Genomic DNA, 140,814 nt, shown 5'->3' with positions numbered 1-140,814 from the left:
CTTTCTAGTTATATAGTTAAAAAGAACAGAATGGGATATGGTAACACCAATAAAATAGTTGTTTTAATCAAACCACTAGCCAGTAGTATACAGATTTCAGAAGACAAAGTTTTCTTGCCACTGAAAGTCCTATTTTCACCAAAAAAATCAAATCTAAAGGTAACAATGAAGTCATTTACTACTTTGAATCATTTGGGTGTGTGCTATGTAGGTTTCTAATTTTAATCCTCTTCATGTCGAATATAAGACTGATACCATTACTAATGATACAATATTAAAACAAAAACATGCACAACATTTAATACATTTGAGTCTTGTTTATATCACAGATTAGCAATAAATTAAAATGAACCATTCAAAGATAAAAAATTAATTACGAATTTACTCAGTGTTCTCCCCAGGGCCTTTTAGCATCATGGTAATGTGATGCTATATTTCTTGAATGTGATGCTATCTGAAGTGGTTTTCTTATAGATTATGATATGAATGTGATGCTATAATTTTTTGAAACAAGATGGTATTTAAAATTTCTATTTACCAGAATTCTAAATGAAATATTTGGGGAAAACACTGCCACTGATTACCAGAACAATTGTTCTAACCATATTGTGTACATGTAAATATAATCTAGATCCAAACACTTTTCATTATTTACTCTCTTCAGGAATGCTCAAACCCAACAAAATTGAAATTGAGTATGACTAAAGAGGTCATAATATAATTCACTATCTATTAAGGGTGTCAATTGATAAGTTTTATATAACCTATCCTTCACTTTGTGTGACCACTACTTTACTACGGTTAACAGACCTTTTTACCTCAAGGTTTATGTTGATATATATTAAGACATTGTCAGCTTTATCAGATTAAGATCTGCTGACTCTTACCTTCCATGTCCATAAAAAAACCTCTGAAGCCATATTGAGCATGTTTTAGTAAGCTAAAATAAAATTGAGAAAGGAAATGGTGAATATGTCAAAGCGACAACCACCCGACCATAGAGCAAACAACAGCCGAAGGCAACCAATGGGTCTTCAATGTAGCGAGAATTCCCGCACCCGTAGGTGTCCTTCAGCTGGCCCCTAAAATATGCATAATAGTACAGTGATAATGGACGTCATACTAAACTCCGAATTATACACAAGAAACTAAAATTTAAAATCATACAAGACTAACAAAGGCCAGAGGCTCCTGACTTGGGACAGGCGCAAAATTGCGGCGGGGTTAAACATGTTTATGAGATCTCAACCCTCCCCCTATACCTCTAGCCAATGCAGAAAAGTAAAAGAATAACAATACGCACATTAAAATTCAGTTCAAGAGAAGTCTGAGTCTGATGTCAAAAGATGTAACAAAAGAAAATAAATAAAATGACAATAATACATAAATAACAACAGACTACTAGCAGTTAACTGACATGCCAGCTCCAGACCTCAATTAAACTGATTGAAAGATTATGTCTTCATCATATGAATAGTATATTATTAAATGATCAGCAATCAAAAACAGTTCTCTTCAATGTAAAAAAAAATTTCTCTCTACTATGACAATGTATGACTAATGCAATTATAAAAAAGTATGATCGTTGAACTTGAAGCTGAAAACAGTTTCTTTATAAACCATTGATTAAATACAATAAAGTCTTAGTAGGGGAAATCTGGAGAATAACTTTTGGGAATGCTAGCACAGACAAATAAATCCCCAGCAATAGTATTTTGTCTAGTGGTAAAAAAATGCATAACTGGCAAACAACAACATGATTCCTGCATTGCTTATGTCATAGATATGAGACTAGATAGTATTTAGGTGTCAATAAGGCACTTACAATTTTGTAAGCGATTTTTTGCATCAAAACAAATTGCTTTGTTTTTCAAATCATGTACTTTATTATCTTGCTTTAAAATACTTTCTAAAATAATATTTAAATGTTCGAGAATTGGCTAGTCCAACTAGTCCTAATATTAATATATACAGGAACATCATAACAGCAAACTTATGTTGATGTAACCATGACACCCAGCAACTTGTCAGTGACCTGGAAAACAAAAAAAAACTTATGATTATTAGTCGGCAAAAAGAAATAAACATATTTTTTTTAAAGCTTTCTATCTCAGAAATGATAGTACAAGGCCAAAGCATTTCTTTTTATCATAAACATATCATTGGTATTTCCAATTAGTAATATTATGACTTAACCTTTACAATTGAATGAGAATATGGTTTTTGCTCTTCATGATTTCATTATATCATGATGTGCTGTAGTCGCTCAAATAACTGTACAACATGGTCTTTGCTGTCTTTACAAATAAAGCCAACTTTGTAGTCACTCAATTAAATATGTAATTCTAAAATGATTCGATTTTTTCCACATGCATAATATATTTACCAAATTAGAAATTAATTTGTGTATGAATGTCAAGCATATCTTATTTGCTTTGCTTGAAATACCTCTCTAGACTAACTTTTATCATGAACAACTAATTTACTAGTTTGATATTAATTCAAAGTTAAAAAATGTTAATAATTGTAACATATCTGGAACTCTTATCATGTTTGATACACAAAAATATGGTGACATTTAACCTGCAGTGGTGCAAAGGTTATACCATTGGTTTCACTTTTTATAGATTTTAAAACTAGAGGCTCTAAAGAGCCTGTGTTGCTCACCTTGGTCTAATGTGAACATTAAACAAAGGAAGCAGATGGATTCATGACAAAATTGTGTTTTGGTGATGGTGATGTGTTTGTACATCTTACTTTACTGAACATTCTTGCTGCTTACAATTATCTCTATCTATAATGAACTTGGCCCAGTAGTTTCAGTGGAAAATGTTAGAAAAATTTACAAATTTTATGAAAATTGTTAAATATTGACTATAAAGGACAATAACTCCTTAAGGGGTCAATTGACCATTTCCGTCATGTGACGTATTTGTAAACCTTACTTTGCTGAACATTATTGCTGTTTACAGTTTTTCTCTATATATAATAATATTCAAGATAATAACCAAAAACAGTAAAATTTCCTTAAAATTACCAATGCAGGGGCAGCAACCCAACAACAGGTTATCCGATTCATCTGAAAATTTCAGGGCAGATAAATCTTGACCTGATAAACAATTTTACCACATAACAGATTTGCTCTAAATGCTTTGGTTTTTGAGTTATAAGCCAAAAACTGCATTTTACCCCTATGTTCTATTTTTAGCCATGGCGGCCATCATGGTTGGTTTGCCGGGTCACTGGACAAATCTTTTAAACTAGATACCCCAATGATGATTGTGGCCAAGTTTGGTTTAATTTGGCGCAGTAGTTTCAGAGAAGAAGATTTTTGTAAAAGTTAACGACGACGGACGACAGACGACGGACGCAAAGTGATGGGAAAAGCTCATTTGGCCCTTTGGGCCAGGTGAGCTAGAAATGATATCCTTTCTTGGATACTTTAGACTAATTCTGTATTTGTAGATAATTTTAACTTACCTGGAAGGAGCAGATTTCTGTGCATAAACCAGTAAATATTTGATCCTAATAACTTCATTGTTTTGTACAACATAATATTTATCTGGAACTTCTCCAGCCATGCTTCCTGTAGCTCGTGATCTGTTCTGATTATCATCTACAATCAAGACAATCATGATCTTTAAATGAAAGTCGTAAGTATCGGGAAATGATCAGAGAAGTCTTCTTGTTAAGAAAAAAGCACTAAAAGCTTGGTTTGAAAAAAAAACTAATTTTAAACAATAAACCAGATGCTCTGCAGGGCGCAGCTTTATACAACCGCAGAGTTCGAACCCTGAACAGTTGGGCCAAGTATGGACACAACATTCAAGCTTGATACGGGTCTGAATTTGGATTGTGATTAAATAGTTGACACAACATAGGTTTCTGACACAGAATGAATGTGGTCTAAGAACTTAAAAATTTTAAATTGGACATTTACCTATTATGGTCCAATATCCAAAATCTATTAAATGGTTAGATTCAGCATATCAAAGAACCCAAAGAATTCAATTTTTGATGAAACCAAATTAAGTTCAATTTTGGACCCTTTAGACCTCAATATGGACCAATTTGATAACAGGGCCCAAATATCAAAAATCTAAATACATGGTTAGATTCAGCATATATCAAAGAACCCCATATATTCAATTTTTGTTGAAATCAAACAAAGTTTAATTTTCAACACCGATTTGGACCAACTGAAAACTGGGCCTATAATCAAAAATCTAAATACATGTGTATAGATTTCTATTAACTTCAACTAAAGTTATAGTGCGAAAACCAAGAAAATGCTTATTTGGGCCCTTTTTGGTCCCTAATTCCTAAACTGTTGGGACCAAAACTCCCAAAATCAATCCCAACTTTTCTTTTGTGGTCATAAACTGTGTTTAAATTCCATAGATTTCTATTGACTTATACTAAAGTTATAGTGCGAAAACCAAAAGTATTCGGACGACGACGACGACACCAACGTGATACCAATATACGACCAAAAATTTTTAATTTTTGCGGTTGTATAAAAACCAATGTGTCTTCGGACGACGATGACGCCAACGTCATACCAATAACTAATCTAAAAGATTCTGCAAAAAATACCCTTGCTTAAATTTGATATGGGTGAAGATCAGTGTTATGAAAGTATGTTCTAGTATAAAAAGTACCTGTTTTTGTTTGACATTTAACAGCTGAATCATCAATCATCTCACACAAGGCCACACAGCTGATTTTCTTGCCTAGAGTACTATGTTCCCAGCCTAAACCCATAGGACTGTAGTGTAAAGACACTGACAATTCACTGGAGAGATATGTTCCTTCACCAAATACAGAAATCTAGAAAAACAGAAAAATACAATAGACCACTTGCGAGTTCATCCGTCACCGGAAAAAACTCGTCAATTATACGCGCCTTTATGACGTCATTTACCAGATAGAGGGTGTCGCCTGTATCCCTGCACTGTTTACGTTCATCAAGCGTCTTAGTGATCGTCACTGTGCAGGATAAACTAGAAATAATGGTTGTTTTGTAGGTACTTAATGACAATTCCCTAATGACAGCAATGCTGATTGTCAATTTTGAGAATTCCAATTTTCCGAATAATTCGTACAATACAGAATTCTAGTTTTCCAACCACTCGCTCAACATTGGAATGGAAGTGACGACGCCCCTAAACGCACAAATGATGTTCACTTAAACGAGAGTTTTTGACGGAAATGCATCAAACTCGAAAGTTGTCTATTGATTTATTAAGTTTTAAATGTATATCATGTATATGAAATATTTAAAACAAAAGTATACATAATGTAAGGAAAACTGAATATCAAACTTTCAATTTTTTGGAGTAAAATTTGCATAACCTGAGTCAAATCTGGAGTAATATTGCTCTTTAGTGTGTTTGATCATATCAGATGTGCATTCCAAATCATCTACCATGATAAAACAGTTTTATGTCTCTAAAACATGCCTAAATGTTATCACTTTTATGACTCTGATAAAACATGCCTAAATGTTATCACTTTTATGTCTCTGATAAAAACATGCCTAAATGTTATCACTTTTATGTCTCTAAAACAAATTATCTATCATGATAAAACATGCCTAAATGTTATCACTTTTATGTCTCTAAAACATGCCTACATGTTATCACTTTTATGTCTCTGATAAAACATGCCTAAATGTCATCACTTTTATGTCTCTAAAACAAATTACAACAACCAAATACAAGTGAACTGTAAGTCTACTGTTCACGATTTAAAAGGGAGAGTAGATCTTAGATAGTTCATTAATTGTAACAGAAATGAATTATGCTTATTAATGTTGAAGTAAAATCCTGGTGTATCGTAAGTGTATCATCTTTTTTTAAAGTTGTTAGGGAGCTACCATTTGCTATTTATGGGGGGGCTAGGATGAAAAATTTTGTCCTGCATTTTTTTTTAGTTGTAATCTCTGTCCTGCCTTTTTATTTTTCACTCTATTCGGTCCTGCCACTTTTTATTAGTTTATCCTGACTTTTTTTACCTAAATTGTCATCCTGTCTTTTTTTTTGCAAAGTGTCTCATCCTGCCTTTTTTTTTTACTCAAAACTCCTGTCCTGCCTATTTTTTTCAAATTTCATCCTAGCCTCCCCATAAAAATCAAATGGTAGCTCCCTTACCTTATTCATATGTGAAATCAACCCATTGTGAAGTATAGAATGGAAATTTTCAAATCTACTTCCATGATATGCATACATCAGTGCTCGCCCATCTCTTTTTGCTTCAAAGGCAGCTCTTGCTGATTCACTGGGTAAAACTTCAAATATGTAGTCTGGCTTAGTACAAGTACCTGTGTCTTTGGTCAATTTCTTCAGCTCCTCAAACTACAAAATAAAAATAAGATTATGTAAAATCTAATCTTCAGTGGGCAATCACTTCTATAATTCAAGCCAATGACCAAGATAATTTGCCCTTTAAAAGGCAACTGAACAGAACATAATTATGTAATTGCAGTATCTTTTTAAAATAAAACTGGAAATATGTTTAACTTGGTTCAAACAAGCATTCTGTGAGTATTGCATGGCAATACATGCATAGTCCCCTACCAGTTAAAAAATTATTGTAATGGAGCTAACATAACACTAAATTCTTAAAACATTATTTACTAAAGAATAGGAAAAAAAGCCAAAATGGCATAAATTTTAATACAATGCATCTTTAAAAAAATATAGTTATTTCCCATTGAACAGAAATCTAGTACAATGTTATTAATAAGTATTTCATCAAAAAATTAATTCTAGGGAAAGTTAAAATAATTAGTTATTTCCCTTTGAACAGAAATCTAGTAATTTTAAAATAAGTATTTCATCCAAAAATTTAATTCTAGGGAAAGGGCTTTAACTGAACAAGGAGAAAAGCTAAAATCATGAAAATCAAACTTCATGACTGATAAACTTAGTGATATAATTTTTTTTGGTAGTAAAAAGTTGCACAGTATTTGAGCTGTTGATAGATGTCGAGCTACTGTGTAGGTAAAATTACTTCCATACCATTTGTTTTTAATTATAAATGGACATAAAGAAGGCTTTTGAAGGCTTTGAAGTTCAAAACATATCATTTTAAATAAGCAGCATTGTATTTGAAAATACAATTTAATGCATTATGCTATGTATGCTAAGCACTGCCTGATTTATTATTGGATGTGGTCAATGCATTTGGCCAGCCTAAATGGGTGAAACATCTGAGTGTGATTTCAAAGCAAACAATTAGGTATTAAAAGCAGAAAATACATACAGTTCATTATTATTGTACCTTACATCCCAGTTAACTTATTGCAGTCAGTAAAACTGACAATACCAGAAGGCTAAGCCAGGCTAGTAACACTTTATACTACATTCCCAATATATATAGTGATTCTTTGTTTCCTTAATTTATCCATGTATTAAATGCATATTAGTCTGATTTGATTTGTTATTTTTATTTTACAACTTACTCCAATATCCTGTGAAGAACGTATCTGAAACTGCTTATCTAATACCCATGAGACAAGGTCTAGGATTTCTTCACAAATATCAGATTTTTTCAATACATCTTGTAAACTGGTAACTTTATCTGCACATTGCTCCTAAAAAAGTATAATTGGAACACAATACATGTAAAAAAAATGTACAATATATATAAAATTAATTACCAATTTCCAGAGTTGGTGATACAGTTTTAGTTTCTACAATATCATGAAAGTACAAAATGTATTTCTCTCTCATATCTCATGAATATAAGAATATGATCACTGATTTTAATTTAAGGTTAATTACTTTTCATCATTAGAAAATATTGACAGTTTATGATAAACTTTATCACTAGTCATGATAGTACTCATTATTATATAAATTACTTTGAATTTGGAAAAAATATCTATTGAGAAAATAAAATATTTCAAATAATTTCAGATAAAAAATATCTTATTGTTAATAACTTATTCAAACCTATAAATTAGACAAAAAATAAACATTCATCATGTTCATCAAAGCAGAATGTAGAAATAGGTTTGGTCTTAAGCAATATTGAAATACGCAGAAAAAAGTTAAGATTTAAAAACATCACAACCCTTGAACATGCATGGTGAACCAATACACAATCAGATTATTTGTGATGAGAAAATCAAAACCAATAGATTCAAGCAAATTATTCATGTGTGATTCTAAAAAAGTCAGAAAATGCAGTTGGACAATATTAATGTTTCCTGATATTCTTTACACAATGTTAAATTGAATACAATATAAATAAGAAGAACTGGTATAATTATGTTGTTTTTTGTTTTATTTTGAACGTGTTTAAAACAGGAAATGTGGATTGCATAAGTCAATTTCAAAGCATGTGTTTGACATTTTAAACTTTTATCTTTGTAACTGGATAAAAAATTATTTTCTAATCTATATTTTCATTATATATATCAAACATGTCAAACATAATTAAATATGCAATCAATCATCTATCTTCATCAATTGTTCTCCTGTCAGATATCATGTACATCTACCTGTACAAGTGATAAGCGATCTTTAGCCAGATATTCCTCAAGGCTTTTAAACTGCTTCTACCAATAAGTGGCCACCATCAATAAGTTGATTATTTTGCCACTTTTGGATGTGCATTTAAAATTTTGACAAGAAATAAGTAATAATTGATAAAAATTTGTGCTATACATCATATATACAGTGAATTTAAAACATCTTGGAGTTGATCTAGTTCATCTCATGTAGGTACATGTAAGTCTTGAAGCATTCAAGACTACCTGCATTGGTGGCAGTGGATGTGGTAGGGCATTCCAGTCTCGTATCGTCCTTGGGTAAAAAGATTCCTTCCACACTTCGGTCCTACAAGATGGTACTTCGTATCTATTAGTGTTGATGTTTCTTGATAGCCTGTCTGGTGGAATGAGAGTATAAGTGGTGTCAACTTTCACCATTCATCATGTTCATTGTATTTTCATCAACTGTATCAAGGAGGTCCCTTTGGATTTATAGTGATAATAATACAATACAAAAAGCCTAAGAAATCAAATGCAATTGGTAAGCAAAATGGCACCAGCTAGAGAAACGAAAATAAATTTTGACAATGGTGCGGATCATTTGACGAAGTTTTAAGGCAAAAAATATTTTGACGATTTAATTTCCTGGGTCATTTGTAGTCCAAATAATTATGACGTCTTAAAAGGCTATTATAATTTTTTTCTTTGACATCTTACTGTTGAAGTAAGGCGTCAAAGAAAAAAATTATAATAGCCTTTCAAGACGTCATAATTCGCTGGTTTGAACGTGTTTAAAACAGGAAATGTGGATTGCATAAGTCAATTTCAAAGACGTCATAATTATGTGACGGGGATTGCTTCCCTTAGAAAAACTTAGTAGATACTTAGTCAGCCGTAAGCGGTTGAGCTAAGGAAGTACTTCTTTAGCTCAGTCGGTTAGCGCGCTGCCTTGTAACACAGAGGTCCCGGGTAAAAGTCCCGGTGGAGACAAGCAATTTTGTAATGAAATTCATGCTCTCCGGTTACATTGGCGCCCAACAATAATAACCCACAGTTAGAAGAATTACCTAGCCAGGTTAAAATATAAATATAAAAAAGATTAAAATATCATCATTATAGAGTATAATGACTCTTGAGGTGGGGGAAGTGTGACGGGATTGCTTCCCTTAGAAAAACTTAGTAGATACTTAGTCAGCCGTAAGCGGTTGAGCTAAGGAAGTACTTCTTTAGCTCAGTCGGTTAGCGCGTTGCGTTGTAACACAGAAGCCCCGGGTTCGAGTCTCGGTGGAGACAAGCAATTTTGTAATGAATTCGTGCTCTCCGGTTACAATTATTTGGACTAGTAGGTCATTTGACGGTGGCGGAAGATATTTTAACCATCATATGACAGGTCATGGAGATCCTGACCATCATAACTTTGTCTCATTATAAAACCCAGTCATGTACTTAGGTATTTTGAAAAAGTATTAAAACTCAATATTATGAATTACCAATCGTTTGATATCCTTTTCACCATTATCTAAACAAAATGATGGTGGGAAGGGCCGAAGCACTGTGTCGAATCTGTAGCTTTGAAGAGCACCAACAAATAAGCTCCATTGCAAGTCTGCTGAAAGTGGGTCACACTTTATTTTATCTTTCAACAACGAGTGTTTGTCAACTGATTCACTTGACATTTTCAATTAACAGTGCAAAAACATTTTTTACTGTTTACGTTTACTTTGGTCTACTTCCGGTATTCGGGTAACTTCTTGAGTTTTCCATCAAAAAGTGAAAATAATGACCAGTAAAAGTTTAAAACACGCTGGAAGACAATTCGCTCATTTTGTATTCATTAAATTATTCTTTGTATTTTTTATTTATTATTTTACACATTTTTAATTTCTTAAAATGAATTTCATAATTCAAAATATAAGAAATGATCGGGACTGGTTCCAACTTTTGTTTTTCATCCCGATGCACATCGAAAAAACCAAAACAATGGCCACAGATCGGCCATGTGGTCCGAACATATTGATAACAGGTACCTTTTATATTTAATATTTCTATTTTCAATGACTTTTACTTGCACCTGTCTTTCAAATTTCCTTTCTTAAAAGGAAATGGTCTCTCCTCCAATTTTTCAAGTTTAATACATTTTTTTTGATGAAATTTGCTTGCAAATAACACTGTACAACACCAACAGCCAACACACATAAAATTTATCAGGCTAGTAAACTCCTATGTCAAGTTCAGGTCTTCATAAAAGTAAACTTCTAATGACTAGAATAGAAAACTCCTACTAAGTATGTTAATATAGGATAACAGGCATAGCATCGAAAGTGTATTTCCCCAAAACTGAATAATATAAATCTGTTAACTGAATAATCATTGTGTGATGTGTTTTCGTACTAATAACAATTTTCACTGTTGAGGTTTTTTCACGTGTCTACCAAAATTTTAAAAGCATGTTCTGTCCAATGTGTTTAGGTATCTAGATTTATTTGTTAAGACTTACTACGATTTTTTACTGTTTCCGATTATTTTGCTATTTTCGTATGTAAAAAAAACGTGTCTTATGTTTTCGTATGAAGTAATAACTGAATCAGTACACAGACAGGAAATGACTATAAAATCTGGAAATAAGTATTTTTAAAGTCGTGGTTCTGGTAATTGCTTGAATCATAAAAAAAAGTTATTTAATTCTTTTCAGTTCTAAAAATAACTAGTAAAACATTTTTGGTTGATGTTTCATGTGCTGAAATTCTAACATTTTGATTATTTTTCAGATTGGCACTGGGTTTCTACTGACATGACTGAAGACCTTATTTTTTTAAATTTAAAATGCAGTTTTCAAGTATTGTGATTACATGTAAATGTAAAAAAACTAAAACTGATTTCATCTATTTGTATTAAGGTTGTATAAAAAAAATTGTAAATAGAATGTTGAATGAATAGACTTTGAACAACCATTTTATATAATTACCCAGTTAATTTTAACTCGCTAGTTTGTAATAAAAATTACCAAAAAAACACATGAGAGTCACATGCCTTGAAGATCCAGTGTCTGACAGACAAACGAAATACATTGTAGCTGTACTTCATGTAACCATTCAGACTTTTTCTCAACAGCTATTCTAGTGATGCATATTTTTTACATTAAATAAAAATGGCTGAAACAGGTCAGTTTCATTAAATTTTTTCTAACGTCTTTTAAAGCCATTTTGAATATGTTTTAAAATTGACAAGTTGTAGTGTGGTTGTTGTTCCGAATATAGAAACAGAAAAACACGTCCCAATATACGTGTGTGCAAACGAAACCGATGAAATATGGATGATACGAAAACATATGACATACGAAAACATATGACACGACGAAATATAGATCCCTTATAAGTTATAGCTGTTTTAGTCCTACATGTAACTTATCTTCGAAAAAGTTTGTTAGGTTACCTCTTCTGAGTAATCTGTTATGAACACCATGATTGGCCATTCATCTTCAATCTTCAATCTTATGTAGCTGATAATGAATTTATCTGAAGTAAGAAGTTTTAGGTTTGGATTAGAGGTAATGTGAGTCTATACATTTTCTAATATGATTTTATAACGCTTTGATGCGATGTCATGTTCTGAAAATCGCTGCAGATATGATCTATAATGTTCTGTTCTGATACTAAGTATTGTTTGGAATGAATCCATGATAGGGACTAGGGACTCAAACTGACATGAAAAACATGCTTGTTAAATTGGAACTTTTACAGAGATTGTAGGAGATTGCAACACACCTCAACACCATGTGGTGTTTTTGTAAAAAATCAATCCCAATCACCATGACAATTTGGAAAATTGGAATCAGTATTATATAAAATTGAGAATGGAAATGGGGAATGTGTCAAAGAGACAACAACTCAACCAAAGAGCAGAAAACAGCCAAAGCCCACCATTGGGTCGTCAACGCAGTTAGAAAAATCCCTCACCAGGAGGTGTCCTTCAGGTGGCTCCTAAACAAAAATGTGTACTAGTTCAGTGATAACGGACTTCATACTAAACTCTGAAATATATAAAACAACTCAAATTAAAAATCATACAAGACTAACAATATGCTTTTATTCGACTTAATATGATACATACATGACATATAAGATCTGATAAAATGATTCTCATCAAATATTGATAATTTTTAAAAAATAAAAGTTTATAGGATGAACATGATTGCAACGACTGACCTCATGATGTTATAAGCAAAGCATTTGAGCTTATGCCATCAATGTGGGTCTGTGGTTGTCTGCTGTATGTCGTTGTTGTAATGTATTTCAAGGATCTTCTTGAGAAACTACTGGGTCAATTACCTTCTAAATTTAAACTGAATGCTCCTTAAGGTATTTAGTTTATTAATTGTATCTAAAGTTTTAATCCATCAACAAACATCGCAGCCATGGCTAAAAATAAAACATAGTGATCAAATGCAGTTTTTGGCCTATATCTCAAAAAGTCAAGCATTTAGAGCAAATTTGACAAGGAAATGAAGTTTTATTGGTCTGAAATTTTACATGTAGGTATGTTTTTTGGCTTATATATGTAGGACTCTAAAGTGCGATGGGGATGCTAAAGTACAATGGTCATGCTAAAGTGCGATGGTCTACGCTTAAGTACGTGGTTCCATACGCTAAAGTGCGATGGTCCGGGAAATATAGACGTAAAAACGTAGTTCGATAATGACGTTAACAGTTGTTTATACAAACTAAAAATGAACATACCAGAAAATATATTAGGAATATTTGATTAACAATTTTTACATCATATTTGTCCATGACTTACGAGTAATTGATTGAATTTAACCGTTCTTTGTCGGCTGAATCACAATGTTTATTTTTTTCGAGTGCTGGAAAAGGGACTTGTATCCTACTCCTACAGTCGACCATTTTACTTTATAAATACAAAACAGTATACGCATACTTATCCTGCATCTATTTTAAGCAAACAGATACATTCTAATCATTGTTTATGTGGCAGTTTACTTTGTGATCCACGTTAAAATGCCAATTTTAATGAAAAGTAACGTCAGTAGAATAGAGATACATGTTTTTGTGCGTTAACTATAAATTGTCTGTGTATTGTAGGAAAATACGAAAAAGGAGAAAGCTCGGCCAACATTACATTTCTCTTGCATTTAGATTTAAGCTTATATGCAAATAAATGGTGCAAATTCCGACAATGAACGAATTAGGGATTTTTAATTTTCAGTGACAAATGTAAGGGAGGTTGTAACACTAGTGTGAACGGCAATCTACACCAATTATCCAAATATTCAATACGCTCCAAAATTGTTAAAAATTCATTTTACATGAAATATAATATTAGCAAAACATAAATTACCTTTATAGCAATTATTACTTGGTCGGACTTGTTAATTTAGAAACAATTACTTCCGCCTACCGGTAAATTGTAAAGCCTATCACATATGTTATACCTTAGCACAGTAGCTTTTGCAAAAAGACTTTTTAAACCTCGATGTTTTAATACTTCAAATCTTATCCTTTGGACCATCACACTTTAGCGTGATACACCATCGTACTTTAGGGAAAAACAACCAACGCACTTTAGCGTGAGACACCATCATACTTTAGCGTAGACCATCGCACTTTAGCGTGACTATCGCACTTTAGAGTACCATCGCACTTTAGAGTCCTATATAGGCCACTTTATGAAAGCAGCACTAGTACTTCATTGTAAATTTTCTTTTAGGAACTCCTGGTACAGGAAAATCAACTTTGGCAGAAGAACTAGCACAAAGGGCAAGTCTGAACTACATTAACATTGGTGATTTGGCAAAAGAAGGCAACCTGTATGAAGGATTTGACCCGCAGTACAACTGTCCAATTATTGATGAAGATAGGGTAATTTGACTTGTTGACAGTATTTAAATAAGTAAAACTTACAACAGTATATTCTATGGGACTTGTGTTCCAATGATGTTCTTTTGAACATATGTCTTTTTGAACAAATTTCAGATACAAATGAAGGTTTTTCCACTAGTAAGGATCTATTTTGATATGAAAATATTAAAATTTGGATATAAATGTCAAATTCATTGTCAAATGACATCTAATTGTATGCTGATTCCAAAAATATATGGTTTCTATACAAAAAGATACATATAACGGAGACAATTTTTTACTTCCGTTTAAAAAGATGTTACCTCCGGTATTGTTTGATAGTTTACTTGACACTGATTCCAAAAATATATGGTTCTATATACATTTACATTAATTTAATACAAAAAATAGCTACTTCCAGGGTTTCCGCTGGCGGTCGCCATTTTCGCAATTTGCGAAAAAATAATAATTGTGGCGATAAAAATTCGTCATTTGCGAAAGAATTTGGCGAAAGAAATATATATATAACGATTTATTTTCCTCCATCTTGTTTATTAACTTTTTTCCGAGTTTCTCGGACTTTACCCGATAAGACAATACTCGGAATTCACCTTGACCTCATTAAGATTTGGACAGAAAATCAATAATCAGCTGATTGCATTTTATAGCTATCGACAACAAAGGACTAATTAATAAAGGTGTTGATTGAATTGTTTGACAAAATGATATGGTTAATTGGCTTCCGCTAAATGTCACATAGTTTTTTACAGAATTTATTTACCACTTTGCGACGCACGTGTTTGAAGCAAATTTTGACGTCTCCTCTCCTTTTTAAGATAGTTTAGAAAAGAAAGCTGTTTATGACGAAAAATGTTCGAAAGCAATAAAAATCTCTGATTTATAACTTTAATTACCCTTTGACTTTAATATAGGTAATTGATTAGGGAGACTACTTTAAAGTATTTTGAGTGACACACGACCGTGTTTCAAGCAAAGTTTTACGTCTTAACTTTTTCATTTACGATGGTCAAGAAAAGAAAACTGTAGTTATGAAGAAATCTATCCAAAAGGTTGGGAACAACCCCTCGAATGAGAGTAACCCTTCAATGTAATGACTACACATGAAATGAGGGATCAATTTCATGTGATAAAAGCTTTTGTTTTGTTGTAAAAAACACATCTTAGTACAAAAGGGCACATCAGTATTTTTCTTTTAAAGAAACTTTCCCTACGAACTATAATGGTATTATATGATCAAAACATGTCCATTAATTTTGTTATATTCCAGGACTTATATCTTTATTAATAAAAATTTTAGTGGCCCCCTCATTTAGAAAAGTTGTTTAAAATACAATGAATAAAACCCCTTTTAAGTTAAAAAAAATCTGTTTTAAAGTAAATATTTAGTGTTTATCATTATAAAATGCCCCTAGACTCTAAAATAAGTTTGAGAGAATAATCATAGATACAATGGGGCAAAATCATCTTATTTAAGGGAGGGGGGGGGGGGGGGGGGTAGAAAAAAAGGTAAATTTTAATCGAAAAATATATTAATGTTACTTGGCGAAAAAAATAATAAAGTGGCGAAAAATATATTGTTTTGGCGAAAGAGGTGGCGAAAAAAATAATGGACCCAGGGGAAACCCTGGCTACTTCCGTTTTACTAAAGGTCACTTTCAGTTGGCTTTTTCAAAGTCACATTGCTTGCAACCTAATGCAAAAAGTCCCCTGGCTTTATCATGTATACATATATACATGTATGAGGTAAAAGCAAAGGTCAAAATCTAGAACATTAAATTTACCTCTGACCTTGAGCTCAATTTCAAGGTCATAAACCAAAGACCTCAAATCAAAAGACTCTAGGCCTCTACTTTATATTGTTAATAAGTTATATTACCATACGACTAATATTAAATATAAAAGGAGGGGAAACTTTCATCAATTGTCTACGTACCCTTTCAACTAAAATTTATGTGTTATGACATGCCACAACTAACAATTGTGTGAAAACATTTTGTCGATATCATATGTTTTCTGATAACAAGCCAAAATGAAAACTTTGAACTTTTTTATTTTTTTGGACTAAGGACCTCAAATCAAAAGACCCCAGGCCTCTATCACTTATGGTTTTCCAGTTAATAACAGATTTCACTTATATCAAATACAAAATAGGAAATAACTCTAATATAGAATTTTTATACGGCTTCAGTCAAAATTTTACAGAACATCCTGAGGATATAACGAGCAATTTGGAAAAATAAATTTGTCGGTTTCTTATACAGTTGTGAAGCCTAAGAGATAACAAGAAAAACAGTTTTCAGGGAGATAACTCTTATATGGGAAAGTATTCGGTTACGCAGAAGTAGAAACAAAAGCGTATAAACTGCTCGATATCATATTCCAAATATCTAAGCGACATCTTGCGAAACATCAATAAAGCGAAGGAAAAAAATTAGGAGGAAGAAGAAAAAAAAAAATCCAAAGAAAACCAAAACTTTTCGTGGAAAGACCTAATTCAGAAAAAAATACTTGTGAGTTTCTTGTTCAGTTATCGATCATGCAGTATGGGTTGATATGGGTTGCTACAATGTATCCCGTCTTGTTTTTGAATTCCTACACTTGAGTGTATACAATATGCACTTTGTATCAAGCTATGTTATATATATTCAAATTCCACTTTTTTGGAAACCTAAATTTTTATTATTTTTAAAATTCTGAATACATTACACTGTACATGTATCTCATTTGCATGATTAGTTATATTGTGAGGCCAAGGTGATTTGAAGTTACTACATTTTGATGACATTTTTTAATGTAAAAAATGATCAGACAAGCATTAGAAATACCAAAAAAATGAAGTTTATGTATTATACATGTAGCTTTAATATTAATGTATAAGCTTTGATACTTGAAAAAGAAACCATGAGCCCAGAGGGCTTTTTTGCTTGTTGATTTGATATTAGATTTGTTTATTTACAGGTTCTAGATGAATTAGAAGATCAAATGGGACAAGGTGGTAATGTCATAGATTATCATGGTTGTGAATTCTTCCCTGAGCGCTGGTTTGATATTGTGTTTGTTCTCAGGACAGACAATCCTATTCTGTATACCAGATTAGAAAGCAGGTGAGACAAAATTACACAGCTACTACTACAATTTATCTCAAGTAAAGTTAAACTGATTTTTATTGTTTCAGTTGCTAAGAAGGTTAGGGAGTATGAGACATGGGGTAACAATTTATAAACTATTTGACAGCTTTATCTTTCAGAGGGATGGGGATTTTGGATGCTTTGTACCTTGTCTAATAAGGTAACTATATTTGGTATATTAGATCCTTGTAAGGTCAACATGTCTGTCAGACAGGGTTAACTTGACCTGGACCTTATATTCTTGATCAGTGATTAAGAATAAGTTTTGTGGTCAAGTCTGAATTTCACATATTATAAGTAGAAGGTTAAAAGTACACTGTTTTATACTTACAAAAAAAACTGTTTAATTTGCAAATATTGCTTTTTTGTCTTGTCTATGACCAAATTCTTGAAAGACAGACACATGTGTTGCTTTTCAGGTGCTGGCGACATGGTCAACAATTGTTCAATTTTCTACTATAAGTAAAGTTAGTTTGATAAGAACTACGGGTACTATTTTTTTTAAGTGGAATTATATAAATTACTATCTTCTCCCTACTCCCTAGGCCATGGTCTTGTGTCTTTGAATTTATTAGTAATGTTGCTGTCCATTAAATTGTCTTTTTCTGAATTTTCTGTCAATATTAAAGCAAGACATATCTCTGTGTCAACAGTTTATTTTTAGACAATATACACCATATAAACCAATCGTTAACTGTAATTTTTGTTGAAGAACTTTATGCAGTTATAACAAGTGAAACTGCGAGCTACTGCTCACTGATGATACCCCCGCCGCAAGTGGATAATATTGATAGTGTAAAAATATGCAAGTGTTCGGTAAACAGGAAGTTGTCGAGTGATGAATCTGAAAACGCATCACACGGTATAGCTGACTTATAAAAATTCTGAAACCAAATTTCAGAAATCCTTGTATTGTAGTTCCTGAGAAAAATGTGACGAAAATTTTTAACTTGGTTATCATGTGTAAAATCATACAAGTGTTCGGTAAACAGGAAGTAGTCGAGTGATGAATCTGAAAACGCATCACACGGTATAGCTGACTTATATAAATCCTGAAACCAAATTTCAGAAATCCTTGTATTGTAGTTCCTGAGAAAAATGTGACGAAAATTTTCAACTTGGCTATCATGTGTAAAATCATACAAGTGTTCGGTTAACAGGAAGTTGTCGAGTGATGAATCTTAAAACGCATCACACGGTATAGCTGACTAATATAAATCCTGAAACCAAATTTCAGAAATCCTTGTATTGTAGTTCCTGAGAAAAATGTGACGAAAATTTTCAACTTGGCTATCATGTGTAAAATCAGACAAGTGTTCGGTTAACAGGAAGTTGTCAAGTGATGAATCTGAAAACGCATCACACGGTGTGGCTGACATATATAAATGTTGATACCAAATTACAGAAAGGGTGGATGTGTAGTTCCTGAGAAAAATGTGACGAAAGTTTCATGGGACGGACTGACTGACTGACAGACGGACTGATGGACGGACGGACTGACAGACAGAGGTAAAACAGTATACCCTTCTTTTTTAAAGCGGGGGTATTTTAAAGCGGGGGTATTTTAAAGCGGGGGTATAATTACTAATTTAAAACAATATGTGTAATAGAAGAATATAAAAATCAGTTTAAAAGTTATTTTCTGTCAAATGGATGAAAGACGGAGACATAGAACTTATTCTTGATATGTTTATTTTAGGGGTTATAATGGGAAGAAGTAGAATATAAAACTATTACATGATCAATATATTTTTATTTCAGGGGTTATAACGGAAAGAAGTTAGAAGATAATATACAGTGTGAAATATTTCAGACAATTTTAGAGGAAGCTAGAGACTCGTATAAAACAGAAATAGTGCATGAACTGGCCAGTAATACTCCAGACGATATGGAAGATAACTTAGATAAAATTCTATCATGGATAGAGCAATGGAAAAATACACACTAGCACCAAATTATTGACTCCCTTCTGTTAGTTAATACCCATATTAAGTCAAGTATGGGATATATTGATCAATGTAAATGTGGGGCTTTCCATCCACAAATTGCATGTTCTGATCTGACTGGATTTTCTTGAAATTATCGGGGAATAATTAATATCTATTGGCATTTATCCTCTTTCTCTTATTTTGTTTTTAATATAAATTTTGGATCCTTTGCATTACAAAACTTTGCCATATTGATACAAAAAGGGGGATATAAATTTGCAACAGTGATATAAATTTAAGAGGGTATACATTTTAAGCTCTGTTCATGTTTTTCTAGTTTATTATAATTTACATGACAATATTATTGGTTTCCCACATATAGACTAATGAAGATCCCTTTTGTGTTTAAATTATGCTGGTTTGAGCTTTACTGTAAATGTTACAATTACTTATAAGATTAATTGTCAGATTTTAAGACAATGATATTTTAGTGCAAACAGGTTATCTTCATAACTGTTCTTATGTATTTTAAAGTGTTTTCTTGAACTTGAACAGTTATTGCTCGTACATATAATGTATTTTTTGAAATTTATTATTCCCTCTGCAAGGAAAACAATTTGAATATATTGAGGAATGAGACTTAATCATTCAATTTGTTTATAAAATGAGCAACATCAGATAGAAATCAACATTATGCAAGTGCCCCATGTAAACATATACATATATAATACTTTGATTGGTTTTGGAACATTAAAATACGAAATAAAAGGTGAATGTTGTTATATTGTGTAGGATTTTTATGTCAACTCAATTTTCAAACAATTACAAAATTTCCAGACAGATTTTTTTCAATCTGCAAAATAATTAAACAGATGTATGAATATTCATTTGGATAATGTTGACTTCTATCCTATGCTGCTCAATTGTTGTTATAGGGACTAATTTAAGCACTTGTATTAAATTTATCCTGTGTATGAGATATGATACGAAGTATAATCGTTTTTAACACCTAGCCCTAGGTAAGTTGTGAGGTTTTGCCATCAATTGGTAATCATTTGTCAATCTTTTTATCAAAATGATTTCCAATGAATGCAATGAGCCAAGTTGGGAAAACTTTGCCCATAATTTTCACTAAAGGAGGCTGCCTTCTTTAAAAATTGTTGTTTATATCTTAACTAATAAGTTGACACGGCTTCCATGACAAAAGTAATACAAAGAGATAAAGCTAAAACAAGGCCATTAAGGTAGTACCTAACACCTTGACTAAAATTAATTTGGCTCTTTAATTTTCATAAAATTTGACGAAATATTTACTTTGACTATATTACAAAAAATATGAAAATTTCAAAAAATGAACCACACACTTTGTCTGAAAAATTTCATTGGATATATAGCAATTTGGAAAAAACTAATTTTAATCATTGAGGGGCTTTTAAATAGATTGTGTTTAAAACATTCAGCTGATTTTACAGAGTTATCTCCCTGTAGTGTTATGTACCACTTTAAAAACTAGTTTTCAGGAGATCAACAGTTTTCTCTTTTTCAATAAAGTTTGACGATTTTAATAGCAAAAGTGCTTTAAAGATGTATAACATATTAAATCTGTTTCCTGGTGAGCAGTATGATCTTTCCAACTGTTAATCAAACAAACATACAGATTTATCTTTGATCTTCTCACTGAGAATACCTTTGGATTCTGTTTACAAATCTATATTTTTTGTTGAATGAAAAACCATAAGTACAAAAAAGAACAGATTGAAATTTTAAGGGTTCATTATGTCTGCTATTCAAAATGATAGATTGGAGGTTGGGATACTATTTGTATTAAGTCAAGAATCTAGTCAAGGTTCCTCCCTGCCTCTTATTTGGATTTTTTTCAAGGGGAGGAAGGAATTTACATTTTATGAAGGTGTCTGATGTTTGATCATCGTATCAACAAACCACAAAGGTTGAATTTGTAGCTATGACTGGCTGACTGCTAGTAATCTTTTGCATCTGGTATTGTGACCGTAAAAATATATGTACATTTTAGTAAATTCTCAGCACTGAGCTGTTGTCAAATTTACCATTATCCTACGTCCTCCATCTTCTTTTTTATTAAATTGTCAAGTTGTGTATAAGGCTTTAAAAGCATTTGCATGTTAAGTGGTTCAAAAATGAATTTCAGTGCTTGACAAATATATTTTTCTGTTTGACGAGTTAAGGCAGCATGCATGTTGTATTTGATGAATATTTGTTATTGATACTGTTGATAAAATAATAAATTTCTCTACAAAATATATTGTGATGTTTTTATTGTCTACCTACTAATGACAAAATGCTTTACCTGTTACATTAATGTTTGCCAGTAACCAAGTGAAACATGATATCAAATGTTTGTCTATCTACTCAAATTGCATAGAATAGCATCATCATGTATTTGAAAATTCAGCGAAGGAGCCTTTCTTCATATCTAATCGGTAATTCATTATTCCATGTCAGAACATTTCATTTAATTACCCTTTATACTCGAAAAGATCCTCGTCTCATGGTTTTTTTTCTATTAAAGATGCTTTGTGACGTCACAATCTCTATTGGAAAAGCATGCATAGTACGAAATCATATGATCTGACCATAATGGGAACCATCTTTCATTAATGATTTTCACAACACTGTTTGCATATTTTACCAGTTTTAAGTTTTCATTTAGATAAATTAAAGCGAAGCACTTATGATAAGTAATGTCCATGGCGGTTATTTGGCCCTGTGTATTCAGTCATGGATTGTTAACGTTGGATGTTTTAAACGAGACATATCTTAAGTTTATTGTGAATAAATTACCAAGATGTTGCTCTTTGGCTTTCTTTTTCTTTCAAAAACTTGACATTCGTTAATCACGAAACCCTTTTCCAGCTAAAAAAGTTGATTGGACCAACTCAAACTATAAAGAGGCAGAACAAATTTCAGATGGATTTATTATTACACCAGGGCCAATCTAAAAATGTCTTTCAATCTTTGTTTAATTGCCTCATCACGAGTACGAGCTTCAAAGAGTACTTTGAGTCTTACAACATTATTGTGTATATCTGAACATGTGTCCAAAATATGAGGACAAATAACCTATAACACATTCCCCATTTCCATTCTCAATTTTATAACATATGAATCAAGTGCAAAATAAATATCAACATTTTAGTATGCCTAAACATACTAGTAGATGATACTACAAATGATTTTGTTTTTGCCTGTGTCCACATCTGTGTGTATATGGACATCTGCTCCAGCAAATTCTCAGAAATACATACACTATTGAATATGCATCTTGGTTGTCATGAAGACCAAAAGTTCCACGACTTTGTAGCCATATTTTGTTTGTAAGCTTCATTTATAATATATAGTTTTACGTCCGAGTTCATATCTTATATACTAGTTCTAAGGTTCCTTCATTCATACATTGGTGTAATAATGCATCAAAGGATGTAAAGCATATTAAAAGTGGGTAACTGTGATCTATATTTGACACTTTACTTGATTTAGCTCACCTGGTTCAAAGCTAGGTCCAAGACAGCTGTATTCATCACTTGGTGTCTGTCGTCCGTTAACTTAATTACTTTAGAAGATAGAGAGAAAGTGGGAACAGAAAAGAGAAATCAACGTTTCAAGGTCAATAGAAAGAGTTATGAATTATAGTCTAGTCGACAGTGAAAAAGAATGTCCATTGTTGAAGATGCAAATAGACCTAAGTGAGCGACACATGCTTTTTAAGCCTCTGGTTATGTTTTACTTCAAGATTTCTGATACAAAACAAATGAAAACCACACTTGATATATTTCATGCATCCGAAGCGCTTTTATGGATTAACTTCATCAGAAATGTTAAATTCGAATATTTAAAAGCCAAGGATGTTAGATAAAACCATAACACTAGAAAAGCTCGATGACCAAAATAGACATAAACAGACATGGTTGTCGTTTGTTTATGTGGTTCAGAAGTGATTTTGTTTCCCTTTTTTAAAATTTTTTTTGGTCGTATATTGGTATCACGGGGTCGTAGGTGTCGTCAGCGTCGTCAGAAGACAGATTGTTTCAGGATATTAACTTTTGAATAAGTAAAAAAGAAATTAATAAAATTTTAACACAATGTTAATAACCACAAAAGGAAGCTTGGGATTGATTAGGGGTCCAAAGGGGCCAAAAACAGCATTTATCTAGTTTCAGGATAAAAAGTTCTGTATTAGTATTTTAATTGTTCTGAAATTGTACCACCATGTTAAATACCATAAGTAGAAGGTTGGGATTTATTTTAAGGGGTTATTGGGCAAGTCTAGGAATTAAGGGCCAAAAAGAGGCCAAAAACAAGCATTTTTCTAGTTTCAGGACAATAACTTGTGTGTAACTGTATGAATTTCTCTGACATTGTACCACAGGGTACCATATAATACAGGGAAGGCTGGGATTCAGATTGGGGTTAATTTTCCTGCGAATGTAGAAATAAGGGGCAAAAAAAAAGGGCCAAAAAGAAGCATTTTTCTAGTTTACAGACAATAACTTGTGTTTAAGTGTATGGATCTCTTTTTTTTACAAGAAGGTTCAATACCACAAAAGAAAAGTTTGGTTTGATTTTGGGGGTTATGGTCCCAATAGTTTAGGAATTAGGGGCCAAAAAGGGGGCCCAAAATATTAATTTTTGTAGTTTTCAAACAATAACTTATGTTCAAGTGAATGAACCTCTCTGAAATTAAACCACAAGTCTCCATACCTTGAAGGGATGGTTAGTATTGACTTTTGGGGGTTATGGGTCAAAAATGTTTCGGAATTGGGGGTAAAAAAGGTTTTTCTGGTCAATGGATAATTAAGACAATTTAAAATCAGTGTAGGGAGGTAAATCTGAAAAATTTAACATACAATGTTGTGTATGTTCGGATTTACCTCCCTTACACTACTTGTATATTATGTATAAAAAAATGTCAGGTTTTGGACTACTTGCAAAAAAAAGGGGGGGGGGTAGTTGTTTTCAAATTTTTTTCTCCAAATTTTTGAAAAGTTAAAAGAAGAAATCTTTAATTGCACAGTATTGTGCAATAGATTTGTAAGATCTTGACATTTGTTTTGTGTCAGAAACTCATATTATGTCAAAAATATTATCGCAAACCAAATTCAGAGCTGGAGCAAGCTTGAATGTTGTGCCCATACTTGCCCCAACTGTTCAGGGTTCAACTTCTGCGGTCGTATAAAGGTGCACCCTGCAGAGCACCTGCTTTTTTTTAAATTTATATAGATAAGACCTTTGGTTTTCCAGTTTGACTGGTTTACACTAGTAATTTGTGAGGCCCTTTATGGCTTGCTGTTCGGTGTGGGCTTAGGCTCCGTGTTGAAGACCGTACATTTACCTATAATGATTTACTTTTATGACTTGGATGGGGAGTTGTCTCATTGGCACTCATATATACCGACATCTTCCTATATCTTCCTGTGTCTTTATTTTCTCTTCATTGTAATCATTAATTTAATTGTATTCAAATCATTGTAATCATTTTGTAATCATTTGTACCAAATTTAACTTGTGATTATTCTGCCTGTAATGGGCGTCTTTAATTGACAATAAAATATATTTGATTTGAATACAGATTTGATTTGATTTATATCTATGAGAATAAAAACAAATCTGACAAATAATCTGATAATCTGATATTTATGTATACGATGGTTCAACACAACAGTCTCTCATATAAAAAGTATCACTCTTAACTTACTTTGGTGATACATTGACATGTATGTTTTATGTTAAAGTTCAGATCTCAAACACTAAGTGTCCTTAATGTAATATTTTGTGTTCAGGTATCATCTGAACATAAATCAATTAAAAAAGAAAAGTAGGGATCGAAATAAAATAGAATGGAGCTAGTGCCCATATTCGCTACAAAATTCTAACATTTCAGTATGCGAGAAGTACCAGGATGCCCGGGTCATCCACCATATATTGTATATTTTATCTTATTGTAATAAAAAAAAATAGGATGTTGATATCGGTATTACATGGTCCATCTTTGTGCTTCTCTCTGACTCTCAACAAAAGAGCGACTTCTTTGAGAGTAGAAACTAAACCTTTCCACTTTAGGGAGATAGCTGGTTGCATTATACATATGAGGCATGCCTACATATGATGGCATAAGGCATCGCTGTTGATGTTGAGACAGGCCGGCATCGACTGACACCTATTATGAAGACATTCCTATTTTGGCGAGCCATCTTGTTCAAGCTTATATAGCAGTACCACAGGCACTTGTCTCAGAAAAAAATTTCCTAATACAAAGGTATATAGGAAAAAAAATTTCTGAGACAAGTGCCTGTGAGCAGTACGCGCAGATGCTATGTCAACGTAACTTTCTTAGTTATAATAGCCAAATATCGAATTGTCCGAAGGTACCGGTATGTCCAATTCTTATGTTGTTTAAGAACAAATGTTTCTATTATTTCTAAAGTTATATAATAAATGTTGACCTGCTTGTGATGTTTATTTCATTCATATCTCATAAGAGATTTTTTTTTCTATAAACAAATAGTTAATTATTCATTTGCAGTTATCTTGTAATGATAAAGATAATGTCTTAGAAGATTATTTGTCACATATGGATTGCCATTAAACATCTACAACAATGTATCTACATGTATTGCTATTGATCCCTCTGAAAGACTAAGTGAAGTAATAGTTTCCGATCTAGTTTGTTATAAAGTTTTGTCAAATAGTTTTCACAATGTATGTGCAAACTGCATTTGAACAGTTGGATTCCTTTTATACATATCTGTAAAACTGAGTACTATTAACTATTTTTTTTTAAAATGTGATATTTACGTCATTCTATACATTTTTACTTGAATGTATAGCTAGCTATTATTAGGACTATTGATTTGCTATATCTCAGAAAGTTGAAAAGTTACATGCAAGTTTAAGTTTTTCGATAACCATATTCATTTCGATATGTTATCGTTGCATACAAAATTTCATCAAAGTTTCAGATATATCTACATAAAGTAAAGGTGAAAATTTCATTTATTATTTTGGCATTGCGCTCATGATCAACGTTCAAAGAATTGGTTTGGGAAATTACAAATCTGTTTATACCCTTTTTACTTAGAAAGTTGCCCTGTGGAACTTCTGTTAGGCGGAACAAATATACCTTGACAACATCGATAACATATGAAAAAAGAGAAAAGAGGCACAAGTCAATCTTTGGTTTTGATTAAGACTGCCATTGCCTAGAGAACTCAATTGAGTTATCTTTGCACAAATTATATGGATGTAAGATGTCTGGCAATGGCAATCTGAGCCATTGACAACCAGGACAATACAGTGTTAATGTGTTAACCTTTATTACATTTAAACACATCATTTAAGTGGTAAACATACACGGGTTAAAGGGTTGCGTAAACTGGGTACAATGCCTCACATTTAATAACAATTAAAGATACCATCTGAAACCCAACAATGGAATAAGTATCAAATTATTAACCGTAACTTTGTTTAACTGATAGTCACTAATTGATAAGTTCAATGTTTGGCGTTTGAAAATTTTGACAAATGTTCAGTTGTTTCAGTTCCAAGGTAAGAAATTTACTTAACAGTCCAAAAAAAAATTAACACTGGCTTAATTTGGACATCTTTCTTGATCAAAACTACTTTTTTGTGAGATATTCCGGTATAAACAAGTCAAACTTTTAGATTATCCGATTTGGCTACTTATGCACGCACTATATTGTTTACATTGAAGGATACAGTGCAATTCAGCAATATATCAGAATAGATAATTATACTACATGTATGTAGAAATATTGTCATGTGCCAGCTCCCAGGACCTCTCACAAAGATTTCGGTGACTGACTATAGCGTCTTCATACAGATCTATATATAGTTGTGCGCTTAGTGATCATTTAGATTGCAGTTATAAACAGTATATTCCGAATACGTTGTTACTAAATTGCCTTTAAATTGTATCATTGAATACAGCAAAAATGAGAGAGCTTAGAACTTCCCAGTATTTGAGAGAGAATAAAATCCAGGTCTCAAGGAGTAGATGTATTAGTGTTTAAGTAACTACAAGCCGAAGTTCGCTATAACAGTATTGGCGCGAAGACATGGGTATATCCGATTGTCTCTTTTCACTGTTTTCCTTTTTCTCTCGTTGTACATGGTTGTGTCTTGTATAGCTTTACGTTGATCCATCAGTCACCTGCTAATCTTTTCGCTCTTGCTGTCTATAGATATATAGCTAACGACACAGACACTATTTCTACTGTTAAAACGACACACGAGAAACAGAAAATTTCTGCAAATCTTTGACACCATTAAACATTTATAAGAAATTGAAAATATGCATACCCGAATCACGATTTTCTGAAATATCTATGTTTATGATATTTACAGGCAATAGAAGTTACAGATTCACTATCAAGTCGTGTTACATTAGGGAACAATCCTATCTACATAGAAAGTGTAACAGATGAAAGCGTAGATGATGTAACATCACTGTTGTCCGAATGTCTGTTTAAGAGGAAATATAAAAGGTAAGCATTTTCGAATAGAATGATTATTTTTTATACACAAAACGTTGATATATATATATATATACTTTTTAAAGCTTGTTTTTATCCGACACAGACGCTTGGAGCACGGACTCCTTTATGCCATGGGTGTTACATACATTATCAATATGATTTAATTATTTCAGCTCATATTATTTTATTTAATGTGTTTTTCGGTTGTTCCTATTACTAATACAATGTAAAATCTTACATTTTTAGCAAACCTATTCTGATTAGGGATGACATAAACATGATTATAATAAATATCAACAATAAATCCTCTAACTTGCATTTTTTTCTTTCATATCCTTTTTTTATTCAAGCGTCTCTGAAAAGTCTTTTGTGTCAGTCTGTAGACGTTTTATTTTGTTAAGTAAATTGAAGATATTGGAAAAGCAGTTATAGTCGTCATGTTTTAGCGTAAACGCAATTATTGTTGGTTCCACCGGATTCGGATACAAAACAAAACGCCCTAATCGATCTATTCAATATAAAGCTTTTACAGCTCGTCTGACTTACAAAATGTTAGTCCTAGTATATCTATGGTGAGTTGATTTGACACCAAAACAGTTTCATCCTTTTAAACTTCAACTGAAGAGAATGGATACAAGTGTTGTTACATTGTTCACGGATTCAGAAGCCTTTCAAGTTTATCAACGTTCATCTTTTACAATATCGAAATAATAAAACAATTGTTGAACATGTTCAATAGTATTGTTAAATGACAGTATATACACAGAAATGCTATTATGCTACTGCATATTTGTTCTTATACAATTTTTGATATTTCCCTATTTTAATTGATTTTTAGTCACTGATTCTGTAGCAATTTTGGAACCTCTAAATTTAGATATTTATATAGTATTGAATTTTAGATTGATCTGGTTCCATACAATATCTTGTTATTTTCCTGAAAGAAAGTTTTTTTTTCAATTTTATTACTCAACATCTGTTTACATTTTCATCGTACTGTTGTAGAAAATCGATTTATACGGCGGAATATATACAAATACTAAGTATCTATCTTCATCAATACCCTCAGTCAATATACTTCTTTATACAAAGGCTATATTTGTATAATATAATATTGGGGGCAGTTAAAATATGCTGATTCTCCATTCTCATTTTCATACAAATAGAGGGTCCTAATTTGTTAAATAAATTGGACATATTGAAAAAGCAATTGTTTTTGGTGCCACTGGATTCGGATACAAATCAAAACGCCCATATCGACTGTTATTGTCAATTTCTGCTAGGCTGGTTTTTTTCACTTTTTTCACTTTCGGACAGGGAAGACTTTTGAAGACTTTGATTATATAAAGAACACAGTACTTAGAATTTGCACATTCTTGTCGTATTATCTGTGGAAAAAAACATTATCAATTAAGAACATATTTGCGGAAGAATCATTCCATCAAATGGTTATTTGGATTAAAGATATGTATAAAAAAAGTAAAAACACAAAAATACTGAACTCCGAGGAAAATTCAAAAAGGAAAATCAAAAATCAAAAGGCAAAATCAAAAGTCCAAACACATCAAACGAATGGATAACAACTGTCATATTCCACAATAAAATAATACAACTTAACAGAAAGTGAAAAGCCAAATAAAATCATTACCACACAAGATATATATAGTACCTTAAGGTTATACTAGGTAAACTGAAATTATCAACTATTATGATTACTTTTTTTTTTATCAATTTTGTTCAGTTTTGCCATATGTAAGAAATTCTACTGTATAGTACATTGTACGTACAGCATATGACAGACTGACAGCAAAATTTATGTTACATAAGAATGAGAACGAATCAGAACAAGACCCATGCGTAGAGCTCGCTTATCTAACCATTTAGACACATTACAAACTCATATTGTTCGGAAGTTTAAATTTTATTTATGTTTGGTCTACATTCTATAGAAAACCGACTTAATTTATAATTCTAAGGTGTCGTTTAAATGTTCTATATCGTAAAATTGTCATTCGTTTAAAAAGAAAGCTCGATAGCATATGAAATGAATTGCATTTACAACTTTTGTATATGAATTAAGTCATTTGTGAAATACATGCGCAAACAAACAACAAAATCGATCAACATTTTAAATCAAACATTTTTTGGCCAGCAACGGTTGAGTGACAGGTGGATTATTTCTATGCTGGAAACTTCATATAAAATACCAATGAATTAAATTATAGGATTTATATGTTGTACCCCAAGGTAAATCTTATAAGTATACTTATATACAATAGTTAAAATTGAAAATAAATATACTATAACTTAACGGATCGTAGTTTAGTCGAACCACTTTGGTAAGTTCAGAATGTTTGCAAGAATATTGAATTGAAGGAAATTTGGGTCATGTAAGAGTTTTTCTTATTTAATAATGCACACGTATGCAGATATTTGGAAAATAAATTTTACATGGATGTTATTCTGTACATCGTGTTCACAAACACGTTAACGTGGAAACATTATAACTTGAGGGATACTATATGTATGTTTTTTAAGTTTTTAATCTAAATAAAATCTTGCATATTTACTTCAGTAATCGGAACAATAATACTATATACTAATTGAATTTCAAAAGCTAGAATGAACAATTAACATTGCTAATGGTGGAAATAATGCCAACTTTTCTGGTTCTCGAAATTCGCATTTAAAAATAGTTGGAAAGGCAATAAAAGCCTTATATACATTGTTTTATATTGAAAGATTTTTTATATGTACATGTATTGAATTTAATCCGTGCTTATATGGATTAAAGTAAGCTAGTTGTTTCGTAGGAGTCCTCCAAATATTTATGTTGCCAGGAAATTGAAACATTACTAATGAAAAGTGACAGTAAAACACAAGTAAATTACAATATTATTTACTAACAAATCAATGCAGTTCTGACGGATATTTAATATCTTTGAAAGTTTTTATCAGCTCATCTGACTGAAAATTATATTGAAAATTGTTGAACCTTCATAATCATGCCAAAGAATTAGGGGGAAATCAATATAAGCAATCGATAAGAAACAAACATGTAAAGCGCATTTACAAAATTATAAGTTCAATACTCTTCGTAGTTCTTTATCCGATTAATTGATTATGATAAAACAAGTTGAAGGATCTACAGCTTTTCTATACAAATCTGTAATCTCGACATGTAACTTTGGAAAATCTGTCGTCTCGTCAGCATAATTGAAACATATTCTCTCTGTGATTAAACGAAGGTAGTTATAATTTTATTGTTCCCTAAAAACAAGAACAAACAAAGTACGTGTACTTTACAAAGTTATTCTTTACTTTCAATAAGTAATTAGAATGACTGTAATAAGTCGAGGGTTTTTTATTCATCATTTTTTGTGGAGATTTAAAGCAAGATTCTAACTTAAAACTTGAGCAAAGATTTGCTAACATCTTCTTAAAACGAAAGAAGAGAAGAGACATATTTTCCATATCATATGGCCAAAGATAATTAATTCAACAGTATAACCATTCCAACTGTATTCGAAAGGTGAATTTCTCTTTCATAAAGGGACTGCGGAAAGTATTTCAGGCGTTATCTCTATTAGATCTTTATTTCAGAACATCTACAATGTCATCTCAGCGATCGTCAGTGCGTCCCCCGAAGCCTAAAATGCCATGGGGAACAATTCTGAAGCCAGAATTTGGAATGGGACATCAGAAAATGACAGATTATGAAATAGAACAAACTGTTGATAGACTTTATAAAATAAAAGAATACAAAGAAAGATACTATGAACGAACAGGAAAAAAGATGTCTGATGATGAAATATCAGAAATGGTTCGTATAAACAGAGACATATAATACATTATGTATTATATGTCTCTGGTATAAAGCACTTTTTAAAATCTTTTTGGTTCATTTAGATTGCTAAAGAAAATATTTCCATACGAGGTGCAGATTTTGTATAAAAGATATTGTATTTAAGGGTATCCAAATATTGTATTTAAGGATATCCAAATATTTTATTTCAGGATATATCCTAAAACATTTCAGGACCTCCATCCTACGATTCAGAATATCCATAATTCTTTGAGGACCACCTGCCATATTTCAGGACCTCCACCGTTTGATATTATGATATCTTTAAATCAACTTCAGATATTAATATCTAAAATCAATTTCAGGATATCCTTACTGAATCGAATTATGGAGGTCCTGAAATGTTTCAAAATCTCCATAAATACCATATTGTTTACTAAATGCGGGCCTCATAGTTTCAAGCAACTGGTTTTGTTTTTACCGTGAACACTATGAAACTTTCTCTACTTCAACTATGGTTCGTATAGTTTTAAGATCTTTTAACCTATATAGCATATGTATCTTGTATGCTTTTTAAAATGTGTATAATTAATATTCATATGCACGAAATACATTAGCACTAGTTTATGCATTGTTAATTGTTTTTTTTTCTGTAATATTTGTAACTTGAACACCTTACGTCTAAGTGTGTTTAAAATATGAGAATTTAGGTCCAATCGGGAAATATGAATTTTACAGCTTATGATTATGTCTGTTGAAGGTGTTTAAAATACTTAATTTATATAATTATTTAATTGATAATAGTGTTTGTTTTCAAGACTTCTATACACGGAACAAATATTTGATTCAGATATAAGCCTCCCCTGAACATTGGTTGATTTATAAAATTGTTTTTTGCCTGAACACAGTAGCAAATATTTCAAGCATATTCAGGACGAGAGCAATAATTCCATGAGTAAATATCTACAAAGCAGAGGCATATTTTATAGCACGTCTCTGAGAAATTTAGCTGGGGGGAAGTAAATTTAATAACCAACAGAAAAGAGAATACGTTGAATTATGGCAGAAAATTTTTCTTCTGAAAAGGCTACGGACCATTCCCATGGTTGTTTCTACGGGTTTTAAAAAAAGCAGAGAGCATTGCACTCTCCCTACTAGACTAGAGATATCATGTATACTGTATGGACCAATTTATAATAGCCAATAAGGACTGGACGTGGCTGCGAATTTATTCATCTTGCAAAACTCAAAATTGGATTTACTAAAGGACATGAGAATTATGGTAGCCGTACATATTTCTTTGTCCTAGTCAACTTTTGGGTTCTTACAAAAATTCCTAAGTAGTTATAAATGCGGTTCATATTTGAATGAACATCAGGTAACCATATTATTTATTGCAACATCCTCTTCTTTAATAAATAACTGAGTCCACATTTTTCATGTGAGTGTAATTTTAGAACAAGGCTCTGTGTGGAAGACCGTACTTTGACCTATAATTGGTTTACTTTTACCAGAGACATATAATACAATTGTAATCCATTCTTGTCTTTTTCAGTTAGGAAGAATGACGAAAGTAAACAAAGAGAAAATAGTTGACAGTGACCGACGTGTTCATTCATCGATATATAAAGATATGGGAATTGTTTCCTCATATGCTTGGAAAGGATATAATTGATAACAGAGAGATTTAGGATTCAACGATCATGTTCTTCCCATATAAATTGAAATTCATCAACTGAAAGGACAGAAAAAAGATTCAATGCAAATGACATTATATAAGTGGAACATTTTTATTTGATTTGATCAATTTATGATTGATTAAATAAATACTTCAAAAATGTACACATTAAAATTTAAAGTAATCACAGAATCTAATAAAAATGTTACATCAGCTTTTATCAATATTTGCTGATCTGCTTTTCTATCCAATAAGTACAGAATAATATTTATTTTCTCCATAGGTGTGAAAATTGGAAATAAAGTGCTGTATTGCAAAAGTATCACATTTTACTGATTAATATTCAGTAATGGTAATTAATACTTTTATAATAAATAATACACAATGTTTGTTACACCAACAAATAACAGGCCCGTAGCCAGGAATTTCCAAGGGGGGGTTCGTTGGACTCGTGAACAGTCACAATTTGAACAAAACGTTGACTTTAACAGTGCTTATCAAATTTCAAGGGGGGGGGGGGGGGGGGGGGGGGGGGTTCGTCCGAACCCCCTGAACCCCCCTGGCTATGGGTATGAATAATAGTAATATACTTATTACTTGTGTTGCTATTAGTCATGGTGTTTGTAATTTGGAGATTTTTTCTTTTTTCAATTTCAACAATATTCTCTACAGTATTTTAAAATAGCACTAATGTGGAAAACAACCTATATATCTTAAATAATTCATTTACAATGAATTCAGTTATAAGACTACATGTATAGGGAAGGGTTGGGATTTCCTAAAATATGTTTAACCATGCCACATTTTTTAACCTGTCCAAGGCCAAGAAGCTCTTGCTATGCTAGTCTTGTGTGCTTATACAATTGTTAGTTCATTTGTATCTTCGGGAGTTTAATGTGTTGTCTATTTCACTGAACTAAGATACATTATGTAATGGGGCTAGCTGATGCCTGCCTCTGGTTGTGGGATTTTATCATAAATAAGAAAAGACCCATTGGTGGCCTTGGGTTGTTTTCTGTTCTCTTTGAGGCATTCACCACTCCATGTTATAAGACCTATTTAGACAGCAACATGATATAACAAATATAATACCATTGTATCATGGTGTTATTATACACATGATCAGGTCCTGGAGGAGAACACTATATACATATGACAAAAGAAGAAAATAAATGGGGAATGTGTCCATTTGACTCAGATGCTGCCCTCGCTTCCATACAACATTATAAAGGGACATAACTGAAGAACAGTAAAATTGATACTTTCTTAATTCAAACTTAATTTCTGTGTCATTTGGTCGCTTGTGGAGAGGGTTGTCTCGTTGGCAATCATACCACATCTTTTTTATATTGATGTGTATTGTGGAAATAAACATTGTGTATAAGATTCATAAAGTTTAGTTTAGGCAAACTAAAGTTAAAGGAAACAAACAATTCCGTAATTTTTCCATTTGTAAAGGGGCATAACTCTAGATTTGTAAAAGTGAAACCACCAAAATTCATATATGATCTGTGTTTTGTATTAATAAGCATTGTGTTTAAGTTTCATAAAATTTGGTTGAGGAAAACTAAAGAAATAGAAAGGGAAACCAATTTGGGTATGTACAGGTGTCTCCTGGTCTATTGGTGCTAAATACATGTACAAGTTTTAATACATAGAACTTTTCCAAGTCCCGTCCATAATGTTGCCTTGTTGGTGGGTCACCCCTGGATCCACATCCAAAATTGTCTGTAATAAAGTGAGTTATATTTAATAAGTTTCTTGCAGCATTGTTGATACATATGGCCAAGTTAAGATAATTTACATTGACATTGTAATGATGCATAGAAAAGACCCATGGATAAAATTATAGTATTAAAAGACTATTACAAATCCATTAGTAAATTTTAACTAGGCTTTTAGAGCCAAGCCAGCTGAAAAAGTGTACTTTGCAACTTATTTTGTAACGAAAAAATTAGTTTACCAATCCCTATTACTATAAAATTATCAAAGAAAAAATATAAGGTGTATATCCTTGAAAGAAGGTTTATTGCTGTTCTTCATTTAAAAAGCTTTTGATGATTCTTCAATAATGAACAGAAGTAGTAAATACCTTTACTAGTCATCTAGTTGTCTTCTATTAACCAGGGTACACATGCTAAAATGTCTTGCCTGCTTAACTGATTATGACTGAATCTTGCCTTGAGGGCTTAAGATGCAGAGATTTCACTTTGATTCTCTGATATATTTGGCCATATTGAACAAAGTTGCCAAAGAAAAATATCATTAAAGCTCACAAGTGGATAAAATGATGAAATATCAATTGTATTATACACTATATAGTATAAGGGTTTCTGTAAATTGGACCTAATAGAAAAGTATATACATACAAGTCGACATTTTTTAATCTATGAAAATTCATATTTGTGGCGGGGATTCAGAAAACATTTTTAACCTGTCTCATTCTGTATGTTCCTGTCCCAAGTGAAGCGAGCCTGCAATTCAGTGGTTTCAGTTTTTCGCTGTAGATCTATATCATGTTTTTGTTTATAATTTTGTTCATAAATCAGGTTATTAATTTTCTCATTTGAAACGTTGAAGATCTATTATTTCTAGGTCTTTCATGGCTTACTACAAGTATGGGTTTTGCTCATTTTTGAAGGTTGTTCATGCAGTGACCCAGAGTGTTAACCTATATCTATTTGGTCTCTTGTGGAGAGTTGTCTAATTTTTGTCACACTACATCTTACTTTTACATTCAACCATGTACCTGTCAGAGTTGAAACGTATCAGAAAGATCAGACCGACCCACAAATCAGAAAAAAATAAAAATGCATCTTGGCAAATACAAATTAGAATAAAGGGAAACAACTCTACTGATGTGGTCACTACTTATGTCAGCAATACGCTTCAATGTTGGTAAATAATTACAGCTATTTTAAGATCAAACGGCTCATAAGTTTGGAGGCAATAAAACAGAATATTCTTGAAAAGTTTGTGAAGGAGATGAGATGAATAACATCATGTGATAATAATGTTTAATACAGTCATGGAAAAGTGCATGAATAATTGAATAAACATAAATCAACGCAAGTTGTAAATGTATATAAAAAAACATAAACTATCACATTGCTTCTCCTTGATGTACAACATCTTTCCAATTAGCAGATGAGTTTTAGAATCATGATTGACTTTGTGGACAACTACAGTACTATAGTTTAATTATTGCAGCATCATAACGATTTCAGATAAATGTCAATATCATTTTTCACTTGGGTATATATTTCTTCTTTGCTCATGCCTTCTTTAATAAAATCTGAAATAGATACATGTATGACAATATTTTTAGTAATAATGATATAGTGCTTTAATTTACATTTTTAGTGCAATGTTTCAGATTTGGGTTTCAAAAATTTACCTTTTGATCTTAATCAAATATATGAAAATTAGCCTATATTTTGAAATCAAAGTTACAAGCACATATAGGACAGTACAGAATAAATAGATTTATTATATTTAAGGGGAGAGTACTATAATGTGCTCTAGCATTTTAAATCTGCCTTACCTCACCTTTTGACACTTTGGATGCAAAAACAGACCTCAAGAGCCTGAATCACTCACCTCTTAATATTGGGTTAAATCTTTCATCAATGATTATTTTTGCTTTTCAATATATATTAATGAGTGGCTTAAAAATGCCATTTAAATGTTCATTGTAGCTGTCATATTTTCTTCAAAAACAAATAAATGCATTTTAACCATATGTTCCATTTTAGCCATAGTGTCTATGTTTCTTGACGTACAAGGAATTAAATACAAAATTTATACTAGATTCATTTGAAAAGATTTTTAAAGTTAAAAAACAAATAACTTGTGTAAAATTTCTTTAAAGGTCAATAACTCCTTAAGGGGTCAATTGACAATTTTGGACATATTAACTTTTTTGTAGATCTTACTTTGCGGAACATAATTGCTGTTTACAGTTTATATCTATCTATAATAATATTCAAGATAATAACAAACAAGAATGTGTCCCCAGTATACAGATGCCCCATACACACTATCATTTTCTATGTTCAGTGGACCGTAAAAATGGGGGGGAATATCTAATTTGGCATTAAAATTTGAAAGATCATATCATAGGGAACATGTGTACAATGTTTCAAGTTGATTGGACTTCAACTTCATCAAAAACTACCTCGACCAAAAACTTTAACCTGAAGCGGGACAGACGGATGGAAGAACAGACGGAGGGACGGACGAACGAACAGACGGATGCACAGACCAGAAAACATAATGCCCATAAATGGGACATAAAAACTGCAAAATTTCCTTAAAACTACCAATTTTGTGGCAGTAACCCAACAATTTTTTGTTTGATTCGTCTGAAAATTTCAAGGCTGATACATCATAACCATTGAAACAATTTAACCCCATGTCAGATTTGCTCTAAATGCTTTAGTTTCAGAGATATAAGCCAAAAACTGCATTTGACCCCTATGTTATACTTTTAACCTTGGCAGCCATGTTTGTCTATGGATCAAAACTTCGGATACAATTTACAAACTAGATACCCTAAGGAACATTGATTTAAAGTTTGAAGGTATTTGGCCCAGTAGTTTTAGAGGAGAAGATTTGCTCTAAAAGCTTTAGCTTTTAAGATATAAGCCAAAAACTGTATTTGACCACTATGTTCTATTTTTAGCCATGGCAGCCATGTTTGTTGAGGGATCAAAACTTCGGATACAATTTATAAACAAGATACGCCTAAGGAACATTTAGTTAAAGTTTGAAGGTATTTGCCCCAGTAGTTTCAGAGGAGAACATTTTTTAAATAGTTTAAAACAATGACAAAAAGATGACAATGATGGACGACAGATGCCAAGTGATTGCATAAGCTCACATGGGGCCCTTTGGGCCCAGGTGAGCTAAAAAAGGTAAAAATATTTCTATGGTAAAAGGAGCATAATTTAGAATTCAAGATTAACTAAACAAATCCTTCACATTATGATCAAGTATTCTAAATAGGTTATAGTGAATAAAAAAAAAATTATTCTGAACAGATGGACAGACAGGCTGATTCCTATTTACTTTGTAAATATTTGTATTAAACTCACTTATATCAACTCTTTCAGTTATTTCACTGTAAGTCTGTTTATAATGAGGCCAAACAACTTTGTCAAAATATCCTGGAACATCGGGAGGATCATAATCTCTTGTTCTGCAATAAAGAACTAAAAAGTGATTATGCTCAATTGATGCTTAATTTGACATGATTAAATTTACACAAAGACAAAAACATAAAAGTAAATGGTGTAGGTCCACAGGAAAGGAAAACTAACAGGTAGTATAGAAGAGCTTTAAGTTTTGATCCCATGAAGTGTGGCAATAACTAATTTTTATTCTAATGCAACAACGTTTGTAACGTTCATTTTGATTGGATAACGTCACTTTCTTACATGGCATCAATTGACAATTGATGCTAAAGGACATACGTGTAAGCGCAGACGGCATATGACAGATTTTAAATACATGTTTTAACGTTGTTTTCTGTCAGTTTCATTAGAATGGAGATAACAATATTGTATTTTAAGCTCCGACGGCATCAATTTGGGATTTGATGGTCGCAAATACCCGTTTACTGTCTCCGCTAACGCGTCGCCAGTAAACTAAATTTGCGACCATCAAATCCCCAATTGATGCCGTCGGAGCTTAAAATATAATACAGATATCTCCTAAATGGAAAGTTTATTTCTTTCTTTAAATGGCCCTCTGATGAGAACAAAGTAATATATCAAAATTTAGGTTCCAAAAGGCTCTGTAATATCAGTCAAAATATGACATAATTTGTCCAATATTATTGACCTAACATCCATAGCTCTGATGAACAAATCAAATCCTAAAATTAAACCTTGACCAATAGAAAAAAATAAACTCATCACAGTAAATAAGTCAAGCCATATGACAGACAAACATAGATCATTTAAAAATTTGCATTAACTTGAACACTTGAATTTTAAAATGTGATCAGGATAATAAGAAATAAAATGTAATATGGGAGACAACTCTCCACAAGCTTAAGAGACCATATGACATACAAGTTAACAACTATATGACTTTCAAACAATAAGCAAAACCTAAACTGCATAGTCGGTTATAAAAGGCCCAAATGACAAATGAAAAACAATTCAAATGAGAAAACTAAGTGTCTGATTTAAGAACAAAACTATCAACAATGATCAAATATGATATATACAGCCACCAACAGCAAGTACTAAATTTCAGGCTCCTGACTGGTTATAAGCATTCATTGTGTATAAGTTTCATAATAATTCATTGAGGCAAACGAAGTTAAAGAACCAGCAATTTTTCCATTTGTAAAGGGACATAACTCTAGATTGGTAACAAGTGAAGCTATTCAAATTTAAACTTGATCTGTGTTTTGAGGAAAAAAGCAATGTGTATAGGTTTCATAACATTTGGTTGAAGCACATTTAAGTTAGAAATGGAAACCAATTTTGAGACATACAGACGGACACAGGCAAAACTTATGCCCCCTCCAATACGACGGGGGCATAAAAAACATATTTTTATTCAAGCTAGTACTATATCTGCCAGCAATGTAAAATCTCCTTTTATGCATTGAAAACAGTACAATATTGTGTACAAAGCTATCATTTTACTTTTACATTACAATCCTGCTTTAAATACAAAAATACTACTTACAATCTTCTTTGTTGACATGTTTCTTTTGATGTAACAAGAAAATATCTTTTATCAAACAATTCATTTAATGGACTAAAATAAAAGAAATATAAAAATAATTAACCTTATTACATTTGTGGTAGACCAAATTCATAACACAATATGATAGTCCATATATAATCCCTTTGATTTACTAACATTTTTTTAAAATCAGTCCGGACATGATACTCAATAATATTAGGAAATGAAATGTAACAATGCAGCAATGTCATCATTTATCTGTGTCAATTTATCAATGAAAAATGTTATGTCATTCATACAAATGTAAGACAATCTAAAATTCAATCTAATTAAAATTAAATCTTTAATTGCTAATTTGCTACCGTTCTGATATGTCACTCAAGGCCTTGATGCGTGACATATCAGAACGGGAGCAATTAAAGGATATAATTTTAATTAGATGATCTAAAATTACAATTATTTGGGAAAAAACTGTGCTTTACCATCAATGTTGTCAGTTTATCAATCTTAACTTCATCAAATATATTATATATTTACCCATAATTAAATATAGTGAAACCTTCTACCAGTAAAATAGAAGGTTTATCTTGAACTTCTTCCATAAAGATTTCTTTTATTTTTTTTACATCTCTGACCATAGAATCCATGTCTAATGAAGAAAACACTACAATCAAAGAAACATGCATTCAATTTATCTTACAATTAGTTACATGTATGTCAGTGATTACTATTACCTGATGATCAAAGTAATTATTAGGGATTTATTTTATGTAAAAGATTCTGATGATGGAAGTGTTTAACAACCCTTGACTGGCTTTACAGCCCTTGCACAGTCGGTCATTCTGAGATGACTATTCTCAAAAGCAATAGTTTTTCAGAATTTTTTACAAGACTTACAAAAATGAATATTTTGAGGTAGAATTACCGGGTATACTGAGGTTGAATGAACTATAGAAAAAATAAAATGCGATTTTGTAAGTTACTAACATTATTTACAAGGATGCCATTTAAAGTTTTTCTTTGCTTTCATTGTGTTTAAATCTCTTACAAGATAAAGAAGTATTTATCTATACTCTATCATCTCTGGTTAGTTAGTACACTGTGATCATAGGAAACTTTAGATGGATATTTTGTGTTATTTGGCAGCTCTTTCATTGTTACATACTTCCAGTCTCCTCTTATTCACAAGTGCAAGCTTTTAACTGTGGTATCAATTATGAATACATATTAAATTACTTACCTTCCCAATTATGGTGCTGGACTTCTGGTATCCAAGTTAAACGGTCATCACCTGGAGGCTGAAAAACATACAAACTGACCATAAGGCAGTACAGATTTAAAGGTTTGTTTTATTAGTCATTTTGGTCCTCTAAATATTTTAACACCTTTCCAGTATATATCATATCATCTTTCTGTTAAATAGTCTTTCTGGCAGTATATACTTTGTTTGGTAGCTTTTCCTGCAATTTGCATGTATTTGCTAATAATTGCCATCATCTCTAGACCATAATGCAAATTATATTTTGAAGAATTGTTTTCTTATATTTAGAAAGTCATGTCTAAGAAAATATCACCAGGTTGAAATACCAACCCCACAGTCAATATGTCTTTCTTTGAAAGTCCCTCATACTCCATCTACAGAAAATACTAACATATATTTATGTATAACTAGGAACAGTGCTATTACAATCAAATGATACCCTTGCTAAATATCAGTGGATAATTAGTGAAGGATGTGATACACATCACAAGGTACATAGCATGTACACAAGAAGCTTGTTTCAAAATTTTAAAACATTGTACCTCTAATTTGTAGTTTCTGGGAAAACTATGACAACTATTTCAAAGGAGATGAATGGACAGCAGCTGCCAAAAGAAAGGAAGGATGGTTGGATATGTAAACCAGTATACCTACTCTCCTTTGGATTAGGGGTACAATAAATATATGTTTTATTCTCATGTTAGTACTATGATTCTTACATGGAAATAGTCGTCTTGACATATATGAGCTGAACCTGGCAGTGATTTCTTTAAACATGATGTTAATGAAGTCTTTCCACTGTTAGATGGTCTGAAACATATAATTTCCACTGTTAGATGGTCTGAAACATACATCTACATGAATAGAAGATTTCAAAGGAAAAAGAAATTTACATTCAAGGAAAACTCATAATAAAAATATTTAAAAAGCTATACAGATTTATTGAGTATTTACATAAATCTAATGAAATCTGCATGTACATACAATAAGCATATATCTTGTATATTGTTACTCTATTATTCCACAATTTGCTTGATTTTCTGAATGCAGCTAGCCTATAAAATATTAACAGAGAATGGACACTGATCATGCTCGCGCTTACAGTCATAAAACCAAACAATAACAAACATAATATTGTAATCTTAAACCATTTTGAATATTGTTTTAGTAACAGTCTCATAATGAACCCCAAGCCTGAAAGTCCAGGCCAGTGAAAATGTTGTTCTATCAGTAAAATTTGCCTGAAATAGACATAACAACCCACATAAATTCAAATAAATTCTGAGGAAGACATATTTTTAGGCTTGTAAGCCAACACGTTTTATGAAAAAAGTATACAATCTTAATTTGTGTTTTTGACTTACTTCCCTTATTTTTTTACCCCATTTAATACATGTATGTCAATTTTTTTCATACACATCATAAAACTTTTATCAAATCTTGTTCAACTTACCCTGAGATGCCAATAATAAAAACATTGTTCAGCTTAATTCCATTTTTAAGACCTGCAAAAAAAAGTCTAATCTATAAAGTCTTAGGTTAATTAATAATGAGAGATTAAAAGAGAAATACAAAATGTACATTTTACATACTAACATATCATCTGTTCTCAGCATTAAAAACACCAAATGTAATAATTATTTACCCCAAAAGACACTTCTTGCAGTTTACAGATTCTGAAAGGCAAATATAGATATCTTCTTTTAATTGTTATCTACTTCAGGTGCATAGGATTGTCATACATCCACTTTATTAGAACTTTGGTGTAAAGTTGTCTTTAGCTCATTGGTATTCATATTACATCCATTTATCCTTATATCAATGTAACGGCCAGTCCAATTCATGGTGAGATAGCTGGTAGTAACTTTTCTTCCAATAGATTAGATTTTCTGTTCAATGTTATGTTCATTGAAGTCATGAAGGACTTATGATTCGTCAAAATCTCATCCTTGATAGATTTTGTACATGTATGTGGTATTAGTATGGGTGGGTCTTTTCACCACCGAACACCCCAAAAACTACCAACCACTAACAAAAACTGTGATATTATACAATCATGACAATAAAAGGATAAAATAAATTAAATTACAGATATTTAATCAATTTTTAGATTTTTTATGGGCATCATTTTTATGTTAAAGCTGACAATCAATATAATCAATATAATGAAAAAACATCTCCGGATTCATCACTTTCCAGATAACATTGTGTGTGTTATAAAGCTTTATTGCGAACGTTATCCCTATCTTAGTTTTCCATAGATTCACCTGCAAGTTACCTGTCCATTTAAACTTTTGTAAATCCTATTGTCCCATCTAACAAATACAACAGGTATTGTTCTCTGTGTAGTTTATTCACTGGGACCTTTAAATTTCTTCTAGGAGAAATATATCACTCATTGATTAATTTACCTGACCAAAAAATTATCTTCTTTTTTATTGAAATACTTCTAATAACTCACATAAACTGTATGCAATATTGTATTTATTCAATATTATCATTAATATATTTTCAATCTGTTCAATATAAAATCTGGTTTAATACTAAAAAGTTTATTTCAGACACATTTTTTAGTATTTTCCAATGAATTTACATGTTTTTGTTGTTGTTCATTTATAGACTTATGTTTATGAAGACCTTAATTTAAAAATAATAATATTCAATTTTTTATTTATCAAACACACAAAAATATTGAATATTTGATCAGAAATCAACTTTTAATTTTCGAATCAGTATTACAAATGTAATATTGAACACATTAAAAACGAGTTACTCCAGGTATCGAATAAATACAACACCACATGCAGTTTTGTGAGTCCTTACTTAGTATTGGTATAAGTATTTTTTCTTCATTGACAGTTCAATTTTTTACTCAGGTAGATTAATTAATGAGTGATATATTTCTCCTAGAAGAAATTTAAAGGTCTGAGTGAATAAACTACACAGAGAACAATACCTGTTGTATTTGTTAGATGGGACAATAGAACTGCCAAAAGTTTAAATGGACAGGTAACTTGCAGGTGAATCTATGGAAAACTAGGATAGGGTTCGCAATAAATTCAAATATATTCATAATTAGTAATCAGTTCAAGTATCCTCGATCTCTGTTCATCGGTTATATTTTCAAGTTTTTTCTTTTTCTTATTATTGGTACATTGTACAACTATTTTATAGAAGAGAAAGAAGAGGAAAAAATGGAAAAAAATATATTTGAGGTGTCCATGGTGGTCTGTGGAGCTCAAAAAGTGTGGTGTTATAGACTCTCCTTTTCTCTTTTCTGTAGATATGTGGACTCTTACTCTTCGGATTTGTTGAATTAATAACTTAAATGCTATATTCAGTTCACATTTATAACGAAACAAGAATGTGTCCAAAGTACACGGATGCCCCACTCGCACTATCATTTTCTATGTTCAATGGACCGTGAAAATGGGTAAAAAATATAATTAGGCATTAAAATTAAAAAGATCATATCATAGGGAACATTTGTACTGAGTTTCAAGTTGATTGGACTTCAACTTCATCAAAAACTACCTTGACCAAAAACTTTAACCTGAAACTCGCACTTTCATTTTCTATGTTCAATGGACCGTGAAATAGGGGTCAAAAGTTTAATTTGTCTTTAAAATTAGAAAGATCATATCATAAGGAACATATGTACTAAGTTTCAAGTTGATTGGACTTCAGTTTCATCAAAAACTACCTTGACCAAAAACTTTAACCTGAGGCGGGACAGACGGACGAACAAACGGACAGACGGACGGACAGACGCACAGACCAGAAAACATAATGCCCCTCTACTATCGTAGGTGGGGCATAAAAAGACAAAATAATAATGTTTTGGGGAGTTCGGCGGTGTTCGGTAGTTACCATCACTATTACCTGAGTGCTCATATATTTCTAGTTCTTTTAAAAAATACTTCACTTGTAATATTATGATTTACATACAAAGGCAATATATATCATTTGAAGCATTGTCCATACATTGTAGAAACAACAACATTTTAATTGTGAAAAGATGATAGACATTTCATTTTCAAAGCTTTTTTCAATTTTGTCTCTGAAAACATGTACATTAATTATGATGTACATGTTTACAGACTTCCCCAATTTGTCAATTATTTACATAGTTTTTCAACTTGTAAATGGATGAAATTAAACAGACTTTATACACATATCTTGAAATGTTTGTTATGAATGATTTATTATGAATGTTACAAAGTTTTATTCATGAAAATATAAACATTTTGATATATATATATATAAATCATTCGTGTACATCTAAACATGCTAAAAAAACCACCAACTAACAATTTAACAAGTATTCAGAGCTCCAGATAAGAATTCACAAATTGGGGTTTTTACCCACCATTCTTTTACGTAATTGGGTGATAAAGATTTTTAATTGCATTATCAATTTCTGTTCACCCCTCAAGCAAATATCAAATTGGGCTTTTAACCACTAAGCTCCTTTATGTATTGGGTTTTTTCATCAACACAATATTGAATAATCAGGCATGTTATAAGGTGTCATACCACCAATTACTCCCTCAAATTTAGAACGGTGAAAGTAGGCCTACTCGGACAAAAAATAGTGCATTTGATGTCATTGTTCACCTAAACTTACCAACAAATTTGCAGAAATGAAAGTTTTGTTGAAAGAGAAATGTATTAAGACCATTTTGAGCCAAAATTTACCTGTCTATGAGTTTGCATTAAAAATTGAGGATTAATGCGCTCCATAGTATACTAATTTAAGATTTCCAGAAAACCAGGGGTTATTTTTAGTGGTACCTCCTTTCGGAAGCTCTCTTCTTTCTTATATGATTTTGAATGTATGTTGAAAATTGGCATGCAGAAAGGTGACACCTGTACAATTCAGGATACACCTAGTTTCTTTAAGTTTAACTTAAGGTAAAATATTTAGAAAGCTGTGAAAATTGCAAAATTTGGTTGAACAGATAGGGACTTTTAATTGTTGGTATGACACCTATAATCACATTATATCAACCTCAGATGTTTTTCCATTTTAAATATGTGCTAGCTGTTTTATTTAGTTTTTTCACTGACGAGCAATTGTACATTTTATTTATGTCCTGTTTTAAATGTTCTTCCAGTTTTTTTATTTTCTCACAACTTATATAAACTGCAGCTGGTGTCACTATATATATATATATATAGTTGGACAGTAACTAATTACCTTTCTGGATCTCATATGATCACCCTACAGTTTAGTTGGGGTAGGCGTGGGCCGGCTAAGTGTTTAGATTTTCATGTGAAATTTAGGTGCTGTAAGAAAGTTTTGCCAGTACTTTCACCTATTTGCCAGGACCTACTTTTAAAAAAAAAATAATAAGTAGTTCCCAGATTTGAGATATACCTTTCACTTTTTCCAACTGGTTTCGTTTTTGACGTAACCCCGTGTTTATCTTTCTAGCAATGTTCTCGTGAAGGTATGCAAACACGCATGTGCGTTTGATGGATGCTTCATAAAAACACTAGCTGAGTTTTGTTATTATCATAACTTTCCCTAAGTTATCAAAAAGAAGATAAAAACATGCGGACATTTACTTTCGTTTTAAATCAATGTACAGTACGGGTAGAGACTTATTTTTATGGATGTCTTAATCCGTCTAGTCGGATATGAATAATCCGACATTTTTATGGTAGGTAAAAAAAAATGTATGTTAAGATAAGTCCGGAGCAATTCGAAAAACATGACACACGCTAATTGGATAAACGCTGAGAAGAATCGAAAAGTTTTCATATTCACGTGTACCTGTTGAGCAACGGAAAATTCCAACAGGGACCCATTTCAGCTACTTGATGCAGGGCTCTATTTTTAGAACGATAGGACATTTCCAATTATAATTATTATAAAATAGATTTACGCTACGACTGTAATCAGATAAGGGTAATAACGCAAACGATAGCGAGTAAAAGCGTTAAGAACTCATAGTTTTGGCATATAATCGGGTTTTCCTTTGAATTAATTGGGTAATGGGCAATTGCATTGGGTTTTTAATTATTTTTATTGCGTGATCACACAAATATGCAGCTTATCTGGAGTTCTGAGTATTTGAATACAAACTGAACCAGGAGGCAAATGTGTGGCGTGCAAACATGTAGGATTATGTGTTTTTGGAGCGAACAAGACCTGATACCGTCTATAGATCGTCCACTGACAGGTCTGCCTCATGATGATACTATTGCTCTGAATCAATGAAGGGATTAGGATAACTGCTAAACACCCTACTCATACTAAGAATGGGTATGATGTGAAAAAAAATACCCTGACATTTGCTTCTTACTACTGGTAATTTCATCTGTTTCACCAGCTGTATTTTCCACCCATTCAACATCAGTTGTCTCCCCTTCCTTGTCTTGTACGTTTTCTGTCTTCGTGTTCAATCTTTCAAGGAATGCATTCAACAATTGTTTATTTAGATGGTCAGTTTGGGTTATTTTGCGTTCAACTGCACAGTTTTGTGAACTATCATTGTCATTTGAGGCCAAATTCTCATTTAATTCATTCCCATTTTCTATTTTCTTGTTTTCGTCGTCCATGTTGAATTTTCTAGAATAAAATTATATTGAATAAAACGAAACTTACATCAAGATATATATTGTTTATTTATCTAAGATAACACAGATTATACCAGATGAAATTTTAAAATAAGTAGATAATAAATGTTCTCATTTCATACTGACCTTAGAAATAAGCAAAACAAAAATTAAATGTTAAATTCTTTTTCTTTAATGAAATTGCACAACAACTGTCAATAACCAAGTTTTGAGGCCTGCTTTGGTTGTGCCAGATCTTTGCACTTACAACTGATTTAAACGTTTAAGACAAGGTACAACATCTTAATTACATCACAAAAATTTATATTATTTACAGTATACATCTTATATAAATCTAACACAAGTAAACATGATATATTTTAGTCATTATGATTAGTAGATTACTGAATACTGTAAAATCTGTACATGTGTTGACTGATGATTGAGACAACCAAAGATAACTTTCACCATTACATTCATGCATTTTCCAGTTCAATATCACTATGCATACGTTACTTCTTGATAGTATGAGTCATTTGTTTAACAAATATAGAATCTGCATGGTCATTCTAGTTTCACTAACACTTTAATCTTTATACAATATTGATCTCATGCTTTTGAGATGTTTCGGCCAATAACCAGTTCTGCTATATGATGTATCAGCCATACAGAAAACAGTTAACCTGCCCCCTGGCCTACAATATAAATCTAAATATATGAATACACAATTAAAACTAGAGGCTCTAAAGAGCCTGTGTCGCTCACCTTGGTCTTTGTGAATATTAAACAAAGGAAGCAGATGGATTCATGAAAAAATTGTGTTTTGGTGATGGTGATGTGTTTGTACATCTTACTTTACTTAACATTCTTGCTGCTTACACTTATCTCAATCTATAATGAACTTGCCCCAGTAGTTTCATTGAAAAATGTTAGTAAAAATTTACAAATTTTATGAAAATTGTAAAAAATTGACTATAAAGGACAATAACTCCTTAGGGGGTCAATTGACTATTTCGGTCATGTTGACTTATTTGTAAATCTTACTTTGCTGAACATTATTGCTGTTAACAGTTTATCTCTATTTATAATAATATTCAAGATAATAACCAAAAACAGCAAATTTTCCTTAAAATTACCAATTCTGGGGCAGCAACCCAACAACTGATTCATCTGAAAATTTCAGGGCAGATAAATTTTCACCAGATAAACAATTTTAACCCATGTCAGATTTGCTCTAAATGCTTTGGTTTTTGAGTTATAAGCCAAAAACTGCATTTTCCCCCTATGTTCTATTTTTAGCCATGGCGGCCATCTTAGTTGGTTGGCCAGGTCACCGGACACATTTTTTAAACTAGATACCCCAATGAAGATTGTGGCCAAGTTTGTATTAATTTGACCCAGTAGTTGCAGAGGAGAAGATTTTTGTCAAAGTTAACGACGCCGGACGCAAAGTGATGGGAAAAGCTCACTTGGCCCTTCTGGCCAGGTGAGCTAAAAAATGATAATACTTAAGCAAAAGGGTAAAAGAACAAAAACATACTACAGTGCATACATTTGTACAAGAGCACATACATGTATATAGCACTGGTAGACAATTACCATTTAAAAAGTATAGTTCATGTAGTTATAGTAAATTTGTTACATCAAAACTGTTATCGGGGCCTTTTATAGCTGACTATGCGGTATGGGCTTTGCTCAATGTTGAAGGCCGTACGTAGACCTATAGTTGTTAATGTCTGTGTCATTTTGGTCTCTTGTGGACAGTTGTCTCAAAGGCAATCATACCACATCTTCTTTTTTATATTGTTACATCAAAACTGTGTAAAGTTCTCATTTTGTATTTTCAAGAAATAATTTAGCTTGACTTTTTGTTTAAAGAACATGAAGAACATTTATACTTTTACTCTCTTTCAAACTCAGAAGCAAGGAATTCCACAGCAAGGTTCCAAATAAATAAATGTTCTTTTACCACTATTTGTTTCATATATATCATTTAACAAATGTATGATTCTGGGAAGATGATTTTTAGACATATTAATTATTAACTGAGCAACTTGGAAATAGTTTAGATGAACATTTAGGTGCTAGATTATTCATACACCACATGCACTAGCTTACATTCCATCACCTGACATATGATAAAAAAAACAAGGGGCTAAGTACTTTTATTGCAGGTAACTGTTTGACTTGATGTCAAGTGCATATATATTAAATTACAAATAATATTAGGCAGAATATAGATATTTGCAAGTTTTAATTTTCAGATATCTGTAAATATAAATAAATTTCCAGTTAAAAGAATGCCAAAGAAATTTAAAGGTGAAAACTCAAAGGCTGCTGTGGCCAAAGCAAGAAAGCAAGAAGTGAGGGACACTGAAAATGCTAAAAAAGAAAAGGAAAAAGAAGATGAATATTGGAGAGATGATGATAAACATTGTGCCAATAAGCAAAAAAGAAAGGTTGGACTTTCACCTCATCTGTTGATATGCTATAAAAATATGAATAAAAAAAGGGGAGGTAAAAATCAATAAGGCTTCAGCAACAAACTCAAAGAGAGGTGAGACTTTCACCTCAACTGTTTAAATTAATACAAATATGAATAAAAAAACTTTAAAAAGGGAGATAAAAATCAATAAGGCAACAACAAAAAGAGGTGGTACTTTCACCTCATCTGTTAAAATGAAATAAAAATATGAATAAAAAAGTGAGGTAAAAATCAATTAGTCTTCAGCAACGAAGATAGATGGGTCTTAGACCTCATCTGTTGAAATGATATTCAAAATATGAATAAGAAGAGGGAAGGCAAAAATTACCAAAGCAGCAAGAAAGAGAGGTGGGACTAACCTAAAATGTTGAAATAAAATGAAAGTATTGAGCATGTTTGGGAAAAAATGAAGGGAAAAAGCAAAGAATTGGCAACTCAGAATGATGGGAATCTCCCTATCAGTTGAAAGGATATACAAATATAAAATAAAAAGATAGGATTGAATAAAGGGAGGTAAAAAGCAATGAGGAAGTGACAAAGATGGGTGAGAATAACTTTATCTGTTGAAATGTTTTAAAAATATTTAACCAATAAAAATGGAAATAAAAGACCAATGAGGCAGCAAATCATTTATCAATGTCTTAAAAAATAAACAGTAAGCATAAAAGATCACAGATATTGGAAAGGTAGATTTCTTCTGACATTATTACGCTGGCAAGTAAAAGTAGCACCGCAATTTTCATTATGTCTGCATTATCATGATTACATAAATAAATCTGATGGTTAAATCTATTTTTTAATAGGAAGACAAAGAGAGGAAAAGAGTAGAACAATTGGAAAAGAAGAAAGAATTACAGAAACTTCATGATGAAGAAATGGAAGCAATAAAAGTAAAAAAGCCAGCTACAGTAGACAAAATGACTAGAACACAAATTGCTGAACAGTTAGAAAAAGACAGAACAGCAGCTGCAGGTAATGTTCATTTTATAGGATTGTAGATAATACTGTATCAAAGGTACATATTTAAGGGGGTACTAAAAACTGAAGAACGTTAACTCTTTTAAATATCAACTGACAGGTTTAATCAATTACTATTAGCGTGATTAGTAAAGTAAAATCGAACTTCTAAATGATTGAAATTTTATATCAGTTCTCATGTAATCTTGACAAATATATCCTTGTTTTAGCTGCAGCAGAAAAGGAGAAAGAAGAAACACATTTGGATAAACCATTAGAGGAAAATCTAAACAAATTACAGTTAGAGGGGGAAGCAAGGAGTGTTGAAGCTGCTTTATCTGTTTTAAGGTTTGTAGTATTAAATAGAAATTCCTTTTATTTTGTGTTGATCAAATCATGAGAATAATTGTTTTAGAGATCATATATAATTTCCAGTAAATTACCATACAAGATGTTAATTGTGCACTTTTTCACTGGAAATGATTACCAGGCAGTGTGCATACAATACAATATTTTGATGAGGCAAACATGTTCTAAAAAAACAAATTGTACATAATTAAAAAAATATAGAAAAACATATAGACTCACTTTTAAAGAAAATTCAAGTACACATAGACTTCTTTTAGTGAGAACCCTGCTTAAAAGTCTAATTTGATCTCTGGCATTGTTCGAAAGATAATTATTGATCTTGGAAAGTAAATAAAGGTAATTTATTTAACCTTTACTACTCTTTATTTAAAAAAGAAACTAGTTATGTTTTTAAATCAAAACAGTCAACCTCATAGGATGATTACATTTTTGCAATTTCATTAATTGATGGAAAATTCCCCCTAAATTTTTATGGCCAAAAAGTGGATGCATATAATTAATAAGAGAGAACTATATACAAACTTTGTACAGCAATCAATAAAACAACTGTATTTGACTTTGAATACTTTTTGGACTGAGTTGCAACATAATAAAATTGAGAATGGAAAAGGAGAATGTGTTAAAGAGATAATTTATGTTACTAGCCCATTTATTGGCAGTTGTTTGGTAATTATATGATAATTGTTAATTCTTTCAGTGAAAAAGAAGCTGCAGTTGATCACCATCCTGAGAAGAGAATGAAAGCTGCCTATAAAAAATATGAAGACACTAACATACCTATCTTAAAACAGGAGAACCCAAATATGAAATTATCACAATTAAAACATATGTTGTGGAAAGATTGGATGAAGTCACCTGATAACCCACTCAACCAATCAGCAGAATCTTAGCATTACATAAAGGAAGAAAAGACTTTGTTACAAGGAACCACCATAATGTTATACATGAAACTATCCACCTGGATGTGAAATTTCAGACAGACTAGAACATGCAATTAAAAGATTTATGTGTTGCAACTGTCTGGAATACTATTGTCATTGCTTTACTGTTGATAAATTATCATATCTCCTGTCATTGTATGTGTAAAAAGTCTTGTACTGTTATGTTTATTAATTGTTATTTATGATGAGAGTATACAATGATCTGAAACATCACTCGTTATATTGATTGTCAACATTTGATTTTGTTAGTTTTAATGAGCTTCCTCTTTTTTCATTTACCTTTGAGTTCAGTATTTTTTGTTATACTTTTTATTAAGTCATATTTGGTAGTGGTAAAGGTTACATTTGGCAAATTTTATAAATTTTAGTCTGGATCATAAATATTGTCATTACTGATGATATGTATATTTGGATCTTGCATCTACATAGTTAATATTCAAATCCTAAAGTATGATATCATGTACCCAGGGTATGTTGCTTAAAGACTTTTTTTCTTTGTATGATGAAGGTAACATAATTTCCTTCTGCTCCTAGAATAAAAATTGAAAACAACACATTTAATAATTTCATGCGTCCGAAGCGCTTTTCTGGATCGACCTTCATCAGGAACGCTCAAAGCCTAACATGTTTAACCCCGCCACAGTATTTATGTATGTGCCTGTCCCAAGTCAGGAGCCTGTAATTCAGTGGTTGTCGTTTGTTTATGTGTTACATATTTGTTTTTCATTCATTTTTTATACGACCGCAAAAATTTTAATTTTTTGGTCGTATATTCCTATCACGTTTGCGTCGTCGTTGTCGTCCGAATACTTTTAGTTTTCGCACTCTAACTTTAGTAAAAGTGAATAGAAATCAATGAAATTTTAACACAAGGTTTATGACCACAAAAGGAAGGTTGGGATTGATTTTGGGAGTTTTGGTCCCAACATTTTAGGAATTAGGGGCCAAAAAGGGCCCAAATAAGCATTTTCTTGGTTTTCGCACTATTACTTTAGTTTAAGTGAATAGAAATCAATGAAATTTTAACACAAGGTTTATGACCACAAAAGGAAGGTTGGGATTGATTTTTGGAGTTGAGGTCACAACAGTTTATGAATTAGGGGCCAAAAAGGGGCCCAAATAAGCATTATTTTTGGTTATTGCACCATAACTTTAGTATAAGTAAATAGAAATCTATGAAATTTAAACACAAGGTTTATGACCATAAAAGGAAGGTTGGGTTTGATTTTGGGAGTTTTGGTCCTAACAGTTTAGGAATAAGGGGCCCAAAGGGTCCAAATTGAACTTTGTGTGATTTCATCAAAAATTGAATAATTGGGGTTCTTTGATATGCCGAATCTAACTATGTATGTAGATTCTTAATTTTTGGTCCCATTTTCAAATTGGTCTACATTAAGGTCCAAAGGGTCCAAAATTAAACTTAGTTTGATTTTAACAAAAATTGAATCCTTGGGGTTCTTTGATATGCTGAATTTAAAAATGTACTTAGATTTTTAATTATTGGCCTAGTTTTCAAGTTGGTCCAAATGGGGGTCCAAAATTAAACTTTGTTTGATTTCATCAAAAATTGAATAAATGGGTTCTTTGATATGCTAAATCTAACTGTGTATGTAGATTCTTAATTTTTGGTCCAGTTTTCAAATTGGTCTACATTAAGGTCCAAAGGGTCCAAAATTAAACTAAGTTTGATTTTAACAAAAATTAAATTCTTGGGCTTATTTGATATGCTTTATCTAAATATGTACTTTGATTTTTGATTATGGGCCCAGTTTTCAAGTTGGTCCAAATCAGGATTCCATATCAAGTATTGTGCAATAGCAAGAAATTTTCAATTGCACAGTATTGCACAATAGCAAGAAATATCTAATTGCACAATATTGTGCAATAGCAATTAATTTTCAATTGGAGTTATCTTTCTTTGTATAGAATAGTAGTTGATAATATATGTTGGAAATTTGCCAGACATGACTATGATGTCATTTTCTATTTTTAATTGCCAATAACTTTATGTAAATAACTTCATTGAAATTTGCCAATATAAAATGTTGCTGATGAAGCTTTTTTTCCTGATCTTATCTAAAATGTTTTTAGATAATGTATGTTGGACATTTGCCAGACATGACTATTTACATTTTGGATATTGAACCATAATAGTTTAATATTAAATTTAAAAACTTTAAATTCTAATTTTCATTTCTTAAACCAAATTCATAATGTGACATAAACCTATGTTGTGTCAACTATTTAATCACAATCCACATTTATAGCTGTATCAAACTTAAAAATTGTGTCCATACTTGTTCTCATTTCAGATTTCATAAATAAAAAGAAAATTTCTTCAAACATTTTTTTGACAGGATTAATATTCAACAGCATAATGAATTGCTCAAAGGCAAAAAAAAATTTAAGTTCATTAGACCACATTCATTCTGTGTCAGAAACCTATGCCGTGTCAACTATTTAATTTTAGATTTAAATAAGTTTGAAGAAGAAATCTTTAATTGATTTGTAAAATCTTGACATTTGTTTTGTGTAAAAAACCCATATAATGTCAAAAATTTGATCACAATCCAAATTCAGAGCTGTATCACGCTTAAATGTTTTGTCCATACCTGCCCCAACTGTTCAGGGATCGACCTCTGCGGTCGTATAAAGCTGCGCCCTGCGGAGCACCTGGTTGTTATAGATGAGGCCGTTGGTTTTCTGGTTTGAATTGTTTTACTTTGTCATATTGGGACCTTTTATAGCTGACTATGCGGTATGGGCTTTGCTCATTGTTGAAGGCTGTACGGTGACCTATAGTTGTTAATGTCCGTGTCATTTTGGTCTCCTGTGGACAGTTGTTTCATTGGCAATCATACCACATTTCTTTTTTATATTTGAAATCCAAGGATGTTCAAGTACCGAAACTGTTCAAGAGCTACATGTCAAAAATATGTAAAATAAATAGCCAAATTCATCTAAAGTCAACTTTGCCTGAGGGAGTTGAAACCTTAGTTTCTTAATAATTTCAAAATTTATAAATAAGATGCATAGGATCATTGTTGAAGGTTGCACAGTGACCCAAAGTTGCTTACATGTGAGTAAATTGGTCTCTGGTGGATAGTTGTCTTATTGGCAATCATAATATATACATGTATCCCTATTATATATGTTACCGTGTTTTTCTAAATTAAATTAGTATCTGATTTTAGTAGTCTTGACTTATGCATTTTGAATCTCTGACTATTCAATAGTTTACATTAATAACTTTACATGAAAATAAAGCTACACATCTTTTGCTTTTGGTGAAGAAAGAACTACTGCCTTCTTTGTTTGTAAACTGATCTTTTTAACTTATCATAACTTGTCGTCCATTCGTTAGGTGTGTTTTATCATTTGATTTTGCCATTTAATTAGGAACTTTTCGTTTAAATTTTCATCGGAGTTTAGTATTTTTGTGATTTTACTTTTTGCTGAACACTTTACAAGGGACATGCAACTTTATACATTGATGAACAAAATATAAATCTTATTGTCATAAAAGTTATGACTGCCTTGTTTTCATAAATTATACATGCCAATATACTGCTTTTAAATACATGTCATATTTATCACATATTGATACATAGTAGCTCATTTTGGTGAGGATATATTCAAGTTGTAACAAACTTGATCACTGTGAAGAAAGGTTTTATGTGTACTATTATTAGTGCTATTGTTGTGTATACATGTTAAGATAATGTATGACTGAATAAATTACACTTATTAAAGCCTGATTTATTATTTAAAATGGTACATTACAATATATGAAATGCCATTTCTTTAAGCTCACTTGGTTTAGGTCCAGTATGAGCTCTTGCTACCAATTTGCATCTGTTGCACATCAATCAGTATGCAGTTCTGCATGAGTCTTTTAAATTTTCACATATTAATCATGTTTATTATTGCCTCTGAAACTCATTTGTGAATTGAGTTGAACTCAGAAGAACATTTTATATCTGCAGCAGAAAATGATCATCTTTTTGCCTAAATGACCTGAATAGTTTGAATCAAACTTGACTGGAATAATGTGTTGAAAGTCCTTATTTCAAACTCGCAATTTTACACCAGTAATGAAAACCTTCTTTCATTTATGGGTAGACTTTAAATAGATAAATTCAGCCGTATAGGAAAAGCAAAATGAGAATGTTGAATTTGATGTATGCCTTTTTGTGCTACTTTGTTACATTTGTTGTTTATGTAGTGATATTAAGATGATAACACAATATTGACTGTTGTACCCCTATTTTTGACATTTTTACTCTTTAAGTATGTTTGTTTTGTTCATGCATCGTTGACAATGTAATGGAATTTGATGTGACTGTCATACAAGTGAGAGGTTTAGCTAGCTATAAAACCAGGTTCAATCCACCATTTTCTACATTAGAAAATGCCTGTACCAAGTCAGGAATATGACAGTTGTTATCCATTCGTTTGATGTGCTTGGACTTTTGATTTTGCCTTTTGATTTTTGATTTTCCTTTTTGAATTTTCCTACGAGTTCAGTATTTTTGTGTTTTTACTTTTTAAAAGTATTTCTTATTCATTCTAGCTTGTAAAGGATACATGGCATTTCAGAAGCAAATCTGGATTTGTATATTTTCCTTTAAAAAAAAAATAGTTATTGAATAATTTCTGTTTTGCCTTTTGGGCTATATTCTACCAAATTAATGTGATAAAACATCTTTACGGTAGGGTAAATTTAAGACTTGTATCTTTAAATCAATTATATATCTTAAACACATTTATTTCTTGCAGAATATGATGTTACAACAATTGGGGAGTAATACTAAACTGAGTAAAAAGTATAAAAAAGAAGATTTGGTATGATTGCCTATGAGACAACTGTCCACAAGAGACCAAAATGACACAGAAATTAACAACTATAGGTCACCATACGGACTCCGACAATGAGCAAAGCCCATACCGCATAGTCATCTATAAAAGACCCTGAAATGACAATGTAAAACAATTCAAACCAGAAAACTAACGGCCTAATTTATATAAAAAAAAGGAACGAAAAACAAGTATGTAACACACGAACAAACCACAACCACTGAAATACAGGCTCCTGACTTGGGACAGGCACATACATACATTTTAGCTTATAGTTTACCATGGTTGCTCTGAAATTATACCACAATGTTTAATACCACAAGTAGTAGGTTTGGATTCATTTTTATAAGACCGCAAAATTTGAAAATTTTTTCGTCGTATATTGCTATCACGTTGGCGTCGTCGTCTGCGTCGTCGTCGTCGTCCGAATACTTTTAGTTTTCGCACTCTAACTTTAGTAAAAGTGAATGGAAATCTATGAAATTTTAACACAAGGTTTATGACCACAAAAGGAAGGTTGGTATTGATTTTGGGAGTTTTGGTCCCAACATTTTAGGAATTAGGGGCCAAAAAGGGCCCAAATAAGCATTTTCTTGGTTTTCGCACTATAACTCTAGTTTAAGTTAATAGAAATCTATGAAATTTTGACACAAGGTTTATGACCACAAAAGAACGGTTGGGATTGATTTTGGGAGTTTTGGTTTCAACAGTTTAGGAATTAGGGGCCAAAAAAGGGCCCAAATAAGCATTATTCTTGGTTTTCGCACAATAACTTTAGTTTAAGTAAATAGAAATCAATGAAATTTAAACACAATGTTAATGAATACAAAAGGACGGTTGGTATTGATTTTGGGAGTTGAGGTCCCAACAGTTTAGGAATTAGGGGCCAAAAAGGGACCCAAATAAGCATTTTTCTTGGTTTTCGCACCATAACGTTAGTATAAGTAAATAGAAATCTATGAAATTTAAACACAAGGTTTATGACCATAAAAGGAAGGTTGGTATTGATTTTGGGAGTTTTGGTCCCAACAGAATAAGGGGCCCAAAGGGTCCAAAATTAAACTTTGTTTGATTTCATCAAATTGAATAATTGGGGTTCTTTGATATGCCGAATCTAACTTTCATGACTGTGTATGTAGATTCTTAACTTTTGGTCCCGTTTTCAAATTGGTCTACATTAAGGTCCAAAGGGTCCAAAATTAAACTTAGTTTGATTTTGACAAAAAATGAATCAGTTAGGTTCTTTGATATGCTGAATCTAAAAATGTACTTAGATTCTTGATTATTGGCCCAGTTTTCAAGTTGGTCCAAATCGGGTCCAAAATTAAACTTTGTTTGATTTCATCAACAATTGAATAAATGGGGTTCTTTGATATACCAAATCTAACTGTGTATGTAGATTCTTCATTTTTGGTCCTGTTTTCAAATTGGTCTACACTAAAGTCCAAAGGGTCCAAAATTAAACTAAGTCTGATTTTAACAAAAATTGAAATCTTGGGGTTCTTTGATATGCTGAATCCAAAAATGTACTTAGATTTTTTATTATGGGCCCAGTTTTCAAGTTGGTCCAAATCAGGATCTAAAATTATTATATTAAGTATTGTGCAATAGCAAGTCTTTTCAATTGCACAGTATTGCGCAATGTCAAGAAATATCTAATTGCACAATATTGTGAAATAGCAAATTTTTTTTTAATTAGAGTTATCTTTCTTTGTCCAGAATAGTAAGCAAGAAATATCTAATTGCAAAATATTGTGCAATAGCAAGATTTTTTTTTAATTGGAGTTATCTTTCTTTGTCCAGAATCAACTTAAATCTTTGTTATATACAATATACAATGTATATTCACTTTTTACTACCAACTGATAAATTAAAATAATCTTTACCATTCAGTGATAACAAGCAGTTTTTTTACATCTTAATATTTTATGATGTATTAAATGAGTAGTTATTGTTGCAAACTCCATTATAAATTTTAGTTGAGATTAGTTTTGGAATAAGGAAAAGGGGGATGTGATTAAAAAAATTGGGTTCAATTTTTCTCATTTGAAATTTCATAAATAAAAAAGAAAATTTCTTCAAACATTTTTTTGAGAGGATTAATATTCAACAGCATAGTGAATTGCTCTAAGAGAAAACAAAAATTTCAAGTTCATTAGAACACATTCATTCTGTGTCAGAAACCTATGCTGTGTCAACTATTTAATCACAATCCAAATTTAGAGCTGAATCCAGCTTGAATGTTGTGTCCATACTTGCCCCAACCGTTCAGGGTTCAACCTCTGCGGTCGTATAAAGCTACGCCCTGCGGAGCATCTGGTTGTAGTTTCTGGACAATAACTTGTGTATAAGTTAATTGATCTCTCTTACATTGTACCACAAGGCTCCACATCACAAAAGGAAGGCTGTGATGGAGTTTCGGGGTAATTGCGTATGTCATGCGGGAATTAGGAGCCAAAAAGGGACAAAAACGAGCATTTTTATAGTTTCCAGACAATAACTCGTTTATAAGAATATGGATCTCTCTAAAATCGTTCTACAAGGTTCCATCCTACAAAGGAAAGGCTGGTTTGAGTGTGGGGTAATTGCTCAAAGGGGGATTTAAAAGGTTTGAAGGGTTCCATTTTTTTTAAGGGGTTCAATTTTTTTTTCAATTTTTTTCAAATTTCAATTCTTTTTTAAACTTTCAAGAAGAATCTTTTAATTGCACAGTATTGTGAATAGATTTGTAAGATCTTGACATTTATTTTGTGTCAGAAACCTATATACTATGTCAAAAATGTGATCACAATCTAAATTCAGACAGAATCAAGCTTGAATATTGTGTCCAAATTTGCCACAACTGTTCAAGGTTAACCCTCTGCGGGCGTATGAGGCTGCGCTCAGCGGAGCATTTTATTGTCTCCTATGCAGGTAGCAGACAAAAATACTAATCCGACCAGTGCGTTAATTTTATTGTATGAAGCTTTATATTTCAGAGACAATCGATCTGATTACTTCATATTTTGTATATAGATGGCTTTCAATACGAATTATCAATCTGTAACATGTTCTGTATCCTAGTATAGTGAATGCTTATAAGCATATTGTTTTTCTCGCAATCAAATCCTCCTTTTAATATCAGAACAATTTAAGTTGGGGATATCTTATAAAGAGAGTGACTTGGGTCTACATAAATGCCTGTAACAAGACAGAAATATGATAATTATTCTGCATTCTTTCGATGTGTTTAAACGTTTCATTTTACCATTTGTTAAGGGAATTATTTCCGTTAATAATTTGCCTTGGAGATGGGTTTTTTGTTATTTTACTTTTTAGCTCACCTGGCCCGAAGGGCCAAGTGAGCTTTTCCCATCACTTGGCGTCCGTCGTCCGTCGTCCGTCGTCCGTCGTCGTTAACTTTTACAAAAATCTTCTCCTCTGAAACTACTGGGCCAAATTAAACCAAACTTGGCCACAATCATCATTAGGGTATCTAGTTTAAAAAATGTGTGGCGTGACCCGGCCAACCAACCAAGATGGCCGCCATTGCTAAAAATAGAACATAGGGGTAAAATGCAGTTTTTGGCTTATAACTCAAAAACCAAAGCATTTAGAGCAAATCTGACAGGGGTAAAATTGTTTATCAGGTCAAGATCTATCTGCCCTCAAATTTTCAGATGAATCCAAAAACCCGTTATTGAGTTGCTGCCCCTGAACTGGTAATTTTAGGTAATTTTTGCTGTTTTTGGCTATTATCTTGAATATTATTATAGATAGAGATAAACTGTACACAGCAATAATGTTCAGCAAAGTAAGATTTACAAATAAGTCAACATGACCAGAATGGTCAGTTGACCCCTTTAGGAGTTATTGCCCTTTATAGTCAATTTTTAACCATTTTTCCTAAATCTTAGTAATCTTTTACAAAAATCTTCTCCTCTGAAACTACTTGGCCAAATTAATCCAAACTTGGCCACAATCATCTTTGGGATATCTAGTTTAAAAAATGTGTGGCGTGACCCGGCCAACCAACCAAGATGGCCGCCATGGCTAAAAATAGAACATAGGGGTAAAATGTGGTTTTTGGCTTATAACTCAAAAACCAAAGCATTTAGAGCAAATCTGACAGTAGTAAAAGTGTTTATCAGGTCAAGATCTATCTGTCCTGAAATTTTCAGATGAATCGGACAACCTGTTGTTAGGTTGCTGCCCCTGAATTGGTAATTTTAAGGAAATTTTGCTGTTTTTGGTTATTATCTTGAATATTATTATAGATAGAAATAAACTGTAAACAGCAATAATGTTCAGCAAAGTAAGATTTACAAATAAGTCAGCATGACCAAAATGGTCAGTTGACCCCTGAAGGAGTTATTGCCCTGTATAGTCAATTTTTAACCATTTTTTCGTAAATCTTAGTAATCTTTTACAAAAATCTTCTTCTCTGAAACTACTGGGCCAAATTAAACTAAACTTGGCCACAGTCATCATTGGAGTAACTTGTTTAAAAAATGTGTGGCGTGACCTGGCCAATCAACCAAAATGGCTGCCACGGCTAATAATAGAACATAGGGGTAAAATGCAGTTTTTTGGCTTATAACTCAAAAACCGAAGCATTAAGAGAAAATCTGACAGGGTTTAATTGTTTATCAGGTCAAGATCTATCTGCCCTGATGTTTTCACATGGATCGGATAACCCGTTGTTAGGTTACTGTCCTGAATTGGTAATTTTAAGGAAATTTTGTCGTTTTTTGTTATTATCTTGAATATTATTATAGATAGAGATAAACTGTATACAGCAATAACATTCAGCAAAATAAGATCTACAAATAAGTTTACATGACCAAAATAGTCAATTGACCCCTTAAGGAGTTATTGCCCTTTATAGTTATTTTTTAACATTTTTCATAAATTTTTGTTAATTTTTAGAAAATATTTTCCACTGTAATTACTGGGCCAAGTTCATTATAGATAGAGATAATTGTAGCAACAAGAATGTTCAGTAAAGTAAGATCTACAAACACATCACTATCACCAAAACACAATTATGTCATGAATTTATCCATGTCCATTGTTTAATATGCACAAGACCAAGGTGAGCGACACAGGCTCTTTAGAGCCTCTAGTTGTCAAAACATATCACCATTCAATCATACTGTTAAATAGCGCCAACATTTACCCAATATGACATTGCTTTCTAATTGATTTAAGATTTCCACTCATCTTAATCTGAACCTAAAAAAAGATCCAAAAATAGGAAGCGATATTTGAGGGGGGGATGGGGGAGGGGATACATGATAAGTCTCATACAAATTGTTGCATTTGTTGTCCACTTGATGCTGCTATCATATCTTATAAAGAACCTGATTTAAACTATGGATATTTATTTGCATTAAAACATTAGTGAAATTTCAGTACCAGGATAATCTGTAATGTGATTATTAGCTCACCTGGCCCGAAGGGCCAAGTGAGCTTTTCTCATCACTTGGCGTCCGTCGTCCGTCGTCCGTCGTCCGTCGTCCGTCGTCGTCGTCGTCGTCGTCGTCGTCGTCCGTCGTCGTTAACTTTTACAAAAATCTTCTCCTCTGAAACTACTGGGCCAAATTAAACCAAACTTGGCCACAATCATCATTGGGGTATCTTGTTTAAAAAATGTGTGGCATGACCCGGCCAACCAACCAAGATGGCCGCCATGGCTAAAAATAGAGCATAGGGGTAAAATGCAGTTTTCGGTTTATAACTCAAAAACCAAAGAATTTAGAGTAAATCTGACTGGGGTAAAATTGTTTATCAGGTCAAGATCTATCTGCCCTGAAATTTTCAGATAAATCCGACAACCCGTTGTTGGGTTGCTGCCCCTGAATTGGTAATTTTAGGGAATTTTTGCTGTTTTTTGGTTATTATCTTGAATATTATTATAGATAGAGATAAACTGTAAACAACAATAATGTTCAGCAAAGTAAGATTTACAAATAAGTCAACATGACCAAAATGGTCAGTTGACCCCTTTAGGAGTTATTGCCCTTTATAGTCAATTTTCAACCATTTTTCGTAAATCTTAGTAATCTTTTACAAAAATCTTCTTCTCTGAAACTACTGAGCCAAATTAATCCAAACTTGGCCACAATCATCATTAGGGTATCTAGTTTAAAAAATGTGTCCGGTGACCCGATCAACCAACCAAGATGGCCGCCATGGTAAAAAATAGAACATAGGGGTAAAATGCAGTATTTGGCTTATAACTCAAAAACCAAAGCATTTAGAGCAAATCTGACGGGGTAAAATTGTTTATCAGGTCAAGATCTATTTGAATTTTCAGATATATCGGACAACCCGTTGTTGGGTTGCTGCCCCTGAATTGGTAATTTTATGGAAATTTTACTGTTTCGGGTTATTATCTTGAATATTATTATCGATAGAGATAAACTGTAAACAGCAATAATGTTCAGCAAAGTAAGATTTACAAATAAGTCAGCATGACTGAAATGGTCAGTTGACCCCTTTAGGAGTTATTGCCCATTATAGTCAATTTTAAACCATTTTTCGTAAATCTAAAGCCCCAGTCCCACTAGACCACGATCGCACCACGCTCACCGCGATCTAAAATAAATTTAAATCGTGGTGAGGTCGCGGTATGAGCGGCATGAAAATGTTAATTTTCGTTGCTTTCACGATGCTACTATGTCCTAATTACGCTTCTACAACGATCCCGCTACGATTAAACCACGTTCTCACCGCGCTTATTCTCCGACCTCAGTACGCTTATAAAGATCTTTCTACGCTCTTCACGTTCTCACTACGACCATACCACGAGTTATCCGATTGCAACACGATCTTACTGCGATTATAGCACGTTCTTACCACGATTATACTATGTTCATACTGCGATCGTACTACGTTCTCAGCAATACCGTTAATATCATGTTTCATATCAATATAGTTCCATTCCTTCTATTTCTGATTAAAACGGAGATTTCTCGGAAACAATACAGTCATGCCACCAAAGTCTACTACATGTAGAACACGTGGGCGTGGTGGTAGGGGTTGATGTAGAGGGAGCAAAGTATGAACGCCATACTAAACTTCAAATAGTACACAAGAAACTAAAATTAAAAATAGTACAAGACTAACAAAGGCCAGAGGCTCCTGACTTTGGACAGGCGCAAAAATAGTGGGGTTAAACATGTTTGTCAGATCTCAACCCTCCACCTATACCTCTAGCCAATGAAGAAAAGTAAACGTATAACAATACGTACATTAAAATTCAGTTCAAGAGAAGTCCGAGTCTGATGTCAGAAGATGTGACTAAAGAAAATAAACAAAATGACAATAATACATAAAAAAACAACAGACTACCAGCAGTTTACTGACATGCCAGCTCCAGACGTCAATTAAACTGATACTTTACACATAAGTAGCATAATACTTGTGATCAAGAGATGTCGGAACGACCAATCAAACCTAAATTACAACCTATTGCTGGTCCATAAAGCTCAAATGACGATATTTTAGTGAACGATAGCAGAGATGACACATATGTGTCAATATATAGAAGATGTGGTATGAGTGCCAATGAAACAACTCTCCATCAACGTAAAAATCTATAAAAGTAAACCATTATAGGCCAAAGTACGGCCCTCAATACGGAGCCTTGGCTCACACCGAACAGCACGCTATAAAGGGCCCCAACAAATACTAATGTTAAACCATTTAAACGGGAAAAACCAACGGTCTAATCTATGTAAAAACGAGAAGCATGGCTGAGCCGTTAGAGCAAATGGTTAAATACATTCAGACAAACAAAATCTAGGGAGGTTTTTTTTTATATATTTTATGTGAAAATGACAATAAAAATGATGGTCGTAGCGTGAACGTAGTAAGGTCGTGAGAAGAGCGTGATGAGGACGGCAAGGGCGTGCTAGAATCGTACTATGGTCGTGAACAGCGTGGTAAAGTCGTAGTGGAAGCGTAGTTCGGTCGCGGTGAGAACGTGATGGTCGTAGTAAGGTCGTGATAACGTCGCTGTGAGATCGTAGCGCAATCTCTCCGAATAGAATCACGCTTTCGCTACGCTCTCGCTACGATTGTACAGCGACCTTTGCGATCATACTACGATCTTAGTGCGCTTTCACTACGCTTCTACTACGACCTAATTTCGCCACGACCGCACCACGATTGTTTTGAACATGTTCAAAGATGGTCACGCTCTTCACGATCTTGAAGACCTCACCACGACCTTGGTACGACCTTACTGCGACCTACACGATCGTACCACGATCATCAAAATTTGCATTTTTTTCACAGATCGTAGTGCGATCGTGGCCTAGTGGGACTGGGGTATTAGTAATCTTTTACAAAAATCTTCTCCTCTGAAACTATCAGGCCAAATTTTACCAAACTTGGCCACAATCATCATTGGGGTATCTAGTTTAAAAAATTTGTCCGGTGACCCGGTCAACCAACCAAGATGGCCGCCATGGCTAAAAATAGAACATAGGGGTAAAATGTGGTTTTTGGCTTATAACTCAAAAACCAAAGCATTTAGAGCAAATCTAACATGGGTTAAATTGTTCATCAGGTGAAGATCTATCTGCCCTGAAATTTTCAGATGAATCAGACAACCCGTTGTTGGGTTGATGCCCCTGAATTTGTAATTTTAAGGAAATTTTACTGTTTTGGTTTATTATCTTGAATATTATTATAGATAGAGATAAACTGTATACAGCAATAATGTTCAGCAAAGTAAGATTTACAAGTAAGTCAACATGACCAAAATGGTCAGTTGACCCCTTTAGGAGTTATTGCCCTTTATAGTCAATTTTAACCATTTTTCGTAAATCTTAGTAATCTTTTACAATAATCTTCTCCTCTGAAACTACTGGGCCAAGTTCATTATAGATAGAGATAATTGTAAGCAGCAAGAATGTTCAGTAAAGTAAGATGTACACACACATCACCATCACCAAAACAAAATTTTGTCATAAATCCATCTGCGTCCTTTGTTTAATATTCACATAGACCAAGGTGAGCGACACAGGCTCTTTAGAGCCTCTAGTTTAATAAAGGCAACAGTAGTATACCGCTGTTTGAAATTCATATATCGATTGAAAAAAATCAAATCCGGGTTACAAACTTAAACTGAGGGAAACACATTAAGTATAAGAGGAGAACTACGACACAACATTAACACAACACTAAAATGTTACACACACAGAAACAAACCATAATATAACAATGGCCATTTTCCTGAACTTGGTAGAGGACATTTTAAGAAAAAAAAATGGTGGGTTGAACCTGGTTTTGTGGCTAGCCAAACCTCGCTCTTTTATGGCAATGTTAAATATAACAGTAAAATTACATCACTACATAACAGGAGTACAGTACAACATTCAGTACAGAGAATTATAACAGCTTTCTCTTTATGTGGAAACTGCTTTTCATCAATCTGGGATAGTTAACAAATATTACAGAAATACCAAACTCAAAGGTAAATTTTAAAAAAGGAGCCTATAAAACTGACAAAAACAAACGATAGACTGTTAACCAACAAAAAAATTTATTTGTCATAATCCAGACTTAGTAAAGGCATTTCTCGATGAAAATGGTGTATAATATGGTTCTATAGCTAGCTAAACCTCACACTTGAATGCCAGTTGTTTTTAAGTGTTACGTTTTGTTGACAAAAGTCGGCGAGCAACCGAAACAGATACAAAAGGTAAATGTGACAACAATTTGAATCCACCAGCGAAAACTTAAAAATAAATCTACAAACGATACCAACAAAACAGTTTTATTTTACTTCACAGTAAATAAATGCAACAGAAGTATACCGCTGTTCAATAGTCATAATTCGATAAAGCAAACACAAATCTGTGAAACAAAATAAATAAAGGCAACGGTAGTATACCGCTGTTCAAAACTCATAAATCCATGGACAAAAACCAAAATCGGGGTAACAAACTAAAACCGAGGGAAACGCATTAAATATAAGAGGAGAACAACGACACAACACTAAAATGTAACACACACAGAAACGGACCAAGCATCAGACAAAATCCCACGAGAATAACAAATATAACATCAAAACCAAATACATGAATTTGGGATAGACAAGTACCGTGACACGTCTTATCGCAATGTGAAATTACACTCAAAAACTTAAAACCGAGGGAAAGCACATCAACAATAAAATGAAAACAACGAAACAATAGAAACACTGAACTACAACAAAAGCAAACAATAACATACATAGATGCAGACTGTAAATTTAACACAGACGAAAAAATAAGTTGTTTCAATTCTGCATTATCCAAAACGAGAATCTGAAATACGTTTGCTTTGTCAATTACAAAACAATAAAACTCTGGGCGGTAAGCTATAGGCTGAGCGAAGGTGTTTATGAGACTTGTAGACTGATTCTCGTGAATTTCTTCAATAGCCAAACCTTTTACGGTACTGAGTTACCTGCATGGTATAACCATTAAACAATTAGCTATGAAGTTCAACTGTAACATGTTATAGAAGTATCAAGTTATAAATATTTTTTTTCACGTATTTTCCCGGTGGTATAAGTTCTTTTTTGTGTGAATACCTCGAAATGCACACGCTATAATGTTTTGTTACTAAGATCGTTTCCAAGCACATGCAACATGATTTTCAAAAATGCTCTGCGCCTTAAACAATGAAAATGGTTCAACTTTGTAACAGTTTCTTCGTCAACACGATCAAGTTCAACGAATCCAAATTTGAAAATGTCTTCTCTATTTGGTATGAAGTAGACGGGTAGTGATTGTGACACAATGCGGTCATCAAAGTGACGCAAGATTTTGACAGCTATATCGATTGTATACTGTTTTTCTGTCGACAGATCTACGTCTTTTCGAAGAAGACCCTCTTTCTTACAGTCAGTTAGAATGTGAAAGAAACAGTTTTTAAGCATATAGCTTGTTATTGAATCTTCTGCGTCGAACAAAGGAAAATCATCTGAGGTCGAATCAGGATCCATCTGAGGGCACACGGATTTGTGACGTAATAATTTGCATAATCGGTAACTTTCCCGGATGTATACTGGCAAAGACTGCATTAAACAGATTTCTGCAGGAGAACACGAAATTCTCATTAGTGTATCGTCCTGAAAATAAGGACTCTGCAGTAAAAGTAAACAACCCTCTCTCCGGATTTGCTCTGTCACCATATCTAGCTTTGTGAAATCGGTATCGGATGGCCACCAACCAAATGGTCGAACAGCTGGTACAATATCGAGACTTATTTCTTCATCTTTGTACATCTGTCCAAAACATTTCAGTTTCAGTGTGAACACAGGTCTGTCATACTCTTGTAAATGCATTACGTCTCCATCGAAGAATATATTTGGAATATTCCACGTATTTTTATTTAACACAATTCTTTTCAGAAGTTTCGAGAATACTAATCGTACTTCTGTCGCATTTAATTTTTTGTTACTGTCAAAGAACGTATGGTAGTTTTCCGAAAAGGTGTTGACCGCTTTCAATTCAGCAAACCCCTTTTTATTTGGAACTTCCAACATTTCGCATAATTCTGAAAAATTTTGAAGACAAAATACGAAGTCAAATTCTGTTGGATCGCCAATTTTCGTTCCCTCAGCAGAACTACCAGTTCGAAAAAGTGTGCAGCGAAATCGTCGGTCGAGTGTACCCATTGAATCACATAATTTTTCAGCTAATTTGACAATAGTCTGTTTTATTTGTTCACTTTCTTTCTCATCCCAAGATCCACCAAGGCCAGGTAAGTTTAAAATTTCGTATATATCTTCTATCGTTCCCGGTTGGTTAACAACATTGGATAGATCTCCGCTTTTGTAAATATCTGTAAAATGAACAATATCGACTTTTTTCAAAACTTTCTTCCGCATGCGTTTTTCGTGTAACATAGTTACAGTTTTAGATGGTAAACGTAACTGTAAAATACTTTCAGGTGTATTCCCCTCATTATCCTTGATGCCAAGTTTCGCACCATTCTTAATGATTTCATCAAAGATATCTTTTTGACGGAGAATTGCGGCATAATGCAAAGGTGTGGATCCAAATATGTCTGGTTTTTGTAACATAGTCGGTTTCATTTTTGAGATGTAAAATTTGAAAAGATAGTTATGATTTGGCATGGATAAACTTGAGTGCAATAATGACCGACCACATCTGTCACTTATATTGAGGCTGGCGCCATTTTCTATAAGCATTCTGATTACTTCGATATCATTTGCAAGAAATAATGGTGGTCTACCAAATATGTCTGGCTTGTTCACATCACTGCCGGCACTTATCAAGGTTTTCATAATTTGCCTTTCGTTGTCATTTTGTTGTTCAACAATACCTTTCTCGAAATCGCCTAAATACATGCCTTCTAGAAGTCTACTTGGAACAAATTGTTTTGCTGTAATTTTGTATAGTGGTGTTATTTGCAAATTGTCGGCAATATTAACACCACAACCAAATTGTGTGATCTGCTTAACAGTTTCCATGCTTGGATCCATGGTAGATAGATACTCCAATAATGGAGTATTTCCGTATATATTTTGCTCATTAAGTAATGGCGCTATTTCATTGGTTGATATTTCTGATAAATATTGTTGCAAAACAGCTTCTATTTCTTCTTCACAGTCAGCATTCATCAATATTTCATGAAGGATATTGTTATTTTCATTATCAAATCGAGCTTCCGCCATGATTCGGTTTTAAAATCTACAAGTCAAATATATAATGTAGATTAGTAAAACATTTTTGAAAGTGTTGTATAAATATATAGTTTGTTCCTCAATCGATTAAAATAATGACAACATGTTTCAAGTGCATAGTTATGGGTGTCACATTAGAATTTCCTGGGTCATCATTAGGAACAATAATAACATTTTTATATTTCTTTCCCCTTTCTAACTGCTTAGATACACAGTTAACTGAAGCACTTACATTGTAATATTCAGATATAAAGTTTGATATGTATAATGACCGTTTACTTTTCTGCTATCTTCACAAACCTGTGGTCCTTAGTGATGGTATATCATGCAGTGAATCCAAAATATAAAAAAAAAATCTCAATAATTCTCTTTACCTGTATGTAAAGTTATTTCATATTTTTTTACACTTGATTCATCCGTCAATTTCGGAAAGCATGTTTAGTAGATACTGTATGTTTTTGTCCAACAGTGTTGAATTGCTCATTAAAATCAGTACCACATAACAGAGCCTCCTAAATTATTGAATATGAAAGACACCGTGCCACCTTGATAAGAAGCAATTAAGTTTATCAATGTTCAAAACTCGTAAATACATTTTGAATATACAAACGAAACGAAGGGAACACGTAGTGTGATCGAGTAACCTGATATATTTGCATCTATCATCCGAACTCAGTCACAATTTTGAATAAGAGTAGTTTAGTCCTGTTTTTATTTTGATAAGCATTAAAATGTCAGTGTTGTTTCTTGTCTATTTGCAAATTTGTTGTTTATATTATTCAATGTGTCTTCTTCGTACTACGCGAACAAGAGTACTTCGAATTGGGTATATGTTTTGTGAAATGTCTTTTATCTAAGGTTGTTAAATATATTTATATTTTCTTTGACTCAGTTACTACTAATTTTCTAACTTTCTAGCAGAAAATAAATATTCACCGAGATTACACAATTACGTAACTTGAAGTTCGTATTTTTTTTATTTCTATTTTGAAGACATCATATTCTCATTTTGGTTCACTCCACAACTCCTGTTTAAAGCACTATTAACTAAATTCAAGCCACACACATATTTGAATCCGTTTCTAAAATCTACTGTAGTACAAATGGTATGTAAAAGAACACTTATTTTTTTATAGATTTATGAAGGAAGTTAACCTCATTGGTAAACATTCCCGTTCCTGTTTATTATACCAATTTCAATGCATGAATGCCCTTAAAGATCATCAAATGTTCAAGAAAAATATTCAAACACATTCTTGAGCACATACCTTAAAACTTTCTACTACAGAATTATCTCCAAATATATTTTCGTTCAGTTAGTTGGGGTCGCAAGTTACTATCCAACTTTCAAGCAGGAAATAAATATTCACCGAGAATGCACAATCACGTCATTTGAAGTTATTTATAACATAGAAATAACGGTTCTATTTAAATATCCCCGTTATAGGTACGGGTTTTGAATGGTAATGCATGGGCAGACACAATAAGGTTTTACAGTGCTTAGTTAAATGAAACAAGTTTCGTGCTATTTAGTCTTAAATGGGTTTTTTTCTTGTTTAAGATAACGACAAGAGAAGATATCAATCAAAATCCATGTTAGACCATGGCCAAAAAGAAAAACGACGAAAGACAAACAAATCAACAGAAAATAAGTAAAAGATATGAAGTACATAAGTATCGAACCCCAAGGTAAATTCAGCTAGAAGTCCATAAAAACTGACACAATCAAACGTAAGATTTTTTTAACCAACGGAACTAATGAAAAACAACTCGTCATTCCTGACAGGTTATATTCAAGTTCATTACATCCCAGCTCCTTTGTTCTAACAGGGGTGATCTAAGCCGGATCACCCCTACCAGATCACCCTAGTTTAAGTTTCTTTGTTATGCATGCTTTCCTTTGTTCTGTAACATTTTGGCGGGAATGTCAAATCCAGTATAAAACTTATAATTAACTATACGGAGAAGACTATCTATCAAAATTCACGTAGAAAAAATCCAGTGTATATGCTGGGATTCGAACTCAAGACCTTTAGCATATCAAGCCACGACACATACCACTTCACCAGGACGACTGGATACGAACTATCAGAAATTTAACATACTTAAAGGAAGCAAGATATTTTTATAACTGGGCGAGTTGGCAGACATTTACTCAGTGGGGTTTAAACCCTTTTGGTTAAATAAATGAGTTGTCAGACTGATTGTTCAATTTGATTTTATACTTTTTTTAAAGTTTGGCGATTCGGTTACAAGAGTGGGGCGATTTTTTCATAAAGTGGCGATATAGTGTGGGCCGATTGGCCAGTGGGGCGAGTTGAGATTGTTTGATATCTACTGATCGTGTTAGGGGGTCATAAAGGGTATACATCATATAGTAATATATAAAGTATATTATAATGGTTGTGTGGCGTTCTAAACTAGATTTTATGAATTGTAAATGGTTTTCCGTCTAATCTAAAACAGCTGGGATGTAAAATAGTTATCCAATTCGGACTTGGTGTGTCAGTGTAAGATCACCCTCTGGCCTCCGGCCATCGGGACGATCTTACACTGACACACCGCGTCCTTATGGGATAACTATTAAGTACAGACATTGATACAATGGTAGACAAAATGAAAACAACAATGTAAAACATATTGCGTCCGATTTGCACCTCTAAACCCACCTACACCGGGAACGCCTAACGTCATAATCCCGATAGTAGGATGTATAAATACCGATCGAGTCACCCAGGAACCAAACGATAAATTTCTTTTAAAATGACAATTGTGTTAGTATCGTATTTTAACCAATTAACTACGAAAGAAAGTTCCAGGTTTTACTTCAACATTTTCCTCTTGACAATAGAAAGACGTATAGAAAAAGTTCCGTGTGTGACATTTAATTTTCTCTTTCAGTGATTACATTAAAAAACATTTGCTCAATAGATGAAGCTTGTAAAAACCAATAATTTGCTCACTTCGGTAAACAAACTGAGTAAAATTAATTTCTATTCATAGTCACGAAAATGTCGATTTAATACCCCTGCTTCTTTGTGTGTTTATAATGTTTCCTTTACCCGCATCAGCACAAAAATGGCTATATATAGCACTCGGCTAAATTTTTAATAAAACAACTACACCAAATGACGAAAAATTGGCAAATATATTATAGGTTACCATACGGTCTTTGACAATAAAACAAAAATACGATACTACATAGCATCTAATGAAATGACAAATATAAAAAAATTCAACGAGAAACCTAACAACATAATTTTTGTACAAACAGTAATCTGAAAGCTAGTTCAAATTCAATAACAACAATAAAAAAATAATTATACATAGATATTTTAGATGTATATCTAAAACACAAATATCAATCAATACATTATTATTCACGTTGAAGATGAAAAAGACGTAAAAAGTACCTTTTAATTAATTATTTTTTAAAAACATTATTGAGATAAGACCTTGATCTAAGTGCATTAAATGTTAGGTCATCTGGACCTTTTTACATTAAATGTTATCTCCAACTGTGCCCATTGAAAATGCATAGTCACTTATCGTTTTTAATGTATGTTGCATTGTCGTTTGTTTTTGTTGCACTTCAGTGATCTGTTCTTTCGTTGTTTTCCTCTTATATATATATATATATGTTTCCATCAGTTTCAATTTGTTACACGGATTTATTTTCTTTCAATCGATTTACAACATTTGAACAGTGGTATAAAACTCTTGCCTTTATTTATAGGAGGAGGTATGATAAGAGCAAATGTTTGGCATTGCAAAAAACAAGTTATATCCTTTTAAAGTCCTATTAGTTCATTGATAAATGAACCTGTTACTTTTATCTGTAAATGTAGCACAGACAGGTCATTTATGAAGTCTATAGGACGTCATAAACATATCGAAATGTACCAGTGTTGAACTAAATTGGCAAATTCAAGCCTACATTTTGGTCAAAATATACATGATCTTTTTGAGCCAACTTAACATTTTCGTTACATACAATATCAATTTTGCAAAATAGATAATTGCATATTTGTCATTTTAGAATTTTGTGTTTCCAATGCTCTACAACTTCGAACTGTATCTAGCCTGTAAACAATGTGTTTGAACAGTTATCTAAGGTACCAGGATTATAATTTGAAGTGTAACCAATGAGTCTTAAGCAGACTAAATGCACTTCTTTTGTTAAAACTTCAAGACTTTTAGATTTAGTCATACTTAGTATACTTAATTGGCGTGTTCATGTGACGTATATGTGTTCGCATAGCAACGAATGTTATGTACAACGCCTGCTGTTTTCGTTGTTTTCTTTTTTATATGGAAATGAAAATCTTTATGCTGCCTTGTATTGTGTCACTCAATTTGTAGTTTCTATGTACTGTTATGCAGATATAGAAATGAGTAGATGTAGCCAGCTAAATATACGGACTCATGAACGGCGAGGTACACAAAGAAGCGGGATTAAGTATCTTTTTAATGCTCAACTCCCTCCACTACACTTGAATGTGTTGTTAAAGAAGAATTAAGGCCAAGAGTATTCAATGGAGCCAGGACTTTGTTAGTCGTCAGAACGATTAATAGCATAACAATATCAAACTGTCTTGCCAAATTTAAAGCTTTCGAAGTTTCGAAGCAGACGACATCTTTGTTTTTTTTTTATTTGTTGGTTTTTGTGCAACATAATTGCTGAAGTTTGAATAGTCAGTTATTTTTCTTCATCATTCTTTGATATAAATATTATATAATAAACATATTGGTACCTCTTTAATCCTTTTTGGCACCCCTATAAAAAGATTAATATAACATAGGTTTTTAATGAAAATTGCCTACTCCCGGATATGACCTTTTGCTAAAAACATAACTATGCATTTCAGAATGACAGCATGTCACATGAAGATCACGCTAAGAATTGGATAATATTTCCGCTTTTCCAAGGCATAATGACACTTTAATAGCGTTTTAATGTTTTTGAAACAGATGGGATGTTTTTTTTTTACAAATGTTTAATTTATATGAACGATTATCATTTATTATAAAGTTAAGAAAAGTTGTTCAAATAAGTCTCCTAAATATACCAATCAGTTGAAAAAATATTTTTTCCTGCGTACATACAAACTTCTAGTTGGACAATGAAATATAACATTTTCTTCTTTGTGATTGTGATTATTTCATTTAGAGAATGCCATTCATGGTGCAGAGCAGAACAAGTTTCAGGTAGTTTTTTTTTTTTTTTTTATATATATGTAGGACTCGGAACCGCGATGGTACTCCTAACCGCGATGGTCATGCTTTGCGATGGTCCAAGCTGAAGTGCGTTGGTGAACACTGACGCTAACTTGTTGATAACTTTACGCTGAAGTGCGATGGTGGGAACGCTGAAGTGCGATGGTCTGTCTGCCTGTGACATTGAGTAAATAAGGAAAATGTACATTAGCTGTGTAAATAAAATAACATCAGGAAGATTGGACAAAAGAAGCTGCTAGCCTATCCTCGCATTTGAAATATCTTAAATTGTGGTTCAGTTACAACCAAAGACTATAAAATCTTATTTTGATTAATGAATTTGCCAATTCTCTGATTAGTACGCAGCAGTATGTAGTCAGAAAATACGGTGTTGAAGTTTTTTTTAACAACATAATAATTTTATTCATCAGATATTGCTTGTTACAAAAACTATCAAAATTCCAAGCTTCTCTTGGTGAACCCTGTTACACTCCACTGATTGCCCAGGGAATAATCAGCTGATTAGATATACATTTTATTAAGTCAACAGTTATTGTAGAATAACATTACTATAAAATTATTTATTTGTTATGTTACTTTTAATTTTAATAATACTGGACTTATTATCGTATCTCTATTTGTGTCTACTCTCTTATTAAATTCATTCACAAAAATTCTGTAGACATCTATATTTTTTGTTTTCTGTTCAGATACATAGTATATCTTATATATAGAAAAACTAAAAAAACAGTTGTTGGCATGACACGGGTTATGTTCTTTTCATATATGTTATGATGGTATGATACTAAACCCCTAACGGGAAGGATTGTGCCTGATGTTCATACGATGAAAACATAATCTTTCAGTCAGTTTAATTGAAGTCTGGAGCTGGCATGTCAGTTAACTGCTAGTAGTCTGTTGTTATTTTTGTATTATTGTCATTTTGTTTATTTTCTTTGGTTACATCTTCTGACATCAGACTCGGACTAATTTTAATGTGCGTATTGTTATGCATTTACTTTTCTACATTGGTTAGAGGTATAGGGGGAGGGTTGAGATCTCACAAACATGTTTAACCCCGCCGCATTTTTGCGCCTGTCCCAAGTCAGGGGTCTCTGGCCTTTGTTAGTCTTGTATTATTTTAATTTTAGTTTCTTGTGTACAATTGAAGACCTGTTGGTGACCCTCTGCTGTTGTTTTTTATTTTGTCGGGTTGTTGTCTCTTTGACACATTCCCCATTTCCATTCTCAATTTTAAGTATTGTAATTAAAAAAAAAAGAAATACTTGTCTGTGATTTTGTACCCACATATTAGGTGTTGAAGTTTTATCACAAAATCTATATTACATCTTATAAGGAGGTCATCTATTTGTTGCCAAAATCTTGTCAAATAAGAACACTTAAAAAGATAATGATTATAGTCTTCTTCTAGGTTACAAAAATTACACATATTATTGTTAGTTATTTTCCATCGTGATAGAAGCCGTGATAGAAGCTTTTTTGTTGGTACAATAAATTGTAGCAGTTTCCATCTGAAAATTTTTAATTTTTTCAGTTAAAAGTTCATATTTGGAGCTTCTTGCATTGATAAAACTTCAAGATTCCACTAAAGTTAAAATATAGGACACTTCATAAATATCTAAACTTTGCCTGTATTTTTCAACCTATAATGAATAAAGTCCTAAACTATGAGAACATATGTTCACTTGAAAATACATATGTACCTTCAAATATTAACTTATAAACAAGTGTAACTAAATCAATCGTATCTTATTTATCTAAAATGTTAGAAAGAACTGAATTCGGCCATGTGAAAACATATCACCGTTAGTTAGTGAAAATGTAAATGAGCTTCTTTATTAAAACTTTGATACCATAACTTAATATTTTTGGGATTGGTGTGTGTGTTTTAAATGAAACATAATTTTTTAAAGATTAATTTTATAACATTGACAATAATCACTTTTCTAGTACAGTAAATTTGCAAAAGCAAACTACCTCTGTCATGGAGTGTTCGTCTGAATATAAAACTGTTTTAAAGTCTATCATATGCTAGATCAATATTATATATAAGAACTTGAACTCAGAAAAATTATAAAAAATCAAACCAATGTTTGGTCACATACACAGGAAAAAGAAAAATACTTATCTATTACAAAAGCTATTCTAAATTTAAAAACACAAGGGTTACAGGGTAAAAGAAGAAAGGTGTTGTTTTCTTACCACCGGCAGTAAACACCTTGAAAAATTGGGGTGTCCTTTTGGCTATGATGGATGTATATTAAATACGTAGCCGATATGCAGGACCTACCTGTTACAATTTTTGTTGTACATTCAACATTCATGTATTCAGTTGAGAAGTTTACTTTTAAATTCTGATTTGATATTGTTTTACGTCTTATCGTTTGTGGTTTTAATTCTACTTTTCTCTATGTATCTAAAGGTAAATATAATTAATCACCTATTTCATTTAGAAAGTTTAAGCAACTATAAGCGTATGATTTTGTGTTTCAACAGTTTGATGCAGAAGAAAAAACGATGTTGTTAGAAAAAACAATTAAATACACTATGAATCTTTACTGCTTATTAGTCGATTTCATTCGATTCTGATCTAGCTGCATGTATGTTTGATAATAATGGATAATTGGTGTTTGTCGGAGAGGTATACAACAATTAGAAAATATGCTGAAAAAAAATGTAAAATCATAAAAATACTGAACTCCGAGGAAAATTCAAAACGGAAAGTCCCTAATCAGAAAGCTAAAATACATCCAACGAATGGATAACAACTGTCATATTCCTGACTTGGTACAGTTACTACTCAAACAATTTATTCACAAAGCAACATTTTAAACCAATTTCTCACAAACCTCGTTTAGACTGGCAAACTATTCGATCATATATCAATATAAAAATTAAATTAAATAAACTGATCATAGATACCTGGATTAAAATTTTGTTTTAGGCCAGACGCGTAAACGACTCACCAGGGACGCTCGTATCATAAACAATTCATAGGCGAAATAAAGTACGAAGATGAATAGGATCGTGGAACAAACACGATTCTAGGTACTTTTGTTTTCTATTAATGTAAATGTGACGGTCAATGTTAAACCAAATGTATGTCTTCAGGTTTTCCTGCTACTTAAACGAGAGATAAAGATGATTCTATGTGAGTTTTGATTTTTGTTTTGTTTAAAGGACAGCTACACGTAATCTCTATTCAGGCAATAAATGCATTGATTTAATGTAATGGATTTTGAATATAACACTGGAAATCCCATTCATATCCATACACTACATAATACATTTTAATCAATTCGTTTCGTGTTATATAGAATATAATTTGATTTAACAGAAGTTTGTTTTTATTTCTAGAAAATGCGTTTGGATGTTACTATGAAGGTAACTTCATACGAAAAGACCAGACCATCAGCCTTTTCCCACAGTGTGTGAAGTGCACCTGTTCTAAAACAACGCTTTTTTGCTGTTCGTAAGTCTTTACACTCATCGAATCTACTAACAAACATCTTGCAATTAAAACTGATTACAAGTCATAACTTACAAGTAAAAAAAGTAAAATCACTAAAATATTGAACTTTGAAGAAAATTCAAAACAGAAAATACATCCTTAATTAAAGGCAAAATCAAACGCTCCAACACATCAAACGAATGGATAACAACTGTCATATTCCTGATTTTGTACAGGCATTTTCTTATGTAGAAAATGGTTGATTAAACCTGGTTTACAGTTAGCTAAATTTATTTTTTAAAATGGTCTCATAATAAAATAAAAAACATAAAATTATGAAGATATGATATGATTACAACATGCAAATGTAAACTCTCCACTAAAGGCCACATGACTTAGTAGTTCGCACCTAAATATGTCCCCGTCCGGACAACTTTCAACAATGAGCAAAACCAATACCACATAGCAAGCTAAACCCCAACATGACAAATGCAAAACAATTCATTCGAGAAAACAAACGGCCTGATTTATATATAGAACAATAAACGAAAACAAATATGACATACTGCAACAAAAGTCAAACAATGGAATACAGGTTCCTGCATAGGAGAGGCATATACAGAATGTCGTCGGTAAATATCTTTCAGGGCCCTAATTGTTCATTTTCAAAGACATTTGTCTAACGATATAACATAAGAAAAATCAATTGATACAAAGCCCAAAAACGACTTAAAAGCACTGAAACACATTAAGTATAGAAAAGTATCTAAAATAAAAATATTCATCATTACATATCCAATGGATTTAGTTTAAAGACTGTAAAACAGTCAAAGAAAAATATGATTTTGTGACATGCGGACATATATGTACCAACATAATATAGGATACCATTATTTTCATAAATTGTTGTGGACTGTTTTTTTCAATTCAATTTTTCTTAATAGAAGAGTTATTTTTGATTTTTTTTTTAACTCTTTCATACTGTTGCCTTTATTATAATAATGAGACAAAGCAAATTTCATGAGTGTCTTGAACTGTGATAATTTGCAATATATACATTAAATTTTTTGAAGAAAAAGCCAAAGGGAGAATCGAAACACTTTACCCACAATTTTTTTCTTAAAATGCCCTGTACCAAGTCAGGAAAATGGTCATTGTTATATTATAGTTCGTTTATGTGTGTGTTACATTTTAATGTTGTGTTTCTGTTGGGTCGTAGTTCTCTTATATTTGATACGTTTCCCTCAGTTTTAGTTTGTAACCCGGATTTGTTTTTTTCTCTATCGATTTATGAATTTCGAACAGCGGTATACTACTGTTGCCTTTATTTAAGTGTAGATTCAGCTACAAAATCCTAGCAAAAAGATGGAAAGAAGAAAAACGGAAAAAAAACCAAGCAACGGTCTACAAAACACTACACAAACATATTAAGACAAAACAATACAACTCCTTCCGAAGGTTAGGCTGATCCTACTCAATGTGTAAGATATCCATCGTTACAAATTTGCATTTGTTTTAATACAACTTGTACTTATATATAGACCATGATCAACGTCTATCCAAACAATATATGAAAAATAAAAATTGTAATAAGAAATTTGTATGTATATATAATTGTAGAATAGGCATTGAAATTACAAGCGTGGGGCCAGAATGTAAAATCATTCAGGAAGAATGTGGCCAACGAGCAGTTTTGAGATCGGATAGCAGTAAAGAATGTACTTCAATAGGTGGAGCAATTGGCAAGTAAACCAGTGTGACCCTGATTCATTATTGGTGGAAGCGTTGTGGTATTTTGGAATTAAACCATGTTCCAGACCGTATGACACTTATTACATTATAAATATATATATATATATATTAAAGAAGAACTTGTATAGTTTTGTTGGAATATATATTTTAAGCATGACAACTAATTCTTTTGATGTGTTTTTTCATCTGATTTTGCCATTTGATTAGGGCCTTTCCGTTTTGAAAATTACTCGGAGTTCAGTATTTTTGTTATTTTACTTTTTATAACAGTAACCTCAAATATTTGTTCTTTCCTCAGACGTGTGTCCCATGTTATATTGTTCCATATACGTCAAACATCTTTATCTTTCATTTTTCAAAGCTTTTTCCTTTTCAGCAAGTTATGCCCTGCGTGTTGGTATCAGAATAAACAAAATGTCTCTAAGGAATCATTATGTTGGATGTTAGATAAATCTATTTGACAAGTTTTATATTCGAATTAAATTGATATCAGTTTAGGCTTTGAAAAGTTTATGTGTGTTTACATGTGATCTAACAGTCATTGATATGCCTAATATATCCATTTTTTTGGGCATTGTTTATTAGTGAAATCGGTCCGAATGCTTATCTCCTCTCTCAATATACACATATAAATCAAAACGCTTTTTGGTGGTTCGTCCAATAAGTAACGAAGCTTTGATGACCAAACGTTTAAATTGATTCGAGAACTCTTAGATCCTGGACCGCATGATTTTGATGTATTTTTTCGCCTCACTAGTGTCTTGAAACCTCTGTGTCGATTCCACTACTGGTAAATACCAGTCCAGTAGTCAGCTGTGTTGACATGACTTATCATATATATGGTCACAATTACAAACATTAAAAAAACTTTGCGAAATACTAAGGATTGTCTACCATATGATTAGATTATCTTAGTTGATTTTTTTTTATTTGTGCCTTCAATGCTCTTCAACGTCGTACCTTGTTTTGTAATTTTCTAACTTTTTAGCTTCAATAGGGGCGAAAGATACCAGAGGAACAAAAGATACCAAAGGAACAAAAGATACCAGAGGAACAAAAGATACCAGAGGAACAGTCAAACTCATAAATCGAAAATCAACTGACAACACCATGGCTAAAAATGAAAAAAGACAAACAGACAAATGGTAGTACATAAGACATAACATAGAAAACTGTAGACCAAGCAATATGAACCCCACCAAAAACTGGGGGTGATCTCAGGTGCTCCGGAAGTGTAAGCTAATCCAGCTTCAGATGTGGCTTCCGTCGCGTTGCTCATGTTATTACAAACCCGATGCCTAGTCTAATTCGGTAGGTCACATTCATGACAAGGGAAGGGGATTGTTTCAAGCGTCATCGATGAGTCTTTTGTAGACAAACCGTGCGTATGAATTAAACAATTTTAATCAATGTATATTTGATGAGTTTATTTCTTCGACGTTATAATTTTCTAACGGTACATTTTCTGCATCCGACATTCGTAATTTTAACTGAAATAGCCGTGACACTACTTCAATTTGTTTTAAAGCTGCAATAAGTATCTTGAATGCATAATTAAAGTTTGGAAATATCTAATTGAACTTTTACATAGCCATAATATTTTGAATCCACTACAATGGAGAAGTGAACCATTTGCATTAGAAGGTTTAATTTTTATTTTAAAGTAGCATTTGCACTAGGTAAATAATTGTAATAATAAGTGTCATGAATACATAACAAAATTTGGAAACTCTTATTTCCCTTTTTGAATGAAAAAAAACATCTTTTTTCAATGTTTGAAAAGATTTCAAAATACTTGTTCTGAGCAATGATATTTTGCTGTCTACCCGCCTAAACATAAAATTTGCGCCTGCCACATACAGTATTTACCACGTTTAAGTATTATTCTAGGAGTTGTCCATACCAGTAACTAAACAGGTCCCAAAGTAAATGGTTTTACTTTATTTCATTGTATAAATTACAGAAGTTTTTGATTTACATAGACTAATGATAAGGTACGATAAGGCCTGCTTTTGGCCCCCCTATTTTCACATTTTTCAAATTTTGTTTTAGAAAGCTCGTTATTATATTCCCTGAGGTTTGAAGTTTGCTTAGATGAACTTCAAAACCACTAATGTTAGCAACTGGGTGAGATGAGGGGGATATACTTTCTGTTATTGTTCAAATATTGTAATTATTATTCACTTTGCAGGTGTTTGGTACAACTCCTTTTTATTTGAACAATAACAGAAAGTTAATATCCCCCTCACCTCACCAAGTTGCTAACATTAGTGGTTTTGAAGTTCATCCAAGCAAACGTGACCCAGGATTTGTTTTTATTCCAATGTCATGAGAATTGTTTTTGCTGTCTAAATCGCCATTATTTTCAGAAATAATGGCCAAAATTGTATGTTTTTTTTAACCCTGTATGCTAACATTGCCTATGTAAAATTTTAAAATCGTTTGTATGCACATTGAACGACAAATTTGTGTGACGTATAAACTTTTCTGACGTCAGACACTCAAATCAATGAATGTGTTCGTAGATAGTAGATGTTTTTGTGTTCTGTTAAATTGTTCCTTTTAAAATTGTTATACGATGATGACTGATGTAGCCATATTTTGACTATTTTATTTATTGTGTCTGTTCATTTAACGCATCAATGTAAATATAACGGAATTAGATGAAACTGTCATTAAAGTGAGAGGGTTAGCGCTATAGAACCAGGTTTAATCCACCATTTTCTACATTTGAAAATGCCTGTACCAAGTCAGGAATATGACAGTTCTTGTCCATTCGTTTTTGATACGTTTTGTTTTTTTATTTTGCCATGTGATTATGGACTTTCCGAAATGATTTTCCTCTAAGTTCAGTATTTTTGTGATTTTACTTTTTCCTTCTTTTGGGGTTTTTGATGGCCTTTTACCCCTCTCACCTCACCCATTTTCTGAAATTAATGGTTTTGAAGATAATCAAAACAAACTTCATACTTAAGGGAATATTTTAACGTGATAAGTAGCTTTCCAAAACAAAATGAGAAAAATGAGAAAATAGAGGGCCAATAACGGGCCTTATCGTACCTTGTCCTTTTACTCTTTTGTGGTATCGATGTTGCATATAATATTTTTTATATTCAGATGTTGTTTGAAAATTGGGTAAAATCCTTACCCAACTACTCACACGTTGCCTTATTTTGGACCGATATTAATTCACAAAAGGCATTGCACAATAATAACACTAAGACTTTCAAGGTTTATGTGATGATACATAAACGTCAATAGATGTGCTCCGAATACAACTATAACACACATGAATTTTTTACCACCTGAAAAAATAATCACGGTTATGAGGAACATAGTTTAATTTAATGTTTATTTCATATACATTTTCATCTTCTCCTTTCCAAATTCTATTTACGGAGTTAAAAGGTTAATTTTTTATTACTAAGAGTAGACTCTCTTTCGGCTGTAATAACAATTTAACGATTAACCGACATAGATTTTTTTTTATTGCCACTAGTTATGGTAAAAACAATAAAAAGGGTGGCACTTAAGATTAAAACCAATCAAAAGTGTTGCTTTGGTTACTGTTGTTCCTAAGTGGCCTCATTCAGTTTTTGAAAAAGTGTCTTACCCAGTCAGGAATATGACAGTTATTATCCATTCGTTTTATTAGTGTGAGCTTTTAATTTTGCCATTTGATTAGGGACTTTTTGATTTGAATTTTCCGCAGAGTTCGGTGTTTTTGTAATTTTTCTTTAGAATTAAGTCAGTTTACAAGGTTACAGTAAAACAAATAATGATAGGAAACAGCAACCAATGACAACACTGAATTATACGGACTACTGACCAGATAGACACATAAAGAATGTTTTCTACGTGGAAAGGGGTTGTAACAGCAAAATATGATAACATAGTACAAACCTTGTTGAAAAAGAATTGACTAATCAGATCAGTACAAAAGAAAACAAAACCAACTATTGGAAAACGAAGAAAACATCGTAACAGTCCAAGAGTGCTCGCATATACTGAGAGCTAGTTTAAAACCATGTTTAAATTCATAACAACGTCATAAAAGAGAGACGAAAGATACAAGAGGGACAGTCAAACTCATAAATCGAAAATTAACTGACAACGCCTGGTAAAAAACGAAAGAGACAAACAGACACACAAAGTCACAACATAAAAAACTAAATAATAAGCAACACGTACCCCACCAAAAACTAAGGGTGATCTCAGGTGCTTTGGAAGGGTGAGCAGATCCTGCTCCACATGCGGCACCCGTCTGTTGCTTATGTTATAACAAACCCGGTAAATAGTCTAATTAGATAGGTAGGTCACATTCATGAAAGGAAAGGGGATTGTAGTTACGACGTAAGGAACATATCCGATATCATTTGTGAAACGGTAATACATTGGATTTGTTTTAATAAAGTTTTAATTACCGCATGTCACAGAAAGATTAGACCAATAACTGGATGGTATTTCCGCATTCTCAAGGTAAGATGACATATTGATACCGTTTTAATGATAAAGAAACAGATGGAATACTTTTTTACAAAAAATAAAACAATATTAATCATTTATTATAATGTTATGACGAATTGCATAAATATAATTATACAATACTCGGATACTTTGAAATATCAATCATTTGAAAAATATTGTTTCGAGCACACAGACTTCTAGTTCAACAATGAAATATAACATCTTGTTCTTTATGGTTGTGATTCTTGCATTTAGAGAATGCTATTCTTGGTGTAAAGCGGAGAAAGTTTCAGGTATTTTTTTTATATATACTTATGAACTGTCGAAATAACAGACAAGTGTAACTTAATCAATCTGAGACTGATTTTCTTCATTTTAAATGGTAGAACCTACTTATCCGCTTATGTGAAACATATCTCCGTTTGAAAATGAGAATAAACTTCTTTATTAAAACTTTAAAATCATAACTTTGTAATTCATTGTTTTTGTGCGGGTGTTTTATAAACAATATTTTTTCGTTTGAATTCAAATCATGGAAAATTGATTATTTTTCTAGTACTGTAGATTTTTCTAGTACTGAAGAGTGTTCGTTTGGTTTTATAACTGATTTAAGGTTTATACTTGCCAGTTTAATTTAGCGTCAGGCTTCATGCGCCAATAAATGGAAAATAAAATCTATTTCCAAAGCTATTCTAAATGGGTAATAGAAGTAAGGTCACTTGTGGTTTTCATACATTCTCGTGATGATCATACCTTATACTAGAACACACCCGTGATATCGCGGGTCCGTGACTGAATTAAAGTATATAACTATGCGCAAGTCTTATTTTAGTATTACTTTTTATCTGATAAAGTCATGCCGATTATAAGATACACAGTTTTCTCTGCTTTCAAATCTTTCTGTTTGAACCCGTCGAACTGGAACTTATCAATTATTGGTAATATTAATTATTTGGATAACAAAAGGTCCTGGAATGGAGTATTTTTAATCAACAGCATTGTCCTATGTTAGTTATAAATAAAGTTGAATTCTTTGATTCACTGTTTTATGTCAAGCCATCAAATTGAAAACGGTTCCTATATACACCTTATTTTTAGTCCAGATTTTTAGTATTCGTATTGTTATCTTAGAAAGTCTTACTGATTACAATACTACAATAGGTAACAATTTGACAATGATTGAATTTAGTAGTGTCAACCCTGTGATCATGATCCGTGTAGCATAATCCTAAATACACCGTTTGGTGGTGCACCTGTTAGATGCGGAACGTACAGATAAGGTAATAGGTAACAGGTGAATATACTTTTGGTATCGGTATCGGACCTGACCCGGAACTTCTTAATTATTGGCAATATTATTTACGTGGAAAACAAAAGGGCCTGGAGTGGTGTAATTTTTAATCTACACCTTTGTACTATATTAGTTATATATAAAGCTGAATTCTTTGATTCGTCGTTTTTACGTGATGACGGCTGACAAATTGGACCTCGTAATTTTAGTATTATAGATATTTCCACTTTCATAAAGCAAACAAATAATTTTTTAAATTATTCAATCTAAATATGGGTTCGCCCAGACAACTCTTTCTTACAATGACATCAATATACTTACGTAGAATTTGATATTATAATGATTATTATCATCAATAAAAACACACAACAACGAGTCTAAAGAAAAACTGTATCAAATTTTAACATCGCATATTAACTGGATTACAAAAAATGTGAAGTTTTTTCGCCTGTTATAAGTAACGATGACTAAAAAGAGAACCAATAAAAAAAAAGTTATTACGCATATTGTTTGTATACTTAAATATGAAGCATCTGCAAAAATATCATGTTTTGTATATAGAAATGAAAATAATAGCAGGTATATCCCTAAATAGACACGAATCTCGAAAGAGTCAAATTGTTGTCTTCAATAATTCTTTCTACGTAAACTGAAAATAAAGAGATTACTATGCCGGTTAAGTCGGACCTTTTATTGTTGACTATGCAGTAGGTTGCTCATTGTTGAAGACTGACGGTGTACCAATTTTTGATTTCTGTGTCATTTGGTATATTGTAGAGAGTTGTCTCATTGGCAATCATATCACATCCTCTTTTTATATTTGTGTTTTTTTATTATGATGGAAAGCCATACCTATTTTTCTACTCAGGCAGTAAACGTACTATTTTGAGGAAAAGACAATAAATGTGACACTGAAAATCTAAAATGATATACATACACTTCACAATACAAGTTAATCAATTTCGATCGGTGTTATATATATTATATTATGACAGAGCTTTGTTTTTCTTTGTAGAAAATGCCTATGGATGTTTCTATGAAGGTAACTTCATACGAAAAGGGGAGACCATTAGTTTTTTCCCACAATGCGTAAAGTGCAGTTGTTCTAAAAAAACATTTTCATGTTGTTCGTAAGTTTTAAACTCATCGACTATTTTAACAAAAATCTGACGATTAAAATTGCTTGCAAGTCATAACTTACAAATATTTTCACTAAATTAATATTTCGGTTACATGATGACTGTGAAAATCTGGACACTCTAAATTTCACCATCAACTGTCATTATCGATTTGCAACTGGACTTAAAGCAAATAACAACCAATCAACTAGTCTTATTTAAGTTTCAAAATACATGATTTTGTGCAATGCCGAAACATCTTGTATCAACAGAATGTAGGTTAATAATATTTTCATAAATTGTGATGGATTTTTTTATTACACCTTTTTATTGAGATGATTTAGGGTTTTAAAGAAAACTTATGATAAATTGCAAAGTTTACATTAAAAAATATGCGGAAGAAACCAAAGGGAGAATCGAAACTTTTAAGGGCAGATTCAGAAACAAAATCATGGCAAGAAAAATGAGAAACGACGAAAAACAAATAATGGTATATATAATACAATATAAAGATATAAAGGCTAATGAATACGAACCCTTAGAAAGATTGACAGATACTGCTGAACATGTCAGATACCCATAGTTTCAAACCAGTGATTATTTTCTAAATACTACATTGCCCATGATAGCTGTTTATTCATATGATATATGTTAGTAAAAATTGTAAAATAAATCTGTAAGTATATTTAATATGTCATTGTAGAATAGGCATTGAAATAACGAGCGTGGGACCAGAATGTAAAATTATTAAGGAGGGCTGTACTCAACGGGCAGTTTTGAAGTCGGATAGCAGTAAAAAATGCACTTCGGTAGCTGGAGTTGGCAAGTAAACCAGTGAGCAATGATTCGTTCGTTATTGGTGGAAGAGTTGCGGTTGTATGGGATTAAAGCCATGTTCAAGAACAAGACACTTTTAACATTATAAATACATGTATAAGAATATATTAAAGAAGAATTTATATAGATATTTTAGAATATATTTTAAGCATGACAAATAATTTTCAACGGTTACCTCAAATAAGTGTTCTTTCTTCAGACGTGTGCCCTGTCCTGTATTGTGCCATATACGTCAAATATCTATGTTGTTTCTCTTTTCAAATCATTGTCTTTTTCAGCAAGTTATGCCTTATGTGTTGATATCAGAATTAACAAAATGACATCACTGAAATATCATGTTTGTTGTAGAAGACCTCAATAAGACTAGTTTTATATTTGAATTAAATTGATATCAGTTGAGGCCACTTAAATGCAAATAACCTCATCATAAATACCAGGATTAAATGTGTTTTATATGAGATCTTTCAGTTTCTTATACCATTCAGCCATAAATTAGCCCAATTGACCAAGTTTTTTTTTAGTTGTTATAATTTTTCTTTATCATTGTCACTCTTCACGAATACGTTTATTCAGAGGATCTATTCATACACATGCATCGTTTCTGTATTTACTCGCTATATAAACCACTTCACCGTAAACATCAGAATGTGTGATATCCCGTTTTCATCATCGTTTCAACAGGAACAGGTAAACTTTCAAACCAGATATGAGCTTTTATTAACCTCTCGGTATCTTTTTATCTTTCTTAGTTTATTCAACAGTTGGATATCTTATCCATTTGGGGTTCAATCGAAACAGATATAAAAGAGCATAGAATATGCAATTATCTGTCCAGAAGCGTATTAACTGAAAGTTTTAAAATTGTCTACTTGAAGCCCCCAAAAAAGTGGAAATCTTCCTATTAGATTAAATATTAAAAATCACACATACAAATTTGGGATTCAGTGGTTGGATCGGGCTAATTAAGATGATATTTATAGATTATCATTGTTCATCTCAACGAGATTGATTTTCTCGCTTGAGCCGGGACGGCGAAAGCGAGAAAGGCAATCAAGTTGAGATGAACAATGATAATCTTTTTATCGCTATTCTACCTATGACGACGTTGTCAATTTTATGTCAATTCCATGTCAATTTCGTTAGCAACGCAACGTGCATGAATAGTTTCTAGCGATAATTTTCCATCTCAAGCGAGTAGCATGATACTTTCTCTTGATCGTATTGACTTATACTTTTACGGTCATGGAAAAGACTTGATACTCGAACATATAAGGCAATGTAATAGTGCAGTAACATTTACATGCTTCAGTCCGTCCACGTCAACCTGCTTAAATCCGATGCTGTAATACGCAACACTGTTTTTTGGGAACGTAGTATCCTAGCAAAAACTAACAGCTGATTTTTATATAGATTGCATCTGCGTAAATTTATTAATGAAATGAACACAAATGAATTTATACGCGTAAAATGTTTCATTCAATTTCATATTCTTCAACAAAATACATACCGATAGTTCAAAATCGCCTTTATTGTAAAACAAATATGGGCATTTTGTTTATATGTCCTTGTCGTAAGCAACGGATGCATTACAAGTAACAATTGACAGCACGTCCTTCCGTCCATTCGTCCTTCCTTTCACCCTTCCATCCGTCCCTTCGTTCTTTCGTCCGTCCTTCTGTCTTATTTTCGTCTCCACACTTTAACTTAAGTTTGTCGGATGCAAATTTGATTTAACTGGAATGCAATGCTTATAACCAAAACTTGCTGACAGAGTTTAAATTTAGGCAGACAGTCATTTACCGTTTAAGAGTTATGCCCCTTTATAGCTTGGAAAATTACAAATATTTTCGTTTCCGCACTCTTACTTAATTATGCCTCACCCAAATTTTATGAAACTCATACAAGATGATTAAAACCACAAAACGTAGACCGAGTTAAAACAGGAAGATATTTAAAATTCTATAGTTATGCCTCATCTTAAAAAAAATGTAAAGCTTGAGGGTGCATCAGACATATTCTTTTTACATTGGATACTGCCTTTCTGAGCTCGAAAATCAGCTAGCCAATGTGCACTTTCTTGATTTCATTGCTGATAAAGTCAGTATCAAAAACAAAAATGCCGTTATTCCATTTGTTCTGAATTTCCAAATTTAGATTTCAAAAGTTTTTGTGTACATGTTATTAAATTTCAAAAGAGACATTAAGTGATAAAATTGTAACTGAAGCTTGTTTTTTAATAAAAAAGAGAGGAGTAAAGGGGGCATCACAGTAAATGGGCCAAATAGTTGTTCAGTCAACAGAACATTAGATAGCACGAAGATATTAGGGAATACAAAACACATAAGGGAGTTAACTCTTTAAAATTAGTTGAACGTTTTAATCACTAACCATTTGTAGAGAGCAGTCAAGCTTCTTAATGATACCAATTTGTTTCTGTCAAACTGATATATGTCTAATAAAATCTTCCTGTAAATTTTGTGGTTCAAATGCATTGAGTTTTTATACTGTTGCAAACAGGTCAAAGTTGGTATTTAGTCAATATCAAATAAATTAAACGAGGCACTATTTTTATTTCAAGTGTTTGATAGCCTCTTAAACCGTCCTATCAAATTTAAGATGCAAAGTTTCGATGCAGACAACATTTTTATTTTTTTGCTATAAGTCATCTAATTTGTAATACTTTTGTTCAGTTTTGATAAAGTTGCCTTTCTCGACAATTAGATGATTCAAAAATTTTATAACAAGCTTATTGGAAACCTTTTAAACCTGGCAAATACCAGCTTCTGATAATTACAGCATGTCACAAGATTAGACCAATAACTAGAATGCATTTCCGCATTCCCAAGGTAAAATGACATATTAATATTGTTTTAATGTGCAAGAACAGAGGAATATTTTTTTACAAAAAATAAATTATACTAACGTTAATCATTTACTATAATAATATGACAAATTGTACAGCCCAGTAGCCAGTACTCCGGTACTGGCATGAAAATACGGATTTTTTGTGTTATTAAATTTGCTGTTACAAAATGTTAAAAAATATTATAAATTAAGGAATGTATCTCCCTCATGCAAAGCTCTGATTCCTTTCATGGATTTGGCTATACTTTTTTGGAACTTTTGGATTATAGCTCTACATCTTTTATATAAGCTTTGGATTTTACATATTTTGGCAACGAGCATCACTGAAGAGACATTATTTGTCGAAATGCGCATCTGGTGCAGAAAAATTGGTACCGTTAATGTTATTAGTATACAAAATCAAATACTTCCAAATACAAATCATTTGAAAAAGAATTTTCCCAGTGCACATATATATGTCTTGTTTAACAATGAAAAATATCATCATGATCTTAATGGTTGGGAGTCTTGGATTTAGAGTGTATCATTCTTTGTGCTGAGGGGACAGACTTTCAGGTAGTTAAGTTTTTTTTTATATACGCATGCATTGTCGAATATTAACTAAGTAATATGTAACTAATTCAATTTTATCTTAGTTATTTAAAATGTGAAGATTTACGTTATCCAGTTGTATCAAACATGTCACCATTAGTCGATGAAAATGTGAATAAAGTTAAACGTTAACTTCATAACTTTGTAATTCATAACATATAATTGCTTCAAGGTTTGAATTTGCATCATGGAACATTAATTGTTTTGCTTGTATTGTAAATTTGTCAAAAGTACAACCTCTGCATCGCTGTAATCTTACAGTGTAGGAAAATATAAATTATATTTGACGAACTCAAAAAAACAGAGAGGATAAGCGAGTACAGATAAATCTTTTTCTTCACTGCACGAATATTGTTCTTATTCTTATTTAACAATAAACTTAGGTATAGTTTATATTTCCCTCCCAATCGTTTAATTTTCTTTTTTGAATGAAACGAAATGACTTGAACGTGGACCACAATGAGAACCCCAAATTGAAATGTGATGTAAAATTTAAAATGTGGACGAAACGCGAGTATTAAATCTAAACCTGGTACCTTTCATTAGCTATTATTCGTGTGTTTGTCTGTCCTATATGTTCTCCCATTTATTTGTATTGTAGTCCTGTCATGTAATGTTGTCATTTTAATGTTATATTTAACATAGCCATAAAAGCGGGAGGTTTGCCATTCCACAAAATCAGGTTCAACCCACCATTTTTTTTCTTAAAATGTCCTGTACCAAGTCAGGAAAATGGCAATTGTTATATTATAGTTCGTTTCTGTGTGTGTTACATTTTAATGTTGTGCTTCTGTTGTGTCGTAGTTCTCCTCTTATATATGATGCGTTTCCCTCAGTTTTAGTTTGTAACCCGGATTTTGTTTTCAATCGATTTATGAATTTTGAACAGCGGTATATTACTGTTGCCTTTATTCATATACATCTAGTTTTTACTCAAGTCTGTGTCCTCTTTCCAATTGGAGCTTACAGTTTTTTTGTAATAAAAAAAGTAGTAAAAACTATTTGTTAGTGGCGGTTTTTTGCATGCGTGTATCAATATAGTTCTTTGTTCATTACTTTGTATTTGAATTAATCGGTTACGATTTGTTTTATATTTTTCTATAAGAACCCTTTTTCGCTGACCGTGCAGTATGAATTTTTTATTCATTGTCGAAGGCTTCGCGGTGACATATAGTTATAAATTTCTGTATTATTTGGTCTTTTGTGGGGATTTGTCTCATTGACAATCGTACCATATCTTCTTATTATAAGTCTTAATATTCAATTTCACTTTTACTTTTTCTAAATGAAAATTAATTTAGTAGTGTAAGCAATTCGAACATATGTTTTGTTCTCTCAATAAACACATGTTAGTAAAAATGCCTTTTGTGTGTTCGTCAAGGTAAAACAAGGCAAACGATTAAATTAATTTTAGTACTGCAAACTTATTTGACGTCTACATACGTTGTAATGAGTATTACGTCTTAAAAGGCCATACACAAAAAGTAGAATAGAGGCAAACTTATACTCCTTTTTTTCGGACACTCAAAGGTTTTAATGTTCACTCAGTCGTCAAAGGGGTTTATGATCAATCTCAGAGTTAGTCAAACCAGTTACTAGACAAGGATCCAATGTAGATAGTAGGAATAACAAAATGTTTATTTAGGTGTCAGTAGTCTAGGGGACTATATATGTGTACGCCCGAGGAGCCCGACTTAATAAATTAGGTAATGTGAGAAAATGCATATTTTGTGTCGTTTTAAAAAAAAAGATATATAAATTTATAAACTTTTTTCGAACAGTTTAAAAGGTACAGTTATAACTGTATATTCAGATGGTGTTTAACGATTTCTACATCCATTCAAAATTCGAACTAGAGCTCAATTTATTACACTTTGCTGTATAATATAAATCGAAATTGCACGGAAGGAGTAACAGAATAATAATGAATGTCAATAACTGTCCCAAACTCATCTTACAAACATCTAAATTTGTAACGATTGACCATATAAAAGTGGGAAAAGTTTGTTTTAAAGTTTGTTTTATAAACATTGTGCATCTTCATTATTCCAAATCTAATTTATGGAGTGAAAAAAGGTTTTATTCTTGTAACAAAGAGTTACACTTAAGATTGAGAAAAACCAAGCAAATTTTTAGTTACATTGAATTGGTTACTGTTGCGACTTTTTCATTTTGACATTCCTTAGTCCAGTAACATGGTAACAAAGCACACAAATAATTATGGAAAACAGCAAACATCTCCAAACACTGAATTATACGGGTTATTTTGCAGACAAGGTCACTTAGAATGTATCGGGATAAATAAAAAAGAGAATTGAAGTTGGGAATGTGTCAAAGAGACAACAACCCGACCGAAGAGTAAAAGAATAAGAAACGAACTCCATCAAGGGTTCTAAAACACAGCGAGAAAATTCTGCACACGGAGAATTAAACATGTTTCGATGGCTGAACTCTTACACTTACTTAAAAGGTGCAGTAGCAGCAAACCATAAAAGCAAACTACAAGATCTGTTTGAAAGGACTCGACTCATCAGTTGATGACAAAAACATAAAACAAAACAAAAATAGAAAACAAAGAACACAATCTACTTATCACAGTTATTGAGTGTTAGTTAACAACCAAATGTCTACTAAAACAAAATCTCCGAATAGAATATCACTCAATACATCATCGGTGGGTTTCGTCAAGAAACATCACTAGCATTACCTTGTGCAATATATAAATATCAACAGCCATAAAGGAAGACCAACAGTTTTCGTTAATGAAAGTTGTAACATTTTTAGAGATGAATTATTTTTTTCCGAAATAAAATCAACATTCAAAGATCTGAATGAATATTACATTGATAACCTTCAATTCATAATAGGCTTTTGAAAAACTGTTATTTTGGAACAGAGAAGCGGGCTCCTTTAATAGTTATGATTGTGCAATGTATTGTGAATCTCCAAATCAAATTTTCCAAGGTTATCGTTAACATGGTATTAAAATTGGAAAAAGACCTAAAGAATTAGAACTGCAGATTAAGTTTTTTTTAAAATGAATGGAAAAGAGTTAAAAAAAAAAAGAGTTTACATAGCACTAAAATTAGCCAAAGCTTGGAAAGTCAACGCAACCTTTAATAGCATAGCAAGTTATTTTTTTTCTTGACGAGCATACGATTAAAATATTTTAAAACAAATATATTTGTTTCAATGTGTTTTGGCGTTTGTAAGATTGGTACAAAACACAATATCAACTAATAAACACAAAGGTACGCAACGTATTGATCTATGAGTTGTGGAGTTAAAGAACGCAAGGCCAAAGCCTAATTTCATATAGAATATAAAGCCTGGTACCTTTGATAACTATTTACACCACTGTGTCGATGCCATAGCTAGTGGACGTTTAGTCCCCGAGAGTATCACCAGCTCAGTAGTCAGCACTTCAGTGTTGACAAGAATATCAATATATGGTCGTTTTTTTATAATTTTCATGATTACAAAAATTTGAACTTTTCGAAATACTAAGGATTGTTTATCCCCGGAATAACTTACTTTAGCCGTATTGATACAACTTTTTGGAATTTTGGATTCTCAAAGCTCTTCAACTTTGTCATTGTTTGACTTTATGACTATTTTGCTCTGAACGTCACTGATGAATCTTATGTAGACGAAACGCGCGTCTTGCGTATTAAATTATAAGTCAGGTACATTTGATAACTTTTTACACCACAGGGTCGATGCCACTACTGGTGGACATTTTGTCCCGAGGGTATCACCAGCCCAGTAGTCAACACTGTGGTGTTGACATGAATATCAATTATATGGTTATTTTTTTTTATAAATTTCCTGTTTACAAAAGAATGATTTTTTAAAAATAATAAGAACTTTTTTTTTATCACAGGCACAGATTACCTTAGCCGTATTTGGCAAAATTTAAAAATTTTGGGTTCTCAATGCTCCTCAACTTTGCCATTGTTTGGCTCTATAATTTGTTTTGTCTGAGCGTCACTGATAAGTCTTATGTAAACGAAACGCGCGTCTTGCGTATCAAATTATAAGCCTGGTACCTTTGATAACTATATTCATCTAACAATAGAAATATGCATAGACTAAGATTATAAAACATGAGAAGAGTTAAGGGGTACATGGCTCTACACGGAGTCAAACTTGGTCAGTCAACAGAACGTTAAACAGCATGACAATAAATTTGCCTCTTTTGAAAAGGATACGTTTGGAATAGGACGAATATTATGTACGTTTTTGTACCAATTCGATGTTTCTGTTGTTCCTTTGTTTCCCGCCTATAGTTGATGTGTTTCTCTGAGTTTTGGTTTGTAACCCGGATTTGTTTTGTTCTTTTCTTAATCGATTTATGACTGTTGAACACTGGTTTACTACTGTTGCTTTTATTTGTGTACCCCTCTAAAAAGATTAATATGATATTTTTTTTTAATAAAAACTGTCTATTCTTTGAACCGAGTTTTTGGTCAAAACATATATATGTATTTGATAATATCAAGAATACCAACTCAACTTAAACTTTACAACGGAATGTCCTTTATCAGCAGGTCACACGAAGATAAGGACGCGAACTGGATCTTGTTCCCGATTTCCTAAGGTAAATTTAATATTAATATTAATTTCTTTCGTCTAGCTTTATTTATTTTCTGAATGTGAAGTATGGTGCCAGTAGATAAATTGAGATTGGTAAGTTAGGAATGTGTTTGTCAAGTAATATAATGAACGAATGTTCCATACGACTCATACTCCAAACTGTTTTTTCCATTTTCTTTATATATATATATATATATATATACAAATTTAAAAAAATCCTGTAACCATACAAGTTATGATTAAGTTTCCAAATTCAAGAACGTGATCTTGCGAAATTGTAAATAAAAATTTCGGTTCAGTGAGCATGATAAATATAAATGAAAAAGGTTTTGTTTGCAAGGGCGATAATATGTGTATAGCTATGGATTTACCGCTTTTTTCATCAAAGTTTTCAAAAACTCTCATGGATTGACATTCATTTTAGTCGTAATTGTAAATTTAAAAGGCAAATTCAATAATCGCTAGCCATATGACGTGACCGTTCTATTTATTGCCCAGACTTAAATTGAATGCCAAAGTAAGTGACCAGTGTTATCGCTATCAATTATTTATTACAATTAGGGGCTATGCAGTGCTTGACATATAAATGTATTGATAAGACACTCTCTTGTCTAATCTTGAGCCTAATTGTTCAAACAATAAAAAATAATAACGCTATGTCAAACTGTTCTATAAATAAGATTCTGATGCATAAAAATTCAACTATTTGAAAATCTTTTTCTAGCACACAGATATACTCATAGTTGAAAAATGAAATCTAACATCCTGTTCTTTATGGTTTTGGTATTGTCATTTAGGGAATGCCATTCTTGGTGCACAGCAGAGCAAGTCTCAGGTAGACGTACTTATAAATATAATTATTTTCTGTGACTGTATCTTGCATTTTGTAGGACAGTGGCAGTGATATACGGAAAAAAATAAATACATTACCAAGTATATTCGTCATTTTCGCATCAGGTGAATGACTTTGGTACTATTGTATTGTTCATTTTTGTATTTTTCTGTCCTGAATGTTCTAGTGGTATATTTAACATTGCCATAAAAGTGCGAGGTTTGTCTATCCACAAAACCAGGTCCAATCCAGCATTTTTTCTTAAAATGTCCTGTACCAAATCAGGAAAATGGCAGTTGTTATCTTATAGTTCGTTTCTGTGTGTGTTGTATTGTCGTTTGTTTTTTTTGTTGCACTTCAGTGTGTCTGCTGTTTCGTTATTTACCTTTTATAATTGTTGTGTTTCCCTCAGTTTTAGTTTGTTACCCGGATTTGTTTTCTCTCAATCGATTTATGACTTTTGAATATCGGTATACTACTGTTGTTTGTGATAGAAATATTATTACTTGTCGTCTTCTCACACCCGACAGGTAAACCCTAACCATGATGGGTGATCCCCCCCCCCCCCCCCCCGCTTTATCAATGGATACGCCTCGTATAAAAAGTGTAACGCTCCTTTCTAGTTGAGAACCCTTGCCACGACTCTTTGAGAGACGCGTAGATGGCCTGATGGTAGGTGCTATTGCCATTCATAGAAATACCCTCATTTTGCAGTGGCAGTTTAAAATGTAAAATAACAAAAATTCAAACGGAATGTCCCTAATCAAAAGCTCAAACACATTAAACAAAAGTTCCGTCCTTCATCCCGGACTTCACCTACACCCTCAGGCAGATTTGGCCTTGGAAGAATTTGGCTATTATTTTAGGTCATTTATACTAACATATCTCTTCAACTGTTAAGGCCTTCAAATATTTGACTTTAATCATTTCTAATGGAGGAATATCCAGAAAAGCGCTCTTGACGCATTAAATTTATAACGTGATGTTTTTATTTATTTTCTGCTACGGGACATATGTTTTGAATTTTATGTTAGCTTATTCTCATGTTGAACATGCAGCAAACTATTTCTACTGCAGTAAATGCAGTCAATGTTCATTGTAATATTTGTCGTTAGTTCTTCCTACTATACACTCGGGATTAAGAGAACATTATGTGTCGTTAGTTCTTCCTACTATACTCTCGGGACACTATGTGTCGTTAGTTCTTCCTACTATACACTCGGGATTAAGAGAACACTATGTGTCTGTTTTTCAATGAAAGCTGAACTTAATCTCTATACTGGTTAAGGAAAATATATTTTAAGTACTAAGGCTTTTCTACTTCAGGAATAGATTACCTTAGCTGCATTTGGCAAATATTTTCGGAATTTTGGTCCTCAATGCTCTTCAACTTCATTTGACCTTTTTAACTTTTTTGGATTCAAGCGTCACTGATGAGTCTTTAGTAGACGAAACGCGCGACTGGCGTAAATACAAAATTTAATCCTGGTATCTGTGATGAGTTCATAGATGAAACACTGAAAATCTAAAATCATACATACACATATGCTTCATAATAAACCAATTTCGTTATATATAATGTATCTTCATTAAACAGCAGTTCGTTTATCTTTCAAGAAAATTCCCTTGGATGTAACTATAAAGGTAACTTTATACGAAAAGGAGAGACCAAAAGCTTTTACCAGCCTGATTGTGTTAGGTGCAGCTGTTCTGAAACAATACATTCATGCTGTTCGTAAGTCTTTAGACTATTTTGACATAAAATCTGGTGATAAATTTTAACAAAAAATCGGCCGATACATAGTTGTGGTTTATTGCAAATGAGACAACAAGCTTAAGAGACAAAATGATGTAGAAATAAGCAACTATGCGTCACAGTACAGTCTCAAACTATGACCGAAACTCATACCACATAGCATAAGATAAATTTATAACAGACAAAAACGACCCTATGAATGTAAACAACAATAAATGGAAACCTAATATGATATACAGCAGCATACGCCAACCATTGTGTTACTGACTATGACCTGGGACAGGCACATACAGAAAACGGCGGATTCGAACATGTTTTGGGCGTCCAACCTTCACAAACCCTAACTTTGGACAGTGTTGTAATAACATGGGGCGTCCAACCTTCACACACCCTAACGTTGGACAGTGTTGTAATAACATGGGGCGTCCAACCTTCACACACCCTAACGTTGGACAGTGTTGTAATAACATGGGGCGTCTAACCTTCACACACCCTAACGTTGGACAGTGTTGTAATAACATGGGGCGTCCAACCTTCACACACCCTAACGTTGGACAGTGATGTAATAACATGGGGCGTCCAACCTTCACACACCCTAACGTTGGACAGTGTTGTAATAACATGGGGCGTCCAACCTTCACACACCCTAACTTTGGACAGTGTTGCAACAGCAAACACAAGAACAACCTGTACAAAACTATAATAGAAAAACAAATATGATTTACAACAAACGATGACCAATATTTTTTTTTACTTCGGACTGACATCTGTAGAGAGTGGCAGGGTTAATAATTTTTAGGGTACTTAAGCCTCCACTAACCTTGGACATTGGTACTACAACACAAAATTATACAAAGAAGATCAGATAGGGACTTAATTTGATACAAGGTACACAAACAACTATAACAGAACACACAAGACACGAAGTGCATATCTCAGAGTACTTGCAGTTACTCCAATCTAATTAAAATATTGATTTCTGATTACGTTCTACTACATATGCTCATATGTAGTAGAACGTAATCAGAGATCAATATTTTAATTAGATTGCAGTTACTCAAAAGAAAAACATAATGTTGTGCAATGCCAAATGTTGCTTTTTTTATATAATTTTCCTTCCCTGTATAACACCTTATAAAGGTCTATCCGACAACCACTTAATAATTTGGGGAGGCCAGGGAGATTTTTGGCAGATTGAACATATATTTTAATCTGCTGTCCCATATGCGTAACTTTTGATCTGCTGTTGTAACACTCTTTTATGAAGAGAGACCAACAAAATTATTGCAAAAACTTATATTAAACGATGAGAAAACAAGCAGGAGACTACAAAAGACTATTTAAAAAAAGCTTAAGCCTAAACAAAGCGAACCCTCCTCACGGGTTATCAGATTCTGGTTAATATGTCAGACATGCATAGCATTAAACTGATAACCATTTATATAAATACAACTTGATTAAAAGACAATCAATCATCATCGTCTATTTGATTTATAGGCCTTTATGGTAAGACAGATATGTATTAAGAAATTTGTACTTTTATATCATTTCAGAATAAGCATTACAATAACAAGCGTGGGGCCAGAATGTGAAATTGTTCAGGAGGGTTGTACTCAACGAGCAGTTTTGAAGTCGGATAGTAGTGAAGCCTGTTCTACGGTAACTGCAATTGGCAGGTAAACCAGTTGGACCCTGATTCGTTATAAGGGGAAGTGTTGTAGTATTTAGAATTAAAGCCATGTTCCAGACTTTATTACACTTTCAGTATGATAACAATATATATAAGTATATGGTATAGAAGAAATTGTATTTTGTTGTTGGAATTTTATTTGGCCATAACAAGTTATTTACAACACTATCGGTATATATTTGCAAGATTGAAATCTATGTCCAGCCTCAAATATGAGTCATTTCCTCGGAGCCAAGCCCTATTCTATATTGTGTAATAGACTCATTAAGGTATGATCATTATCTTCTTAAATCTGTGTATTTGGGGGTTCGTCTTTTAAGTATAAAGAAGCATTGAAGGTTAAACGGTAAATTTGATTCGAATACTTCAAAATCGTAATCCAAATAATTACGAAACCTTTAAAAGCTACTTTAACTTTTATTTTATTTGTGATGCTTTCCTACGAAGGTAACAGTTATAACGTCTTGAAATTTATTTAATGTTTTTAAGTTGAGCCTTTCTACGTCCAGAAAAATGCAGAATTTCAACAACAAAAAATTAGACCTTTTTCTGAAATTTAATCTTTCAAGAGATTAAATAAAAAAACATGTGCATTGCACATTATTTTACATTTTTTTGTCATGATATTTGGACTCTGCCTCGTGCAAAAAGGCCCCCCCCCTTTTCAATAGACCAGAATTTAAAACGTATCATAGTATTTACACTACTCTAACTAGTTATAATGCTACAAAAAGCATAAAGTTTCTAATATACAAAATAAAAAAGTTGAAAATATTTCAAACACTTTTACTTAGCCATTGTATTTTGACACCCTACAGCAGAAAAAATTCACCCCTACCCTAAAAGTTCAACAATCTATTTATGATTGCATTTGCATTACTTACACTGCTGCAATATGTATCTTGAATGAAAAATTACATTAGTTTGAAAAGAAGTTTAGTAGTAACACCACAAAATCATAGAACGTCACATCTGGTTGCATGCGAAAAAGAGTCGAAAGAAATATTCCATTGAATTTGATAGTTGTAGGAAATTAGTTCTACATTGGATTAAATAATCTGAGTCATAAACATATATCTTATGTTTCTCAAAGCTTCAATCTTTTTTTTATTTTGGTGTTTCTATAGAATATTTGGAAAACTTGAGATTACATGGTTACTAGTTAGATAGTTGCCTCAGTCACTATAGAGGCTAAGGAAGATCAAACAATGAGGAATACATACACTGCTTCTTGTTAAGGACAGTCCAAGACTGGAATATCCTACCAGTCGACACACTTGCCTCAGTCACTATAGAGGCCAAGGAAGATCATACAATAAGGCAAACAGACACTGCTTCTTCTTATGGACAGTCCAACGCTGGAATATACTACCAGTCGACACACTTGCCTCAGTCACTTTAGATACCAACACCGGCTCGTCCAAGGAATATAAAATAATGAGATATAGAGACCAATATCATCTCTTCAAAAGAATATAAAACAGTGATACACAGAGACCAACTTCGCCGTGTCTAAGGAATATAAAACAATAAGGAATACTGATACTCCATCTTAAGGGCAGTCCAGGACTAGAATTCTTACCAGTCATCACAGTTTCTTTAGTTAACATAGAGGAGTTAAGGATAAGTCTTTGGGATAGCCAACCAGTTACTCGCCTGAACCCAATTCATATGATTTAATTGTATAAATGACAGACTTTTTGGATGTACATATCCTAGTACTAGTATACAAAATTTGTGCACACCTGCCATAAGTAGCCCAACTTAACTTAAAACTGTCGACAGAAGTTTTAAAGATATCTAAAGTGCATATTTCCCTCCCCTTTTAACAAAATTTTACGCATTTATAGACCTAATTCACAAATTCCTAATTGACTTACCTCTTAATGTATAAAGGCTATTTATATCATTTTTAATATTCAGACGCTTTTAAACGAGTGCTTACAAGTAAAAAAAATAAATAAAAAATACCGAACTCCGAGGAAATATTAAAACTGAAAGTCCTTAATCAAATGGCAAAATCAAAAGCTCAAACACTTCAACGAAAAAATACAAACTATCATATTCCTGACTTGGTACATACATCGAAATTCAGAATAATCCGGAACATAGCCCAATAACATACACTTTGCCTTAGTTCAGACCGCAATAAATGCAGGAAAGTAAACGCGGTTTGCACGTCTGGCGCAACTACAAAATTGCAATCCTGGTATCTATGATGAGTTTACTTTTAATGTTTATTTCATTCCAAATCCCATGTATAGAGTTTAAAAGGTTATAATACGGAAACAAAGGTTGACGCTAAAAATACGAATCAATCAAATGTTGAGTGATATTGTTTACTATTGTTACTTTTTTCATAAGTTACATAATTCAATTCTTATTGTTCCAAAGTTATTGTGAAACTGCCTTTTCTAGAGGTGGCGTAAATTAGATGTGGATACTAAAAAATTCCAAAGATCTTTTAGAGTACATACAATCTAAGACTCTCTCATCTTGCAATAGTATTAAAACATTTGACTTTTCTACACTTTACACGAGTCTTCCCATTCCAAACTAAAAGACAAACTGAAAGAGTTAGTATTACTTTGTTTCATTAAAAAGAATAGCGAACGTAGATACAAGTATCTTGTCTTGGGGATGGATAATCCTACTTGAAACTGACATTATCAAGATGCTAAATTTCTTGATTGACAACATATTTGTTACGTTTGGAGGACGTGTTTTTCAACAAACTGTCGTAATTCCAATGAAAACCAATTATGCCCCTCTTCTTGCCGACTTGTTTCTTTGTTATTATGAGGCTGACTTCATACAGGAACTTCTTAGGAAGAAAGATAAGAAGTTAGAAATATCCTTTAACTTTACGTTCCGCTATATAGATGATGTTCTCTCACTTAATAATACAAAATTTGATGACTGTGTTGAACCAATCTATCCAAACGAACTAGAGGATACTACAGATACAGTTAAATCTCTCTCATATTTTGACTTACAAGTAGAAATTGACAATGAGGGTCGGTTGAAAACAAAACTTTACGACAAAAGAGATGATTTCAACTTCCCATTTGTGAACTTTCCATTTCTATGTAGCAACATTCCAGCAGCGCTTGCATACGGAGTATAAATCTCCCAATTGATACGATATTCCTGGGCTTGTGTTTTCTATCATGATTTCCTTGATAGGGGAGTGCTACGCACAAGAAAGTTATTAAAAAAAAGAGTTCCAAATGGTGAAGTTGAAATCATCCTTTTGTAAATTTTATTGACGCCATCACGAGTTAGTTGACCGTTATGGAATAACCGTTTCACAGATGATATCGGATATGTTTCTTATGTCATAACTTCAATACCCTTCCCTTTTCACGAATGTGACCTACCGAATTAGACTTTTTACCGGAGTTGTAATAATATAAGCAACGCGACGGGTGTCACATGTGAAGCAGGATCTGCTTACCCTTCCAGAGCACCTGAGAGCACCCTCAGTTTTTGGTGGGGTTCGTGTTGCTTAGTCTTTAGTTTTCTATGTTGTGTTTCTGTACTATTATTTGTCTGTTTGTCTTTTTATTTTTAGCCATGGCGTTGTCGGTTTATTTTCAACCTATGAGTTTGACTCTCCCTCTGGTATCTTTCGTCCTTCTTCTTAAGTCCAGTTACAAAGATGGAATACGGGAAAAGTATGAAAGACAGCAACCAACAACACCAAAGAATTATACGGGCTCTACAAAAATGGCAACAGTAGTATACTTCTGTTTTAAAGTTATCAATCAATTGAGAGAAAACAAATCCACAAACTAAAACCGAGGGAAACACATCAACTCTAAGAGGAAAACAAGGAAACTACAGAAACACTGAAGTGCAACAAATATTAAACGACAAAGCACCATATATATAAACGAACTATTATATATCAACTGACACATACCTGACTTGGTACATGACAATTTGAGAACAAGTTGTGCGTAGAACCTGGTTTTGTGTCTAGTCAAACCTTGCTCTTTATGGAAATGACATGACGGAATACAGTACAAATAAAGAAACATATAATAGTGATTAAAATAATACCAGTCGGTTAACGCGCGTTTGGCGCTAATACAAAAGTGAAATCCTGGTATATATGATGAGTTTACTTTTAATGTTTATTTCATTCCAAATCCCATGTATAGAGTTAAAACGGTTATGATATGGAAACAAAGGCTAACACTTAAAATCCGAATTAATCAAATGATGTAACGCGGTTAAACATGTTATTGTATTGACTAAACTGACTCCCTTTCTGAAAAGGGGCTGCAACAACACAAAATAAAAACAAACTACAAGTATGTTGGAAAAGACTTGACTGATCAGATCGGTACAAAAAATAACAAAAACAACTAACAAAAAAAAAAGAACACACTGTATCGACCTTAAGTACTCTTAGCTACTGAAAGTAAATGCAAACCCCAAATTTCAACGAGCATAAATAAAAACGTTTTTATCAGACGGTAATATTAATCAATACAGTCATCTTCGACAGTTTTAGTGGATGAACCACATAAGCAGGTTGCGAAAAGTATGACTTTGTGCAAAATCAAGGTTTTTAAACAAGTAATGTATAACCTCCACCAGCAGTGGCATATTCCCAGATGTTGCAAATAAACACATCATAGATACCGGGATTAATGTTATGTAAGCCATGCGCAGGGTTTGTCTACAAAAGACTCATCAGTGACACTCGAATTACAATGTTAAAATAAATAACTACAGGTCACCGAACAGATTTAGGAACAACAAATAACTTAGAACCATAAATGTTTATAAACGGATATTATAATATAGTCATAAGCGTATTAAATCAATGAAAATAAATTCAATGTTCAAATATCTCAATACAATGTTTTAAAATACCTTCAAGGGTACATTTCTTCAAAGGATCCATACGTTTAGATTGCTCGTTTCTGAATTGACGAGCTCTTTTAACTGTATCAACATAAAAGTTAGGGTATGGTATTCCGTTATTAATATTCCAGTGGACCAGAGCAGGTTTATTGTGATGATGTAGATATGTTTTATGAATCTCAAAATCTAATTCTCAAAAGTTATTGCGTACATGATATCAAATAAACTCATCATAGATGCTAGGATTTTATTTTATAATTAGGCCAGACGCGCGTTTCGTCTACGAAAGACTCATCAGTGACGCTCGAATCCAAAAATGTTAAAAAGGGCCAAATAAAGTACGAAGTTGAAGAGCATTGAGGACCAAAATTCCTAAAAGTTTTGGCAAATACAGCTAAGGTAATCTATTCCTGAGGTAGATTTACTTAAAAGACGTTAAGAAATAATACGGTAACTTTAGTTTCTAAACAAGGAAGAGAAAGGAGTAATGAATAAATGAGCAGAACTGAAAGCAGTCAAGACTTGGTAAGCCCACAGAACGTTGAATAGTACGACATCGTTAAACCATTTTATCACATTTTGAAGATACAAAGCATCGAAAGCAAACAACATCTTTCGTTTTTGTCATTGGTTATCTTTTATATAATATATTGGCTCAGTTCTAATATAGTTGTTCTTATTGACAATTATACAATCGGAATTTTATAAAACAAACCTATTGTATACTTCTTTAAACCTTTTGGGTACTCTCTAAAATAGAAAAATAATATAACATAGTTTTTTTTAATGAAAACTGTCTACTCCTTTGACGAAACCATACATGTATCGATATATTTGATAACAATGATAGCATGTCACGCCAAGATTACGCAATCATATTTCCGCTTTCCCAAGGTAAGATGCCATATCAATATCGTTTTAATGTTTTTGAAACAGATGGGTTATTTGTTTTTACAAAAAATAAACACTACTAACATAATGTTATGACGAATTGTACAAACAAGTATACAAAACTCGGATACTTCAATATACCAAAACATATTCCAGAACACAGATAAACATTTAGTTCAACAATGAAATCTAACATCATGTTCTTCCTAGTTGTGATTGTTTCCTTCAGAGAAAGCCATTCTTGGTGCAGCGTAATACCAGTAGCAAGTAATTGAGATTTCTTTATATACGCATGCATTGTCGAATATTTTTGTGAAAGTCGAATTTCTGGGCATTTCGGCTCCCTAATTACCTTTATAATTTGACCGTTACGAAATAAAACAAAAGCTTTGTGGTATGAACTGTGCTCATAATTGAAGGCGATAAGGTGACTTAATGTTTCTAACTTCTATGTCATGTGATCTCTGATGGAGCACTGTCTCATTGGCAATCATATCACATCTTCTACATTTTACATAAACATATAATTCATAAAACATGTTAATCTATGTTCTTTCTGATTTTTTATTATGATTTAACAGTCCAAGTTTTTTTTCAAGGATATCCCTTCAGACTTCCTGGATGCATTTATCAAGGTTATTTTATGCCAATAGGACGGAGCAGAACCTTTTACCAGCCTAAATGCGTACACTGCAGCTGTTCTAAAACAGTGCTGTCATGTTGTTCGTAAGTCTTTAGACTTAGAGACTTTTAACAGAAACTATTGCTTGCATGTCATGACTTTTTTTAAAGAGTAACAAGAATTAAAAATTGTAGATGCTCCATTGCATGGATAAAAAGTTGTGTTTCTTATAATATGCAATAACATCAATAATCACTGTTTATAACTCATGGTAAACATTTAAAAGCTGAATCCATACTATCTCCTAATTCAAACTAATCCATAAACATTCGAAAATTCAAAAACAGACAACAAACAATTAAGAGACATTAAAAGCAAATATATTTTTAGATATAAAAACAAATATAAAAATAAAGATATGTTGTGATAGCTGAGCATATATATCTCCACCAGAGACACAATGACGTAGAAGTTAGCAACTGTATGACACATAAGGGTGACTTTAAGCAACCAACCAACAACTACTCAATCACTTTAGGGCCTTCAGTAATGAGTAAATCCCTTTCTACATAGCAAGCTTAAAAAGGCACCGACATCACAAATGTAAAATAATTCAAACAAGATACAACTATAAACGGTTTATTTAATGTATAAGACAATAAAGTGAATACACAAAAAACAAATATAATATACAGCTACAAAGGACAACCACTGAATTACAGGCTCCTGACTTGTGGCAAACACAAACACTTACTGACATAATGTGGCGGGGTTGAACATGTCTTCAGGCGCCTAACCATTTCCCATACCTAAGACAGTACAATACAAGAACTAACTATACAAAACAATAATCCATTAATGAAATATAAATATGACTTACTGCATCAAACAACAACCACTGAGTTACAGGTGTCTCTTACTTGGGATAGGCACATACAGAATGTGTCGAGGTTTAACATTTTTGGGGCACATAACCCTCCCCTAGCACAAGACAGTGGTGTATCAACACAAAAAAACGAACTATTAAAATCAATTCAAAATTTACTCATTATTGGATTCATACAAACAAAAATACTAAAGAAACAAACACAGATCTGAGAGTATTTGCAGTAACTGAAAGCTAATTCAGAGCAAATAAAACCAAATAAAAAGCATGTATCTAAGACTAAATATCAATCAGTACACATGAAGTTGAATTAGTTCAAATGCCGCTCATAAACTGTCAGAGAAAACATGATCTTGTGCAATGAAAAAATATAAGTATATTATAATAGGTATAGGTATATATATTGTAGGATAAAGTCATTTTAATATATTTTGGAGGTTTGCTTTCCAGTTATTTATGATTTTGCTAGTCTTTGTTACATCTGCAAAAGTCTTTTCAATTTCTATCTTTTTATCTTATTCGTATACTTTTTATAACAATTATACGAAGTTAATGTTTATTAGTTTTTAAGGTGTGTTGGATAGAAAATTTTGGGTCTTTTGACGCGTAGTATTTGTCTCAAGATTCCATAAAACACTAACGATCATTTGCAATGTATAGAAAAATATATGGCGGATAAACCAAAGAAAACCAAATTTCTGTATAGAGAAACCAACAAAATCATAACCCCCCCCCCCCCCCCCCCCCCCGAAAAACGACGAAAAAACAAACACATTCTAGAAAGCACTATTGTATACATAAAAAAACTAAGACTAAGCAATACGAACCTAGTTCTGGAAAGGTTATCAGATCCTGTTCAACAATACGGACGCCAATTCTATCAACCCGATATTTTTTTTTAAATACAACAAGAATTTGCAGACAGCCAATGTTCGTCGTCTTATTAAAGGATAGCTCTGTATAAAAAAAGTTATAGAAATGTATTAATCGTTACAGAATAGGCGCTATTATAGTAAGCTTGGGGCCAGAATGTAAAATTATTCAGGTTGGTTGTACTCAGCTAGCAGTTTTGAAGTCGGATAGCAATATAGCATGTTCTTCTGCAGCTGCAGTCGGCAAGTAAACCTGTTGGGGACTGACTCGTTATTATAGAAGTGTTGTGGAATGTAGAATTGAAGCCATGTTCGTGATCATATGACAATTTTGACATAAATCAAATGTTGTATGATTGATATTAAAGAAGAAATGTTATTGGTGTTTTTTTTTTGTGGAATCTAATATGACCATTACAAGTTAGTTACAGTTATGGTATGTATGTTTAAGAGTCAAATCTATGTCCGACATTGTGTCCTTTCCTCGGAATCACAGCCTTTCCTGATCTTTCCTATATGGCGTCATAAACGTCAAAAATTCATGCCCTTTCTTTTACAAAATATGTGTTCTTTTAGCACTGAAGCGTTGACGTCAGAATCATCAAAATGACATCACTTCAAGAGATATTATGTTCTAAACGAATTAAATTGATGTCAGTTTAGGTCATTGCAGAGTTAATTTGTATTGAACTAGTTACAGTCTATTAAAAAGTTGTAAAAACACTTGTTATCTTACAATCAGAAAGTAGCCTTAGTTCCTTTTTTTATTTTATTATGAAAAACCGTTTATAAGTGAAAATGAGAGCAGTCGGTTTTTTTCAAATGCATGGTGGATCTTCTTCTTTCCCTATCCCACAGTTTAAAAGGTTATCACTTTGGTACCAAGGTTTACGCTTAAAATCAAAATCAAGCAAATGCTAGATTACATTGGCTACTGATGTTATACGTTCTTTTTTTATATATGAAGCGTCCACGTAACTGAGTTATAGGGCTACTATTGTTACACTATGGTTACACTTAGTTATAATTAAAAATTTGAATATTCAATAGTTATCAAAGGTACCAGGATTATAATTTAGTACGCCAGACCCGCGTTTCATCTACATAAGACTCATCAGTGACGCTCATTTCAAAATATTTATAAAACCAACCAAGTAAAAAGTTGATGGGCATTGAGGATCCAAAATTCTAAAAAATTGTGCCAATTACGGCTAAGGTAATTTATGCAAGGATTAAGAAAATCCTTAGTTTTTCGAAAAAAGTGAAAGTTTTGTAAACTGGAAATTTATAAAAATGACCACATTATTGATATTCATGTCAACACCGAAGTGTTGACTACTGGGCTGGTGACGCCCTCGGGGACAAAACGTCCACCAGCAGTGGCATGGACCCAGTGATGTAAACAGTTATCAAAGGTACCAGGATTATGATTTAGTACGCCAGACGCGCGTTTCGTCTACATAAGACTCATCAGTGACGCTCATATCAAAATATTTATAAACCGAACAAGTACAAAGTTGATGAGCATTGAGAGTCCAAAATTCCAAAAAGTTGTGCCAAATACGGCTAAGGTAATCTATATCTGGAATAAGAAAATCCTTCGTTTTTCGAAAAATAAAAAATTTGATGGGTTACATCAGTATCATTCATATATAAATTCATTTTGGGTTCTCTTTTTCAACAACGGCGGCATTCCATATTCATTTTGATTTCATTGTGGACGAGGAGAAGGTTGCTAACAGACTTCAAAGAGTTCATAAAACGAGTTTTTGGACTATAGATGATTACATGAAATGGGACTGCAGCGAAAAATTTCGTGCTGCACACACCGACCTGAGTGTAACTTATCTTCAATTGTTACACCACTATTATATGAGGTAGGGTTGGGTGCTAAAATAATATACCATACCACATTATAGATGTATGTCAAAATTTAAGAGACTATAGTCTAGTGATTGATGTTGCTTGGCGCCGTCTGTCATATTTTTTTTAGCATGAATTAGGACGGTGTCCTTTCTCTTTTAAGGTTGTTTCAAATTTCATTTTATAGAGACATTTGGGTCAGAAAAAAATACCCCAACAAATGGCCCTCTAATTATTTGCACGAAAACAGTATCTGCCCTGTACATATTTGCACCAGCCCCACCCAGAGAAAGATAAATGTTGCACAGTCCTTAAAGTCATCCCAAACCATTCTTAGGGTTTTCGCTATCTGTGTCATTTAAAAAAAATGTCGAATTTTCAGTACACCCATGCTAAAATTTTTATTTCTAATGGAAATTTCAGTTGTAATGGATTAAATGAAAGCTTGTCGGATTTGTGATTCAGAACATTACATCTATTTTGATAAAATTAAACTGCATTTAAGTCCGATTTTGGGGGTATTTGTGTGCGAACAGTGTCAGAAAAACACATTTCAAATGATTTTTTTTTCCGATTTTCTGATCGCCTTGATATCTGCTAAAGGGGACTTTTAAGAACGTTAATTATTACTCTAACGAAAAATCGTAGCTTCTTTATCATTGTTTGTAGCATATTATCGAATTAAACTAAATTCAATCAGCGTACGGGAGGTTCATGTCTATCCTGTTACCGCTAATTAAATCAGCCGTTAAATTATTCTCCCTATGAATATTTAATCAGTCAGTGTTGATTTCAAAAGTGCAAAGTAATCTTTACATTTAAAACGCCTCGTTTCTTCAACGATTAATTACACCAACAGAATGCTTGTAAAAAGTGCAATAAGGTGTTGGTAACCAAATTCACAATAGAAAACCATAATCACTTCACCAATGGGAGTAGTTATTTCACAACAGCAATAAAAAAACGAAGAAATTTGTCTATCCTGTTACTATGGTTGCTATGGTTACAGTAACAGGATAGACAATTGTAGACAAAAACGTCGTTAATTTTTTTTTATCTTAACCTATAGGTGCAAAACGAATGAAATATTTCGTTGTTTGAACTCATTTTAAGGTTATAACGTCTTAATCTTCCCAATTAAGCATTTGCAGGTGCAATACTGATATCGGTAACAGGATAGACAAAAGGGTAACAGGATAGATAGACTTTTATATAGTGATATGTCAGAAACGTACGTTCCTGTTACCAATGAAATAAAGAGAAAAGTAAACTAACTTATGAGGGATTTACTTGATGTTGGGTTTGTTTGAAAGGGTGAAAAAATGCCGAACAATATAAATTGCTATCTTAGACTTGCATTACTGGTGGTAATTTTTACAACCTTTGAAAAAAAATTTATGGGCATTTTTCAGTACAACCTGGAAATTTGGCAAATAATCTATTATTTTACAGAATGAATATATATATGTAAGTTTATTCTCTTGAAAACCATCTAATTGGCTACGTAAAACAAGCTTACTTATACTTTTTTAAAATTGTTATTTGGATGGAGGGTTGTCTCATTGGCACTCACACCACATCTTCTTATATCTATTAACATTTTATCTAAACCTTTTCTTAATAACCCAAAGTTTCTTTTGAAAATGGTAACAGGATAGACAAAATATTGTACCACCGATCAAAAAATGTTTAAGATATTCTTGTATGACACCATTAAGATTGCATCTTTTAATATAGTGTTCTTAAAGTACTGCATGTTTGTTTTGATTTGCTTATGTAGAGGGTTGTTTGAATAAGTAACTTTTAAAAAATAAATTTTTCAATTTCAAAATTCGACTTTTTTTTTAAATGACCCATCTCCCAATTTACTTAAATATTATCGGACACAAGAATTTGAAGGGTGATTTTATTTGCAAATCATAAATTACAGTATCACAATAAATAAACGGAATGTAATCTGTTACAAGCTTAATCATATATCAAATTATATATCCTTCAGTTAGCGTTTCTTTTGTTGTCGAGTATCGTGGCTTACGCGCCAACGGAATTTTATGACGTAACATTATCCGATTTACATCTATCACGTATTAGCAGGTTCATCAATACAATATGGAAAACATTGATTTTAGTATTGTCACGAAAAGCGACAATTGATTTATAATGGTGGAAGCACCGTACTAAATTATTTCATGATATTAAGTACGTTAAAGCTGTGTGTTATTGACTTTCGATCATTTACACATTCTCTGGTCAGTAATGATAAAGCAAATTTATTTTTAGAAAATCAATTATTGTGAATAACATACAAATCTGAGCACATTCCTTACTTTTTATATTAACAAATGCATTATAAAATAATATAAAACATTAAATATGTCAACAAAGAGAGTCGCGTATTTGTCAATATCATTTCTCGTTGACGAACAACTACTGTATCGATCGAATCAATGGCATCCGTGTATTGCCTCAGCCAGTAAGCATCCTCTATAATACACTGAAAGAAATTTATTTGTATCGCATGTAAGGAGAAAATTAATTCCCGTCAAAACTGTATATTATCGTCATGTCATGTAACCATGACGACACATAGAGACTTTACCACAATGGCTGATAATAAGGTACCCGGAATAAGACTTGGAAATGGTGTAATTAAAAAAACAATGCAGCAATGTCTGTAACGTCTATAGAACTTCAACTGGAAAGTGAAAATTTGGTATATTTCTCTGGACAGCGTGTTAAAGGAGCATTGGTTTTACAAATTGGTCTACCCGTAATTATAGCAGGTAGGTGTCAATTAAGGGTGGGGCATTTGAACAAAAATTAAAAAGATCTGTCAAAAAAATCATAATTGTATTCGAATAATGTATTTTAATTTTTAGAGCAAATGAAATTGCATTGATTTGAAGTCATGCTACATTAATAAATGGAATAATCACGTTCCAAACGTGTTTACCCTATACAATTATTAATACTGTTGTGATAATAAGGAAATCAAAACAGGGTGAGAAAATTAACATTTTAATACCAAACAAATAGTAGGGAGGAAATATCACAAATGATTGGATGTAAATATCCTGCAAAATGTTCGCAAATAGATGTTCCGTTACATGTATGCCATCCATTATCTTATTTGTGTATTATAGTACATATATACATGGCAGTAGAAACTTCATAAAAAATAAATTAATTTTCGATTAATCAAGAACAGTTATACTGAAGACAGAGAACTAACAAGTCGTTTACTTTGACAATATTTTTCAAAGCAAGTCCAATTACTTAATAGAGAAAGATCAATAAGACATCTTATTTTGCACGGCTTGTATCACTTTGTTGTAATGAGGCAACATAAATGTCTTAAGAGTACAAGTAATCAAAGCCCGAGGTCAAACGAGGAAAAAATTCTGTGAGTGCACGGAATCAATATTCTGTCGTGAATACATATCTACTTTCTATGGTAATCAAAATTAGACAACATTTTTGCGTTTTCACTAGGTCTAAAGATAGCTTTTAACGAAAGAGACTTGAAATGTTAATAATAGAGAGAATATATGATTTAACTTTCTTATTCATCTTTATACAACACGTTGATTGCCTTTTCAAAGAAATTCCATGCAATTAACATCAAGGATCATACTTCACGAAGTAACGAGAAGAATCCATAACGCTCAAAGCACAAAATTTGTAAAAAAAAACCCAGCGAAATTTGAAGAATTATTGAAAACGAATATATATATTATATGTTCTGTTAACGAGATTAAATATACATTGAGCTATTTAAGTTTGCAACAAACCATTTAATTGAAAACAAAGCAGACAGAATTGTAACAATGCCAATAACTCTTTTTCAAGATTTTTATCATAGCTTTGATTGTAACACGTCAAATTTAATTGTTCATTTGATTTGAATGCCATGAATAAATTTTGGAAGGTTGGATTTTCAAGATGAAGAATGACAATAATATCGCTGTATCTTTGATAAATTTTTTTTCAAAATATTTATGATATGTTAAATTTCTCTTTTCAACGTTTGACAGGAGCTTGTCTTTAACGTTTTTGCGTGTTTTAGATGTTTAAGATAGTTTCCTGCAAGTCATCATGGTGCATTGTGACAATGTGTTTGCAGTTGTTATGGCAACATAATTTTTTGAATTGCAACTAGTGATGATATCCATTCTTATAAGAATGACCTTACTGTCTAGTGGTTTCACATTTGATTCATAAGTGCATCATGACTTCCTCAAAGGAAATGTGTACCAGTCATACATGCATGTAAACATCATATAAAGTACCATTCAAGTTGACGCTAGGGGTCTAACTATATAAGATATGTTCTAGTGCTTCATGAAATGTGATTTAAATATTCCAACCGACAGTCACAGTAGGGCTTCAAATCTAATTATGTTAAATTTCTGTAATAGTGCTGCAAATGTGTTATCCCTAGTTGATCACTCACCACATCTGACATGCTTTTAATGATCAACTTTATTTTACACTTTTAACAGACCGAATTCCCAAAAGCTAGAATAATGGTAAAAGATAAGCGTAGTTCTCCAAAGCATATACCTTTTATATGAACTGCAAACAAATCTCGCATGAATTCCATTTCAATTGTACTTCCTTCGTGGATAATGCTTTTACGCGGTTTTATAAATTTGTTTGATATATCACGATTTTTTGTTGTTCGTCATGTATTTACCCATCTAAAGCTGACAGCATTCCCTAACACGACACATAGATAACTCCTGCTATATATAATCATGCAAGTTATCATATTTTTATGCGATAAACGCATTTATTTATCCAGCATTCAATAGGATGCACAAAGAATCGAAAAGCCCGTTACCTATATATAGAAGTAAATCAGTAAAAAAACCCAGAACGCTTTAAAAAAAAAAGGGGGGGGGGGTGGTAGTGTCGTAATCAATCTGCAAAGATTTTATTCATATAAGTATTTCACATAGGTCATCATTTCTTCATGTTTATTCACAGAAATAGTAGTAATGAAAAACTACGCTTTACATAGGCCAAGAGTATTAGTTAAGCAGCTTACCACACAAATCATGCAAATGGTGATACAAGCATGAAACTTTGTAAGAACATGTCTGTGGGTGTATGTAATCATATTAGGGGGCTAGCCACGAAAAAAAATCATCCGATCATGGCGGCCATCTTGGATTTTCGAAATGACGTCTTCACAGGGAACAGACATCATATGTATGGCCCGTTTTGCTTGAATCGTATCCAAAATGTTATAAAATGGAGTAAATCATTGTTATATGAATGCTTGATACAGACTTGTAAAGCAACATGAGACACAACATACCAATGTAGATTTAGTATATTAGATGATAAACTTGAGAATGGAAATGGGGAATGTGTCAAAGAGACAACAACCCGACTATAGAGCAGACAACAGCCGAAGGCCACCAATTGGACTTCAATGCAGCGAGAAACTCCCGCACCCGGAGGAGTCCTTCATTTTCTACATTTGAAAATGCCTGTACCAAGTCAGGAATATGAAAGTTCTTGTCCATTCGTTTATGATGTGTTTTGTCATTTGATTTTGCCATGTGATTATGGACTTTCCGATTGGATTTTCCTCTGAGTTCAGTATTTTTGTGATTTCAGCTGACCCCAAAACAAATATGTTACTAGTTCAGTGATAATGGACGTCATACTGAACTCCGAATTATACGCAAGAAACTAAAATTAAAAATCATACAAGACTAACAAAGGCCAGAGGCTCCTGACTTGGGACAGTTACAAAAATGCGACGGAGGTTAAACATGTTTTTTTGAGATCTCTACCCACCCCCTATAACTCTAGCCAATGTAGAAAAAACAAACGCACAACAATACGCATAGTAAAACTCAGTTTAAGCGCAGTCCAATGTCAGAATAGGTAACAAAATAAACTAAACAAAATGACAATAATACATAAATTAACAAAGGTCTACTAGCAGTTACTGACATGCCAGCTCAAGAGAGCCCATCTTCTGAAAAGAATACACAGGAACTGCAGAACAGGGGACACCCCATGAACAGTAATTAATTAATAATTCTCAAGATAAAAAAGAAAGAAAAAATGCTTCTGAAAAACTAAAAAAGGTTAGATGAACTGCAAAACGGGTATCAATTCGAATAGCATTAAGTATTGTTATAAAAACATTGTTTTATGTTACTGAATAATCTAAGCAAGTTTCACACATAAGCCTTTTTTAAACAGAAGTAACTTCACTTTAAATTCACTTCCATAGTTGAACATTTCTTAACAAAAAGTAATTTCCATCAAGTATTGAAGTCGGGAGGGTTTGGAAATCTATGTAGTTTGTTTGTGTTTTTGTTTGGTTAAAGCACATGCACTTGACGACTTGATACACGTGTCTTACACACCAACCTAGTTCTTATCATCAATTCTATGAACAATTATCCCTTTACAATTCTGAATACCGATTCAGAGCACCTAAGTTAACCCGTGATTCCAGTGGAGTTCTTGTTTTGTAAACTTGGTTTTTTTTTTTTGCAATGGTAAAGTCACGGTATTCTTTGACATATGAGTTTTGAAAGTTCTCTTTTGATCTTTCGTCTTTATTTTCTACATGCATCTAAAAGTATATAAACTAGCTGCGTTTATTCTACATGTTCTAACTATTCAATTAGATTTATTAGTTTGATTTTTATTTGTTATCTGTTATTTTTTAAATATCTTTAAACGTTTCTACTCCTTGCATTCCAGCAAATTCAACCATAAAATAATTCAATGTCGTTTAATTACTGCAATTTTGAGTGCTTGTTTTTTAATACTAAAAGCCCTTGCGTTGAATTTAAAGATAACATTAACTACATCGTTCCCGTAAAATCAATACAAGCCTGTTGCTTCACGCATGTAATGAACAGTTACTGTTGGAGCAAACTGAGAGTTTATTGGTTGAACCTAGTACATTTCTTAGGAATCCGGACTAGATTAGAATTCAATAAATAATACAGCCTCTCTACTTCATTTAAACATAATGTGTGAACAGGACATCTAATTAGATATATTTTGAAGAGCTATACTAATAAACCGTCACCCTCGTTAAAATCTTACTTATTAATTGAAACATTGAAGTTGTGTATTGACAATATCACACTGACGTTGTATTTTAAAAGCAAAGTGCGTCACCAAAGATATCAATTTTAATTAATTCAATGTTGAATTTTCTAATATGTTAAAACGGTAGTATTGATGTTATGCAATTCCAAAAGTTAATTGAAACACAGCTTTTTACAAAAACAGACCGATTGGATAGTTACGAAATTAGCATATTCCTTCTTTAAACTTATTTTATTGATTTTTTTTAAATTGTGGTGTTTTTTTTTTTACCTATATCAAACTTGGTGATATAACCATTTGCAAGACAATTAATTTAGCTGCTAACAGTGAAATAATGACATATTTATGACAAAAAGTAATAATCACATGAATTATTAAAAAGACATTAAAACGTGAACATTAAACACCGGCTTCATAGTAACAAACCTCACTATCAGTCATGTTCATCATGATAGACTTGAAACAAACAAATAATGTAACGGATATTTATAGAACAATGTCTCTCGTTTATATCGATTACACTTATCACTACAAAGTCTTTTTATGAAATTATACCAAACGTATTATCTTGATGATAATTGAATGTTGAAGACAGAGGGCTGCCAGTTTGATGCATTAGAATACTGTAATCACGTTATTTATATATATATATATATACAGGAACATATGTCCTGTCCGTAACCGAGAAGAAAGAGTTATCAATATTTTTACGCAAATATAAAATATGAATATGCAATGAACTAGTTCAGTGTAATAGTTCTCATTAACCAGTTACATAAACATTATGCATTTCCACAACGACGTAAAATTTTGTAAACAATAATATATTGCATTAGTCGCCACCTGTAACTTGTTCGTGTCACAATCTCCCCCCCCCCAAAAAAAAAACACCCCCCAAAAAAAAACAGATAGATAAATCAGTACGTTTGATTATAGCAAGAAGAAAAAAACGTCGACCCCTGTTTTTTTTCCATTTTCTTGAATCATTTTATGATTGCTATCTTCCAATGTTAAATCATAAATGTCTTTCTTTCTCTTCACATACTACTGTCATTGATGATTCCCTGGTATAATAATTCGTTAATTTTGCTTGTAGCTTGAAACAAACGCTGTGATATAACATAACTTTTTTTAGCAGTACGATATGAATGACATTTTAGAAAACATGAACAAATGTGTTTACCCCACACTTCCTCAAGGAGACGGAATCTAAACAATTACATTCTGTCAACATTTTTTTCATACACTAATGTTTGCGAATTAGCATTTGTAGTGCCCACAATATATGGGAGAAAAACCGGTTTTATATAGGAATAAAGGTAACAGACCAACAAGGGGATAGTACAAATAAGCACCTCGAGATAAGCACAAGATTGCACACCATGTATTAAAATTAACACAAAAACAGAAGGCACGTTGCTTTGAACAAGACGTTTAAAAGGAGTCATGAATGTTGGAATACAATTTGTTAAGATGTTTTCTAATTGTTTTCGAATTAACGATTTGTTTAGTTCACGCATCATTGTAAATATAACGTCATTTGATGAGACTGTCGTAAAAAGTGAGAGGTTTAGCGCTATAAAACCAGGTTAAGCCACCATTTTCTACATTTGGAAATGCCTGTACCAAATAAAGGCAACAGTAGTATACCCTGTTCAAAACTCATAAATCCATGGACAAAAAACAAAATCGGGGTAACAAACTAAAACCGAGGAAAACGCATTAAATATAAGAGGAGAACAACGACATAACACTAAAATGTAACACACATAGACAAAATCCCACGAGAATAAGCCAGGGATATGACAGATGTTGTCCATTCGTTTTTTATGTGTTTTGTCATTTGATCTTGCCATGTGATTAGGGACTTTCCGATTTGGGTTTCCTCTGAGTTCAGTATTTTTGTGATTTTACTTTTTTCCATATAGATTGAGTCATCAGGGATATTTGATGACGTCATAACATTCAAATCGGCTTCTTGGTATGATGCCGATGGTGCTGTAATTATAAAAACGCATCAATATGGGCATATAAAAAGTGTGTACAGCGACACAAAGTATGAAGTGAAGTGCTGCATTTCAGTATAATGTGCAAAACTACCCTACCCCCTAAAAAAATAAAAAATGCCTATTAAAAAAAAAATTCAAAGATAAGTACAATAAAGGACTGTTGAACTCCGCATTTCAATAAAATTGGCCAAATTATAACTGAAAATAAAGTAAGAATAAGAGTTATAGATTAGAGCCTTAATCCACCATTTTCTACATATACCAAGTCAGGAATATGACAGATGTTATCCATTCGTTTGATGTGTTAGAGCTTTTGATTTTCCCATTTGATAACGGACTCTCCGTTTTGAATTTTCCTCGGAGTTCGGTGTTTTTGTGATTTTACTCTCCAAGTGGTGGAAGATAGAGTCAGCTGACTGTTCATCAAACTTTTCTTTTAGTAATAAATATATACACTTATTTTGCAGTTTTATGCTGCTTTTTATTTCGCCCTTTCAAACTACTTAAACGATATTTCATCTACTATAGTATTTGTAATGCTTTTAAATCTAATTATAACTGTTTGTCTAGAACAAGAGCTTAAATTTAGTCATTAACTAGCAAAACTTGCAAACACAAAAAAAATATCTGTCGTTTGTCTTTTGGGATATTTGTTTGTTTGTGAATAATTACTTCTATTGCACTGTGTCCATAACGATTCATTCAAATGTCCATTAAATATACAATCCGACCTCGACTTAATACCATAATCGATAACAGCTATTCCCATTCCCATATGACACAAAATGATACTGGCTATCTGGTTGTAAAATATATAATTAAAGTCGTCATACACCAAAATACATTTAGACTGTATATAATACTAGATTTCTGTCTTTGGAACTAGTCTGTTTCCTGTTGTACGAACGAAAATCAATGGTCTTACGTAATCAGAGGGTAACATTACATGCTATTGCCCTATAAAAACAACGAAGTTGACAATTAAATTCCAATCCAATTTTAGTCATTTGAATTTTATTCAGTCGTCTGCTAGTTTGATCAAATGCAGAAACAATGCTATTAAAGAAAACCATTTTGTATTTGTAATCGAGCTAAAGTTATCAATGATGAAGTTTAGAATAATTTTATAACAGTATTAATGTTTTTTTTTTACAACAATACTGTATCATATTCACATTTTCAAAAGTAAAGTAACTTCTTTAAAAGGTGCACTGTTATCTTGTGACCACAATGACTATTTATCGGGGAAAACATTAGATGTTTACCTGAATTCTTTTCAATTAAATAACCTTGGATGCTAATTTCAGGGAAACTACACAAAATGTCTTTGTCCTGACCTGGGTATACAAAACATCTTTTATATGCAAAAATAATGCAACATTCCTTGACAGAGACAACTTTCAGGCAGCCATTTGTGTCTTTATTGTTTTGTATTATTATTCGTTTTGGTCTTTGACCTATTACATGTAGTGCCTGCACTTTTCATCATTTCTTATTTTTCGTGTGTTTCTAATACGAATAAAAGAAGAAGACCAAATAATATCTAGACGGATTCACACGCTCCTCCACTATGAATAGTTGTCTACAATCTGACCATATCTGTTAACGGTTGAGTTCTTGTTGATCAGTGTTTAATTTTCTTATTTAAGCATGCTTTTACCGATCTCTCCGATTTTGAGTTTTGAATCTTCCTTTGGTTAATGGTAAATGCATCCTCTCTTTGTCATAGTCGTTCTGAGTCTATAAACGTTTGAATAATTTAATCATGCAAACGGTCGAGTCCCCTGATCATTAGTTCACTGTTGCCTCATGCGATACATATAGACATGCACATATGTATCTATATAAGCTTTGTCATTTAGTTGGTTTCATGAAGCATAGTATCTCTTGCTGCTTGAAAGAAGGTACTAGATTTACTACATAGTTATATCAGAGCTAGCATTATAAATAAAACTTTCTACATTTACAGGGGTGGAGGTGCGTTTCCGTGGAGCAGCACGCGCAAAATGGCGAGAAACAGTTCAAAATGGTACACATCGAACAGATATAGAACATGAAAAAGAGGAAATATATTTTGATGATCGCTTTTGTTTATGGGGGAAAGGTAAGTAATCATAATATATTAAAGATAAAATAGAAACTGGCTGGTATCTATTCTTTGATAACTATTTACACAACTGGGTCGATGCCACTATTGGTGGATGTTTCATCCCCGAGGGTATCTGCAGTCCAAGTAGTCAACACTTCGGTGTTGTCATGAATATCATATGGTCATTTTTATAAATTTACTGTTTGCAAAAGTATGAATTATTCAAAATACTAAGGATATACGTATTCCAGACATAGATAACCTTAGCTGTATTTTGCACAATTTTGGGAATTTTGAGTGATCAATGCTCTTCAACTTTGTACTTGTTTGGCTTTCTTACTATTCTGATCTGAGCGTCAACGATGAGTCTTATGTAGACGAAACGCGCGTCTGGCGTATTAAGTTATAAGCCTGGTACCTTTGCAATTGATAACGATTGGACCAATTTCCCCTACATTTGTTTCACTCACATTTTCAAGTTGAATATTTGTTGACACAATTCAGAATTTTGATATTACATATTCTATATGATATATTCAAAAGATTTTCAACACTTCTAATTAATAATATTTAAAATGAAATAACTTATTCAGCGCTACACAATGATGAAGAAGATAATTTTCAAACAGATTTTGCTAATTAAGATTCTTCAATGGAGAACATTTTTTACAAATATGAATCAATTGCAGCTTTTCTTCTGATCGGATGTTGGCTTTGTTGAACAATTTTCTTCTTCTGTTTTTCTTGGAAATTCGCGGAATTTCTGAATCCACCAAACATAGTAGATTTAAGACGTTAACTTGTTTTTTATAATGTTCAGAAATTTTTCCTTTAAATTTTTTTGAAATATATGATGTGATATTGTAAATTTGACCTTACGATATCATAGTATACAACCTCTTTGTCTTTAAATAGGTAAACAACCAAAGTAAAAAGGCCGTACATTGACCTATAATGTTTTTTTGTTAATTGTTATTTGGATGGAGGGTGTCTCATTGGCACTCACACCACATCTTCCTATATCTATAAACACCCAAAGTAAAAAGAAAAGAATATATAAATTTTGTTATTGCGTTCGTCCTGTCCTGAATGAGATGGTCTGGACTTGTAAAAGATTGTAATACAGATAAATTATCTCATGCAATTGCCATGTTGGTATTGTTTATCAAGGTGTTTAACTGCTTATCATTGAAATTTTCTTCAGGTAATTGTTGGACATATTATATTTAGTCAGACAACTCAACATTTATTCTTGCATTTAAACATACAAACTTATCAAAATAGGTTTTGAGTTGCTGTTTCTGATGACGATACCACCATGTGTTCAGATCTTTATACATATTTTGCTTTTAAAATATTTGAGTTTTATGTTCCAGATGGAGTTAAAAAATATATATATGTCTCTGGACACACGAAGTGTAGAAAAAAGTTATTTAACTTTGTAAGCATTCGTAATTATCGGCGATTTTTGTTTCACACATTGTCCTGGTACTTTTGATAACTATTTCGTTTTTATTTTTACTTTTCCTTACTCCAGGTTCATTCTTGGTTTATATACTCGCTATAATTTGAATAATAATAAAAAAAAACCTTTGAAGCTAGCGTCTACGAAGTTACATAAACGAAAGGAACTAAAATTGACAATCAAAGGACAACAGTAATTAACCTGTATGGTTCATTATATTAACAAATATAGACATAATAGATATGATAATAAATCACCGTTTAAATATTACAAGAACGAAGAGGATATCTACTGTGATTCTGCAAACGTCACAAAATCAATATTGCATATAAAATTCAAAAGATCCTAATGAAATCTTGAAAATCTAATGTTAAGTTGACAATTTGATTGATGTGTTGCTCTTTACGATTGGTCAATAAGGCTACATCGGTTAGAGAATATTCCAATTAATTCTAGCATGGAGGATAATAGCCATTATTTACCAGTTGTCCGTCGTATAACTCGATAACCTGATGATAATGTTTTATCCAATGTTGTCTGACAGACAAATTACATAGTCAAACACTAAGCACACATCTTTCTTACTTATTATTTCTATGGGTAAGCACAATTGGATTTGTATTCAAAGGTGTTAAAACATTTCTATTTTTTTTTATTAAATTGACAACAAAACACAACAAAACAGAAGAAAAAAGTTTTACGCAAATGTGATGAATGAAAATCCTTATATCTACGATTGTATTAAAAAAAACACGTTACTACTTCATTTTGGGCAGAATAATTCTTAAACAATCAGCCTGGTGGCAGCTTCTTAGTGCTTGCATCAAGCTTTAAAAATCTGTTCAAATCTTGTGAATATATTTAAGTTTAAAAGACACATGTTTCATGTTTCTTTTATTAGTGAATCATACTAATAGATGGGAGGGACGAGAGGTGCTACAAAGAGGTCGTCATATGTTTCCATTCCAGTATAAAGTACCCGAATGTGTTCCATGTTCATTTGAAGGCCCGGATGCTCATATTCGGTATAGTGTCCAGGGAATTATCATACGATACAACGGAGAGTGTATTAGTTCACAAAGAATTATAAACGTGCTCAGAGAATACGACCCGAGAAGAGAACCGAAGGATTCGGCAGCTAATTCAGTAAGTAACCTCATTAAACAATTGTTCACACATCAGTGGTACATATCACCGTGGAATAAAGGCAAAACTAGTATACCGCTGTTCAAAAGTCATAAATCAATTTAGAGAAAATAAATCGGGGTTAAACACTAAAACCGAGGGAAACACATCAAATATAAGAGGGAAACACAAGAACAGCAAGAACACTGAAGTGCAACAAAAAAAAACCACCAACATACATAGAAACGAGCTATTTGTTAACAACTGCCATATTACTGACTTAGTACAGGACATTTTAAGAAGAAGATGGTGGGTTGAACCTGGATTTATGGCTATCCAAACTACCCACTTATATGACAATGTTAAAAGAATCGATAAAAGGACAACACTTCAAAGACATTATTTCAATTTTGTAATTTACTTGATCATTTTGAAATAAGTCCATATAATTTTACTACATTGAAACGTAAAAAAACCTGTGTTGTTCCACATGTCTTTTCTTACTTAGAAATATATTCTTGAACAGACACAATTATATATTGTCGATCGATTCTAAAAAACCTTTTGAGTCAGTTTTGAAATATCAAGTATGTCAAATATAGGCAACAGTAGTATATCGCTGTTCTATAGTCATTAATCGATTAAGCGACGAAAAATCTTGTTTAAAATCTTAAACCGAGTGAAACACATTAGCTTTTAGAGGAAAACAACGGAAAAACAGAAACACTGAAATGCAACAAAAAAAAAAAAAAAACGCCAACACACATAAAACGGACTATTTGATAACAGATTTCACAATCCTAGCTTGGTACATTACATATGAATAAAAAATTATTAATATCTAAAACAAATAGCCTCCTTTACACCCAACTTCCGACCTGAAAACATCACGTTTCAGGGCAATATTAACACATAAAATCAAGCAATACGTTTTCACATTCAATATTTATATATGTATATATTTAATATTTAGTCATGATGCAAACCTTATTTTAACTTGCAGTCGCCTCATCGGTTGGAAGATCATGCTGAGAGGTCAGTCAGCACTCTTTGTTGTCGTCCGGGGAGAGTTTCATGTACTCTTTCTTTACCGAAGCGTGCCTGTGTTCCGGGTGAAATTCTCAGAGCCGAAATACTCGTTCACAATATGTCCATAAGAAAATCTGGTGCTGTTAGTTTACAATTAAAACAGGTATGACATTTAAAACAAAGCTATAGTTGGTAATTAAGTCTTATCAGTTTTAAAAAAATGAAAGCTACGCTGCGAGTGCACATTTGAGAAAGAAAACGCCTAATATATATCTCAAAATTCGGATATTGAAAAATGTGTATTTGGAGAGGTAGTCTTCATTTGATGTGACTGCATTACAAGATCACATAGTATGCTTCATAAATTATACAACAAGCTGCCGTAAGATTTGTTTTAAGTCATCTTTATGAGTACTGTTTTTACACAGCATAGTTTCAATTTGAATGAATTGACCATAATCAAAACTAACAGATTGTGCATTGTACGCTTAGTTTTAAACAGAAACTGAAGTATGTTGATACTGCAACTACTGAAGTTAACTTTCATCATATTAGTTGTTGATAATATTAAACTATATATTTGACTTAGATAATTACCTACGGTGGAGTCCAAACGAAAATACTTCTACTGAAAGAGTATAAAGTCTGTGATGGACTTAGACCTGGTCAACATCGACAATGGAAGGAATATCCACTTCGTGTTCCACCTCTATGTCCTTCGAGACTTCATATGTGTAAAGTCTTAGATGTAAGATATTGTATATCAGTAAGTATAACCAATAAATACATCCATAGAAACCTCATATGGGTATAGTTTTAGTTATATACTTTATATAAATGAACATACTCAATAAAATACGTCAATATAAACTTTGAATGCTAAGTCTCAGATGTGTCAGCTGTTAGAACCTATATAAACAAAACAAAAGTTAAACATTTCGCAAAATCACTTGTCTGCTATGAATTTTAAGAAATGTTAAATGAAAAAGGAAAGGTGTTAGAAGTCTCATTTGACGGTCCCATTATTAAAAAAAAAGTTTATGTTTTGATTTGTTAAAAAGAAATCGCCCGATCGATATAAGTAATAGTATGTTTATGTTATTATATAACAATTCAATGTTCATGGAATTCTCAAATCAGACACCATTAACATGAATCAAAAAGCAAATTTTAGATGTTCCCTGTAAATTAGTATATACTTAACAAATGTACCAGGCTTGTAATTTCATACGCTAGACGCGCGTTTCGTTTTCACAAGACTTATCAGTGACGCTACCTGTGCGAATTTCAAACGCGCAATTTCTACCAGTACTCAAAACCCTCCTTCCTTGATGGGTGCATTTTACATAGACAAATAAAATCGTATAATATAATCAAAATGAGGATGTTAATTTGATGTAAGCCTTTTTGTGCTTCTTCGTTACATTTGTTGTTTTTATAGTGATTAAGATGATAACACAATGTTGACTGCTGTACCCCTATTTTTGACATTTTTACCTATTGTGTCTGTTTGTTTTGTTCACGCATCGGTTACAATATAATGGATTTTGATGCGACTGTCATACAAGTGAGAGGTTTAGCTAGCTATAAAACCAGGTTCAATCCACCATTTTCTACATTTGAAAATGCCTGTACCAAGTCAGGAATATGACAGTTCTTGTCCATTCATTTTTGATGCGTTTTGTTATTTGATTTTGCCATGTGATTATGGACTTTCCGAATTGATTTTCCTCTGAGTTCAGTATTTTTGTGATTTTACTTTTTAGTAATTTAAAATACATATATAAGAGAGTAATGAATGCGGTTGTTAAATTTAATAGATGCTTTTTTGTGCTTCTTTGTTAAATATTTGTTTATTTTTGTTCTAATTGAGATTGTGACACGGTGGTGAGTGATGAACTCCTACTTTGACACTTTTACCTACTGTGTCTGTTTTGTTCACGCATCATTGAAATTGATGCGACTATCATACAAGTGAGAGGTTTAGTGCTATAAAACCAGATTCAATCCACCATTATCTACATTTAAAAATGCCTGTACCAAGTCAGGAATATGACAGTTGTTGTCTATTCGTTTGATTTTGCCATTTGAATTTTCCTCGGAGTTCAGTATTTTTGTTATTTTACTTTTTAGATCAAAACAGTTAGAAAGCCAAACAGGTACAAAGTTGAAGAACATTGATGACCCAAAATTCCAAAAGGTTAAGCCCAATACGGCTTAGTTTATCTTTGCTAAGGATAAGAAAATCCTTAATATTTCGAATAATTCATACTTCATAACAGTAAATTTATAAACATTACCATATAATGATATTCAAGTCAACACCGAAGTGCTGACTACTGGGCTGGTGATACCCTCGGGTACGAAACGTCTATCACTAGTGGCATCGACCCAGTGGTGTAAATAGTTATCAAAGGTACCAGGCTTATACTTTAATACGCCAGACGCGTAGATGCATGTTTCAGTAATTATGGTTCTTATGTACTTGCTTTAGGGCTTCAACCTTCTAACAATAATGCAAAATTGTAAAAACTGTCAAAGAAATCTTATTTGGAGATCTTGTTAAAATTATGACAAAGTGCGTCAATTTTATCAACAATCAAAGCCAGGCTATTAAGAAACTGCATGTTCTAGAGGCGGCTTGAATCAGATTTGAATACTAAGAAAATTCTAAAGATTTTCATTGAAAATTAACCAACGTAGATACAAGTATCCTGTCTCAGGGAGGGAAACATCCTGCTTTGTAAAACTCTGATTCATTTGTTTTATGCCCCACCTACGATAGTAGAGGGGCATTATTTTTTCTGGTCTGTGCGTCCGTTTGTCTATTCGTTCGTTCGTCCCGCTTCAGGTTAAAGTTTTTGGTCAAGGTAGTTTTTGATGAAGTTAATGTCCAATCAACTTGAAATTTAGTACAGATGTTCCCTATGATATGATTTTTCTAATTTTAATGCCAAATGAGAGTTTTTACTCCAATTTCACGGTCATTGAACATCGAAAATGATTGTGCGAGTGGGGCATCGTGTACTTGGGACTTGGGTAAAGAGATTTTAAGATTTACAGATTTGTTCCACTTATTTTTGTTACAACCTTTTTAAGTCCTATTGAATATACAATTGTCTTTCGTTTTTATATATTGATCTTTATACCAGAAAAGAGCTAAAAAAAATTCAACTTACATACTAGAAACAAGTTTTAATTTGAAATACATTTTGAACCTATATAGGCTCACTGTTTGCATAACATGTGTTATGAGGTACTAAGAAATTTATTCAAAAACAAAACCATGAATAATGATGTGTAAATTACTATTGGTGTTAATTATTCATGCTTTGAGCATCCTGTGGGAGTTGTTTACTAAGATAAATGTTTGAATGAATAGAAAACCACTAAATTCTCATGTAAGGAACTAATATACTGTAAATAGGTCTTCAAATATATTAATAGTCAATTAGTTTTAGTAATATTATGAATGAAGGAGTGTAATCGCAATCATTCTAAACAGTTTGTTAATAATGATAAAGTAACGTATTGTGCAGTCATTGTCATATTAATATATAGACAGGTACGTTAGGTATACGTCGATGATATAACAGTATAACTACAAAAAAATATTCAACCAAAAGTTATGTTGATGTAAGTAAGGGGACTAAGAAAGTAAACACGTGACTGCAATATGGAGATTACTTAACTCCATGAATGATGGTTTATGAATTAATTGATCGATTAGAAAAAAGTTGATCAGAGTCATTTACCAGACTATTGTTTCGTGATGCATATTCAGTTAATATAACTCATCAACATGTCCTGTGGTATCCGCCGCCTCTTTTCTCCCAATACATGCTGTAAAACAAGGGGTATCCAGAACTTTATAGCTTTAATCAAAGAAAAAGTGTTTCATACTACTTATGTAGTTTACGTTGAGTTATCCCATGCCTTAATTTATAGCTTTATAAACGGTATGTAATTTGTTCATAGATGAATACCTGTGTTTCTTTGCATCATTGTCCTTTGGTCTTAAATTGCTGACACCACATATCATGATTTAAATAATAAGAATTAGTTAAGAAATGCACTGGAAAACGCACAGAATCCTGACCATAAACAAAAAGTATACAAGCATAATAACTATGAGTAATATCATATCATAAGATGATCACAGTTACTTTAATAGACAAGATCAAACGTATATATCGGCTGATATAAAATCATCCCATGCTAAACTGTTTCATCTTTGGGTTTCCTTTCATTTGATTATGATAAAAAGTAAAATGAAAAAAATACCGAACTCCGAGAAATATTTGAAAAAAGAAAGTCTATAAGCCAATGGCAAAATCAAAAGCTCAAACACATCAAACGAATAGAGGACAACTATCATATTCCTGACTTGGCATATACATTTCATAAAGTTAAGTTCTAAATGATATAAGAAAAAACGGTATTGTATAATGACCGCAGTAAATTTACATCGAGTCAATACAAAAGTAAAAGAACATAAGACAAAAAGAAATTAGTCCCAAAATACCTCATATTCAATGTAATTTTTGACTGATTCTTTGAAATGCCATTTTACTCATCATTTTTCTTCTAAAATGCCTAAATTAAGTCCAGAATAGGACAGCGGTTTTTTATTCGTTGCGTTGAATGATTTGGCCGAGCGCTTGGTTTTGGTCAGGTTTTATCTTTTATTTTTAGAATTTACCATTAAGCTTTTTTTTAAATACTTTCGTTTCAAGAAATATCACAATATCATCTATAGTATAAATGATTATATTTCGATTACATAAAATTCTTATAGTCTTAAGTTTGCGTTTCAAGACTTGACTTTGTTGTTTCATTTGTTTTTATGTATATAGTTCGAAGTTTGGAGTAACACAATTTAGATTTTCAGCGTCACAAATGAACACCATTACAGTCAAGAAGAAGTACATACTACTGACAATAATTCAAAATATACATTTTGTTTAATATCATGTTTATCCCGTGACGCTGAAGATAAAAATTTAGGATAAATTTACTCATGATTAGACTTCATGCATGATCAAATATGTATATATTGATAACATTAACAGTAGAGTCATTTTTTTTTGCCTGCATTCACAATTCTATGTATAAAATACAAATATTCACACTATGTTGTAATTAATGTTGTGTTATTTCTTCTAGGTAGAAGCTACTTTTGCTGATATTATTTTATATTCTGCGGTGCCAATCATCATAGCGACGATTCCTGATAATTATTTAGAATTTTCTAAGTGGTCTTATAAAGGTAATTTAGATTTAAATTAAACTTATGAACTTAAGATGGTTCATTTCATCTTTAATATATACTGCTCCAAAAATGCTTTGGATCACTACAATTTGAAACAGGGATATAGTGTTTTACCACCCCTTTAAGGAGGGACGAACGATACTATAGGGACAGTCAAACTCATAAATCGAAAACAAACTGACAACGCCATTGCTAAAAATGAAAAAAAGACAAACAGGCAAACAGAAAGGGAAGGGGATTGTAGTTACGACGTTACGAACATATCCGATATCATCTGTGAAACGGTTATTCAATAGGGGATTGTAGTTAAATTAAGTGTACAATAATTATTATTCAATTTTTTTCAAGGTTTTCTTTTGATTCTATCTGGACCACTTGTGATATTTTATAATGACAGTTTCGAATATTGCATTTTGTATTCACGAAATATAATAAAATCTATATCAAGTACCTTTTTGACCAGTTTCATATCCGTGTATCGACTTTGATGGCAAAATAAGGATAGGTATGATCCCTTCTTCGAATAGTAAAGTTTGGGTTAAGGAAATACGACATTGTTTCCCTTGCTTTTAGATAATGAGAACGCACATTTAATGTGAGAACTTGGATCACTATAATTTTCAATTTTATAATTCAATCTGAATCTCTGACAGTTAGATTGAGATGACGTGTTGTCATCATTGTCCTCATTTACCCTTCTGATTGTCGACTTAATTGAAATTTTCAAATAATTTAAAATCTCCTTATCGATTACATTTTCCCTGTTGTAATCTCTATAAGCTGATTTACACAGATCATTTATTGTAAGAAATCTTAATGCAGTTGTAATGGAAATAAGTTTTGATGATCATTAACTTTTTTTTTGTTCAGTAGATGTATCAATATAAAAAAATGTATTCCTACGAATCTCAACATTGAAAATCATATCAAAGAAGAATTAACATGGCTAATACCCTCAAATCGGCTTTAATTTATATTATTACATCTGAAGCTATACGTGTCATTCAATTTGTCGTTTGTTTTCTCATTCATTTAATGCAACATAAGCCATCTGTGAATAAAATTTTGATTTTATTCTACGTTTCAACAAGTGGATTATATATTACTTAAAAAAATTAACGATTTTACTCCATTCTTTTATTTACCTTACTTTAAAGATCATCGTTGTTTTCAGTTAGTACGCCTTCTTTAATGATGGACGATACATTGACAGACTGTTATATTTATGGATGTACAAGAACTGAATCAGAAGAAGACGAATTTAAGCCAAAATATAAATACTTCGAGAATATACGAGACCTGAGTAGAGACAAAGATATAATAGTGAAATTTAGGTACAGTCCTAGTTTGAAAAGAAGAAATAAGGAAAAAGAAAAGAAACAAGAATTGGCGAGACCAACCGTTAAGTTGAAATCTGAAGAAATTACGTCATCATCATTAGCATGATATATCTTTAGAAGAGAGCTATACATATTCTACGTTGTTCCAAAATACATTCCACGATTGACTTGGAAGAGATTATCATTTTCAGCCAACATGCAAAATATTAGTTCATTTCATAATATAAGAAAATATATATAAAAGTGGTGTGGCCAGTATCATGATTAGATACAGTATTCTTTACGTCTAAAATTTTCTACAAACTAGACTTTAATTATAATTAACTGTAAACTTCAAGAAACCTTTGTGCCTATAGTTGAAAAGACTAGTGACTACAGGCTGATCTTTGGCGTAAAAAAACTTAAGTAATATCTTTATTACGTTATTTTATGTATTTAATTCCATGCCTTTTTAGAATATACGCATTCAGCATTATCGAATATCAAAATATCCATGCGCATACTTACAAATGATATGCAGCTAATTTTACAACTTTAAAGTACACAACGAAGTTGTCATACTATGACACTTTCCTTTTATGCGTTTTCCCTTATAAAATATGTCCAATCTTGGCATAGCATTTGAATGAATAAATTTCTATATTTCAACTAAGATTTGAAAAGTCTTTTGAAGATCAGTATAAAATCTAACACTATGTCATTTTTTATGAGCTTTGTTTTGAGAAATGTATTTAATGGCCTTTCTCAATAAAAATTGCGTTATTAAAAATAGAGCAAACGATACTTAACATTCACATGGTTCAAGAAATATCAACAATATATGATATTCGTCCATAAAAGGTATGAATATTTTCAGTAAACGTTTAACAAACATTAGTCATTCAACAGTGACTTTTAGTGTAATCTAATTTGAAATGATATATTATAATATAAAAAGACCATTTGTTGTATGTAACCATTGTATCGTCGAACAAGTTTTATTTTGATCGCTGGCGATCTGCGACGTTTTGTTTGAAAAAGATGAGATGTAATAAAGTTCATCAACATACATTTAAACTATGTATATCATATACCACAAATCAAAACCAAAACTAAAAACCACGATTTCTTTCATCCCCGTTCTGATCACATTAAAAGGATAGTCAGAAATTAAAGGAATATGTACATATTTTAAAAGATTAAGTCGAATAGTAAACAATTTTAAAATACCATCAACACTAATAAGATGAAACATAGATTTTGGAGCACCAAACCGTACAATTCGGCTTAATTATAAAATATTTCACAATTAAACAACTAATAGTGGAAAGCAAGTGTTAATTGCATGAACGTTTTCTTATTTCCACATATATCGTATGTACCAGTCATTATTTTTGGGATGCAACATGTTGAAATTTTATTTTATTGCATGGCCATATTATAAGACATTCGAAAATTTTAAAAGGAACGTTTTCAGTTACAAGTCAGTTAAAGTCACACAAAAAGTAGTAGAAACTGACAATGAATCAATGCTGGTTTTGATTGGTAATTGATAAAGTACATAAACCATTGTGTAAAGTCCCAAACTGGATAGATTTATTGACGTAATAGACTCTCTTTTTGCATTAAAGACCAATTTTGTGCTTTTTTTTGTTGGTTTCAAAATATCAATTCCTTACAGTTTTAAAGACACCAAAAACAATCTTGTCATGAAATCTTAGACAATGTCATCGAAAATATACGACAATTGAAATGTGACAACCGGTTTTTTCTACGATTACCTTATGTGCTTAATTATATTTAAACTAAGATACAATTTGTCTAACAAAATGCATAATCAAACAGTAAAAGATTATTTTTATTTTGAATGTTGCGATGGTGATCTAATCATCGTACAACTATTACCAAAAGTGATCAAAATAATAAAATATTAATATGATTTTAAAGAGGTATTTTTGTTAAATAAATGTTGTATATTTAAATGACTTATTTATTTATCTTTCGTCTTGAGATTGGTCTCCATATAAAGACAATTAAATCAGCAAAAAGGAAAAAGAATATTGAGTTCATTCTCTAATTATTACACGTAATGGTGGCTACTTATAATAATTTTGACAGCTATAGGAAGGTAATTACCAGGAACTGAAGCGCGAATCTTAATGCGCGCATTACAGCTCTAAGCATCGAATAAGATTGAAAACTTTGGAATTATATAAATGCGCTACATAATTATGTCATCCAAGAAATATGCGCAAAAAAAATAAAACAAAAGTTGCTCAAAATTAAATTTAACAACCATACAAACCACAGATAAGCTTACAATCATAGGAAAGCATCAAGTCCATTATATGCAACTCATCAAAGATTACAGGCTTGTAATTTCTGTCTGCCAGATCCGAGTTTCATCTACCTAAGACTCAATAATAGCACACGAATAAAAAAGAGTTGTAAAGTCTAGATCAAGCGCAAAGTATGAGGGCATTGCAAGTCACATTTTAAAAGTAATGTACCAAAACCAATGAGGCCATCTATACCTTAGGATAGAAATACCTACGTGAATCAAATATGACCATTTCAATAATTGTTCATGTAATTCAACGCAAAAGGCGTGACTTGCTGGTTATACTCTCGTGAACGAATCGTCCTTTAGCAATCGCGTCGACCTAGCTTACTCTTATCGAAGATACCAGAGGCTCTTTTCACAACAAAATCTTATGATTTGAATTAATTGTACGACATACTGAAATGTATTACTAATTTATTATGACAAGTATTTGTTCTCCTCATATTTTTGGTTGAAATGTGTTCCTGACTTATAATTTGGTCCAGAACGAGGTGTGTTTCTACTACAGAAGACTCGTCAGTATCGCTCTAGTCAAAACAATTAGAGGCCAAATCAAATATGAAATTTTCTAAATTATCTATCGCAAAGGATCGTAAGATACAGTTACAAGGAAAACTATATATAAATTTGTCTAAACAAGTCACAACTCTACGATAGATCCATCCATTTGATCACCAATAAAGGTGATACACGGCTGGAAGAACATATTATATTCAAAATAGCTCTAAATATAATTGAAACAATGTTGAATCTTCTAATTTGCGAAGGAAAATTTCTGTTCTTCCCTCGCCGGCCGGATTTGCGCTCATGCTATATTTTCAACCGTGTATCACCTTCACATCCAATGAATGGATCTTTCGTAGAGTTTTTCACTTTTTGTAGATTGTAAATATCAACACAATGTTAAACCTGCAAATTTGCGAAAGCAACATTTTTTTTCTTGGAGATCGAGACAACACCACCTGCACTGTGTCCAGTGCTCTAGACCACACGGCCACCCAGACTGAACTGCAGCTTTCGGAGGCTAAGTGTTACCTTCCCTCGGCAGTAGAATCTAGAGTTGTAAAACAGGACATGAAATATTCGACATGAAGATGGAATTGATTGCAGATTATCTAAATATCTATCGTAAAGGATCGTAATATGCAGTCACAGAAATAATTTTTATACGTATATCTAAACAAGTGACAACTCGGCGACAGATCCATGATCACCAGTGCAGGTGATACACGGCTCAAAACACATAATATATCAATAATTACTCTAAATATCGAAACAATAAGGTTAAATCGGCAAATTTGCCGAGGCAAATTTTTGTACTTCCCTCGCCTTTATTCGAGCTCTTGCTATTGGGATATCGCGAAAACATCACCTGCAATGGGTTCTGCGCTCTAGACAACACGGCCACCTATAGGATGTCTAGTTAATAGAACTATCATAAGTTTTGAAAAGATTGATTAAACTAACAATGTTTGCAATTTCAGCGGCCACATGGTAGCCGTTGTCAAGTTGTAGTATTTCCTACATTTGCTTCTTTGATTAGTGGCAACAGTAAGTTGCTATCTTCAAATCTCGTAAATCAATTTAGAATACACAAATGAAGAATGATTAAAACTGAGGGAATTGTAAGGACTCAAAACAGATGGAATGCATTAATGGGGTATTAAGCGTCATCTTCTATGATTGCATCAATCGCAATGCGTACTAGTACTAGTATTAATGCTATGACAAAATATCGAAAATATGATACATAAAGGCAACAGTAGTATATAGCTGTTCGAAACTCATAAATCGATAGAAAAAAAAACAAATCCAGGATACAAACTAAAACTGAAGGAAACGCATTAAATATGTAGGACTCAAATCTATGGCGGGTTCCAAATCTATGGCAGATTCCTAATCTATGGTAAATGTGACGTTACAAACAACTCAAATCTATGGTAGATTTTTGTTTTCTCCAAATCTATGGGCAGATCTGTGGGAGAGAGTATAACATATAACGTCACAATTGAATAACGCCATATTACATCTTCGCTGCCGCTAACGATGGCGGAACCCATAGATTTGTACACCATTCAAGATGAAGTTATTTTCCTGACAAAAATTTGCCGGTGGTTTAAAGGAGGATGTGACCTACTATTCCGAAGAGGGACAAGATGTGCTGTACCGGTCAAAGCCCGTGATAAGGGCACCGCTATTTTCAGTATCGCATATTTTTAAAAAGTAGTTTTGGTAGTAGTCGTCTACGGTCTACGGCTGGCAAAGTTTATAAATTGAAAGATCAAATTACCGGATACAAATTTGATTTAAATCCACATCAAATAAAAAAGATGAATTAACGATATCGCTGAAATAAATATTATTTGAAAATTCAAACTGTTGAGTTTTATTTGTTACTTTTTTATATATTTTTAAATAAAAAGCGGTCTTCTTGTTTATTAAAGGAATTATTAGTTGGTTTAATGAATGGGTTAAACAGATACCATGCACAGATTAAAAAATGTTTATTTTTTACAGAACTCTGTATTAAGGTTTATTAATTTATAATTTATGACTTTTTTTGGTTGACCATTATGGAATATTTATTTCACAAATGCTTATATACATGTTCCCGTTGTCGTATATTTCCTCTTTCTTAAGGCAAGGCATTGATCGAAGATATACTGAATTAATTTTTTTCATTTGCAAAAAAATGCCATAGATTTTGAAACAATAAAAATCCGCCATAGATTAGGAAACTACAAAACTTGCCATAGATTAGGAATGTAACAAATCTGCCATAGATTTGGGATGGTATGAGGTCACATTTACCATAGTCTCGATGCACCAGAGTTATCGTTCTTACAGCCAACAATAACTACATATATGCATATGGAGCGTCTGGATGATCGAGACTACATTTACCATTGATTAGGAATCTGCCATAGATTTGTGACCCACCATAGATTTGAGTCTTACAAATATAATAGAACAACGACACAACATTCAAATGTAACACACACAGAAACGAACTAAGCATTAGACAAAATCCGAGGAGAATAACAAATATAACATCAAAACTAAATACATAGATAGAAAAGTACCGTGACACGTCTTATAGCAATGCGAATTCACACTCAAATACAAAAGGAAACACAGCGTTAAAATATAACACACACAGAAACGAACTATAATATAACAATGGCCATATTCCTGACTTGGTACAGGACATTTTTTAAAGAAAAAAATGATGGGTTGAACATGGTTTTGTGGCATGCGAAACCTCCCGCTTCAATGGCAACGTTAAATTTAACATTAAAATGACAACATAACATTACAGAACTACATTACAAATAAATAGGAGAACATATTGGACAAAGAAACACACATACGTATATTTACAGGTCAAACAACCATTCTGGTATATATTGATCTAGAACCTCGGATTTCATGTCGCATCAGATGCTTAGCTGGAATAATTACACGTCATGTGATTCAAAGTCATACTTAGTAGTACATAGCATGACCAATCAGGTGATATATTAGATTGATGATACCGAACATCTCAATCTACGTTAAAAACTAATATCAATGGGAAACGGTAACGATAGCCGTCATTCGATATGCAAGAACAATTTTTGTTCTCTTCATAAATTTTTAAGAAATACAGATAATATATAAAATATTTAACCGCGATTATGAGGAAGAACGAATCATCATTTCAAACAGTCCTCAAAAACTGGTACACAATTTATTCAATGCAAAATATTCTTTGTTTTGGACTGATTAAATGATTATCCAAATCCTACTTCAAATAAATTTTATTTTCAATCATTTAAAGAAATCCCCTAAGTTCCCTATTCCTTGAACCATGTTTTTTTTAATTCATTACATGAAATTATTGTAGTATTGTCCAAGAGTTGTCAGTGTCGGGGAATGTTGATGGAGAAGACTAACAGCTTTTGTTGTATGTGCGTTTCCGGTTCGTCTACTATTAAACCACGAATATCGGAAGACATAGGTTGCAGCTTCTAATTTCGGAAGAATCTCCTTCATAAAATGCAGTTGAGTAGTAGTTGAAGTGCTATATTGACAAGCGAATTCCGTCAGCCATATGGGTTTGTGATATCTGTCCCATAATTGTTTTAAATAGTTCATGATCTGATCAGCGTGACACCAATACGCGTGAGTAGAAATATGATCAACTTTGCAACCATTGCAATGTTGGAAGAATTGATCCAGCCATTCAAACGGATTCATATTACAATGAGTACAGGGCGCTACTGCTGGAGCCACTAATACTTTACCATGGGCTTTATTTTCTATTGTCTTCCAATGAGTTGCTGCATCTTGTGGAGATATATTGGACTGTTGCGGAAAGTTCGGTTCGTTGAAGCCTAGTACATAATGTGCTTGATCCAGTATGTAAACTGGAGTATCAACATGTGGACGAATTCCCCATACCATTGGTACGTAGCCTGATTTTATAGTATTTGAACAATTTGGTTTATGATGTTCCCATGGTGACATGTGCCAGTCGTACCTAAAATTAGATAAATTTGAGACTTACTATAATTTTGAATTGATCTCGAAATGCAAAATTGAAAATAATCATGTACATCTTCATATTAAAACCATTTCGATGTATAACCTTGTATTATTTACACAAATTACAGATTGCCAAAATAAAAGTTGCCTCATGCTGGTACTGCAGCACCGGTTGCTTATCCATTTAATGATATTATTTAAAACTAAGTTATCTATTATCAGAAATAAATTGCATGTTTTATCATTCTATATATGACACGTGATCATTATGTTATCTATTACCAAAACCAAGAGGTTGACTTCGGCATAGACATATGAATCCTCATGACTCTCCTGTATAGCAAGTGAGTCAATCTGTTTTGAAGAAGATAATGTCCGTTGCATGTTTGAGGTTTTGGTTTTGCCATTTGATTGGGGACTGTCCGTTTTGAATTTTCCTCTGAGTTCGGTATTTTTGGTATTTTACTTTTTGCAAAATACTGGATGTGCTAAAACACAGAGTGATCTTTATTTGCTTGTTGTTCACATTTTTCGATTTGTGGCGATTTAAACTTGATAGATTGTATGGACATATGATAATTGTTGACCTTTAATACGATAAACTATGTTTGACCCAAGTTTGTGATTCAAAAGTAATAAATTGGATTATGTGACCCATGCTTACTTGTATAATAAACGCGTACGTTTCGATCTGCAAATATTTAAAAGATATAATCGAGCTAAGAATTAGTATTTTATAAGAAAATAGTGTTTTCAATTCTCTACTAACCACCAATGTACATTGGTTAAAGCAAACTCATCCCCGCACATGTATGCACTACCACCGGAAAGTGCCAACCCCTTCTTTGAAGAAGCATTAGATATATCAAATATCAAAAGTACAAGTAAAGTGGTCAGCATTAATCTCTTCATTTCTGCAAAAAAGAATGTTGTATTTTTGTTTTCGAAGATTTAATGATTCGTCTAAAAGCAGGCGATGAAATCATGTTTAAATTTCAAGTTTACTGTTATATGTATCCACCAATGAAATTGGTATTTTTCTTTGGTTTTCTTTTTTTATATTAAGATTATAACATAATGTTGATTGCTGTATCCAATTTGTACGTGTATGACTTTATAACTTCTTTGATCTGAGTGTCACTGATGAGTCTTGTGGAGACAAAACGCGCGTCTGGCGTAATAAATTATAATCCTGGTACCTTTGATATTTTTACCTATTATGTCTGTTTGTTTTGTTCACACATCGTTGTCAATATAATGGATTTTCATACAAGTGAGAGGTTTAGCTAGCTATAAAACTGGTTTAAATGTATCAGTTTCTTTATAAGAAAATCCTGTAGCAAGTCAGTAATATGACAGTTGTTATTCTATTCGTTCGATGTGTTTGGGCTTTTGATTTTGCCATTTGATTAGGGACTTTCCCTTTTGAATTTCTGTATTTATGTGATTTTACTTTTTACTTATTCATTTAGGCCTACAGAACTTAATGCCACTGCTGGTGGACGTTTCGTCCCCGAGGGTATCACCAGCCCAGTAGTCAACACTTAATTAATTGATTAAGTGTTGACATGAATATCTAAAATGTGGTCATTTTTATAAATTTCCTGTTTACAAAACTTTGAATTTGTCGTAAAAACTAAGGATTTTCTTTTCCCAGTTATAGATTACCTTAGCCGTATTTGGCACAACTTTTTGGAATTTTGGATCCTCAATGCTCTTCAACTTTGTACTTGTTTGACTTTATAAATATTTTGATATGAGCGTCACTGAT

At 32.4% G+C, this 140,814-nt stretch overlaps 8 protein-coding genes and 4 long non-coding RNA genes across 14 annotated transcripts in view; 8 read left to right on the top strand and 4 right to left on the bottom strand.

The window, feature by feature from the left end:
* Positions 1-1,862: 1,862 nt before the first annotated feature.
* LOC139521062 (protein mono-ADP-ribosyltransferase PARP16-like) lies at positions 1,863-10,253 on the bottom strand. The gene is made up of 6 exons (XM_071314309.1): positions 9,991-10,253; positions 7,466-7,597; positions 6,153-6,356; positions 4,662-4,830; positions 3,481-3,616; positions 1,863-2,035 (listed from the first exon to the last, which is right to left on the bottom strand). The coding sequence occupies exons 1-6, from the start codon at positions 10,174-10,176 to the stop codon at positions 1,888-1,890; spliced, it is 975 nt and encodes a 324-aa protein (XP_071170410.1). The 5' UTR covers positions 10,177-10,253; the 3' UTR covers positions 1,863-1,887.
* A 139-nt stretch (positions 10,254-10,392) lies between these two features.
* Positions 10,393-21,711, top strand: LOC139521063 (adenylate kinase isoenzyme 6-like). The gene is made up of 4 exons (XM_071314310.1): positions 10,393-10,523; positions 14,225-14,376; positions 17,335-17,480; positions 19,266-21,711. The coding sequence occupies exons 1-4, from the start codon at positions 10,457-10,459 to the stop codon at positions 19,450-19,452; spliced, it is 552 nt and encodes a 183-aa protein (XP_071170411.1). The 5' UTR covers positions 10,393-10,456; the 3' UTR covers positions 19,453-21,711.
* Positions 21,712-26,922: 5,211 nt separating this feature from the next.
* Positions 26,923-33,670, top strand: LOC139521054 (uncharacterized). The gene is made up of 4 exons (XM_071314288.1): positions 26,923-27,013; positions 27,833-27,972; positions 31,567-31,786; positions 33,324-33,670. Exons 1-4 carry the CDS (start codon positions 26,990-26,992, stop codon positions 33,441-33,443), a joined length of 504 nt encoding a protein of 167 aa, XP_071170389.1. The 5' UTR covers positions 26,923-26,989; the 3' UTR covers positions 33,444-33,670.
* A 2,779-nt stretch (positions 33,671-36,449) lies between these two features.
* Positions 36,450-47,991, bottom strand: LOC139521053 (nicotinamide riboside kinase 1-like). 2 transcript variants are annotated; one of them, XM_071314286.1, is made up of 8 exons: positions 47,705-47,991; positions 42,866-42,917; positions 42,132-42,222; positions 41,392-41,449; positions 40,689-40,815; positions 40,152-40,223; positions 38,543-38,646; positions 36,450-36,741 (listed from the first exon to the last, which is right to left on the bottom strand). In XM_071314286.1, exons 1-8 carry the CDS (start codon positions 47,772-47,774, stop codon positions 36,659-36,661), a joined length of 657 nt encoding a protein of 218 aa, XP_071170387.1. In that variant the 5' UTR covers positions 47,775-47,991; the 3' UTR covers positions 36,450-36,658. The 2 variants fall into 2 exon arrangements, with proteins under 2 accessions (XP_071170387.1, XP_071170386.1); XM_071314285.1 differs by having other exon boundaries at positions 47,724-47,990.
* A 179-nt stretch (positions 47,992-48,170) lies between these two features.
* LOC139521077 (coiled-coil domain-containing protein 124-A-like) lies at positions 48,171-56,480 on the top strand. 2 transcript variants are annotated; one of them, XM_071314336.1, is made up of 5 exons: positions 48,171-48,269; positions 50,269-50,435; positions 51,265-51,433; positions 51,649-51,766; positions 52,485-56,480. In XM_071314336.1, the coding sequence occupies exons 2-5, from the start codon at positions 50,277-50,279 to the stop codon at positions 52,675-52,677; spliced, it is 639 nt and encodes a 212-aa protein (XP_071170437.1). In that variant the 5' UTR covers positions 48,171-48,269; positions 50,269-50,276; the 3' UTR covers positions 52,678-56,480. The 2 variants fall into 2 exon arrangements, with proteins under 2 accessions (XP_071170437.1, XP_071170436.1); XM_071314335.1 differs by having other exon boundaries at positions 50,241-50,435.
* An 11,457-nt stretch (positions 56,481-67,937) lies between these two features.
* On the bottom strand, positions 67,938-71,664 carry LOC139521052 (uncharacterized). Its single transcript, XM_071314284.1, has 2 exons — positions 71,545-71,664; positions 67,938-70,283 (listed from the first exon to the last, which is right to left on the bottom strand). Exon 2 carries the CDS (start codon positions 70,265-70,267, stop codon positions 68,171-68,173), a length of 2,097 nt encoding a protein of 698 aa, XP_071170385.1. The 5' UTR covers positions 70,268-70,283; positions 71,545-71,664; the 3' UTR covers positions 67,938-68,170.
* A 3,686-nt stretch (positions 71,665-75,350) lies between these two features.
* Positions 75,351-80,881, top strand: LOC139518565 (uncharacterized). Its single transcript, XR_011663412.1, has 3 exons — positions 75,351-75,484; positions 78,872-78,986; positions 80,586-80,881. It is a non-coding gene; the product is annotated as an uncharacterized lncRNA (long non-coding RNA).
* Positions 80,882-85,336: 4,455 nt separating this feature from the next.
* Positions 85,337-88,888, top strand: LOC139518564 (uncharacterized). Its single transcript, XR_011663411.1, has 3 exons — positions 85,337-85,477; positions 87,491-87,605; positions 88,297-88,888. It is a non-coding gene; the product is annotated as an uncharacterized lncRNA (long non-coding RNA).
* A 7,496-nt stretch (positions 88,889-96,384) lies between these two features.
* LOC139518563 (uncharacterized) lies at positions 96,385-100,879 on the top strand. The gene is made up of 4 exons (XR_011663410.1): positions 96,385-96,486; positions 97,207-97,317; positions 98,932-99,049; positions 100,624-100,879. It is a non-coding gene; the product is annotated as an uncharacterized lncRNA (long non-coding RNA).
* A 5,751-nt stretch (positions 100,880-106,630) lies between these two features.
* On the top strand, positions 106,631-109,288 carry LOC139518562 (uncharacterized). The gene is made up of 3 exons (XR_011663409.1): positions 106,631-106,796; positions 107,129-107,255; positions 109,034-109,288. It is a non-coding gene; the product is annotated as an uncharacterized lncRNA (long non-coding RNA).
* A 3,932-nt stretch (positions 109,289-113,220) lies between these two features.
* LOC139521051 (arrestin domain-containing protein 17-like) lies at positions 113,221-134,154 on the top strand. Its single transcript, XM_071314283.1, has 7 exons — positions 113,221-113,555; positions 121,843-121,977; positions 124,329-124,573; positions 125,556-125,744; positions 126,171-126,347; positions 130,748-130,850; positions 132,028-134,154. The coding sequence occupies exons 1-7, from the start codon at positions 113,441-113,443 to the stop codon at positions 132,297-132,299; spliced, it is 1,236 nt and encodes a 411-aa protein (XP_071170384.1). The 5' UTR covers positions 113,221-113,440; the 3' UTR covers positions 132,300-134,154.
* Positions 134,155-138,300: 4,146 nt separating this feature from the next.
* LOC139521050 (uncharacterized) overlaps positions 138,301-140,814 on the bottom strand; it is a 2,937-nt gene continuing 423 nt past the window's right edge. The window contains exons 2-3 of the mRNA XM_071314282.1: positions 139,813-139,957; positions 138,301-139,038 (exon numbers count right to left, since the gene is read on the bottom strand). Coding sequence (XP_071170383.1) covers positions 138,384-139,038; positions 139,813-139,955 — 798 coding nt within the window. The 5' untranslated portion in view covers positions 139,956-139,957 and the 3' untranslated portion in view covers positions 138,301-138,383. The remainder of the gene's footprint in view (positions 139,039-139,812; positions 139,958-140,814) is intronic.

The sequence above is a fragment of the Mytilus edulis genome, chromosome 4 (assembly GCF_963676685.1).
Source record: "Mytilus edulis chromosome 4, xbMytEdul2.2, whole genome shotgun sequence".
Classification (NCBI taxonomy): Eukaryota; Metazoa; Mollusca; class Bivalvia; order Mytilida; family Mytilidae; genus Mytilus; species Mytilus edulis.
This window is presented reverse-complemented; position numbering and strand designations above follow the sequence as displayed.

Coding starts and splice junctions, on each gene's coding strand:
- LOC139521062 (XM_071314309.1), bottom strand. CDS start 10,176: ATGTCAAGTGAATCAGTTGACAAACACTCGTTGTTGAAAGATAAAATA. Junction 3,617..4,661: donor TAAATGTCAAACAAAAACAG/GTACTTTTTATA, acceptor TCTTGATTGTAG/ATGATAATCAGAACAGATCA. Junction 2,036..3,480: donor CAGAAATCTGCTCCTTCCAG/GTAAGTTAAAAT, acceptor TTTGTTTTCCAG/GTCACTGACAAGTTGCTGGG.
- LOC139521063 (XM_071314310.1), top strand. CDS start 10,457: ATGCACATCGAAAAAACCAAAACAATGGCCACAGATCGGCCATGTGGT. Junction 10,524..14,224: donor TCCGAACATATTGATAACAG/GTACCTTTTATA, acceptor ATTTTCTTTTAG/GAACTCCTGGTACAGGAAAA. Junction 14,377..17,334: donor CAATTATTGATGAAGATAGG/GTAATTTGACTT, acceptor GTTTATTTACAG/GTTCTAGATGAATTAGAAGA.
- LOC139521054 (XM_071314288.1), top strand. CDS start 26,990: ATGTTCAGTTGTTTCAGTTCCAAG. Junction 27,014..27,832: donor TCAGTTGTTTCAGTTCCAAG/GTAAGAAATTTA, acceptor TGATATTTACAG/GCAATAGAAGTTACAGATTC. Junction 31,787..33,323: donor ATGATGAAATATCAGAAATG/GTTCGTATAAAC, acceptor TGTCTTTTTCAG/TTAGGAAGAATGACGAAAGT.
- LOC139521053 (XM_071314285.1), bottom strand. CDS start 47,979: ATGGACGACGAAAACAAGAAAATAGAAAATGGGAATGAATTAAATGAG. Junction 40,816..41,391: donor CCAGCACCATAATTGGGAAG/GTAAGTAATTTA, acceptor CTTTGATTGTAG/TGTTTTCTTCATTAGACATG. Junction 40,224..40,688: donor TTCACTATATTTAATTATGG/GTAAATATATAA, acceptor CTTTTATTTTAG/TCCATTAAATGAATTGTTTG.
- LOC139521077 (XM_071314336.1), top strand. CDS start 50,277: ATGCCAAAGAAATTTAAAGGTGAAAACTCAAAGGCTGCTGTGGCCAAA. Junction 50,436..51,264: donor CCAATAAGCAAAAAAGAAAG/GTTGGACTTTCA, acceptor ATTTTTTAATAG/GAAGACAAAGAGAGGAAAAG. Junction 51,767..52,484: donor GCTGCTTTATCTGTTTTAAG/GTTTGTAGTATT, acceptor TAATTCTTTCAG/TGAAAAAGAAGCTGCAGTTG.
- LOC139521052 (XM_071314284.1), bottom strand. CDS start 70,267: ATGGCGGAAGCTCGATTTGATAATGAAAATAACAATATCCTTCATGAA.
- LOC139521051 (XM_071314283.1), top strand. CDS start 113,441: ATGTCTGTAACGTCTATAGAACTTCAACTGGAAAGTGAAAATTTGGTA. Junction 125,745..126,170: donor TTAGTTTACAATTAAAACAG/GTATGACATTTA, acceptor TATTTGACTTAG/ATAATTACCTACGGTGGAGT. Junction 126,348..130,747: donor ATGTAAGATATTGTATATCA/GTAAGTATAACC, acceptor TATTTCTTCTAG/GTAGAAGCTACTTTTGCTGA.